The sequence below is a fragment of the Electrophorus electricus genome, chromosome 11 (assembly GCF_041902795.1).
Source record: "Electrophorus electricus isolate QZ-2024a chromosome 11, ASM4190279v1, whole genome shotgun sequence".
Classification (NCBI taxonomy): domain Eukaryota; kingdom Metazoa; phylum Chordata; class Actinopteri; order Gymnotiformes; family Gymnotidae; genus Electrophorus; species Electrophorus electricus.
In genome coordinates this window covers 24,881,103-25,022,226 of record NC_137507.1, presented here as the reverse complement: position 1 = coordinate 25,022,226, position 141,124 = coordinate 24,881,103, and the positions used below count along the sequence as shown (strand labels likewise).

The 141,124-nt window shown below is 41.9% G+C and overlaps 12 protein-coding genes, 1 long non-coding RNA gene and 1 other non-coding gene across 35 annotated transcripts; 8 read left to right on the top strand and 6 right to left on the bottom strand.

Moving 5' to 3' along the window:
* Positions 1-1,432: 1,432 nt before the first annotated feature.
* Positions 1,433-13,813, bottom strand: lrrc24 (leucine rich repeat containing 24). The gene is made up of 5 exons (XM_027021171.3): positions 13,094-13,813; positions 6,027-6,199; positions 4,625-4,903; positions 3,911-4,079; positions 1,433-3,292 (listed from the first exon to the last, which is right to left on the bottom strand). Exons 2-5 carry the CDS (start codon positions 6,189-6,191, stop codon positions 2,097-2,099), a joined length of 1,809 nt encoding a protein of 602 aa, XP_026876972.3. The 5' UTR covers positions 6,192-6,199; positions 13,094-13,813; the 3' UTR covers positions 1,433-2,096.
* A 6,660-nt stretch (positions 13,814-20,473) lies between these two features.
* them6 (thioesterase superfamily member 6) lies at positions 20,474-23,503 on the top strand. 2 transcript variants are annotated; one of them, XM_081723407.1, is made up of 4 exons: positions 20,474-20,735; positions 21,211-21,322; positions 22,364-22,868; positions 23,101-23,503. In XM_081723407.1, the coding sequence occupies exons 3-4, from the start codon at positions 22,443-22,445 to the stop codon at positions 23,203-23,205; spliced, it is 531 nt and encodes a 176-aa protein (XP_081579533.1). In that variant the 5' UTR covers positions 20,474-20,735; positions 21,211-21,322; positions 22,364-22,442; the 3' UTR covers positions 23,206-23,503. The 2 variants fall into 2 exon arrangements, with proteins under 2 accessions (XP_081579533.1, XP_035383954.1); XM_035528061.2 differs by lacking the exon at positions 21,211-21,322 and having other exon boundaries at positions 20,475-20,735.
* A 166-nt stretch (positions 23,504-23,669) lies between these two features.
* si:ch73-52e5.2 (protein THEM6) lies at positions 23,670-25,537 on the top strand. 2 transcript variants are annotated; one of them, XM_027021184.3, is made up of 3 exons: positions 23,670-23,727; positions 24,132-24,636; positions 24,723-25,537. In XM_027021184.3, the coding sequence occupies exons 2-3, from the start codon at positions 24,136-24,138 to the stop codon at positions 24,828-24,830; spliced, it is 609 nt and encodes a 202-aa protein (XP_026876985.2). In that variant the 5' UTR covers positions 23,670-23,727; positions 24,132-24,135; the 3' UTR covers positions 24,831-25,537. The 2 variants fall into 2 exon arrangements, with proteins under 2 accessions (XP_026876985.2, XP_026876984.2); XM_027021183.3 differs by lacking the exon at positions 23,670-23,727 and having other exon boundaries at positions 24,091-24,636.
* On the bottom strand, positions 24,411-26,245 carry LOC113584352 (uncharacterized). Its single transcript, XR_003411403.2, has 3 exons — positions 26,129-26,245; positions 24,742-24,809; positions 24,411-24,621 (listed from the first exon to the last, which is right to left on the bottom strand). It is a non-coding gene; the product is annotated as an uncharacterized LOC113584352 (long non-coding RNA).
* A 49-nt stretch (positions 26,246-26,294) lies between these two features.
* On the top strand, positions 26,295-30,290 carry ftr67 (finTRIM family, member 67). The gene is made up of 7 exons (XM_027021176.3): positions 26,295-26,981; positions 27,194-27,289; positions 27,785-28,018; positions 28,659-28,812; positions 29,061-29,120; positions 29,304-29,402; positions 29,652-30,290. Exons 1-7 carry the CDS (start codon positions 26,367-26,369, stop codon positions 29,705-29,707), a joined length of 1,314 nt encoding a protein of 437 aa, XP_026876977.3. The 5' UTR covers positions 26,295-26,366; the 3' UTR covers positions 29,708-30,290.
* A 963-nt stretch (positions 30,291-31,253) lies between these two features.
* ghrhra (growth hormone releasing hormone receptor a) lies at positions 31,254-67,062 on the top strand. The gene is made up of 14 exons (XM_035528058.2): positions 31,254-31,805; positions 32,924-33,010; positions 51,362-51,470; positions 53,828-53,935; positions 57,717-57,814; positions 58,071-58,168; positions 58,338-58,470; positions 60,865-61,018; positions 61,245-61,305; positions 61,401-61,470; positions 61,602-61,693; positions 65,046-65,175; positions 65,431-65,472; positions 65,585-67,062. Exons 1-14 carry the CDS (start codon positions 31,254-31,256, stop codon positions 65,738-65,740), a joined length of 1,890 nt encoding a protein of 629 aa, XP_035383951.2. The 3' UTR covers positions 65,741-67,062.
* Positions 34,190-35,728, top strand: LOC113584346 (tripartite motif-containing protein 16-like). The gene is made up of 4 exons (XM_035528060.2): positions 34,190-34,557; positions 34,751-34,810; positions 34,907-34,963; positions 35,178-35,728. The coding sequence occupies exons 1-4, from the start codon at positions 34,380-34,382 to the stop codon at positions 35,726-35,728; spliced, it is 846 nt and encodes a 281-aa protein (XP_035383953.1). The 5' UTR covers positions 34,190-34,379.
* Positions 35,889-45,005, bottom strand: eef1da (eukaryotic translation elongation factor 1 delta a (guanine nucleotide exchange protein)). 11 transcript variants are annotated; one of them, XM_027021177.3, is made up of 11 exons: positions 44,848-45,005; positions 43,751-43,798; positions 42,178-42,698; positions 40,310-40,421; positions 39,785-39,856; positions 38,046-38,111; positions 37,351-37,438; positions 37,125-37,225; positions 36,616-36,816; positions 36,134-36,328; positions 35,889-36,019 (listed from the first exon to the last, which is right to left on the bottom strand). In XM_027021177.3, exons 3-11 carry the CDS (start codon positions 42,696-42,698, stop codon positions 35,981-35,983), a joined length of 1,395 nt encoding a protein of 464 aa, XP_026876978.2. In that variant the 5' UTR covers positions 43,751-43,798; positions 44,848-45,005; the 3' UTR covers positions 35,889-35,980. The 11 variants fall into 11 exon arrangements, with proteins under 11 accessions (XP_026876978.2, XP_026876980.2, XP_026876981.2 ...); XM_027021179.3 differs by lacking the exon at positions 38,046-38,111; XM_027021180.3 differs by lacking the exon at positions 39,785-39,856.
* trnal-uaa (transfer RNA leucine (anticodon UAA)) lies at positions 48,697-48,779 on the bottom strand. Its single transcript has one exon. It is a non-coding gene; the product is annotated as a tRNA-Leu (tRNA).
* Positions 67,063-67,203: 141 nt separating the features above from the next.
* Positions 67,204-90,140, bottom strand: adcyap1r1a (adenylate cyclase activating polypeptide 1a (pituitary) receptor type I). Of its 6 annotated transcripts, none has more exons than XM_027021197.3 (15): positions 89,682-90,140; positions 82,890-83,057; positions 80,617-80,725; positions 77,230-77,337; positions 77,002-77,102; positions 76,775-76,872; positions 76,271-76,403; positions 75,197-75,350; positions 74,635-74,695; positions 74,364-74,433; positions 74,023-74,114; positions 73,183-73,263; positions 72,590-72,719; positions 72,045-72,086; positions 67,204-70,883 (listed from the first exon to the last, which is right to left on the bottom strand). In XM_027021197.3, the coding sequence occupies exons 2-15, from the start codon at positions 82,929-82,931 to the stop codon at positions 70,659-70,661; spliced, it is 1,446 nt and encodes a 481-aa protein (XP_026876998.2). In that variant the 5' UTR covers positions 82,932-83,057; positions 89,682-90,140; the 3' UTR covers positions 67,204-70,658. The 6 variants fall into 6 exon arrangements, with proteins under 6 accessions (XP_026876998.2, XP_026876997.2, XP_026877000.1 ...); XM_027021196.3 differs by having other exon boundaries at positions 73,183-73,266; positions 89,682-90,138; XM_027021199.3 differs by having other exon boundaries at positions 67,204-70,870; positions 89,682-90,138.
* Positions 90,141-105,595: 15,455 nt separating this feature from the next.
* Positions 105,596-120,499, bottom strand: fyco1b (FYVE and coiled-coil domain autophagy adaptor 1b). 5 transcript variants are annotated; one of them, XM_027021189.3, is made up of 18 exons: positions 120,321-120,493; positions 119,564-119,669; positions 119,156-119,262; positions 118,857-118,982; positions 116,572-116,678; positions 115,139-115,282; positions 114,640-114,724; positions 112,088-114,004; positions 111,907-111,999; positions 111,442-111,560; positions 111,175-111,342; positions 109,136-109,279; positions 108,376-108,587; positions 107,790-107,928; positions 107,418-107,525; positions 106,762-106,972; positions 106,349-106,458; positions 105,596-106,243 (listed from the first exon to the last, which is right to left on the bottom strand). In XM_027021189.3, the coding sequence occupies exons 2-18, from the start codon at positions 119,619-119,621 to the stop codon at positions 106,189-106,191; spliced, it is 3,903 nt and encodes a 1,300-aa protein (XP_026876990.2). In that variant the 5' UTR covers positions 119,622-119,669; positions 120,321-120,493; the 3' UTR covers positions 105,596-106,188. The 5 variants fall into 5 exon arrangements, 4 of the variants coding, with proteins under 4 accessions (XP_026876990.2, XP_026876991.2, XP_081579568.1 ...); XM_027021190.3 differs by having other exon boundaries at positions 114,658-114,724; XM_081723442.1 differs by lacking the exon at positions 119,564-119,669 and having other exon boundaries at positions 120,321-120,494.
* A 1,252-nt stretch (positions 120,500-121,751) lies between these two features.
* xcr1b.1 (chemokine (C motif) receptor 1b, duplicate 1) lies at positions 121,752-125,680 on the top strand. The gene is made up of 2 exons (XM_027021191.3): positions 121,752-121,837; positions 123,195-125,680. Exon 2 carries the CDS (start codon positions 123,196-123,198, stop codon positions 124,225-124,227), a length of 1,032 nt encoding a protein of 343 aa, XP_026876992.2. The 5' UTR covers positions 121,752-121,837; position 123,195; the 3' UTR covers positions 124,228-125,680.
* Positions 125,681-130,747: 5,067 nt separating this feature from the next.
* Positions 130,748-133,105, top strand: xcr1b.2 (chemokine (C motif) receptor 1b, duplicate 2). The gene is made up of 2 exons (XM_027021168.3): positions 130,748-132,366; positions 132,966-133,105. Exon 1 carries the CDS (start codon positions 131,261-131,263, stop codon positions 132,326-132,328), a length of 1,068 nt encoding a protein of 355 aa, XP_026876969.3. The 5' UTR covers positions 130,748-131,260; the 3' UTR covers positions 132,329-132,366; positions 132,966-133,105.
* Positions 132,990-136,806, top strand: xcr1b.3 (chemokine (C motif) receptor 1b, duplicate 3). The gene has a single exon (XM_081723902.1). It carries the CDS (start codon positions 132,990-132,992, stop codon positions 134,052-134,054), a length of 1,065 nt encoding a protein of 354 aa, XP_081580028.1. The 3' UTR covers positions 134,055-136,806.
* Positions 136,807-141,124: the final 4,318 nt, after the last annotated feature.

Sequence of the window (141,124 nt, the reverse complement as noted above, 5' to 3'; positions counted from 1 at the left end):
TGCTCGATTTTTGCTAAAAAACTTTTAACATTTTTTAAAATCATGGGAGTTCAGGTCTTGCTTACCTGGAGGTCACAGCTGTCACAAATGTTGTTAGACAGATCAGCGCCCCAGTGAACAGAGGGCAGGGCTAACACCGTCTTTGAGCAGAACTCACATTGCAAGCCATCTGCCCCGAACCACCCATTATGATGCCATAGCAGCGCAAAGAACCGCTCCTTCAACAAACGACATGAGTGAGATGAGTCGTGGTACATATTTTTGTTTTTGTAACAGTTAATATGTCAGGCTTCACACTCTCCCAAACAAATGCTACTCATTCTTTAATTACAAATATTCTATCAGTTATCTTTTCCAGTCATATCTTCTGATGAACTACCATTTTTTGCACTCATTTGACTCTGTGATGCACACACAGAGTCACATTGAACTTTCCTGGTTTAAAAAAAAACCTTAAAAATCCAGTATTCCATAAGGGAACAGCTACACCAAATGATATTCCTCATTTGCAGATGACTGCAGGCTACTCGTGTACTGCACCAGCTGTAGTCTCCGGTATCGTTGTGCTGTGCGTCCGAGTTATGCTTCCATTAAAAAGCGGTCCAGCAGCGCCTCTGGGAAATCACAGCCGCTAACGCACAGTATTCGTTTTTTATTTGCGACCATATTTGGCAGGACACGCTCAGAGGATTCCTCTGGATGCTCCCATGGCTACGCATCTCAGTGGTTGGCAGTACATAAAGATACACGTGATCTTTATGACGGCTTTATCTGACAGATACATGATGAGCCGTGTGTTACTGAGGTGCAGCGGAGACATGAGCTGCATACCATTGAGACCTTATTTCCACAAACAGCACGATCATTTTATTATACTTTACGTGTTAATTTTTCAATTAATAATGTGTCTCACAGTTTAGATCTGTGATTTTGATGCAAACAAAAAAGATTTGTTTTTTAAAATTGTAATTCAAATGGATAAAGACCAGTCTACATAATTAGTAACTGTTTTCATGTTTTCTTGATTGTTGTACCTTGTAAGAAAGTGCCTGAATCTGAATTTAAAAGCATGTTTTATTTGCGTAAAACAAGAACTTCACATTTATGAGACATTTGACAAGAACATAAATACAAATCCCACCCAAAACGGTTGTACTGAGCAGAAGCTGTCACCAGCTGTGATGAGTGTTTCTATACCCTGCAGTAATAACTAGGCATTTTGTGTATAGACCTGATATGACAGGGGAGAGAAATAAGAAAATTATCCTCAGCTTCAGAAAAGTTTCATAATGTCAAACAAACTGCCATTTGATACAAACTACAGCTGATTTGTGGGGATGTTGGTAACTGATCTAAAAACGTAGTATTAAGCACTCTATTTTCACAGTGTTATTCAGACAGAGGTCAAGAGTATGTGAGAACACTGTTCTCACTCAAGACATTAACACACTTTATTATGTTGCTGTCAAAAACACTGACATTACACTTCACCGTCCCCCACTTTCTCATACGCATGCGAATGGGCACAGAACTCATCTCTATATACAAAAGGGAAAAATAGAGAATATAAAGATATTAATTGAGTAGGCGATGAGTGCAGACTTCAAAGCTATTCACACCGGCTGGCAGAAGCAGGAATACAGACACACATGATCCAGAGTTAGACATTCTCAAAAAATATCCTTCACAGTTCTGTGCGCATGATGGAAAAATACAACACCAAGCACTTCTCTTTTTGGTACGTTCCTCTGACATGTTCAGTTGAAGGTATTTAGGTGTCTGCTATTTTTTTCCGTGCTTGAATGCAAAAGAATTACGTCGGTCAGATATCTTGTAGCAAGATATCATCTTCACATCTTCTGGCAAGATAAGCTGTCAATGTCCTTCCAAAACAACATTCACCATTTGCTGTAATGATAACCAAAGCATTTTTGCTCTCAGAACAAAAAAAAATTTGGCAGAGAAACCTCAGATCCCATAGAGAGATGCCACTGTTGAGCAGTGCTAACTTGTGCCATGTGCAGCCAAATAGCTTTTTTTTTTTAACTCGCCTTCTGGTCTGCTTCCTTCTCTCGACCTCCCTGAGCTGTTCATCCTCAGCAGTGGATCTCGTAGGCGATCTGTGTGTCGAACAGCAGGCTCTGGTTGATGAACAATCCCTCCGGGTCAAGTGGTGGGCCCTCACCACCTTCTGCTGGAGCCCGCCTGGGCACCATGCCAGCCACTCTTCCCGGTGTCAGAGAGCCCTGGCCCTGCAGTCCGTCGCTGGGATGCGACACTCCCTGCTGGCCAGAGGTGGGAGGTGGCAGAGGCAGCACAGGCTTGGCCCGGTTCAACACGTACATCTCGTGGCCGCGTTCGTCGCGGTACTCCTCGAGCTGTGCGAAGGTGGTGGGCCCGTCGGAGTAGTCGTTGACGTAGAGGATGCTCTCCTCCTTGCCGGCATCGTAGCCGGTGCCCTCTTTCTGCCGCTGCCGGTGGCGGCTGTAGATCATGCAGAGCAGCAGCAGGGCAGTGAGCGCCAGGAGAGAGATGCCCACAGCGATGGCGGTCTGCGTGGCTGTGCCCAGGGCGTTGAAGTCCATGCTCTCCAGCTCATACAGGGGCTCCTGGCTGACGTCACCCAGGGGCGGCCGGTGGTGCGAGGAAGACGAAGAGGAGGACGAGGAGGAATGCAGGCGGGGCCAGACGGCCGACGTGGAGGACGGCGAGGACACGTTGACGGACAGGTGGAAGGTGACGCGGGCCACGCCGCCTGGATTCCATGCTTCACACTCGTAGCGCCCAGCGTGCGCTACCGTCACGTTGCTTAGGAACAGCATCCCACTGCCCGTGTCCGGGTCAAAGCTCTCCCGGTCCCCACCATCCTCTTTCACTGGACCGTGGCTCCCCACCATGGTGGTGCTCCCCCCAGGCCTGACAGTCACCGGCCTCCCCCCGGCCTTCCCATCACCGTCGGAGCCCGACTCCTGCACCAGGCCACGGGGCGAGAGCTGGGCCCGTCCATGGGCCACCTTTCTCCAAGTGACCTGAGGCTGGGGGTAACCGGAGGCCTGGCAGGACACACGCAGGCTCTCTCCCAGGCGCACGGTCAGGTGGCCTGGCTCCAGCTGCACCACTGGCGGGATGCACACCAGGCTGTTGGCTGGCACCTCCACCAGGCTCAGGTGCGAGAGGCGAGGCGGCTCGGCGCACAGTAGTCGCCGCTCGGCTGAGCTCAGCAGCCTCTGGCCCTCCTCATTGATCCAGGCGCGCAGCCAGTGGAGGGCGCAATCACAGCGCCATGGGTTGTCTGCCCAGCACAGAGAGCGGGTGGAGCAAGAGATGGAGAAAGGAACAGAAAGAGAGAAGGAGAGAAGAGATGGACACAGAGGGATTGTGGGATAGCGAAACACGAACAAGAAAAGAAAGAGACAAAAAGGAGGTGAGAAAGCGAGGGACAGAAAGAGAAAAGAAGAAAAAGGGTTATCTGCAAGCCTAAAAGACTTTAAGAGCTTGAGAAGCAGAATGGGGAGAGGCCGGCTGGAGAGGCCGGCTGCTCGAGATCCTTCCACGGCGAGTTGCTTTAACTTCAAAGGCATTGTCCTGCTTTCTCTCTTCATGCCCTTTTCTTCCGTTTGGGTTTGGTTCCTTTTGATGTTCTGCTAATCCCTGTTTGAGCTATCCAGCCCTCCTCACACAGCTACCGGAACTCTTCCCTCATTCCGTGCTCCTACTCCCTCTCCTCCCTTACATCCCGCATCACTCCGGTTTGCATCCGAAATCCTTCCTGCCTTCCTGTTTCATCTCCCGCATCACCCTGTCCTTTTTTCCATCTGTTGTATCCCTTGTGCATGTGTGTGTATGTGGATGTGCATGTCTGTGTTGCATGTGTGTGTATGTGCATGCACAGCGTATGTGTGCGGAGCACCTGTGACTCGGAGCACTTGGAGGCTGACCAGGGGTCGGAGTGTGGCAGGACTGAGGGTGCGCAGGTTGTTCCTGCTCAGGTCCAGCAGAGCCAGGGAGGACAGACCCACCAGAGCCTGCTCATCCAGCACCTCCATCGTGTTCTCCTGTAGGTGCAACTCCTGCAAACGCTGGGAGGAGGCATAAGAGAGAATGGCTCATCATCATCATCATCATCCTCATCATCATCAGCAGCAGCAGCATTTTTGCCAGAGGTAATATCATCCTCATCACCATAATAGCCACCTTCATCTTCTTCCATGTTATTAGAGGTGTTATTCGTCCATGCATAATGGTGCGGTCTGGCCCCCTCACCTTCATTATCAACTTGCTGAAGAAGCTTTTCCCTCACAGCAATCTTTCATCTAAGCTCCACAGTTTTCTCACCTTAATTACCTTTCTCTTGGTCAGCCATTGTCATCACTGTAACATTTACAAATGCATGCGAGCACACGGTTTCCTGCTGCTGCATTCAGGCTCGGTTCAGGTAACCGCGGCGTGACGAGGCAGTGATTACTGCTGTTAGTCAGGCAATCTTCTGCAGCCCTGAGCCTTCACATTTTCTCCACTGAATTTGAAAGTGAAGTTAATTCTGTACAGTACACACGATCCAGACGGATCTCGCCATGGCTGGAACTGAGACCACGCGCATGCAGACGTATGCACGCAAACACACCTGCAGGCCGCGGAAGGTGTAGTCCTCCAGCCGGGTGATGTGGTTCCCAGCCAGGTATAGGATTCGCAGGTGCTCCAGGCCGTGAAACACGTCGGCGGAGACTAGGTGAAGGCGGTTGCCGTTTAGGGCCAGCTCCAACAGCTGGCCCAGGCTCACGAAGGCACCAGGCTCCAGAGATGAGATGCTGTTGTTCTGCAGGTACAGGTACTGCAGGCGACCCAGGCCGGACAGATCCTCCACCCGGATCTGGCCGATGGTGTTATCCTGCAGGAAGATGGTCTGAGAAACAGCACAAAAGGGAACACTCACAATCGTGGAAGGAACTATGGACACTGCACATCAGCCACAACATTTTCTGTGGATCGTTAACTTTGCCATAATGAGGATATGTTTGCATTTGTTGCAACAATAACATTTGTTCTTCAGATCTTGTCAGTTTATTACTAAGTAGAGACCCGGTGGTAAAATGAACATATGCAGTAAGAGCTTTTATAAAATTCAACTCCAGCGGGTTGTTTACCAACCAGACTGAGACAGCCATCTCAGTTACGCCCGCTCTGAGATGGTAGAATTTGCTAGAGGGTAACTTAACATGAAAGCACTTCCCTCGACCGGGTGAGAACTGGATCAGTGGGGGGCTTGAGGCTTGCCGATGTGCTCTGTGTAGTCTCTTTCAGAAATGCCCTTCTCATAGTCCATGCAGTCGGTGTGGATACTTAGAAGCAAATGAATTTTCAGTGGTAGAATCTGCATTAGTGGGCTTTTATGTGACCAGTGTTGGGCGTGGGCAGGGATTCCGGCATGCCTTTGGTGATCTAGCACCACCATATCAGCTGTTTAATGCTGATGACACCATGCAATTGCTGATGCTCTCTCTGAAACCGCATGTGCAGCAATTAAATGCAGGAGGAGCCGCAGCAGCCCATTTGAATGGCTCTGGGTTGCGCGGGTTAATTGAGAAATCTATGCGAGGCAGCTCATGAATATGCAAGGGATGGCGCTGGAGACGTGAGCCAGGTTAACCTACTGAGACAGGAAACTAAGCAGGAAGTCTGAGACTGCAGGAGATGTAGAGCATCCTGGGGCTAGGAGGTGGGGCCATAGGCACGGCTCGGAGCTGATGTTTCTGTTTTCCATTAAAATGAGATCATCCCAGTGCTTTAATTAGGCTGTACATATTAAACTGAGTGACTACACTCATGCATCACAGAGATGACATCAGTCATTCTTTTTCTTATTACCAAATAACCATCTGCTGCATGATGCACATGGAGCATACTGATGCTTTTCCAGACTCGGGCTCTTTCTACTGCTTTGGTAGCAGCGCCTGCCAAATCAATCCCCTGCCCTTGGCCACTTGAGGCAGCTGCAAGACGGTGGGGCGTGATGGGTGGCAGCCCACCTGCGTACTGTGTGCGACGCCGCGGGGCATCTCTCTAAGGCCGACGGAGCCACACTCCACCGTCAGGCTGTAGCAGCGGCAAGAGGAGGGGCAGGCCGACGACGGGGTGGGCAGCCCGGCCAGCGCGGCCAGCAGCAGCGGCGCAAGACAGAGGGCTGGAGCCATCGCTGCCTCTGGGGACGAGAGAAGACATGGGTACAGTGAGAAAGAAAGCAATCCGGGGTTGGAGGGACGGAACTGGTATGAAAATGATTAGAAGAAAGGCAAGAAAGAAAAAGAAGCGAGGGGAGGAGAGAAAGAATGAGTGTGGGATTGGAATAAACAAGAAAAAAAAACATGAAAAGAAAAAGGGGTAGAGAGAGAGAAAGGCAGGGAGAGGTTGAGAAGAAGAGGGAGGCAGGGAGGGAGAAAAAAGAGAGAAAGAGTGATTGAGAGAATGAGACAGAGCTCAACCAGGAGGGAAATGAAAGGAGAGCGAATGAAAGGAAAAGGACATTGCGTGGAAAAGGAAAGAGTGAAAGGGTGTGTGTGCACACACCCATCCTAATAGAATATCTAATGCATGAGCAACACGCTTAAGTGAGTTGGAAAATGGAATATCATGGTGGAGAAAGTAGAAAGTACTAGGAGACTGGCAGGGAGGGAATGAGACGAAGACATCCACTCTTGCCCTACTCCGTCCTACACAGCAGTCTCTGGAGAGCTGTCCTCTTGGTTGCTGCAGGGCTACAGTTAATTAAAGCCATCAGAAGAGGGGCACATGTGTAGTCTTGAGGAGCTCCCCCCCCCCTCTCTCTCTCTCTCTCTCCCTCTCTCTCTCTCAGTCTGTTCCCCCCCTCTTTTGCTTTCTCTCTTTTCACACCCCCCCCCCCCCACTTCTCTTTCGCTCCCTCGGCTGAATAGATGCAGTGGCTCTTCTACCAGAGTCTAACACTGGTCCCCGCAGGGAGCTTTCTCACTGCAATCACCCGAAGATCGAAATCCACTGCTGGGAGGCTCTTCGCTGTCTGCCCCCCGCCCTTCCATTCTGATGTAGACGTGGGCTATGAAAACAGACCTGCGGGTTATAACATGCCGGCCCACTTTAAAGGCAAGACAGGACTTAAATCCAAGAACACTCAGTAGAAACAAGGATCAGGTTCTAAGGTAAGCCCGGATGGAGGGGAGAGGGTAACGGAATGTCGGACCTTGACAGGAATCCAAACGGATTGCGTTACGGACAAGTGAGAATGGGAGTTTTAAACTCGGGTTACGCCGAAACTTAAAATGTGTATTTTACAGAACATATTAAGGAGAGAACAAATTAATTGCAATAATGCAGGTCTTGTACTCAAAAGAGTCAGCGAATCAATTGTTACTCCAGAACCATCTGCATTTGGAGCAGAAAAAGTTTCAACTTCATTATACTACAGCCAGGTGGACCTTTACATAAATAAAGTAGCATGCTGTGGACTAGACGTGAATATTTCATACCCGCTGCCTAATTCAGGGGGTATTTGAAAGGACAGGCAACCAGATTAATGTAATGTGCCCTACATAAACCATTTTATCTGCTCTGAGCAGAAAAAAAACGGGGGCCGATAAACATCGGCGGCGAAATGGCAGTCTATTCCCCACAGCGGCTCTCCCGCTCAACGTCCCGCCTGCTCCTGCTTCTCTCCTGCCAGGGAGGGAAAGAAGAGAGTGCAAAAAGAAAAGGGAGAATTCCGAATGAGCTTTGCTTGCAGGGGTTTCATTCTCTACGTGAACAGCCTCCCAAACAGCGGAGGAGGATAAGAGGAATCCGGCGAGTCTCTGAATAAGGCAGAGTGCTGCTCTGGAACGCAGAGGGGATGCGCTCGAGGGAAAATGCACTCTAGGCCTATGCTGCAAGACAAGGTTCTTAAAAGATCATTTAAATATTTAGGCCACGTTACCAGGTTTTTACAGCAAAATTTATTGAATGTGTGTGTGTGTGTGTGTGTGTGTGTGTGTGTGTGTGCATGTGTGCGTGTGTGTGCGTGTGTGCGTGTGTGTGTGTGTGTGTGTGTGTGTGTGCGCGTGTGAGACAGAGAGAGTTTGCGGGAGCTAGAGAAATCGTGACTAAGAGAGGGAGAAAGTGACTAAGGTTAATGAAACAGATGGTAGACCCACTCATACATACTCAATTAATGATTTTCCCAAATTCAAAATACACTTTTAGTTTTCAGCTCCTGAGCTCATATTTCCCCCTCCACTACGCTACGGCAATAGCGGTAAACAACGAAGCTCTTCATCGCTATACAAGCAAAAGAATTTGTAGAACATCTCTTGAATGCCGGCTCAGAAGTTAGTGCGTGCGTTTTATTGACAGCGCTGACACCAGAATGCAGCATGTTTCTTAACCACCTGCATTTCTTGGGCATGTCTGTTTTGTAGAAGATTGTCTTAAGACGGCAGCTGGATGCTTTGTATACATTTAAAATGCAGACAGAAAAAAAAAAAAACGCAGATAGAAGGAACCTGTTGCAGAACAATTCAACAATGTTATATTGTTCTTCAGAGGAAAACTGACAATTTTTTTTTCTTTTACCAGTGTCACTGGTGGCATTGGTTACCATTCTGTGTTTAGCAATGTCCTCAGTCTAGAATTTCATCATGTAGTCATTTGGCTTATAACAGGAGGCACAGGCTGTGATTTGGCATTGACCTCTAGGTCAGCCAGGTGTGATCATACAGTGGCATAATCAGTCCAAACCTGCATTAGGTGTGTATTACGAGCCAGGGTTGAGTGCCATGGCCCAAACACAAACACACACACACACACACACAGACAGACCAAAAATATGTCCTGTCTAGGAGTCTCTGACAACTGTGTCAGAAATTTATGAATTATTCAATAATCAGTCTCAGGGTAGGTACATACTTAGCATTATTGACAGTATATAAATTGAGGTGTCAAATTATAAAAAATATTTTTTGCAATATAATAATAAAAATATTGTTGCCTTTTTTGTCGTATTGTTGTCCTGATTTTAACTAAACGTGAATTTTATAAACTTCATGGAACTGCTAAAATAAATGGCCTCAAATAAACAACCCACTAATGTGCTGTCTGTCTGTTCTTTTCATAAGAAAATACATTTATGCTGTAAATGTCCTTTTTCATGATACATTAATAGACAGACATCCAGAGTCAGTTTGTTTTATATAACTAGTCTCCCTGTTTGCTTACTTTAACTGCGAGCAAGCAAAATCCATTAGTAATGCTGTCTCCGACAAAAACGTAATCCATCAACCAGATGTTTTCATTTGATCAGGACTGAATGGGATGACTAGATGTCAACTTTTGATCGTCTGTCTGGACTTAATATTCATTTTGCATGCCTGTTTTGTCTGTGGCTATGGCAGGTTCCTCCATTTACAGCTGTATATGGTGTGTTACAGCCAGGCTCAGACTAAATCTGAAGCCTGAGGGTAAAATCGCATCCTAAAATCACAGTTTTGTGCTGTGAATGCTCACCTCAGTGAACCCAAGTAAAAACAACTACTCAATCACTGGAGGTATATTTAATGACCCAGAGTTTAATCTCCTACTAGCCACTTGCGACACGTCATGATGATATATGGATGGAGCTCCGCATACATGGGCCTGTCACTGTGTTTAAACTCATATTCATATGATATGTATCTTCAACCTTGTGTGAGCACTTCGTGATAATGGACAGGGGTGGTTGAAAAGACAAATAGCCCCTGGTAAAAGCTCTAACTGATTATTCCATCATTCTCCACCATCAATAGGACGCGCCCCCCACGCATATTTTCATGGGCCTTTCAACAAGATCCGCTTGCTTGTACAGTCACTCGCAAAACGTAAATAATAAGCAAAGAGCGACTGAGTCATGCTCAGAATATAACAGGACACTTGAAGACCCGTTGAATGTTGAATGTACAATCGCAGGTAAAGGAGGAGCAAAACCCATTCAGAGAGAGAGAGAGAGAGAGAGCATATGCCCTCTGGCTGTTCCTGTCCATGCATACCATGTTGTCATGGAAACAATACAGCAGGGTCTAGAGTCTGGAGGCAAAGCTTTAGGGTAATGATTAGGCCTGGGAACAAGGTTCAGTCCAGAAGAGACCAGATCTGAATAAGTATCAAGGATGTGCACAGAGGAAATAAGATTTCCGTTCTAACAATCAACTTTTCCCTCACTTTCTTCTCTGTCCTCCTACAACTATGATTCTCCTTTAAGTGCTGCCTTTCTCTGGCTCATGAGCCAAGTAGACCGTTACGCCTGGTCTAGTCTTAAGTAGAGAGGTCTTCACATCCATATGCAATGGAAACCAATGGCAGTGCTTATTGTATAGCACACTGAGTGTGTGCGCGCGTGTGTGTATATGTGTGTGTGTGTGTGTGTATGTGTGCTCGTGTTCAGCTGGCATCTGTATGTATGCATGTTCCTGTGTGTGTGCATATATCATTGAGAGAGAGTGATGAAAAAGCAACATTCATTCTTCCTTCCTCCTGCACTGCCGCCGTTCCATCTTGTTCCACCTTTTAATGGGCTGCACCCCGCTAAGTGTTTTGTGTACTCCAGACTGAGAGCATTGCCCTCTTCCTGCAATCATCCAACACTGGCTGAGCAATCAGAGACAGCTGACCAACACATGCACGCGCGCACATCACACACCCTTGCGACAATGTCGACAGCAGCTCCTCGTGTATGCTTACAATGAACCATCCAGCCATATAGGTCGCCGTGGGCCAAGAGCAGCCATTGGCCCTGGGCAATGCTGACTCTCATCCAGCCTGGCCCAAGTGTGCACCCTGCCACACACACTCTGTTGCTCAGCAATCAAAGCACTCAAGAGGTTGCAGTGTCATTTCAACAGTACATCAACAGTAAAGTTTGAACCCATAACCAATCAATACACCCTATCCCCACACCCCCCCAAGCTATTGCAAAGTGCCTGGTGCATTCAGATAGATAAAGCACTGAGTAGAAATAGGGAAGGCAAAGGTCTGTGTTTGTGTGTGTATGTGTGTGTGTGTGTGTGTGTGTGTGTGTGTATCATGGTCAGTTGGAGCACTGCACCTCGCCATGCCAAAACTGAACACAAGGACAAAATGCTGACCAATGATTTCCCCTGAAAAGCTAACAAAGGCATCCTCTAACCAGGTGTACTCTTTTCTAGCATATTTGTACAGACTAAATGTTTTGACATACTTGTTTTAATTAAAAGCCCTAAAATGTAATTACATTTTATAATAATTCATAATTACATTTTAAAATGACTTGTGAGGTGTATTTTTTATCCTGATGAAAATGCATTAATTTTTAATGAAACCTCTATTCTTAGTTTAGAGTTTAGGTTTAGGGTTATTTTAGCAATGTAAGACTGTGTGCATTGGGGGAGTTGTCTTTGTCTGTGTGAGATTTTGTGTTTTGATACCTGTATTTACTGTAGAAATATATATATATATATAGATAGATAGAGAGAGAGAGAGAGAGAGAGAGAGAGAGAGAGTGTGTGTGTTAGAGCTAGAGTCAAACCAAAACCAAAGAGCTAGCTGAGATGAGTTTTGGGCTATTACATCATCACCAGTAGACCAATAGGATGTGGACCTCCACGTGGCCAGTGTGCTTGCTGAAAAGCTCGATCACCCTCTGTTTTATTCACAGCACATCCAAACTGCCTGTGACACCACAGCACTGTGATCCCAGTGAAACCACCAGTCACTAACACTGCACTGAACAAGTGAGGCACAGAACATCTCTCCACAGCAACCTGTGGATCCCCTCCCACGGTAGCTGATTCTGTTCACATGGATAATCCATTCTGTCTGCTACATAATGCTAGGGTTTTTGCACATATCTTAAATCTGCAACCAACAGGCCATCCAAACCAGCCTTCAATACCAGCCAAGGGCTCTATGAAAAACAAGTTTGATTGGTGTATCTGTTATCTGTCTCATGTTTAGCAACCACTTTTGAAATAAAACATGACCGATCTGATTCAAAGATGCATATCACATCATTTCAGCTCTTGAGGTCACCCATATGTCATAATTCTAAACCACAAGGAGGCTTTTAGCCACATTAATCTCACTTGTGTCCATCATAGGCAGTCTAGTGCCATTATATTGACCCTGTCAATTAAGCTCTATGATTGTTTAGCATCACAGACTCATGCTGCGCTGTCTGTATTTTTATGGTGACATTTATGAGGCTGTTTTGGATTGCTCTCACCCGTTGTTCCCTGCTTAACTTGTACTTGCACTCATCAGTGGGAGTTCTACCCTCCCCTACTCCTCCAGTCTGAAGAGACGGATTGAGGCGCCCGGGTGCCAAATCCTAGCTGAGAAAATCGGTCTCTTGTTGAAAGACTACCGCTGAGAGACGTGCCTACTCACTCTGTCTCCACTCATTCATCTGGAAGATAGGCTGCTATGTACAGAACAAATGGACATTGTGATCCCTTTGCCCCCTGCTTCTGTTGCCCCATGACCCCCATATCTCTCTCTCTCTCTCTCTCTCTCTCTCTCTCATATAACCCCATCCTACTTTCTTTCTATTCCCTTCTTTTTCTTCTTCCCTCTTTTCCCCTTCACTCTCCTGTTTCGGCCATCATTTTCTTTTCTCCATCACTATCTTTCCTTCTTTGTCATTCTCTCTCTCTCTATCTTTGTATCTATCTCTGTCAGTGATCCATGTGGACCATAAATCTCAGTACTGGCATTGTTCCATATTGCTGTGCTCTGCACAGAGCTGGATGGTCAGTTTGAAAGGTCTACTGTTTTTTAGCGCTTTACTTGCCCCATGCCTGCACATGTCCTTTGATGATGTACAGGAGGTGTATGATGGTTACATGCTAGAAAAACAGCATTAAGGGACATCCAAATACCAAACATCCACGTATGAATGAATCATACTGTGAATATACTTTATGGTACATTCGCGCTTCATAAACTAAAATCATTTAAAGCTAGAGAACTTCACACTTATTGCGTTGCCTTACAAATATACTAAAATTAATGCAATATGATGTTTAAAAAGTCTCCCCTGTGGAGTCAGGGCATAGCATGAGTAGCAAAAAAAACTACTTACCTGTCAACCGAGTCCAGCCAAGTAGTGTTTCTTTCGACAATGTTTCTGAGCTGCGCGCTTGCTTTATCTGGTCTTGGTGGCTGAACAGCGAATTTAATTAGCTCTTTGGCACAAACTAGACCTTCTGGCATTAAATATCAGTCCCCCGTCGAGACACCAAACAAAGCGTCGATTCATGCGTGTCGTGGTCCCTAAAGACCACGGTTCTGCCCCCCCATTCTTAAAAGCTGCGACGCCAAATATCCCTCGCGGCAATCAATGTCCACGTTCGTTTCATACACATCAAATGGATGTCAGTTGTTGTCGGACTCAGCCGAGGTATATGGAAGTACCTCTAGCCTTTCTGCTTTCGAGGCATCTGACGTCCCTGTAAAAGAGGATTACGGGTTTTACATCCAGTTTCCCTTATTTGCGCTTGCTTTTCCGTTTCTCTTTCGCCGACCAACCCCTCCTCTCGCCCGAGCCATTGTTCACACTGATTGGTAACGTAAGCTTCGCCTCAACGCGCAAGCCCCAGTCGCAAAGCCTCGGAGCACGCTGGCGTCCGTCCAGCGCATGTTGTTTCTATCAATTCAATTTAGTTTTTGTCGCTTCCGCAAATCTGCTGCTATTTCTCGAACCGGTAGCAGTCATTTGTTGCTCGTTTTAAACACTAGCCTCCGCATGTATGTATCGTTGGAACGGCGGTGATCCCGACAATGGTTTTTTTTTTTTTCGTGAATAATGATCATAAATACTCACTGAGAGTGATAAAAGTGAGAAGTCAGTACTTGGCGCACGCACTTTCAGGACCACGGACAGTGACACGACCCTGCGTGACGGCGTTTGAGGCATTTCCGTTAAAAAATACATTTCGGCTGGGAAAACAAATTTCGGCCGGGAAAACTAATTTCCTAGGAAAGGTGAGAATTGTTAAATTAGTGGTCAACACTATGCAGTTTCAAACTATATGTACCCAACCATTTTAATTGCAGGCGAAATTTGAAACTGCAGAGCAATACCATACGACTGATAACAAAGCATTCCCTTATAGACTGACGTTATATATTTCAGATGGAAACATTTTGCAATAACAAATTGTCCACCCATAATGCAATGGCCACAGCAGTGTGGAATCTTACTTTTTTTTCTTTTTTTTTTGTGTCTTTGTTCAATTATTTGTTTTTGGGTCAATAATAAGCAGTTAATTTCAGCATGGCAGCACTGCATGCAGGGCAAAAAAATAGTATGACTACTTGTTCTTCCAGTTGATGATAAGGCTGGCCCAGTTACAATGCACAATGAGTTCTATTGACTGTCATGTCAGATAGTACCATTGTGTTGTCATGGATACATGTTTAGCTTTATCTAAACTACTGTGTGACATCCTACTTGAATAAAGGCCTGGTTTTAAAATCAGATTACCTATTTGACAAGCCTGTATCCACTTCCCTCTTTGTGTGCACATGTGTATGCATGTGCATGTTGCATATGTAATTATTATGTTGAGTGTAAATGTTTCTACACATTCTCATGCTCAGAGCATAATAATTCATTTCACTGCTGCTTTTTGGCAAGTTCCTTTTCACCCAAGAGGTCGGGGGAATGCTCTTCAGCCATAAAGACCATACCTCTGCTTATACTGGAAATGTCTGCACTGCTAATTTAGGTTGATGCTTAAAAAGGCACACTGTAAATGATGCCTACCCAGGTGACCCCCCCCCCCCCCCCCCAATCAGCAAAGGGCAAGAGAGCAAATGAACTTCAGGCCTCTGTCAACTCCCATTCTGCTATCAGGAAATAACACAGGAGCTGTGCAGAGCTCTTAATCAATGGTGGTAGGTGAAGGGCTAAGAACAGAGAAGGTAATACACAGTAAAAACACCCACAGAGATGAATTAACACCTTTTGTGTTGAGATGAGTTTATATAAGTTGGACACAAATGAACATTGCAACGTTCATCCAGTCCTAAAGGCATGTTTGCAAGTATCCATGTTGAGAAAAGAATCTCTTTTTTTTTTTCCATCCTCAACATTTGTGTATAAGAGGATAGCAGGATGTGGATGTAGTAAGCTTGTTTTGGGGCTCTGGTCTCTCTCAGCTCTGAAGGATATGGGCTTCCTTTGCTGGCTATGGTATTGTTTATATCTGGGTCACATTAAGCTCTGAAAGAGAGCAGGGGGTAGTGACTGAAGCCTGCCACAGCAAGACAAGCTGACCCACATGCGAAGCCCTTGAATGTGGTTTCTAGATAGGCATTTAGGTGCTGTGTGTGTGTGTGTTTTATAAGCTTATTCTTTTATAAATCTACATGTGTACACTACATGTACATTTTGTGTGTGGTGTGTGCATGCATTTATGATGAAGTCTCAGGGCTGTATTGATCCATGTCGACCCAGATCACTGTAATTAACATCAGAGGGGGTGGGGGGCCGTGGGCTCTGGGATTCAGTTGATCTCTCAGTATGACATGCAGTGCACAAAACATATGGGCATACACACACGCATTAACAAACTCCCTTCTGTTCCTCTTTTGCCTACACCACAGAGCTATCAATGTCTGAGGAGCCCGGAGAGAGAATATGTCTGTGTAGGCACTTGGACAATAAAATGTGTGTGTGTGTGTGAGAGTGTGTGTGTGTGTGTGTGTGTGAGAGAGAGAGAGAGGGAGAATGTTTTCATTGGGTTTTAGTGGTTTAATGCACATGTCCCTGTTTTATTTAGGCAGAATGGTTTCAGTCATTGTGATCATGAAGATATAATGATTGTAGTCTAGACTGGGAAAGGTTGGGTGTGACAAAAGGAAAACTGAAAGGTTACTGCAGTGGAAATATATGCTGTGTTTGGAGGACGCCATAAGCAATAGCTTGTATCAAGGATGCCTCACTTTTCCTTTTAGTGGTTTGGCGGTTTAGGCTGAAAAGGGAATTAGAGTGCACACATAGACACAAGCAGATAAAAGGATGTATGTCTATCAGTGCCAGATGCTCAATAACTTCAAGCTGACAGCAATTCCAATAGCTGCCATCATGAGAAAGTCAAGAGTATACTGCAGTTTTTATTGGTGTGTGCATGACTGCTTGTTCTTATACTTAAATATGGAGTCAATTTATCATCAGTTGAATGGGATACAGTTGTGCCAAATAAGTATTTTATCTCAGAAAAATGTGGAATTTGTGATATTGTATAAATTTAATATAAATATATTCCCATTTATATTTTATGTTTATGTCACCAGCGCATGAAAATAAGGCAGCATGCAGAAATATAAAGTAACACCCCCCCCCACCCACCCCCCAAAAAATAAAAATAAAATAAAATAAATGTAATTCAAACAAAAAGGTTTTGGACTGAATGTGAATCTGGACATTAACCAAGCTTACTACTTAGGCAACACCAATACAACAACAAAAAATACAACTATTGGAAATGTGATGAAATGGGCTTAAAAACTGCATTTGTGGTTTTGTCCCACAGAAGAATAAAAGCCAAAATTGATTGAAAAATCACAGACAGAGAATTTTAGATGTAGTGCATCAAGGGGTCTTCATAACTGTGGCCAGAAAACAGCCACTACTCTGGTCTGTCCCAGTTTATTCCATGAGCCTCCCATAGCTAGAGCATTTCAGTGTTTACCTTGCTCTAACACACCTGACCAAGTTCCTGAGCTTGGTATAAGGTGCATTAAGTTAGGTAAAGCTACAAATGTATTCATCTGGACAAGGTTCACCATTACTGTAACTTTTCTTATTGTCTGGGTAAGGTCAAAATAGAGACTTTTGTGCAAAGATGAGTGTGTGGTATAAAAAAGTCATTTAGAAACAAACATTTCAGCCCATGAAGTATGGTAATAGATTTGCGATTTACTCTACTGTTTGGCTGGCTGAGACTGTAGGAACCTTGTTAGCACCATACTACGTAGTAAACACTAGGAACAAAAAGCTGAAATTATCTGCTGTATCTTCCAGGAGGAACACAAACAAAGCATTCTAGAGCCACACAAAATAGCTCAGAGAACACAGGATCAAGCCTTCACAATAGCCATCCCAGCCCACTGATTCAAACCTTATATAAAAACTATGGGCTGAAACCACTTTGGTTTCAACCCACTTGGGGCACTTAAATATTTTCACACTTTGCTGTTCTTATACTTTATCAAATGTCAGAAACTACTGAGCAGAGAAAAAAAAAATCCTCCTCCACCAACCCAGCCTCATGACCCTTTGAATATCTTTATAGTTTTCAATCTGCGATTTCTCAATTGCTTCATTACTATTTCAGAGGCTCATTGCTACACAATCGATATGCTTCCATTATCTTGATAAACGGCTGCTTTTCATACACTCTCCTACCTGAGTTAAGAGGAAGAAATCAGAGCTAGCAGTGATGAACTGTAAAACTCACACATACCACATACTTTATATGGACAAAGTATGTGGACACCTGACCATCGCACCAAGTTTGGTGGACATCCCATTCCAAAACCAATGTCTTGGCCACCTTTTTGCAGCTAAAACAGTGGAAACAGAAGTCTGTCTGTAGGAATTTGTGTCCATTCAAGACGCTGATGTTGGATGAGAGGCCTGGGTTCCTCCACACCAAACTCTTCAATCCACATCTTTATGGACCTAACTTTGTGCACAAAGGCACAGTCATGCTGGAACAGGAAAGAGGTTTGCCCAAACTGTTACCACAAAGTTGGAGTCATATTTGTCTAAAATGCCTTTGGATGCTGTACCATTAACATTACCTTTTACTGGAACTAAGGGACCTAGTCCAAACCCTGACCAGACCATTAATCCTCCTGACCAGACCATTAATCCTCCTCCAGCAAACCTACTGTTGGCACTATGCATTTTGATAGGTAGCGTTCTCCTTACATCCACCAAACCCAGACTCGTTCATCAGACTGCCAGTGACACTTGGTTCAATCACTTTAAAGAACATGTTTCCACGGCTCCAGAGACTAGTGGCGGCCTGCTTTACACCACTTCAACCACTGCTCGACATTGTGCATAGTAATCTTAGGCTTGTGTGCAGCTGCTCCCCCATGGAAACTCTGTAGTGAGCAATGCATAAGAAGATTGGCAACTTTTACAAGTTAAACATTGCACGTGCTTCAGCCCTCCTCTGTGAGTTTGTGTGGTCTTTTTCTGTTGTTGCTGTTACATTGTGTGCACAATTATTAGGCAAATGGCATTTCTCACCTTAATGTTATTGGTGAACAAATACAGCAGTCTTAGTGGTTCCAAAATGTTTTTCACATCAAAATATGATGTTCCAAAATGAGGTTTGGGAAATTATTGCACAGTTATTAGGCAATTAGATTTAAAATATTTTTTCCACTTGTTTATTATGCAGTCTTAATTATAATATTTGGTCAATAATACTTCAACCAAAAACAATCTTCACTCATTACAACTATTCCACTCTAAGCCACTCTTCTTTTCATGAACTGCCATGAGCCTTCCAGCCATTTAATCTGTCAGGTTCTTGATCTGTTCACGGTGGATTTTAGCTGAGGCAGCAACCACTGCCTCCAAAATGATGTTCAAAAAGGTGAATTGTCTTCCCTTGCTGTAAATCTCATACTTGATAAGGGCTCAGCCGTTCTTACTAGGATTTAAGACAGGTGAGTCATTTGTGATGCCTTTGTTGGCTTGCAGAGCAGTGGTGAACTCTAAAGTATGGGATGAAGCATTGTCCTGCATAAAGAGAGTGGCCTTTTTGAATGTTACTGACTTCTTGCTGTACCACTGTTTGTCTTCCAGAAACAGGCAGGTTTGGCAGGCCATTTTCAGTCCATCTTCAACCCAATAAGGTCCAATTTACTAATCATTAATGATACTACTACCGCTGCCCACACCTGCTGGTGCGTGGCTCAACCTTGTACTCTATGCCTGCGAGCCACCCACAGGCCACTCACAGGAACACCTAGAGTCACTCTCATTTTGCTTATCCATAATTCCTTTGGGAAATTGGTCTTCAGCCATTTCTTAGCCAAGCTCTGAAACTTCAGCTTATTCACTAGTGGTTGTGTTTCAGCCTTCCTTACCTTAGCCATGTGTGTGAGCACTTGACACCTTGTGCTTCTGGACATGCATGCAAGGTTGATTTTCTGAAATACAGTTGCATTGGAGGCTAATGGATCCTGGGTAACATCACATTTCCTTGTTCTTAGGTCTTATGCAGCCTATGTGCACTGTTTCACAACCACTTATTTTTTGTGACCCTGTTGAGTATTCATAACAAAGCATTTGACTGTCCGGTCAATCAATAGTTTTGCAATCTGCATTGTATTGAGTCCCTTTAACTACAGTTTTTGACTTTTCAGTTTCAGTTAAAGTTCTTTTTGAAATTTTTCCTGAGGTAGAGAAGCTGTCTAAAAGTTATGTACACTTTATATAGGGTATTAATCATTTTTAGCCATTAAACAATAAAATGGTACCTGAAAAATAGTTCTAATTATATGCAGATAAGATTCAGGTTCGTATGATTAACAGTTGGATAATATACATAGAAATAATGATCAGGTCATAATACTGACTTTCCTAACAATGGTGCATAGAGTGTAGACAACATTTCACAAAAATAGCACCTACAGTTGACTGGGACAGATCGAGCAAGGCATAAATTTAATGAACTGACTTGTTGTGAAGGGGGCATCCAATGACAGTGGCACAATTATACTCAATGAGCTTGTTAGTATAATCATTCTCTTGCCATTGTTTCTCTATGGAGATTGCTTGGCTATATGCTTAATTTTATTAAGCTGTTAGCAATGGGTGTAACTGAAACTCAGTACCTAGGGGAGGTGTCCATATACTTCTGGCCACATAGTGTATGAGAGATGGCTATGGTTTGTGCCCATTCCTGAAATACCCCTACCCACAGCTGTGATTAATTAGTTAGTAGTGCATTTGAGAGACACATGAACTAACATCTGATTCTCACTCACTGTAATCGTTTTTCACATGTGCACGTAGCACCATGCCAGTGCCTTTATGAGAGCCCAAGCCGTGCAATCCCTCACTATAATGAGAGAATCGAATTCAGTCGCCTCTATAATACATCATTCACAATGACATTCACTGCATCTTGGAGGACAAGGCTTGGCTTCTGAAAACATTTTGCCAGCACTTAAAGGCACCATTCTGACAGACTCAAGGTCATAATGTTTCATGAGAAATGACAATTTATAGGGATTCTGTACTGATGCTTATTGTGTGTATTCGTGGAATATAGCTTAGAGTATATATCTGCCCTTCCTCCTAGGGTTTAAAGAAATACACTGGAAAATACCGTATTCACAGTTAGAATATAGAAAATATTAATACAGAATATACCTTGCACATAAGGAAGTATTACAGGAACACGTGTTTCGTAGCTCTGAGCATATAGGAAGGGCTTTCTGCTTTATAGCTTATACATATCTTAGTTGCTATTTATCAGTTTGCGAATAGCATAGGAAATTCACATGCAAGTGTTTTGGAAGCAGCGCTCGATTGTGCGATCATCGAAACCAATGACCAGGCGTTGCGACCTTTTCGTTTGAAGCCACGTCATGGGAGTGAGGGAGCGACATAAGTTCAGTGCAGCCGAGTGCTGTGGTGGTTAGCTTAACCTAAGAGATCGAGAGGTTCGACTGCAGACTTCAGCAATGTAAGTTGTTTTTAAAGAAGGACAACTGTTGGGACTTTAACTTTTTTGTTGTTGTTTTTACATGTCCTAACCAAATAGGTAGGTTACCTAGGTACAAAAGTCGCTAAGGAAGTTAGAACTTATTTTACCATACATACACTCATGGCTGCCGAGTCTGGCTGTCGAATTTAGCTCATGCGTGTATTGCTGAGATTAGGCTACTTGCTACAGACTGTGTTGCAGGTTTAAGATTTTACGGCCATAGTGAGCACACACCGAGTGACTTACATTTGCTTACGTTTTCGTGAAAACTTCACATCTTTGTTTTACGTTCTTCTTTTCTGAGGTCCCTGCTAAACAAGTAAAACATGTTTTATGTTTGTGTGACAGCAGTGACCCATGTGAAAGGCCATTAAAATAATAAATTACAAGTATGGTGAAAATAATGGAATATTTTAGGATTAATAGCATTACTTTTTTTTCTTTTTTTTTCCAGTTGTGGAGAGGTTGGAAGTACATACCACAGTTCAATTCTGTAACGTTCGTTTGCAAAGAAATCCTTTAAATCTGTAAAACTGATACTCCGTGAAACTTCCTCCTGCTTAAGGGTAGGCTACCTCTATTCCAGAAATTAGTTCCTGCAGAATATCCTTATAAAGGGACCCGTCTACTGAAAACCATTAAAATAAATGCTAAAAGCAGCTTTTCACTCTGTAGCAGCTGGCTTATGGTTTTCTTCTGCAATGCTAACAGTTTCCTACTAATCTCTGCCATTTGAAATAAGACGTAATTAGGACCGTTTTCAGTTTATGCATTAAAACGGCTCTGAACAGATTAGTTACATTTATTTAGACACAGGGAAAGATTGTAGCCCAATTTTTTATTTTATTTTATTTTTTTTACATTTCGACACCGATTAAGGTCTGTTGTCCAAGAGTACCAACCCACAAATGGAAGCCCAGCTCACTAATGGTTTGTCCATGTCCATATATTCATTAGAAATGCCATACGTACTGCAAACACGTTTGCCCCAGCTGTGCTGGGGTATTATGATCCTTCCTCTCCCTCTCCATAACAGCAGTGGAAAATGTTCAGTGTTCCTGTCATTAGGTTGGCTGAAAAGGTGCATGAAGCCCTTTTCAAATGGCAGTATTAAAAAAGGAATCATTTTGAGCAACTTCACTCCCTCATTTTTCACAGTGTTAAAATGGATTCCCATAACAGTTGAACTAGTCCTTTCTGAGTTTCTCTACTAGCCTACCTCTGTCTGCGAACTGGTTTTTTTTTTTAAGAATACTGATTATAAATATTAGCATGAGTGTTACCTGTTTACTATATGTCACACCATACAAATGAGGTGTTGTTATAATCTTCAACATTGGAATTTGTCATACTACAGATTCTGTAAATGAAATGTGATCCCCCTGTTTGGATTTAGTCTTCAACCTTGCTGAATTGTGTTTATTATTGCCTACTGGCTGTTCAGTAGTAGACGAATCATTTAATTAGAAAGTACTTAGGTACTTCTGTAGGTCGCATCTGCTTTCAGTGAAATTGTATCAGTTATTTGGTCTAACATTCTGGCACATTGGTTAAGCTTTAAGACTTCTGGCATCTTCAGTATTTTATCATGTCTGTTTGTGTTGTAGGGAGGACCCGGTGCTGTGGGGCTTTGCCATTTTTCTGGCACTTTTTTGCAGCATAGACGTGTGGTACTACCTGCGCACCATGGCCATCATCCTCCAAGCCTGGTTCCTCCCCCCTGTGTTTGATGTGATGGGTCAGCAGGCAATAGGTGGCAGGGTGCTCCTCCAGGACATCGACTTGTGTCACATGAACAACGCCCGCTACCTGCGTGAGTGCGACTTTGCCCGCCTATCCCTGTATGCCCGCAATGGGGTGCTGAAGACCATTAGGGCCCTTGGGGCCAACATCATCGTTGGGGCCACCACAGTCCGATACAGGCGGGCCTTGTGCGTGGGCGAGGCATTCGAGTTGCGCAGCCGGATTGTCACGTGGGATGAGAAGTCATTCTACCTCGAGCAGCGCTTCGTGTCCTGCAAGGACGGCATGGTGGCTGCAGTTGTATACTGCAAACAGAATGTTCTGCGCTGCAGCCCAGACAAAATCTTGCAGCACCTTTGCAAGAGAAAGGTGTGTACGTGTGTGAGAGAGAGAAAACAAATTGAACAATGGCAATGGATTATATTTATAAACTACTACATTTGTCCATTTTGAGTGTATTGTATCTAATTTTGTACTATATTAACTATCTATATGAGTGTACTATATTATCTATTATTTTAAATTCCTTTTCTAAGGCATCTGCAAGGCAGTAATGAGCACTGTCTTACATACATGCTGACACACTTTTCACGTTTTTCAGGTTGAAGTTCCTGAGTTTCCTGAAGACCTGAAACACTGGATTAGTTTTATAGCTGCAAGCAGTCAGGCTCTTAAAGCTGAGAGTGGACGGGAGAAGAGCGAGTGAGGATTAACCTACACCCACTGTGTGGGCCATTAATGTAGCTACATGTTTACCTGCTGAACACTATTGGACACACCCAAACTGCACTGCCACACCTGAAGCTGTCTGGGATATACATTGGGATTGAGATATTTGAATGTGATTTAAATATGTGTAATATGTGTGTGTAGTTATTTCAAATAGCTACAAGAGTAACAAGGAGATTCTGTGTTGTAGTGATGTTCCACGTAAACTTTGCAACATTGCATGTCCTGCACTCTTGCGTACATGATTATTTTTAATAACCATTTTATATGCTCAAGATATTGTCAGATTTTTTTTTGTGTGTAAAATATATATATATATACACACATATACACACATACGTGTGTGTGTGTGTGAGATATGGGCGGAGCTTTCGACAAACTCGACATGGGGAAGATGATTGGTAGGAAAGACTGTGACCATATTAACCACATGGCTGCTCTTAATACCAATCTAAACAAACACGGAAGTGCGTCCTTACCGCGACCGGCTTTTCATAGTGTGAGTATATGACGATACTTTTCATCGACGTATATTTTAGCAATTATGAATCTAACAAGACATCGCAACTAAATAGTCGTAGAAAATGTTTTGGTTTCTGACTCTAGTTTACAGCTATATCTTATTGCATCCGTCCGCTTAGCATCGCTAATATGAAGGGAGACGCTACCTGGTGTCCTTTTACTGCCGCAAATGGCTATGTGGTTATTCAGAATAAGAAAGGAACATCGTAAAGACATTGACTGCTTCGTCTAGCTACGTAGATACCCAACTTAAAATATATACATTTATATCCACTGTGCCAAATCAATTCGTACATGATAGTAGTGTATGGGCCGCACGACGTGAATAGCTCTATGTTTAATGTACTGGCCTAACCCACGTAATACGGTCTCTGATTTCAGAAGGATGATGCTGTGGGTTGTGTCAGGCTTGTTGGTGGTGGTTGGTAGCTTCGACGTATGGTACTTCCTGAGGGGAACGTGGATAGTGATAAGATCTCTGCTTCGGGAACCCATGCGGGATGTAGTAGGTGAACAGGTTATCTACGGCCGAGTGCTTCCACACGACCTGGATCACATGGGCCACATGAACAACTCGCGCTACCTGAGGGAATGCGACTTTGCTAGGTTCGCCTATTACACCCACAACAGAATGTACAAGGCCTTTCGTGCACTTAGGGCAACGGTGGTTGTCGGAGCGTCAACCATCCGCTACCGGCGGTCACTCGCGTTATGGGAAGCGTTTGAGGTGCGCAGTCGCATCGTTGCCTGGGATGAAAAGTCGTTCTACGTGGAGCAGCGGTTTGTGTCTAAGTCGGACGGCTTCGTCTCCGCGGTGATGCTTTGCAGGCAAAACGTGATTCGTAGCACTCCTGAGAAGATCCTGGAGTTCCTGTGCAAGAAAAAGGTGAGTGCATGGCTGCTGTCGGGTCACCTGCGCACATGTTCATTTACATGTACCTGACCCGGTACGTTACCCTCTGTCTGTTTTAGGTGGAATGCCCTGACATACCAGAGGACCTTCAGCACTGGATCAAGTACATCTCGGCTAGCAGTCAGGCTTTGAGAGCGGAGAGTGGACTAGAGGAAAAGACCAAGTAATTACACACAGGAGTCGTGTGTTTATAGCAGTACATTTATCCTTATCACGTGTAATGTTAATTACATCAAAGGGTAAGAAAAAAATGTCATCTTAAGTAAAAAATGGAATTGTGGGTCCTGTGTTTAACTTTAACTTAAATTAATATTTAAATCGTGGAGTCGTCCTTTCATTCAAGCATTTAAAACCGGTATGTGTTGTTTGTAGAGTATGTATTATTAGCTTACATAGAAATGTAATATGTTAAAGCATTTTGTGAACTTTGCACTCAGCATGTCTCGGTTCCTTAGAGCCTTCTGTATATCTGACCAAATAAGAGCAAATTATCTTACCGAGTACCCCTGAGCATTTTATCCTAAACTTGAAAATAGCTTTAAAATAGTTGTGCACTGATTACTGCCCATAATAAGTTTATGGTTGAAATGTTCTTATAATGTGTAGATTCTAGAAACTATTAGTAAAGATTAGTCTATTTACAGTGTTGACTATATTAATGATTATTATGATGTTTTGTTTGTGGATTTGAATTTACCCAAATTGTTTGTTATTTATGTTGTACTGAGGAAGTATTTGGGTTATTTATTTATTTTTTAATTATCACCATGCACTGAAATGCTGAATTCGTAAGAGTGCATGTTTCACATAATGTGCATTCCTTAAAACAAAAGACTTGAACTAGGCATGTATTTTGGAAATAAACTCATTTTTTTAATATGTGGAGATTCTTGATTTAATAACCGATCTTGTACTTTAAATATAAATTGCATGTCAGTTATGCAATTTAAGCGCATGTATTGTGTATGCCATTTTAGATTCGCAGCATGTCTTCTTGTTTTAATACTGCCATCTAGTGCCTGGGAGACTTAAAGCCGGTTTTAACATATGGAGTTGTCATAACATTTTATTTTTATTTTAAGAATACGTATGACAGTATGTCCTTAAACTTATGAAGCATTCGAAAAGTGAATATAAACGCGTACTGCGAACACGTTTTAATGCTATTAGAGGACGTGTTGAAAAGCTCCGTATGTTTATCCTCCATAAAATACAAAGCGAGGACACCGAAAAAAATGAAAAATTGTGTGTCTATATATTAAATGATATATAAATGAATCCGAAAAAGATTCCAAAAGAGGAACTGCAGCATAGTGTCTTACGAGCTCTCTAGTCAGTATAGGTTACAGTATATTCAAAATAGAAGAGAAGTTACACAAGGTTTCCAGAGAAAGATGATGTTTCGGACTCAAGTACATCAACTGCCTTATATATTATCATATTATGTGTAGTCAAGTGTACTCACCCGCTTCACCTAAGCCCACAGAACCTAAAAACTAATACTTTTTAACATGGTGCATACCACATACAGGGCAACTCTTCACTGCGCTCCGATTCTCCTCCTACTCGCTGACAGACTTGCTGCCCCCTACAGGACGAGGTGTCACCCTTCGGTGACCACGCCCACTATCACACGACACACTTCCTGCAAAACAAAGCTCGGATCAACCTGCCTCTGGGTCGCTCTGAAATTTGTTTACAAAATGGCGCAAGCTGGAGTCTTTTTGGAGCAAGATCAGTTTAACTGTTCTATATGTCTGGATGTGATGAAGGATCCTGTAACGGTACCGTGCGGACACAGTTACTGTAAAGGCTGCATCAAAGGTTACTGGGACCAGGATGACTACTTAGGAATTTATGGCTGTCCTCAGTGCAGACAGAACTTCGCTCCTAGGCCCGTACTAGGCAGGAACACCATGCTGGCCGATGTCGTGGACAAACTGAAAAAAACCGGTCTCAATTCTACCGCGGGGGCGCTCGCCGTCGTTACGGCCTCCGATCCGACGTACGCCGAGTCGGGAGACGTGGAATGTGATGTCTGCACGGACAGGAAAAGCAAAGCCGCGAGGTCGTGCCTTGTTTGCCTGGCGTCCTACTGCGAAGAGCACCTCAAGCCCCACTACGAGTCCCCGGCGTTTCAAAAGCACAGGCTGGTTTCCCCGTCGGGCAAGCTGCAAGACAGCCTCTGCCCACGCCACGACAAACTTCTGGAGGTTTTCTGCAGGACGGATCAGCACTGTATCTGCTATCTATGTTTGACCGACGAGCACAAAGGCCACGACACTGTTCTGGCTGCAACAGAAATGACAGAGAAAAAGGTAATGTGCGTTTCTGTGTCTGTTGTGTTTGTATGATCACGACCGAAAACCGTAAAGACTTCGATTACACATCAGAAAAATAACAGCATCGTTGCTGTAAACCTGTGTGACTGCTCCTTTATGTATATCATATAAGAATTTAGATTTCGGTCTGTGGGTTAATTAATAGAGCCTCCTTCGCTTTTAAATGTGTAAACTGCATGTGTTTACAGAATGCCCTGGCAGAGATGCAAAGGAACTCCCAGCAGAGAATTCAGGAGAGAGAAAAGAAGGTGCAAGAGCTGAGACAGGCCACTCAGTCTCTGACCGTGAGTAGGACTACTAAATGCTTTCTTCACACGTTCACAAAAGGGATAGAGTGTGCTAAATGGGGTTCTTCTTCCAGGTTTCTGCAATCGTTATTCATCCATTTATACACACAATTAATTTTCATTGAAGGCAGTGTGTTTCTGGGTTGCCCATCCTGTCTTTTGGCATGCATGTGGATTGGGAAGTGGCCCCTTCGCTTAAGCTGATTCACATAAGGTCCTGCAGCACTCTGCAACATCTCTTTCAGACAGAGGGCCTTCAAAGTGCTTCTGAGTTTCTAGGTGGAGGAACCACACAGCAATTACTCACCTGGATTCTTCTTCAGATTTATATATATAATATGAGAGAGGGAGAGTAGGAGTCAAAATTGCAGTCAAGTGTGTGTGTGTGTGTGTGTGTGATCAGTTCTGGACAAGCAAAGGCGGTGAAACAACAAGCTTTAATCTGTAGGCTGTCTGCATTCCTGACCCGCCTGTCCCCTGCCTCACCCGTAGCTCTCAGCACAGACTGCTCTGGAGGAGAGCGAGAGGATCTTCACCGAGCTGGTGTGCGCCATTGAGCGCCGGCGTGCCGAGGTGAAAGAACTGATCCGCGCCCAGGAGAGGGCGGCCACAGGCCAGGCCGAAGAGCGCCTCCAACAGCTGGAGCATGACATTGCTGAGCTGAAGGCTCGGGACTGCGAGCTGGACCACCTGGCCCAAATGGAGGACCACATCTCCTTCCTCCAGGTACCATCGCACACTCCTAGGCAGTGATGTCTAATGGCAATGTATCAGATATTAGTATTAGGCACATTGTAGACAAAATACTGTATGGAAACTATACTGCTACCCATTGTGGCTGAGATATTGTAACACAGCTGAAGTTCCTTTAATAGAGGTGCGTCTGACGTCATTAGATCATGGTCTGAATTATTCTGGCAAAAATGTCTTATGTTTGTTGGGTTGTGTTAATGCAGTGATTCAGAAACACCCTCAGAGCACTCATTTGGTCCAGAATTGGTCAGCATGCTCATGGCACACAATGAAAAATTTAATTAGATGCTCATTTGCATATTATCCCATCTATGATATCAGTATGGCAAAGGTCAAATGTAATATGAGCGAGACTGAATATACAAAACCATATGCTATATTAGTTTTAAGAACAGTGGGAAGTGCAGTCAAGTTATCTTTCATCTTTGACAGGCGTTGATGATGATTTGCATCCATTTATCTCCATCTCTCCACACAAGCCTCAGAACATTTGGCTACTATATAGAATGTTGCACACATTGAATATTTTTTCCCCACTCAGCTCCATATTTGTCATTTGTTGCAGTACCACTAACAGCAAGTATCTTGCTCTGTTGGTTGATGTTGTTGTCAGAACTACAGGTCGGTATGCATTCAGCCTGTAACTCTGGATGTGCCCAGTGTTGAGACAGAACCAGGCTTCAGGGCTGTGATGAATGCTGTGTCAGAATTCCAGGCCTTGCTCGAGGACGTCTGCCAAGGTGGATTTGTGAATATCTCAGAGAAAGGTGAGAAGAAATATTGGTGGCTCAAAGTCCAGGTCTTGCAATTTGGATATATGGTTCACAAGTAAAATAAATTGGATGTCCCCCATATATAACGCATATAGTGCAGGCTAGACAGTGACTGTAGTATGGCTTTAAACTGCAAAGCTCACTACAAACAAACAAACCAATCCCAAAACTGATTTCTTTTGTATAATTGATTTCTTGATTATGTAAGTGTGTATGCTAATGACCGTTTCCCTTGTTTACAGTAAATGATGTTACAATTATTCAGAACACAAAACCAAAAATGGAGGCAGAGCCAAATGCAGGTGAGGGTTCAATGCAAGAGTTCAGCTTTCATCACTCAGTATTAACATGGTTTTCCATTTCTCTTTTCTTTAAATCCTGTTTGATTCAAATAACCACTTCATGACTGCCAGACAATTTATGTAGTCTCAACTGATTTGGTTATTCTATTTTTACATTTTTCGAACTTTGTTCTTCTTTCATAGCTCTTTTGGCGACTCCAGTCTTTCAAAGCCATTTTGGCCAGAACCCCATTTTTGGAGGTCCGCCCCCTGCCATTGCAGGTTTCACCATTTCCTCGTTTGGTGAGTCTAACTGCTGTGCTCCACCAAACTACTGTTGAAATGAGTAAACTTTCAAAATTCAATCCAGTCATTGGTTGCATTAATCCAAATTTTAAAAAATCCAATTGAATGCTTCAATGATGAGTCTGAATGTTGGAACCAATTGAAAAACCACCAGCCATCATGAGCTGCAAAATGGGGCTAATCCATTTGTGATGTTTCACTGACCACATGTGTGGATGACTTTTCACACATGTGGTTCCCTTTTAGTTCCAAGACCTTCTGGTTCTCGACAGAGAATCCACCTGCGTAGGAGACGGAGGTAGCTGTCCTGGGCTTAGCCGAAGACCGATCAGTGTTCAGCGTATGTTTTATTCACGATCTGTATAATATTAAATAATATGTACATGCTATTACCAGAACCTTTTTTTCTTTATTAAAACAAAGAAGAATATTTAAAAACTAATTTAACCATGCAAGACAGATGTGTTACAGAGGGCATATGTATCAGTGTTTGGGGGGGGGGGGGGTTGGAAAAATATTGATTAAAAATAATAGCAAGATTTATTTTCGTGGGCTAGTCATGAGAATGTCTGCTTGTACGTTAAACAGCAACGCGGGCTCATTTACCACAACAAAGGCACATTGTTTTATTTCTAATTTAAAAAGAATTATGTACAGTATTAAAGAGACTTTATGAGCTGTTTAATCATTTGACTTAAGTGCACAAATAATGCAGTCAGAACAAGCTTTTAAGAGTTATCAATTGATTTTTAATTGTTAATAGATTTTTGTTCATGGAGTATGCGTGAAATGTCAGTATATTTGCAAAATTCTGTCTCTTATTGCAATTAGAATGCCAAATGCATATTTTTCATAATATGAAAAATAAAGTTGTTTTCCAAGTGACTTCATGGTGCATTTTATAAACAAAATCTGCTCACTAATTAAAACTGAATAAATGTATTTTTAATGCCTGATTTCAATTAAAACAAGTGTTTCAGCCCTAAGGCTGTCAATAATTTATAGACACACTGCTGCACTGAAATAAGTTAATGAGTATTCATTAACCTATATCAACATACATACAGAGTGGGAGCATAACCACCACGCAGTTGTTAGGATATTTCATAACTGTTAATCAGGCTCAAATGTGTTTTACTTATCCCCAACTCTAAAATGGGACACTTGCTTTCAGTTTCCCCTCTCACTTCAAATAGGAGCATGATACAATGGGTGTTCGGGTAGGGGGGTAGGAGATGAGACAAACCTAAAAAGTGATGAAACTGCTTTCACATTCCAAGTCTGAAAGAGGACGCAGAGGTCTGCCAAGGTTGTTGCAGACATTACGTGTAAGCCTCAGTACCGAGGGTGACACCTCTCTAATTTAACTTTTCAAACAGTGAACAAGTCAAATCAGGAATGTAGAAGCAGAGGAAAGTTTGATCTGTGAATCAGATGGAGCTATAGATAAAATCAGCATATTTGCATTTGTGTACTGTTAATGTTTTCCTGCCAATGCAAAGCAAGCAGGTCCACCTGCAATACTTCTGTGCCTTTGGCAGATAAACGTCCTTCCACTGATCTTGCTTGTGATTGGCTGCTGCAGTCTGGTTTTTTTTTGCAACTTGGATCACTTTTCACCTGTGCAGTTGTTCCCACGCCCAGTGTGTACATAAACCCGCTATTGTCTCAATCACTCTCTCTCTCTCTCTCTCTCTCTCTCTCTCTCTCTCTCTCTCTCTCTCTCTCTCTCTCTCTCTCTCTCTCTCTCTCTCTCTCTCTCTCTCTCTCTCTCTCTCTCTCTCTGCCTCTGCCATTTCCCTTATCACTCCTGCGCTCATCGCACGCCAGACCCGGGCATGTGGAAAGATGGCAGCTGCCGCTACCATCTCTGTGGAAGAAGACCAGTTGTGCTGTCCCGTGTGCTTGGAGGTGCTGAGGGATCCAGTGACCATTCCCTGTGGTCACAGCTACTGCATGGACTGCATCAAAGGATACTGGCGGAAGACAGAGCAGAAAGTGGGCTACACCTGCCCCCAGTGCCGGCGGAGCTTCAGTCCCCGGCCCATGCTCGCCCGTAACACCCTGCTCGCTGGCCTGGTGGAGAAACTGAGGGACGTAGGCCCCCGTAATTCCTCGCCCGCAGAGTGCGAGGCGTGCGGTGGGCGGAAACGAAGAGGCGCAAAATCATGTGCGAAGTGTTTATCCTCCCACTGCGAGGCGCACCCAAAGCCGCACGGCGAGCGAGAGCGCGGCCGACCGCACAAGCTGCAGGCGCTGAGGAGGGCGTGCGTGCAGCACCGCAGGCCAGCGGAGCTCTACTGTCACACGGACCAGCAGCTCATCTGCTCCCTGTGCACGGCGGACGGACACAGTGGGCACCGCGCCGTAACCGCCGCAGAAGAGAGGGCTGAGAAGCAGGTGACCGTGGGTCTTTCGGCCATAGCAAGCTGGCGGGGTGGGGGACAACTCATAACGTCCTTGTTCTCAGAACACTGCACAGTAAATGGTCTGTCTGAACTGAAAACAACATTTGACTGCGGTGCTTAATCAGAGTGGAAAAATTCAGGTCAGTTATTTGACTGGTTTAAGTATGTTAGTTAAAGTCTTTCTGGAGTTAAAGATTAAGCTTGATCCTGGTATAAGTAGAGTAAAAAGTTTGCATTGCTTTATATTACAGAGTCAGGGAGTGCAGCAGTGAATGGATTGTGCATGTGGTTGCTTTAAGGTCTGGAATGACATGCATGTTTGTATAGGGGAATGTTTGGCAAACAGGTAGGGCTGAGGGAGGAGATTAACAGGTGCACAGTATACACTGCTTTGCCTCAAAGAAGCCAGAAACGTACAACAACATCCAAAAACGTCATCAACTGTCTGGGGAGAAAATGGCAGCACACTTTAAATGTCACTCATAAGATCTGACAAGTAATTAATTCACCATTATATATCGGTTTATGAATTTTGAAAGAATAGATGTCATATTATTTGTCTTTGCTGGCACTGACTGCTTTACACAGCAGTGATTAACCACACCAAACATGCTGCATGATGCAGAAATCAAAGCATTTGGCATCAGATGACCAGAGTGGGTGGGCCTGCAGGCATGACTGCATTGTCGTCAGCAATGTGTCCTGCTCAGGCAAAATCCTAGGAGAGCAGTGTTACAGGCACTGAAATAACAGCCCGAGGGACTAGTTCACACCTTGTGCAGAATGGACATAAACACCACAGAAGACGCAAACTTGCGTGTGACTCGCTATCAGACTCACTTTCCATCCAAGTTGTCAGCAAGGAATTTCCTTTTTGAAAGAAATCGCTTTCCTTCTACGTGTAGTGCAGCTAGTAGCAAAAGGTAGTAATCTCTGTTAGTTTTCAATTATGGAAGCTGATTTTTACAAGTGAGATAGTAAGGGGTTGAACAGTTCTGAAACACATTAAGGTTAGTCAAGGGCCATGCTGAGTGTGTGTCTAGAAAGCAGCCTGAAAAGGTTGTAATATTGTGGCAACACAAAGTACATTATTTGTTACTCCCAAAACAGAGGCAACTGGAGGAGGCCCTGAGGAGATCAAAACAGAGGAACAAGGAGAAGGAAAAAGAGCTGAGAAATACTATGAAATATGTCAAGGTAGGTGCTTCATACTGGTGACCTGTGACTGAACTGAACTGAAGTAGTCTAAGTAGGCCTACTGTACATCACTAACCAAAGTGAAGTACTCCCTTTCAAACTACTTTGTATTAATAAACACATCAGATCCTGTGAAAGTATGTCACTGCAACAGGGGTATTTCTGTAAGCTGAATATAAGTTACATAGCCAACTTAAAAAACAAAAAAACCCAACAACAACAACAAAAAACCTCCAGGGTAGTTCTAACATAACAGTATTATAATGCTCCTTGGTGACGTATTATGACTATAGCAATGTGTTTCTTTGGCCCAACCTCCAAAAAACTCGATACAGTATTAACACACACACACTTCAAACTACTTCTCCTTACATAGCTTTATTACATCCTTACTTTCTGTCCCACAAGCCTTTCCAATCTCAAGCATGCAGTTCCAAATATTCGACTCTCAATGGGACAGGGGTCTACCAAAGCAAAAATCCTGTTGTCTTGTCTGTAGGACTACACGTTAGACAGGTTTTACAGTCTCATGACAGTTGAACTCTGGAACTCCCTCTCACGTTACTGTCATGACCTCCCCATCCGGTTTTCTTCACAGTGCAATTCCTCTCCCGGTGTTGCTGCCAGACCCTGCCGTCACGCGTTTTATTTTCCGTAGCGTGTAGCTGCACGCAGTGGCTGGGTATCAGGATACCTTTTATGATTTTTGCTGTCTGATTGATCGATAAAGGACCTTTATAGGAAAGGTGCTAAATACGAACAAATAACGGCAATACTGAAAACTATCGTCGCCGTCGTTACTAACAACCACAAATTCTTGCTTCATTACAAACCCCAATGAGTATTGGCTCCGGCCTAACGTCCCACGTGGCTCTGGGCAGCGTTCCGCGCAGGCCGTGGAGGAGGACAGCGAGCGGATCTGCGGCAAGTTGCTGCGCTCCATCGAGAGGAGGCACTGCGAGCTGCGGGAGCTGCTCCATGCCGAGGAGCGCACGGCGCTCGCCCAGGCCGAGGGCCTTCTGGAGCGCCTGGAGGAGCAGGTGGAGGAGCACAGGCGGAAGGAGAGCGAGCTGGAGCAGCTGGCGCACACCGACGACCACGTCCAGTTTCTGCAGGTAAACGTAAGGGTGTTTGGGAGGGTCCACGACAGCTCCGTGTACAAGAGACCGTAGCAGTGCGGACGTTATGAGGTCGGAAGACCGGGGTGACGGTTCTTTATTAGAAGAGCAAAGGTAAACTGGCATTGTTTTACACTGGTCAAAGGGGGACATTGCACCAGTTTTCAGAAGGAGGGAGACCTCGTCACCACCAGCTGTACTCACTGAAGTCTCTCCCGTTAACCGAATCTCAAGTGTTTTGTCCCGCCCCCATGTTTTGCTCTCGGAAGAAATGCATGGCTCTCTGTGGTCCTGCTGAACTCGAGGAAGTCCCCAGTGTTGACGTCCATCCGTACTTCTCCTTAATCATCCTGAGAAGAGCCCTCGTGGAACTGCGTGAGCGCGTCAATGACGTGTGTGACAGGGAGCTGTCCAGGATCTCTAAACTGAGTGAGTTTGGCATCATTCTAAAAGGTGAAAACTATCGTCCAAAAAGCAATCCAGTTTAGATTAATATTTTTTTGGAACATGGTACCCTTTTGGAACTTGTACGAGGATGGAAAAAGGGTCATGTCATCCATCTTCAAAGACCTGTACCAGCAGTATGTACTGTAAACACTTTTGATGTCCTTCCTGCTTGTAGTTAAAGATGAGCAGAGTCTGTCAGCTGAGCCCGTCTCTGTTCCCAGACATGCTGAAATAGGTAACACCTGCCATACGAAATCTGACCTGGATTGTTTTTATGCAAGGTACAGACAGTGTGCAACATGGGCTAATAACTGTCTTTAATGGCTTTCAGTTTCTCCTGCAGATCTGCCACAAAGCGAACCAAAGACCAGGGCCGACTTTTTACAGCGTAAGCATGTACAGATCACCTTTCAAAGCTGCCAGTGAGAAAAACGACGCGAGCTCTGGTCACCCTCTTAAGTAGTACCCACTTCAGTGTAATGTTAGAGCTCAATAAATCGATAAAACACCATGGCTCACCCTCACCCAGCCGGGTCGGGAGCCGCGCTTGCGTAGCCGCCCACCGTAAACGCTGGTGTCAATTTTCTCGTCTCAATCCGCAGACTGCTTCGACGTGACATTGGACCCGAACACGGTCAACTCCTACCTCTGCCTGTCCGACGGGAGCCGGAGGGTCAGCGCCACCTACGAGTCGCAGCACTACCCGGACCATCCTGAGAGGTTTGCCACCTGGGCACAGGTGCTGGGTAGGGAGGGCCTCTCCGGACACTGCTACTGGGAGGTGGAGTGGGGTGGCAGTGGTGGGATCGCTGTCGGGGCAGCCTACAAGGGGATCACCCGGCACGGAGGGAGTGCGGATGGCAGACTGGGCTGCAATCCAAAATCCTGGAGTCTGGACCTATCTGATGGGCTTTGCACATTTCAGCACAATAAAACCAGGATAGACACACCTACTCCAATTTCACCCAGGATAGGAGTGTATCTGGACCACAAGGCCGGGACGTTGGCCTTCTACTGTGTCTCTCCAAGAGGGGACACTATGACCTTGTTACACAAAGTGCAGACTACCTTCTCCCAGCCACTCTACCCTGCATTCTGGGTAGGACAGGGCTCCACTTTGAAGCTGTGTCCCATTTTTAACTTCTCAGCTTAGGTACGGAGATGCACACTGCATCTACTTTGCACATTTCTATTTATAAAAGAGTAGCCTGTGTCTGTGTGACTTAGAAAATATGGGGCATAATGGGGATAATAAATGAATTAAAAAAAAACTTTACGAATGTATAAACTGGAAAAAAACAGCATAAAACCTCTGTCCATAAAGATTAATTTGTTTATTCATAACTGTGCGATACAAAAGCAGCAGTAACTAAATGAGGTGGTGTAGTGATTGTAGAGGATGAGCTCAAATCTTATTGAAGGCAGCAACGTCAACACTCTGGACCTATAATAGGAAATCACACCATAAAGAGGAGTAAACATGCAGACGGACTAAACATGCAAATTCTGCTTTAGTCTTTGGTTGAACTCATGAATGGGCTCCACACGTAGTACTCACATAGTCCTCGAACTTGGTGATCTCTTCCTCGAGTATGTCCGTTCCAACCTTGTCATCTTCTACCACACAGCTGATCTGTAGCTTCTTGATGCCGTAGCCAACGGGGACGAGCTTGGAGGCTCCCCACAACAGCCCATCCATTTGCACCGAGCGCACACACTCCTCCAGCTTGGCCATGTCTGTCTCATCGTCCCACTGAGAGGAACAGGCGTGGAAGAGGAAGATGCAGGCCAGAGAGGAAGGGAAGGTGGGAGAATACAGGATTTTATATTTTAAATTTTTTTAAAAAGTGAACAAGACAGAATCAGTAACCATCGTTAAGTTTACCAGAACAGGCTGGAATATCAAAACAATGCAGAATCATCTCCCTAATAGACTGATGATGAGAATTAAATGTACTTGCTTGATAATGCATTGTTTATCTGGACCGAGAGGCTAGAGTAAAAGCAGTAAAGCAGAATCTACTCTGGACGAATGCGTACAGGCTTGACGTCGAGCAGAATGGAGGACTTGGCGATGAGCGCGGGCTTCGTGGCCTTCCGTGCCGTGTACTCCTGCACTCTCTGGGCCTTGATGCGCTCTGCCTCTTCGTCTTCCTCGTCACTGGCGAACAGGTCAACGTCATCGTCCTCCTCCTCTTCCTCTTCTTTCACCGCCACTTTGGGGTTTGAAGCGGGAGCGGTCTGTATTGAGGAGGAGTGCAAAAAGAAAGCGAACCCAAAAAAAAAAAAGAGTACACTTTGACTCAACCCGACTGTGACGGATAGCCCTGATACCAGCTCCATCTATCCCCACAGAGCTGTGGACCTGCTGCGCTTTCACTGTGGAGTTGATCGTACTGGGATCTAGTGAGCTCCGAGGGCGCAGCTGGGCTGTACCCGGCCTTCTGTTGAGGATCGCCGCACGCCCGCTCCACGGCCCGCGTGCGAGTGCCGTCAAACGGCGGAGGTGCTGCGGATGGGCGGACGGCGACGCGCCTGCTTTCTCTCACCTGGGGTGCCGGAGCTGGTTTGGGAGGCCGACTCTGAGTCTTCTCCAGTAGAGTCATTCTGGACTCCAGTTTGGACAGCATGGCCCTCAAGTCATCCACCACTGACAGGACGGGTCCCAAAAAAAGCGTAATGAGGGACGGTGCTCATGTGAAGCGCGCTCCAAGCAATATTTTGTAAAACAGTGCAACGCCATTTATATACTTCTTTTCAGTGCGACCACCGCACCTTTGTGCAGGTTCTTGTTGTCCTGTTCCAGGTTCTTCAAGCGTGAGATGAGTTCACTCTGGTCTTCTGATTTGTTGGCATTTTGACTCTACAGTCAAAAAAACAAACAAAAAGCACAGTGGGGGTCAGAAACAGTAATTGCAGGGCAGAGAGACAGACGGTTGAGGCGGGTGCAGGTCTAGCGAGCGCGACGCTAAGCTGTTGCGGAAGACGCACCACGCCTGTCTGCAGACAAGCTGAGGCAAGGGCTGGTGCTCTGTGCGCAGCTTCAAACGCGAGTCCTGAGTGTAACGTCTCCGTCCCGTAGACAGCCAGAACGAAGCTGTGCGGTAAAGGAAAATGCAGCATGGACGCAAAATGTCAAAGGCTACGTGAACAGGGACTACGATCCGAACTTCAGAGTGGGCCACACAGAACCATGCAGTTTGAGCCTGCCAAAAGCCAATAAGACCAAATACTTCCTAAATATGTTTGTAGTCTTATTCGGTTAATAAATGTTTCTAAAATGCCTTGATTCAAAAATCAAACACCATCACATGCATACTTGTGCGCGCATGCATGCGCACACACACACACACAGCGGACAGGCAGTGAGGAGGCTGTGGCAGCACGATCAGGCGTGTGGGGGCGTGTGCGTGTACGCACACGCCCGCCCGTCTCCCTCATGCGCTTCACTCTGCGGCTGTGCCACTTACGGTCCTGCGCTCACGGGGCTTCTGGGCACGGGGGTGCCCTTTACCCGGCTGCAGGGCGGCCTTCACCTGCACGCCAGCCCCCCAGGAGAGGACAGAAAATGGAGGAAAACAGAAATGTCACCTGGGTCATTTAAATATACCACAGTTTGAGTTCAAAACAAAACAATAGAAAGACACTGCATTTCAAATGTAGGAGGCAAAATCTGTAATGAGAACTACCAAACGACCTGCTCTTCAGAGAACAAGGTGTGTTTTTGCAGTCCCCTATTCCTTTTATCCATGTACAAGTGGAAATACTCCAGCAGCCTATGCAAAACTTTAATAATGCAGTTACAGTGACAGTTGAACCGTTTTTAAGGCTGGAAACGCACACCACCACACAGCAGGACAACTGCTCATCTAACCCTAGTACATGCTGCGCATTAAATGAGAACGAAACCAAGCAAGTCACAGACACAAAACACGCCTTCAGGCAGGTGCCAAGGCAACACTCTCCTTACGGCACCTCAGACACTGGCAGCCTGTTGCAGCATACTGGGAAACGTAGGCACCAGCACAAACTGTCTGCATATGCAGACGGATAAACCACAGAGAAATGAACCGAAGACATGAGGCAAGCCACAAGACGTGCTTTCGCACATGCAGCACAAAAGCCAACCACTTGGGACAAGTGTCATTGCTCTCAGTAAACAATGCCATTATTCATAGTAAAACCAAGTTGCAGACAGGATCGATACGTGCAGCCAACACTCATGCAACAGGACAACTGAATGGCGACCCCGTCGGCGAACCATAGAAAGGCAGGAGGACCGGGCGAGACAGGCCAGCGTGACCGCCTGTGGTGCCAATGCTCGCCTGTGAATGGGCAGCAGAAGAGCCCCCCCACCACAGGACGGACAGTGCTGCTACAGGCAAGCTACGATTTAAAAGTCTCCTGCCGTGATGGCGACTCCCACCGGGGGATTGTTAAAATGTACCAAAAATACAATCAATCATTTTACATAAGGTATTGTATTAGATCAACAAACCTCATACTTCAAGAAACCCACTATAAATGCAATAGAAGTGAAGCTCAAGCACCATTTACTGCCATGTGCTGTTCACCGTTTACTGAAATGCAGCAACACGATAGCAGTAGCAGCAGAAGACTTCAGACTTGGTAACTGGTAAGCGCCCCATGCATCCTCTGCGACCCTTTGGCTGGCAGGCAGGAATGCTTAGTAGGAGAGAGGCGCTGAATCTCTGCTGAAGGAAAGTCACACAGGGCGCTGCTGGACTCAGCTAACACGTGACTGTGTGTGTGTGTGTGTGTGTGTGTGTGTGTGTGTGTGTGTGTGTTTGTGGGGGGGGGGGGGTCCCCCTGCCCCTATTGTAATTGCCCATTTCTATTTGAGGAGTTTTTAAATGCAATTTCCATCCCAATCAGGGACACAAAGTCAGGTACTTCAGGGGCGCCTTGAGTGACAGCCAAGAGTGCACACACAGTCACAGTGACAGACATCAGGGCCCCGTCTCGTGTTAAAATAATCTTAAATTAAAGACATGGCATTCAGTGTGATGCTTGCTAGATCATTTAACTATGATCTTTGTTATATGATGCTTTAGGGAAACTTGTCCCAGCCCTGTTATAAATATACCAAAGTAAGACTAGATGAACACAGAACGCATTCCTAATGAATAAATATTTGCATCTTAAATTCTGATTAGGGATTGGGGGTTGGGGCGGGGACTATACTCACTCCGGCTAGGGACTGCTGGACAGTCTGGCGGGCTTTAGCAATGTCCTGCAGGATGGCACTAGCATCTGTCTCCTGAAAGGGCACAGCAGGGTAGAGAAGGCCAAGTCAAGGGGACAAGCAAGAGGCAGACAGGGAGAAGCCACGCAGGAAAACACACACACACACACACACACACACACACACACACACACACACACACACACACACACACACACGTTCTGTCAGCTGCGTCTAGGCAGAGTGGCCATGCCATTTGCCAGGGATAGGAGAGGACTGAAACGAGACACCGTGTTTCCCCTGCCTGTCCACAAATGTACAAACAGCAGCTGAGCAAAACAGGCAAAAGGTTGCCATCAGGTTCCCCACGCCTGAAATATTAATATAGCACAGTATGGGCAGTCACAGCTATAACCGGGACTGGCACACATGTTAAAATAGGAGTTTATTCTGACTGACTTCACCGAGTGAGAGGTCACTGGCTGGAGTAACACGACTACGCTCCTGTGGAGAGGGGTGGCAGGGTACCTGCGGGACGCCGCTCTGGACCTCAAAGAAGCGTCGCTCTGCCTCATCATATTTGGATTTGTCGAACCACACCTTGTCGTGGGCCAGAGCCTGGAGTCCACTCATGCTGATGCTGTGGGAAGGGACAGAACAAAACACAGGTGGACATGGCAATGAGAGCTGAGAGACAGAGGGGGTGAAGGACAAAGCCCAAGTTGGTTGAGCTATAATGGGTCACTGAATTCTTTAGCATAAAAGGCAGCTTGAAGAGAAGAAAACAAACAAACAAAAACACATTAATAAATCTAAGAAAGCAAAAGACTGATATATACACAATTTGGCAGAAGGTGTTCTGACAAAATAATTTAGAAATTAATCAAAATGAAGCCAAATGGAAAAAAAGCAAACCAAACTAGACACTTAAGGAACTGCAGCTATGAAATTGCTGTTCAGGCTCTACAATACAAAAATCACTGCCAATTTTAAGTGGTGGGAACAAAGAACCATTCCACCAATTCTTTAGTAGTGTTTAAAGGGGAATTCCACCGATATACTAATATAAAACCAATTAATTGCAAGTTATTAAAAAGTGCATTAGAAACTGCTGGATTCTAAATAGACTAAATACCCAAAATGCACTGGGCTTTCAAGTAAGATATTTGCTCTGCTTGCATAGCATATATATACATGGTTAAAGAAAAACTAGATAGCATGATTGCTAGTTTAGCTCCCAATTCCCACTTCTAATTCTTGCCTTGCACGAGTAGATCAGTTTAAGGGCAGAAGAAATTTCTGCCACTCAGTGTTACTTAGATCCCGGGGGATTCATAGTTTACAAAACGCCAAGACAGAAGGAAAGATTTTTTTATCCCTACATGCAGTCAGTGGATCATCCACCACGAAGAATGGAGCCCATGACAAAAACACAGCACTGGCACGCAAATTAAAAACAAAACACCATCCATGGCAGCAGTTGTGGATGTACGATTACAAGAGACAGCAAGAGGCTTTATATTACTGCACAATGGGATCTGCAGAAGGACCATCATATCTTGCATAATGACATTCATCAAACCAAGCAACTCCAAATCTCTACTCGTTTTTGATAAAATAAACAACCATGCTGCATTTCCAGGAGACACAACACTAGTACTGCTGTATGTTATGCAGATCCCCAACTGAAGCACCACAGACAGCAAGAAGCACACCAGAAACACTTGTGTACAGCTTCATATTAGGAGATGCAACCAACAGCATTATTTGGTGGAATTCCCCTCCAATACAAGAAGCTGAGATTTAATTCAATGCTGCCACTGTTTTATCAACTCCAATGACTAATTTTTACAGTTACATTTTACAATTACAAATATCTGAGCTGTAGATAAAAGTGTGTACATGCTTCCAATTCATTCAAAAGCATCTGAGGCTATAAAAGGCTTAGCAAACACTCAGCAAGTGTCCTATACAGTTACAATTAGATGGATCCAGCCTCAACAATGCACTAGGAGACCTGGTGAGGATTAGGGAAGACAATGCCATAGCCAGCAGAGGTCTTTCTCCCAGTAAATCCTATGTGCTACTTTTCTGATGACTCTTACAGAGTGCTGGTCCAGCACGCCCCAACTCTCTGGTCTGTTGGCTGGCTTTTTGCTCATTTGCTTCCATGCAAATCCAGGTAGACTGCTAGAACTAGGACTGTGTCTGCAAAGATTCTGGGGCAGCATAGCGCTATTATTATCATCATCCAGTGCATTAACGCAACCAAACAAAAGAATTCACATATGTATTGCGAATACATTCATTTCTTGAAACCAAGCAGAAAACCAAAGAGAGACGAAAGAGCAAAAAGAATGAAAACTAATCGTCCCATGCGCTGGAGCATGCCGTACTTGTCCCTGGCTCTCTGAGGGGCGCGTTCGGTCTCTGAGAACACCCTCTTCCTGCCTCCCCTGGGTCCCTGCCGGCCCCTCTGTGGCTCGGAGGACGAGCGCTGGTGAGCGCGGAGCTCATGGCCCCCCTGCGCGTGGTTCTGCTGGGTGGCCTTCCGCTTAGCTCTGAACACCAGCGAACGGTGGACCCTCTCGCCCGTCGAGGAGGATGGCGGCGGCGGCGCGCCTGACGAATCCAGCGTGCTTTGGAAGTATCCCTCGGCTTGCTCGTACATGCTGCTGTTGAACCACACGATCTCCCCCCGGGCGCCATGCAAAGGACCGAAGGCCTCCGGATAGAGGCCTCCCTCGTCAGGCCCCTGGCCCTCCGAGCGGGAGGAGCGGTGAGGTCTCCTTCTCCGGCCACCATGGAGATCGTCCCCATTGAGGGTGGCAGCGTGCTGGCTGGGACCATTGCCCGGGCCCTGTCTGTGCCCACCCGCATCCCTGGCTCGCGAATGAAAGCCTCGCTGATTCTCCATCTTATGATGCATTACAAAGACAAAGGGAAGGGCCAAGTGAAATGTAAGGAGCCAAATGGTTAGCCTGGATACATGTTAACACTCAGCAAGTGACTAGAGCAGGACAGAAAGGCCAAAAGCATGTTTAAACACTCTGAAGAGACTGGCGGCAGCAGCAGCAGCAGCCACACATCATGCCTGAGAGCAGACATTCTGGGATAGCTTTAGCTGTTTATGGGCATAAAGGCAATACTCTTCACTATTCATGAGCTCATATAGTATCTTTATGGTCACTGAAATTATTTTGATAGTGGTGATTTTTTTTTTCCCCTCCTCTTCCTGGAAAGCCATCTTGGATTGAGTGGACAAAATTAAAAGATTTTTTCAATTTCTATATCCACACAAACAATTTATGCTGCTGCTCATTTTTCAGTGTTCCTTTCCACTTCCACTATAATAACAGTCTGTTGTATATAATTAAAAAAAATAAAAATAAAAATCTTCACTTTGAACATGAAAATGATTACAACAGTTTGTACGATCCTTCACTGTGAACTCTATTGCACAAAAGATGGTATGCTCATGATATATAGCCCAGCCAAATTAAAACTGCAATTACAGAGATTAAAAGGGCACAACAGTATGCTCAGCCAAGAGCCAAAAATAATTTTCAAGTTGTTCCCATGGAAACAAGAGCCATGCTCATGCACGGATTAGCCTATACACAACATGCTGATGTGTTCTAAAACAAAACCAAACAAAAAGTCTACAAATGATGTTTTACATTAGTGCTCAAACCTAACTAAGGATCTACATTACACACACAAATGTATGAAATATAGCCTTAGTTCTAAAGTTCTATAACATAACGAGAAGCATTCTGATAAAAGGCCGTGTTTGTCCAATGCAGATGTGTAGTTTCTGACAGCCTGGATATTCTGCATGTACTGGGTGACCAGAATCAACACAGGGTCAGTTACTCTCCTGCACCACAACTGTCCATCGCTACCACACTGCCACAAACACAACATGCCACGAAAAACACGTTTTACATTCTCCGCTGAAAAACTCACCTTCTGATGTAGTCAGAGAGAAAAAGTGATGACTGGGCTTTGCAGGTTCTTGAACAACGAGCATTGCAACCATCAGAAGTAATGGAGGAAATGTGTACAGTAGGATGCAACAGTTGATGTACTCTAATTCAGTGTCTGTGGCCCTGTGTGGAACAAACTTAAGCATCTTCCTGTTCAATGTACATTTGCCATTTGTTTAGGTTTTGATAAAAAAGCGAAATGTTGCCAATAGTTGGGTAATGATTCAAAGGAAAATCACACCGTTCAAACTTCGGCAGCTTATTAAAAAGATGCTTAAGTTTTTACCATACTTAGGTTGTCCACATCCTTTCATTTAAAAATCCACTGCCTATTTTTTCCACCACAGCCTCTAACCAGTTACACATCAGTTTGCTTGTATTGGTTTTGGTGATACATGAAAGATGATGAGGGATAAAAGGGGAAAAAAAAGGTCTTACATGATCATCCTGGGCGGCATTGGAAAATAGGAGACAATGTTAATATGCCATGATTGGCAACATCATTACAGGTTACACTAGGGCTCCGTCCTAAGAGGTTAGTGCTCTTGCCTTACCAAATTAACTCAGAATGTCCGACAAACGATCAAACGATTCCTTAAACGGGCGCGTGAAGCGCAGAACCACGTGCCAGTTCATCAGCGCGCTTCCACGCGCGTGCCTTGTCAACGCGATACGCGACCACATGCGCCCGCGTGGGCTTCTGTAACCCAGCAATGAAACTCTCGAATTACGAACCCAGGCAACTGCAAGCTGTTTTTGTAATTAGCTAGTTAAAAGTTAGCATTCATGTTTGTTTGGCTTTTAATCCGCATATTACGATGTCGTGAAAGCGCGTTACACACAGCAAGCTAAAAAGTAAAAGCTTAGTCACGGAAAGCTTTTCCGTTACAAGACTATCCGCGGCTTAAGATAACTAATCCAAAGATGGCTATAGATAGACTTCCTGACAGGCTGCTTGCGTTGCGGACTCGACCACGTGGCCTAACTTGAACACCAATACTGTGGTCATGCAGTGATTCAGACTAAGTAAACCTGAAAACGCACTGTAATCCAGCCCAAAAAGTACATTTTACTTACTTTCGGATTTGTTGTACTTGACGCCCGAGAGTCCGAGTGAACGTCTACGATTGACAGTGCTGCTGCGAAAAGGACTCCTTGAGCCGGCTCGCTTTAACTTATTTTTGAAGAGGGGAAACTACCAATTTCCTCACGTTTGTCGTTGCCCAATGCATATAATATTCTCAATTCTAACTACATTTTAAGTATTTTATATGTCAATTTTCAGATTGGTTTTATGGCTTAATCGTCTTAAAAATGGAACAATACTTTTTTCAGCATACCGGCACTAGAAATACTGCCTTCACTGAAAACTTGGTATGTTCCAGTAAATAAGTGAGACGCGTTGGGTCTGTCAAAGTAGCGCCCACCTGCATCAGTTGCAAGGTGTTGTTTGTTTTCCATTTCTTTTCTTTTTTACAAATTTTGATTTTAAAAAAGGAGTCCTGGGAATTTGAGCGTGCTGTGCAGTATTTTCATTGCTCCTCGGTGTGCTTTTTCTGGAACGACAATGATGATGTCATTCCTAGGACCTGTTGGACCACTCCTCTAAATTAGGTATCGCGTCCTAAAGTGCTCCACCACTCTGTGGTTCTTCCTATGAACTTGGGAGTGTCCAGCTCATATGATTTGCATATATTTCTGTATCTGATCCTTGCCACTTGGTTGTGTATCTTGTTGTGCTTTCCATACCAGCATCTTGAATTCTACTACTAGAGTTGGGATTGTCATAGAGGCTCCTTTGCACAGTCTGTAATTCGGACAACTGTGGCAGTTATTTTGCGTCTTTTTTTCTGAACACATTTCTTGTGACCCTGTTGACTGTTTGCAACAAAAGATGTGATGGTTCTGTGATCACACCCCAATATCTTAGCAATTTTAAGAGTGCTGCATCCCTCTGAAATACTTTTTACAAATTTTGGCTTTTCAGAGTTTTTTTGTACCATGTTGCCTGAGGAAAAGAAGCTGCCTAATAATTATGCACATCTTGAGATAGGGTGTTGATATTCTTAGGCCACACCCTGCCTAGTTACACAAATACATATAAACTGGATATGCTTAAATCCAATAAGCATTCAAGTTTATACAGCTTGGATTTGGAAAATATGCATAAAATTATGATGTGGTCAAAATACTCTAATAATTGTGCACACAGTGTAAGTATCTGGTAAGCAATTCCAAAGCATGACAGATAACGTTGTCGCACCATTCTGGTAAGAAGGTGCATGGGTTAATATTTATAAATACACAGCCTGACTCACTAGAAAATCTAGCAGTTACCAGGATTGGAGTTCAAACCCATGTGGGCTTTTGCCCATTGGATCATAAGTCCAACACCTTAACCTCTCAGCCATCCTGGCACTGCTAATAACTGTTGTTCTACTGTGCACCAAGTACTAATATAGTGCTCACCTATTATAAAATTACTTCTTATTCTTTACATGTCTATGCAGAGCAATCCTACACAATGGCTGCCCATTCCATTATAAATTCACAACTTGGAGACAAACATTAATTTTGGAATGTTCACACTACAGCATTGGCAATATATGTGGCAATCCCAAGTGATGGAAACATCCAAAGGAAGAATAGCCCTGGTTCTTTAAACCAGCAATGTACAGTGACTACATCATGTAATATGTAAACACCACCAACCACATTGTGCACATATTATAAAATGAGATAATATTTTTTTATGCTACACACCTTTGCTCTTATTCTGGGGCTCCCATACTGTTTCTGACCAGTGATGACCAAGTGTGGGATACAGCTTAAGAGGATGTTTCTCCATTGGCTCTGGGATCTTCAGGTCCCTAACTTCTCAGCCATCTTGGGTCACATTACTACTGAGGATACCTGAAGTTCTTTGAAGGATGAGGTGGTGGAATTGGCACTCTGTGTTACAGAGCTTTCCAGAAAGCTGAGGAGGATGTCACTGAAGGAGTTTAACATTGGAGTTTGCACTTGTCCCCTTGTGCTCTTTGCACTTGGATTGAAGTAAAGGAAAAATCTCACTTTTGATGTAATGAGTTACTAAAGAATATATGATGGCGATTGGAAATACTCATATAGCTATTACAACAGCTATATGAAATCTATCTCTCAGACGTGATCACAGCTTAAAAACCAAAAAGCTAAAAGTTAAAAAGTATTTAATATGACTTAATTTTAATAGAATACGTTGACGCCATTGTGTGGAAATGACTTCTTCTGTTCCCAAACTTGTAAAGTACAAGATATGTTGTTTGCATTCTTCAAACAGACTTACTGTTAACTAGCAGGAATAATGATTATTTAAGCTCTGTAACTGAGGAAGTAGACCTAACTCCCCTACCATGTTGCTTTTTCTGTGACTTACACTTTGGTTCATGCAACCAGTATGAAAGTGACAGACAAACATCTGAAACAGATGTGGATCATATGGATATCTGAGTGGTAGGTTTGTATGCAGTGTTTTCTTCTCTGCTGTCTCATGGAATTAATTTTTCTATCATGAGTAAGCTCCATGATGGCTTCTCAAAAGAACCAAAATAAACTATTGGTAAACAGATTAATTAATCAAAATAGAGTTATTATATTTAAATTAACCTCAGTGGCATTTGAGCTGGCTAAACTCTAATGCAGTTTTTGTGGAATTATTGTTCCATTCCATGTGTTGCTACAGGATTGTAGGGTGGACATATGTTTAATTAAATACTTTCATTTGCTAAATTTAGGGCATTTGGATATTTTACAATGATAAATGTTGCTTTCTGAAATACAAATTAACGTGCAATCCTCGTTTTTTTCTCTTTGCATTGTCATTGTGATAACACAATGTCCATTATTTGCAGCTATTGAAAATGCAGCGTAAAACCATAATTAACTCCTAGTTTGTGTAGAATTGGGCAGGCAAAGCAAGAGATGGAGGCTCAGTGTTTTGTAGAGCTTGTCGAGGCTTGCAGCTTGCTATATTCATGGCTATCGTGTCACTGTATGGCCTTAACATCCTGCCAATTTTCTGTCACATTGCACTTACCGTGACATGCACATATTTTTATTTGAAGAAAGCACACATAAAATTAATCTCTCCTCCAGTTCCTTTTTCTCAGATAGCAATGTGCACATCTAGAACCATCAAACTGGAATCTCGCCTTGCTCATGTCACCCAGAATTACTGCAATCAGAGGGTTCCGACTGCTCTAATGAGCCCTTATCACCCACTGGAAAGTGAGGCCAAGGTTGAACCACAAGCAGGATGGCCACGTGTTTAGTCCAGCAAAGTGACACCCATTGGGGCTCAAGCCTGACTAGCAGACGCTAACATATGCCAAAAGGCTAAAGCTCTGGGTTTCTGCACGGAGCTTACATTATGGTGTGACACTCAGTAAATTAGACAGAAGAACAGATCAATTTAAAAGGAAATGAGTATATAAGCATGTTTTAGATTTTACTCCATTGCAATTAACAGCATTTAGCAGTATTATATAACTCCAAATATAGACTTTTAAATATGATGTGGGTGACTTCATGAAGCCAGTGAAAACTTTAGTTTTCTAGTAGTATGTACAGGGAAGCCTGCCAAGAGTGAGTTGAGTAGTCCAGTCTTGAGGTGAGAAAGGACTGGATAAGCAATTGCAAAACATTATAGACTGTTTATTTTTAAATTGTTAATGGTCAAAATTGAACATAGAAACAGAACATAAGTGATGTGATAAACATGACATTGCCATAGAGACCGCAACACTTTGGGTCAGTTGGTGTTGCATGGAATTCCTGTGAGCTATCACTGTGAGAATACAACCGGTAATTAACGGCTGCCAACAAATGTGGCTATTGCTTTTTGCCCGTTAAGTGCTTTTGTTCAAGTTGTGAGCTAAATCTAAGCATTGCCAGGGGTGGGGGTCGAACCCACGCAGACATTCATCTATTGGATCTTAAGTCCAACGCCTTAACCACTCGGCCACCCTGGCACATGGAATAAAGCATACAGCTGATGCTTTTATATATATATATATATATATAAAAAAACCCTTACAATTATGTATGAGAACAAACTGCACAATTGAGGGTTAAGCACCTTGCTCAGGGGCCCAAAAGGACAACTTGGAACTGGTGGGGCTTGAACCAATAACCTTTTAATTAAAAGTGAAGTGCCTTAACCACAGAGCTACCACTGCCTGTAGCACATCCAGCGGGACTTACAAAAGTGCTTTGTCATTTACTCATAGAATACATTCTAGCCAGTAGAGTAAGTTAGAGTCTAATATACCAATGATCTAGAATACTGTAGAAATACAGGGATCAATGCTGATGCCTAGAAGTGCAAAATTCATAAGATCTATCTCAGACAATAAGTGCAATAAACAATAAGTACTAGAGTTTGTGGACTGTATGGGACTCTGCTGTCCGGACAGCAAGCATAAGTTCATTGCACCATCTAGGAGCCAGGACAGAGAATAGTCTTGATGCTTGTCTTCTATGAGACTTGAAGCATGGTGTTTCAAGCTGATCTTAGATTTGGTAGGTTGAGCTGACTAGTGTAAAACTTCAACTTGCTAAATGTTTACAACCCAAGGCCACAAGCCTGTACAGCAGTGTTTGTTACTTAAAATAAGGAAAATAATTTGTCCATTAGCTACCAAAAACCTCAAGAACAATATTATTGTCACTGCTTTTGTGTTATTTTTAAATGTGTTATTACTATTGTTGTTGTTGTTAAAGCAAAAAAATGTATACAGTTTTTAATACTACAGTAATTATAGCAGTTGAATCAACAACAATGTCACATGCTGCTATTTTTGCATTTATCTAGTGATTAAGTTTGAGGGTGAATTACTTAATGTGTTGATATTTTAGGTATTTGATATATTGAGCTAAATTGTAAAAATATATATATTTTTGTTATCATGACTTTCCCTCTTTTGTCAGATTAGTTTAGATTCACCAGTGCTGCAAAGATGGCCTTATGTAACTGTACTTACATTGTGTTAACACACAATTTGAGCTTCAGTAGACTCAAAAAATGAAGGTAATCAGGTTACTTATTTTTTTCCAGTTTAAAACCTTAATTATTATTATTATTATACTCCACACATGCAACTACCTAATATCCAGTGGTTGAAAAACGGGCTTCACATTGATTTTGTGATTTTACTGTAAATAAGCACAGTATACTTACTACTAAACTTACTCAATTCCTAAATAACTCTCACATTGCAAACTGTAGCGTTATTCTGCTTTTAACAAACGTCAACACATTACACTCGGGCACAAATACCATATATATGTAATTCATAATGTAACCGGAGCAACTACATGGTAAAAGGAGAACAGAAATAGGCTGTTGCCTGCTACAGTCGCATCCGATGAAGTCGCTGCAGCGCTCTGTCGGTGCGATTCCGTTCAAACGTCAACGCGCGACTGTGTTCGCTTGCGAATGGGGCGTCTCGCGTCTACACGGATAACTGAAGGATTCTCCGGAATTCCGGCTGTGGGAAGATATCCGACTGTGTGTCTGTTCGACATTTGTGCATGGGATTGTATTTACTATCCTGGATAATCAAAATGGTTTGAAAGCAGACTTGTTTTAAGCAGAGTTAAGAATATTCTAATTATCTGGGACGTTTGAACATGGCCGCATTGTATTTATGGATTCTAGCTACTTTTTGGAGAACTGTGAGTTTCTGCATGGTTTCACAGTATGACTTTTACTGAAAACGCGTTTTCTAATTAGTCTTTTCTTTATATCTAATATTAGCCTACAAAGTAGGCTATAACCCTTATGTTTTTGATAATGTCTTGCAGTGATATGGCTTGTGAAAAACGAGAAGCTCATGTAGTGGTAAAACCCTTAAATTCAACGCTGTTTAGCCAAATAAAGTTATTTAAAATTAAATTTAAAATTTGACCGTTCGCAGTGCCTATACTACGTTTATTTGTAAAGTCTGTTTTGTTACCATTTAATGTATGTATATTGAGTGATGTTTTGAAGACAACACCATTGTGGTGCCTTATTTACGAAGATAACTATATTCCCTTATGACGAGTCATAATTAGTGGTTTTGATTGCAATGTCTACAACCAATAATACATAAAAAGAAGTTTAAATATCTTGCTCTGCATGTCACTGACGTCTTGCATACAGAATTTGGCCTATGCATTCCTATCCTCCTTCAGTACTTCAGAAAATTACTATTGCTTTATCACTTCAATATTCTGATGTCCCATGACTATATTTATTTTTAAAAATCAGTTAGTAATCAATTGTGATCTAACTGCCAGTTAAGACCTGCATTTCTAGCTTCTACAAAGGACACACTACAACAAATGCTGACATTTTGATCAATGGACAGCATCTTCTGAGTGAAAACTCCACCTTGGATCCATTTTTTAAGCAATGCCCTAGTAAATAATTCATACATTCCGTTCACCTTGCTCTATTGAATAGGCTCTCTGACTTTTCTATGCTACCATTCAGTCAAATTTCCATTCACAGACTGCCTCAATACAGGTCTCTGTGTGCCTCATTTTGGTCTTTCTACTGCACTGGCAGGTACAGGCCATCCATCCAGACTGTGCCATCATTTCCCAGCACTTAAGGGCCCAGGAACTCTGCAATCAGACCAGGAGGAGAGAGCGCAAGATCCAGACTGGACCATGGGGTACGCAAACAGTCGTCTGCTACTGCTGAAGTCTTATTTAGTGCTCTATTCTGTAGTCCACTGTGCTGTGTTTCCATGGTATATGCAATTATTGTAATTAATTCTGTAGAAAGAAACTGTGTTAAATCAAAGTCTCTATTCACAAAAGTAATGTGTTCATGTCATCGTTATAAGGTTTTCATATGATATAGCTAATAGATAATTTTAATCCTTGTGGGTCAGTTTTTAGAACCCAGATTATGCCATGTCTCTGGAATATATTTCCAACAGGAGTTCTCCACAAATACTGCATTCTTAGTCCAGTACTTGATCAGCATCCAGAAAATCAGCTCTCTGCTCACTATAAAGTCTCAGTAAGATGTGACAAAAAAGCAGAGGACAGATAGTCTGGGGCTAACAGCTGTTGTATATGAGCCATTGTAATATATATGGCATGAAGCTAGAGCTTTAGTTAAATTCACTCCACCTAGTTATATATATTTAGGTGTGATCGGAGTGTCTTAACAATATTACTTTAATTGAACGTGTCATGATGGTGCTTCTTAGGATGAAGCAGAAATAAACTGTAACTAGGCTGTGTGTTCCCAGCAGCTACTCCTAGCTTTCAGGTCATGTTCAAGCATCTGGGTGTAAACCAGAATGTACATGCTTGGAGCAGAAATTCAGAATGCAGAACTATAAAATTTCATTCTGAGTGCGGGAGGTGGGTTGGTGGGTTGTGATGTAGGCATCTGCACACTTCACCTTTACAATCCTTCATTTGATTTCACATTCTTGGACACATTAGAATTTGCATTGCATTAGGACAGATTAGAATTTGCATTGCATAATGGCCCAAGTGTCTGTGAGGCTCTCCTGTTTAAAACTCATGTCTTTCATAGGAGCAAAGCAGCATGAATACTCTGGTTAGATGAGAGGACAGGTGGCGTCAGAGCAGCTATGGGAATTTCTCTGTGTAAAAGAGTCTAAACTGTCAGAATTCATCTGCAGAATACTTCACAGAGGCATTGTTAATCTGAAATGAGTTGTGGCTCTTGCTGATTTCATCTCTCCCGGTGGAGATGAATAAAAGCTATATGAATAGAAGTGAGTTTGTGAGAGTGCATGTCCAGCGCAGGAGACAGGAGGAGCACCCGTGACTTGCCTAATTGATCCAGATGGTATGTGTTAATTGTGTTTAGGAGTGGGCATGTTTTCCTAGCATCAGAGGGTGGAAGTAGAACGCAGGAAGAAGCATATCAGCGTAAAGACTGGAAATTGCTATTTGTTGTATACATGAATTTGATCCAGAACGGCACAGACTTTACATGACCCATGTAGCAAACATGAAGTTGCTTCAGTGGGAGACCCTCAGTCTTCACACCCTGGTTGACTCTCAAAATAATTTGTTTATAATATAACTTCAGCAATATGTAGAAACAGTAACAATGATAAGAAATTGAAAGAACATTAATCTCTCACTGTATAAGTAATATTCTCCTAAATGTGTACTAACCATCCTAAACCTCAGAAGCTGGGGACTTTTTTCTTTTGGTCTTTATAGGGGTGTCACATCAATGCCTACATGTTTTTCCTTTATTTTGCTCTATGTATTTGCTTTTTTAGTAGACATCATCATCTCAACCATCTTTGCAGCTTGTCAAAACACATGGATTAGTCTACGTTCACTACCTACCTCAAATGTTGACATTCATTTATTTTAACTACAGGCTTTAGAAACGAGAGTTGCTTCTGGTTCACATCCACTTTAGTGTAATGCACAGGGTTATCTGAGCATGTTCCATTTATTTTGAGGTTATGGTCATAACTCAGTGTAACCTTCAAGCCTAGTTAGCTGTGATTAGCCCAGGACCATCAGGAACTGAAAATACTTACTACTCAAATTTATTTTTGTAGTCAACTGCATCTTGGAAATGATGCATTTCATACCATTGAGGACCTAAGCAAACATGACACCAGGAGTAGGTTTTGAATCCATGCAGCAACTCAACAATTGGTGTGTAAATGTTCAAAACACTCAGCCCTCCTGGCTGAGAGATTTGGTCTTTTCGATAAGTAACAGTGCAAATAGCTTAGGCTTTAGCAAACAGTAAATAGGTTGTTGCTCCATTTCCATTGACCATATAAGTGCTGTGCTTCTAAATCTCTAATCTAGGTCATTCTGCAAAACATGAGTCTTAATGTCCTCAAGGAAGATGCAGTTTGCATGCAATTTTTGTGTTAGTACCTTTAAGGCCAACCCTTATCTATCTAGATATCTATCTCTCTCCCTCAGTTTTTGCCAGCTGCCCATATTGCTTAAGAAACAAACTGGCTGAGTGATGCTGTTTGAACATGTTCCACGATGTTCATCTTAGGTTGCAGAACGGAGTGGGATGAGATCCGATGCTGGTTTCGAGCGGATGTCGGCCAGGTGGTCAATGTGTCCTGCTCTGAAGTCTTCCAGCACTTCTCCAGCAAGCAAGGTCAGCTTTCATTACTAATAATTTAGTCACTGAAAATGACTCGGTGCTAGGGGAGGTCATGATTATGTGAGGAATCAACGTGAGGAACCATAGAGGAGCATCTTTTTGCTTTCTATGGATTTGAATGGTCTCATAAAGGAAACAGAAATGAGAAGGAAGAAAATTCCCCCATCTTGAATATTTTGAGCTTTTGTTATTTTGAGCAAAAGAAAGCTATTTTGAGCATTCTTTCTCATCATGGTCTTTTGAATCAGACACTAAAACCTACTTTTTTTTTGGCAAGTATTCATAATGGCCCCTTGGCACTTCGGCAGTATGTTAAAGTGGGTCACAGACCTCTGTAAAATTGAATTTAAAAGCAGATAATAACCTTCCCTTTGATACTCAAAGACTCTTGTCACCATACGCCACTGCATTTCAACAGCGGTCCAGACGCTTCTGGTTTTGCCGCTTTGCTGACGTACAGAGAGGTAGCAGGCCATGAAGCGTTCATTACACAGACGTCTTGTGACCTAAATCAGAAAGCTGTATAGTGGAATGCCTCGAATCTGTAGCTCGAGGGAAATGCGCGTCAGGGTTGCGCGACTCCAGGTGTCCCTGGAGATGCATGTCCAGTATAGACGTCATGCCGGTTTTACAGGTCAGTGGTCTACAGGATGCTATGAATCGGGCAGAAGTACTGTTCTGTTACACAGAAGCCCAAAAGAACAACGGCGGAGGTAGCAGTAGAAGTTAACTTTCTTGCCCTCCTTTTCGCTGGCAGCATTTGGAAGAATGCTGAAAACTGTACTCAAGCACAATACCTGTTACTTCTGAGCATATATTGGCTGAAGTTGGAGCAAAGAAGCCTTCAAAGAAAGTGCTTAAAACAAGTGTAAAGGAAGAAGGTCATTTTGATATACTTTTGTTTTACTTTTTTTTTTTCTTTCTGGCCACCTGTGACTTGCTGGATTGAATGCAGTTAATGCCATTTCTTACTACAGGATCAAATAGAGGTACATTCTAACTAAAAAACAGAACCATATTCTGTCTGTTTGGAAATTGCACATTGATTCTGAATATGAAGCTAATAAGATATGGATGCTTTGCATCAAAAGAAGTCAGTGAACTCAGATTAATTAAACTCAGTTTAATTAAAATTTTACTCAAGAGCTCTGATTTTAAGTATTCAAAAGATGCAAATCCTGAAAAACAACAATGATAATGTTTTTCCCAGTCAGTATAGCACATTGTCATTCCTATCACTGTCATCAAGAGTGTTTTGATACAAGAGGGTTGTTTTGGTAATACTCCCCTGAACCTTGCATTAGCATATAGTTTAATCACTATTATCACTCAGGCATGCTAATCACCAATGATTTTGTGGTTTATGTATTATTAACACCACTTAAATGGATGTGTCAAGAGGCACTGGATCAACCTTTCATAACTAATCCTTCAGATCATTTTGGAGTATTTGTAGTCTTTTCTCTATTACAGTAATATCGATTACATTTTATCAAATTGTTCTCAGTTGACCAATGAAAGTTCTTTTATTCCATTAATATGCATGATCTATATTCAGAAAGTGGGCCACCTGCTCCCTACAAGCTTATAGTGAGGTGAGAGAGAGGAGCGGGATGCAGAAAATCTGAGGTAGCAGAGTCTTTGCTGTTTCTACAGGCTGTAGTGCTGAGTGAAATGGATTTTAGAGGTGAAAGCCGATTTATTTGAAGGCCAGGTCCCGAGGACCTGTTCAGATTGCTAAGGTTGTATCTGAGGGGGAAAAACATACTTTATTCTTTTCTTAGTCAGATAACAAAATGTTAAAACTACTTTATGATTTGCCAAATAATTTACAAATTTAAAAAAAAAAGAAGTCATATTTCAATATTTCTGAGATGGTGGTATCCACAAACATCTACATTTAGTCCAAAAGAGGAGGCTGCTGACATTGCAGTACACCCCTTTTTGCATAATGATCTGAACATTGCAAGTCTTTCATTACTTTTTCCTAAATCCACATGAGACATGGGATTACATGTTCTTTCTAAAAATGTGCCTGGGTTTGTGTCGATATTCTTAATTCCACCACAAGTGCTCAGCGGTTACAATGAGCAGAGCTGTTTGTTTGGAGAAGGGTTATTGACCATAGGCTTGTGTCCTGCTTAACCCTAACACCATAATCACAGACATCCAGCATTTGTGCGTGTGAGAAAACTCTCACAGATCCCCACACAGGTGTGTTCTGCTGCCTGTGTCTTGTGATGGACAGCTGGGGTTTTTGTATTAATGCCCTGATTAAGTTTGTTGCAAATATCATTCTCCTGCCAAACTAAACAAGAATCATGGCACTGATTGCATTTGCTTAATTATGGCTGTGACACTATAATGTTGCTGCTGGCCCGAGTGCCGCAGGGTGTGGGGCACCTGCACGCGGTGGGCCTTACCACGTGACTTATGAGGGAGGAGCTGTCCATGACAGAACCCCCTCCCAAGGGGCGCGGCTCCCGAAGTGTCTACCTTTGGGACTGCGAATCCCAGGCTGCCATGCATACACACACACACTGCACGGCTCTGCTGGGTGCCCACCTACTACCAGACAGGCCAGGAACTGCCAACCGGGGAGACTTCCGTAGAAGGAAAGAGGCAGCGTCACTGCCTCTCTCTGGGTCTACCGATACTCTCCATGTGAAGTGTGGGGGGGAGCATTCCCCAAAGATGACCCCTCCCTAGAGGCACGGTTCCTGACGCTTTCCCTTCCAGGATAGCAAACTCCAGGATGCCGTGCGAACACACAGACAAGACACGGCACTGCCTGGTGCCCACCCAACACAAAGCAGGCCAGGGACCTCCCACCTGGGAGACTTCCCCAAACGAGGGAGAAAGGCAGATTTCCTGCCTTTCTCGGGTCCGTCCGGTACGCTTCCTACGACGTGATGCGCCTAAAAACACGCACCAAGCACAAATACACATAAACAATAGGGCCAGTCCACAAACATATAAGGTGCAGTGCTGCAGCGCCTGCTAATCCCGCAGGTGCTGTAGACGTGTCCTTGGGCCAATCGGACCCGTGGGGGTGCACGTAAAGCCCGGTTCCAGGTGTGCAGCCTCCCCTAACAGTCCTCCTCTCACCAGCTGCTATAGGAGAATGGGCAGGCTTTGGGCAGTTTTGCCAGCGAGCCCACGGAAGGGGAGGAACTTGGGCTTTGCCCTCACTAGCCAGAGACCTAGCCAGCTCCACCAAACCGCCATCATCGCCGTCCTCGGGGAGCTCTTCGGCTATCCTCAGTCCTGGCTCGGTAGCCTCAGCACCCCCAAGAAATTCCTGGGGGTGTTCCTCGCCGCCGCCGCCTCCAGACTGCATGCAGATGATGGTCGCGGTCCTCGCCCCAATGCCCAGGGATCCAGGCAGCAGTGCGGGGGATGCCTACGCACTTTGTCTATAGCAGGCAATTTTTGCAAGATTTATTTCACACATAGTACATTTTTAGTACATTTTTAAGTAACAAAGATTAATGGAATTCTGAAAGGAAACCCTGTCAATTTTTTTTACTTTTGTGAGAATGTCCTCTTCTAAGCCTCAAATACTGAGACTACTGCAGACACCGCATGTCTCACTTGCTAACAGCTTAGAATTTCTAAGGTGCAAGCATACTTGGCAGCTAGTGTACCAGAAGTGATTACTATGGAATGCTTTGGCACTATATAAAAAACTGCGAATTATGGAACTATGCAAAGTGATAGCAGTGTAGAAGAAGCTGAGCACTTTGAATTATTACTGATCTGCTGAAGCTTACAGGTTACATATACAGGAACTGCACAGCAGAGGGCTGGGGTGACCCATACCCACCTTATGGAGAAGCCTGTGACTTTGGAGATGATGCAGAGCCTGAAGAGGTAAATGGACTTCTGTGTGGCTTGACAGTAGTGCCTTTCTGACCCGCATTCCAGATGGTCATCTCAGAAATGACCTTCTCTTCTTGATGATGCTCTTGATGATGATCGTCACAGTTCCATTCAGCATGAGAACAGATATTAATCTATAGCAACACGTGAACTGAGTCACATGTTGCTTAGTGGGAATAAAGTGATGGCTACATCCATGTGGCCTCTATCTCAGAATGGGGCTTGACCTGTGCTTTTGGTTTTCCAGACAAGCTACTTCTCAATGTTCAAGAAGGTATACACAGTTGGATACGCCACCTCACTTATATCACTCATAACAGCAATCATAGTCTTCACTTCCTTCAGGTAAATTGGTGTTTTTTGTCCTTTGAGCTTTGTGAACCTTTAATTAATGTAAAATGATTAATGTGCAGCCATTTAAAACAATGCCTTCCTGCTTATAAGGTTTACTTGTGTCATTAATCTCAATTGTCCTCAGTACCCTTCAAGATCTAAAGCGTGACTTCTATTGCAGGAAGTTCCACTGTACCAGGAATTACATACACATCAACCTGTTTGCTTCCTTCATTCTCCGGGCCAGTGCAGTCTTCATTAAGGATGCCGTTCTTTTCTCTGATGAGTCTTTGGACCATTGCTTCATGTCCACAGTAAGAGAGAGAGTGCGAGAGAGAGAGAGCGCGAGAGAGAGAGAAACAGTGGCATTTGTCTTGATTCATCTTTCAGTATTTCAGTACACAAAAAACACTACTAAAACCTATTCAAAGACTTCCATAACAAATTAGTGAAGCTCATACCAAAGGATGGGTTGATCAATAATCTTCAGGGAAACATTACTAGGGATCTAAAGCTATACTGTATATACACAACAATGAATGGCCACTTTATTAGAGACACCCATCTAGTATTGCATTGGACCTCATTTGGCCCTTAGAACCGCAGTAATTCATCATGGCAAAGATTCCACATGTTGAAATTGTCCTGCAGGAATCTTGGCCCACACAGATATAGGATAGCTTCTTGCTGCAAATTAGATGGAGGCACTGACATTTAGTCTAGCACAGAGGACCGTGCCTTGTTCGAAGTCACTCAGATTGCTTGATTTTCCCATTCTAATGTGCATTCACACTGAAGCTGATCCATGGAAAGCTTGCTTGCCTGATCTTATGATGCAATCAAGAGTCACTTGTCCATGTCACGTCTACAGATCGGAGCGTTCCCCGTTTCCCAGGCAACCTAGTAACCTCTGGGTGTTCATCGTTCTCTATGATTCCCTGTCTCCTCCCCTTTGTCTCCAGCTGTTTCTAATTTATCCCTGATTGTAGTCTTACAAAACCCCCATCCCTATGTATCTTCTTTGTCGGTCATTGTTTCTGGTTAGCCTTCGTTTGTCCTCGCGCCTTCGCTGATATATGTTTGGTAATATGTCTCCCATGGTTGCTGGTTAGTTCTCGTCGGTCTTAGTCTCGCTTTGTTTTGGTAAGAGTGTGTTTCTGCCTCTCATTGTGTTTGTGGTACGATCACGTGTCACACCTAGCTCCTTGCGCCTATGTGTTTGTTTAGATCTCATTTGTACTCTGCCTCTGTGTTTGCGGACAGCACTGCCTTTCCCGTTAATGTGTACCCATTATTGCTGTCTGTCTTTGATTCTGTTCAGTGTTTGTTTGTTTATTTGTTATTAAAACTTAGTTTTTATTTATTCTATTTGTCACACTCGTTATGGCTTCCCTCGTCAGTTCCGTTTAACGTAACATCCAAGACGTCGGCACTTTGCACGTGTGTTTGTCCTCGCTGTCCTCCCCTTCCGTGTCCAATTTCCATACAGGGAAGCGCTAATCATGAAAGGGAAGGTGTCTCTAACAAAGTGACCATTCATTCAGTGTTTATAATACATGTAGATTACAGGTGAGAAACTGCAGTGTACTGCAGTCACGGATATAGATACAGGAAAAGTACATAAGTTTTCCAGAGAAACTGGATGTTTCGGACAGAGGCCCTTCACCAGCTGATACGTAAGCTCTCTGTAAGCAATCTGTTTACACTATAGCCTGGAATGACTACACAATACATCATTATTCCATTTTTATTGTTCATATGGAGGAAAGTAGCACAATAACAATTAAATAGGAATTAAAATGGGATTACCTTCAAATGTTTTTATTACATTTAGCTCCTTTTACTATTACAGCTATTATTTTATGCTTCAGAGCTTAAATTTATGGCCTATGGGTTATGTAGGAGCACTGGCCATGTATTGTGACACTGAGTGCCCTATGTAGATGCAGCTCTACCAAAACACTCCTTGTTCTTTTTGTCTTTGACATACTAATATAAGCGGATAGGTGTGGTAATGAAAAATGGGAGAGTTCTCTGGAGGGGAACTGGGGCAGGTTATTTACATGTGATGTAAGTAGAAATGTGGCATTACAGAAAATTTACACATAAGTAAATGTGTGTGTGTGTGCGCGTGCATATGCATGTGCGTGTGCATGTGGGAAATTCCAAGCACGGGAAGTAGCAATAGAATGTCAAAAGAAGTCTTGAAACATGAAGAAAACCCTTCAAGTAGGCAATTATGGCACAAACTCTGTGTGACATTACAAGTCAGACACTGCTGTGAAACACCCTCCAAAGCATATTTCATTTCCTGCCTGTGGTTGTGTGGGTAGATATGGACTGTAAATGAGAATCCATTTTTTTATGAGACATTGACCTTATTACATATCTCTCTTCCATGCCTCAAGAACGCATTATGTGATTATAAAGATACAACGACACAGAAGTGCTTGTTTTTAAGATTTCTGTTTTGACAGTTTCGAAGATGACAATATTACCAGCAATATTTAACTAATATACAGACATACTATTATATAATTTTTAAAAGAAAATAATGGGGTCAGAACCTTTGAAATTCTTTAAACTTCCGTCCCCTGATAATTATCTCCTGTTTGACATGTTTACTAGCTGACTTGTACACTAAGAACTGCATTAATGCGTTTGGATTGTTTTGACTTCAGAGTTTACCTACTTGCTGTCTTTTCCAGATGGCATGCAAATCTGCTGTGGCCTTCTTCCAGTTCAGCATCCTGGCTAATTACTTCTGGCTGCTGGTGGAGGGCATGTACCTGCAGACCCTGCTCGCACTCACCTTCGTCTCCCAGAGGAAGTACTTCTGGTGGTACATCCTGATTGGTTGGGGTCAGTGCATCATCGAAACCAGTCTTATGTTCAGATAAAAGCTTGTGTTTAATTGTGCTTCAGAGAGACTTCACCATCCTGACAGTTTAGTTTTTTTAGAAAGGTTGTTTGGAGGTTTTTATTTTTTATTTTTTAAGAATGTTTTTCACATTTTCATGCTGTTCATGTTCTATGGATATTATTAATGGAGTTAGATTGGTAGTATGCTCCATCTTCTGTGTTGTAGGTTTACCATCGCTGGTCCTTATTGTTTGGGTTTTGACTAGAAAATTATATGACAACCGAGGGTATGTTGACCTTTAACATTCCACAAATATGTTCATACAAGATGTTTGTTTAGTGTGACCATTGATGGGTCTTATTTTTTCCCATCCGTTTGCAGGTGCTGGGATGACACTGATTTTACTGCTGTCTGGTGGATAATCAAGGGTCCAATAACAGCGTCCTTATTTGTGAGTAAAGATACAAGATGCCTTTGGCATAAGCTTCAATGCAACAGTTCATGTGGTGTACTTCCGATGGTGGGGGTGGGGTGGTACTGGGGAGCAGGGGCGTATTTAAATCTGTATTCATTCTCTCTCAGGCAAACATCATCATCTTCCTGAGTGTGATCCGGATCCTGGTTCAGAAGCTCAAGTCTCCAGGCATGGGTGGCAATGACTCAAGCCACTTCATGTGAGTTGTGACTATGGGAAGTGTGTCTGTGCTAGCAGTGTGACATGGAATGCACTAAACACCAGCTACTGCAGAAAGACATATAGACACAATACCCCAGAACAAATGCTGATTGTGGAGTGTTTGTTTGTTTGGGGAAATTTCGGAGGTATTTAGGCATTAGGAACTTTGTGGTAAGGCAGTGTCTACAGGAAATGGAAAGGCAAATGAATACAACAAGAGAGTGACCACCCTGGGGGTTTGCTGCTTTTGATATTTTTCTTTTGAATCACATGTAACAGTTTTTAGATTGCCTTCAAAATGACCAAAAACTTGAGGTTATGAAAAATTACATTTAAAGGAGCAATAAGCCATAATTCTAATTCTAAAACAAAACAAAACAAAACAGCAATTATACTGACACTTAGTGATCTGGATGTGTCAGAGTGTCTGTAGTAAATCTATTTTAAATATTTCTGTTTCTGTGGAGCAAATACTTTGTTTGAGGACTACAAAATCTGATCCTTTACCTCATCTGAGCAGCACTTTATATAAAAAATTATGAAAAAAATAAATAATTGCTTTCGGAATTTAAGAATATCGAACACAGTCAGCACAGACACTGCGTGCGTGCGTGTGTGTGTGTGAGAAAGATGAAGACCAATGCTCCTCTGCTCTCCTCAGGGGACAGACATTGTTTCTGCCAATTAGAGCATGGCTTTGCAAGGCTCAGGCTCCAGCTGCTAGAGCATTCTTCACGCATGAGTGAAACCCTCACGAGTAAAACGATCACCACACATGGCACTGTGGCAGAGGTGTCTGCTTTAATCCTCGTCCTTTGTTTCCCTTTGTTCTATTAGCAAACAGTAAACTTCTGGAGTGTGATTTTATATACTAGAAGCAAATAAAAGACCCATTTTTGCATTTTTATGCATAATTTTACATCTGATCTTCAAAATGCTGCAATTGTACAGTTGTACAGGATCTTTTCCTTTTAAACTGATAGAACCGTCCCTCCAGGTAGGACTGAAACCATCTCCAAGCAGAGCCAGTCACACCAAGCCTGGAAAGTATAGAGAGAAGAATGTTGTGGTTCAATGTGTCAAAGGCTGCTGAAAGGTCTAGAAGATTCAAAACAGATGACTGTTTGGAACTTTTTGCAGCATGAAGTTTCTCAGTCACTGCTATGAGTGCCGTTTCTGTAGAATGTGCTGGTTTGTAGCCAGACTGATTGGGATCATGCAGCTGGTTCTGGATGAGAAAGAGAGACAATTGATTATAAACTACTCGTTCAAGGGCTTTTGAGAGGAAAGAGAGAAGTGATACTGGTCTGTAGTTGGTAACGCTGGAGATGTCAAGTGTGGCTTTCTTGAGGATTGGTACCACCCTGGCAGTTTTAAATGCAGTAGGCACGTATCCAGAGTTGTTGATAATGACAGGGATGAAAGCAAGCAGCTCTCTTGTTATTGTCTGGAACAGAGCAGAAGGAATTGGATCCAGCGGACATGTAGTCCGATTGCTGGAAGTCAGGAGTTGAAGAATTTCATCTGTGGAGAGAAGAGAAAAAGAAGTCAGAGAGTTGGATGTTGGGGAATGCACATTGGTTGGAGGAGTGGGAACAGAGGAAAAGGACTGGTGGATTGCTGCAAACTTCTCCTCAAAGAAGGTGATAAAATTCTCCGGAGTAAGAGATGAGGAAGGAGGGGGAGGAGAGGATTAAGGAGAGAAGAAAAAATAGTGAAGAGCTTGCATGGATCAAATGATGATGATTCGAATTTCTCTCTGTAGTAGGATGACTTTGTTACTTCCAGTGGGAACTTGGAAAGGAGAGACTTGTATGAGCTTAGGTCTGAATCTACATGAGATTTCCTCCACCACCTCTCTGCAGTCCTTAGTTCTCTCCTGTGGCAGTGAAATGTTTCTGTTATGGAGTGCAGATTGTGACGGAGGGAGGAGGAACATGTAGGAGAAGACTGGATAGAAAGAGAAGGAAGGGAGAGAGAGAAGGATAGAAAGTGATGGTCCGAGAGGTGGAGGGGGGTGACTGCGATGTCCGATGTTGTGGTGGTACGGGTGAAGATCAGGTCCAGAACATTGCCCGCTTTTGTGAGTCAAATGCTGTCAACAGCAGAAGGATGCAGGAGGAATGCAGCTTGTCTGATGGAAGGTTGAAGTCACCAAGGAGAATGAGTGGATTTCCTTCAATGGGGAATTGACTCAGAAGGATGTCGAGCTCATCAATGAAGTGATCTAGGGAACCTGGAGGGCAATAGATGACATTGATAAGAAGTTTGGTGGGGAAACATATTAATAAGTATGGAGTATGGAGATTCTATGTCTTTTCAGAATGATTTGTATACAGGGAGAGGCCTCAGCAGGCTTCTGCAAAAGATCCTGGGTAGGCTTCAGCAGACATCAGTGTAAGATGTATGATCTCTCCACCAGGCTCAGGACCATATAGAAAAACAATCATCTTTAGGATAAGGTCAAGAGAAGTCTTCTCTTAGAGTATAGTGGTAATGGGTTCCAACTGGTGTGGGTGTGAATATCAGTTTGCATATATCAACTAATGTATGGTTTGGATGTAATGGTGGCAAATGCAAACACTAATATGTAAAAGAAGCTGGAGTGAATACATAATCACTTTTGGCAAATGTATAAAAATGTGGATTCTTTGTTTGATTCTTAGACATTCTCCAGAGGTTGCCTCAATAATGCTTGTTAACATTGACCTGAAATAAAGGACGGGACGAGCTATTCTCTGCATCTTTATTTTCTATTTGAATGATTAACTTTAAAACTAGTTGACTGCGAACTTAGGAAAGACACCACCACTTGCAGCAGCTTGGTTTAGATGCTCTGAAAGTGTTATCAGCCATATCTCTCCTTATCCTACCAAAATAAAATCATTTTTTACAACGTTAAGTTCAGTCACTGGGGAAGACTATCAAAGCTGATTGAACTCAGCTGGTTTACATTATGTGGACACAAAAACTGCTTTTGATACAATGCAATCAACCATTCTTGCCACTGGGTTGGAGATACTTAGAGTTACAGGGAAGCTAAAACACATAAAACTTGCCTGTGCAATTGTGTATTGACACTTAGCATGGATGTCAGGCAGTGGAAACACTTCTCCATAGACAGACGCCCCGAGCACAGATTTGAATAGTGATTTAGTCTTAGGCTTAAGGTTTGACTAGTGGTTTAGTCTTAGGCTTAAGGTTTGAATAGTGATTTAGGCTTAAGGTTTGTCGGAAACAAACAAAGAAAAAGTGGCGTCCCTGTGCTATGCAGATAGGACCACACCCACGCCATCCTCCCTCGCTGTATCAGTTGGCTCTAACCCTGGCTTGTGTGGATGTTTTGACAGGAGGCTGGCCAAGTCAACTTTGTTCCTCATTCCCCTGTTTGGGATGCACTACACTGTGTTCGCCTTCCTGCCCGAGAGCACAGGAGAGACTGCGCGACTCTACATTGAGCTTGGCCTAGGCTCCTTTCAGGTGTGTGTGTGTGTGTGTGTGTGTGTGTGTGTGTTTGGGCAAGACCCTACCTGTGCAGTCAGAGGAATCATGAATGCAGCGTGTCGCATGGGACATATCTCCAAGCTTGCAGGACCACCCAAGGTCACATGTTTCACTTCCTAGTTAAGTGATATTTCAACATGGAAATGTTTAAGTGTAGGATGTTTAAATTAGCTTGTTTAAAAGCATGTGAGGTTATGCTTGAAGACATAGACAACGCTCTTTCATCTCCAGGGTTTTGTTGTGGCTTTGCTCTACTGCTTCCTGAATGGAGAGGTAAGCATTCTTGCACAAGCCACCTCCCTTCTGCCACTACACCACCCTCACTGTAGCAAGTACTGTGTGCTAGCCATGTGCCCCTCGCCCACCCCCTGCCAACCCGTACCAGGTGCAGATGGAGCTGAGACGGGGTGTGCGAAAGTGGCGGACGCAGAGTCACCTGAGTCCCGGCAAGAGGCGCCACATTACTGTTACGCAGATCACTACGCTGGAGAGGGCGGAGCCTCTGGAGGCCATTTGCTCTGCTGGCAACACAGTGGTATGAGGAGGCATGGCCAGGGCCCAGCGAGTGGGAGTGGCTTAGACACAATCTAGTGAGTGAGGAGCTGCCGAAGGTGCTGCTGCACATGGGGCGGGGGGGTGGATCCGCATGGAGTAACACCAAAGCGGGTGGGTCTAACAAAGCCCAAGCCATCACAGGGAGCAGGTGTTTCCAGTTTTGGGAGGGTTAAGTGCAGGATGCAATGGAAGTTATATGGCTCTACGGCTAGCCCTTTTTATCACAGCAACTAGAAGACAACAACCAAACTATAGCCAAAGGACTACTGAATAGCAAAAAAGTTTTAAAAAGCATCAAGAGGCACATTAGGTGAGAGACCTGCTTCAAATATTCTCAACCAAAGAATCCTACAGTGTTTAAACAAATCTAAAGCAATTTATAATGCTCTTTTAGACACCAGATTCTGTTAGATATTTGATTTTCATAAAGCCACACACTAATTATTATCCCAAATACACAAATGGATTGTGCGTTTCAAACATGTATGGGTAGGTCTAAGCCCAGTTAATTCATGTCCCCATTAATGTCCCACAATACACCACTATTAGAGGCTAAATGCATCTCAAGCTCTACTGTCCACTTCAGTCTCATGCATTGATTAATGTTGCAAATGTTCTTTTGAAGTCTGTATCATAGTTGATATTCAAAGGTTTGAAAGCATCCCATTCCTGCAAAACACCATTGCAGGTTGTGCTCCCAGTTGTAGACAAGTGTAGCCATCATTGATGTGACAAGCACACCACACTGTGTACAAGGAACACAGGGAAGAGGGTATTTGGGCACTAAAATATGTCATATACACGTAGGCTACATGTGGTGTATGTGGTGTACTGTCAGGGTAATATTATTGCCAGAATTGTAGCATAGATCAGTCTGCTTAGAACTTGGCAGTTGTTCGTGTAAGGTACACAATAGGCCAACATGTGTAAAAGGCTGACATGTCTAAAGTGTCCAGTTTTCAGTTTACCGAAGACATTTGGAGATATTCACTTGTCTTTTGTTTCTGCATCTTTCATGGCCCTCTAAGGATATAAGAGCATTTTTCACTTTGTTATAGGATATTATGGTGTTTTATTAGAATTGTTAGGGTTAAGATATTATTATTAGAGAAAATTGCTGTCTGAGAAAAAAATATTCTGCAAACCCAATTTATAAGTTCAAAATATAAATTGTGATCATTCAGTGTGTAGCAATTATGGACTGTTAACAAGTTTGTCTTTATAGATTATCATACCTAAACAAAATGTTTTATAACATCGAGTTCAATGTCAAACTAATGTATGCTAAAATTAGAATGCACTAATTCATTGAATAAGAACTTCTTAGAATATAAATTCTGTCCTTGTAAAACGGTTGCAAATCCTCCCTTTGAATTCAGAAGTGCAGGGCTGTAATATGTATGTGTGTGTATGAGTCGTAATGTAAAAATAGGTCTGTGACATAAGATCCATCATTAATTCACCTATTTATTGAATATTTTGGCACTTTTACAAAGAAATAAATATATATTCTCAAAGAATGATAGACTGTCAGTGTCCCTGCTCTGAATGTACGTTGAATTGACGTTTAATGTGTTACTTTTGCCCAAATTCATGAACAGCAGACCTTTTTCAGGAGCCCATCTTTTCCTCCTTATAGAATTCATCTCTCTCTCTCTCTCTCTCTCTTTCATTCACTCACTCAGTACTCCAACATTTCAATACTCCATAACAGACGGTAGAAATTCACATATAAATACAAAAAGTTGGCACAAACACTAGAAATACCAGAGTTGTTTTATCAACCATGGAACGTAGAAAAAAAAAAGTTCAACAAGGACTTTGTCTGGACATTAGGCTAAAACAGTAATGAAAAAAGGACAGGCAATGATCCACAAAGCTTAGTATGATACTTTTTCATGTAATACATTCAGGGTTCAAAGAGTCCACAGTACAACTAGTCCACTAGTCAGTTCTACAATGAATCAATTTAAGCCTGTGTAGAGACAGAGTCCGCTTAGAGTTCATTCTTGCCAGCCAAATGCTCCCACAATACTTCTGCCTCTACATGGCCAGCACAATGATAGAGAAAAACACAACACCACCTAGTGGCAGGCATATGCATCACACACACTATTCAACAGCTGGCACTGGTTTATAACAGCTTTGAGACATGGTCGATACCTTCTGAGAGTGCTCACTCAGAAAGACAGCTGGTGTCAAGAACATAGAAAGCAGAAGTTTTTTTTTTCTTCATGCAGGCGAATAATGTCTTTAGTCAATCTCAGGAGGCAGTCTCCTCTCTCGCGAATACATTTCTCACTACACAAAAAGTTCTGAAGGTCATTTTGGTAAACAGGAATTCAGTGACTTACATCTGACCTGCTCTGCTCCCTGTATATACTCCTTATGTGTTGCAAGTAACATACTTTAAGTTCTGCTCCAATGGAACCTCCAATGGAAGGCAATACTGAACACTACAGTTGTACAATTGCTCAACAACAACAACTAGTTGTACAGTTCTCCAACACAGATATGCTGATTTGTAACATGGTGTCCTAAATCCCATACACCATATTGTTGGAGAGTTATGCTGAACTACGAATTTAAAATCACATCATTGTCAATTATGGTTTTGAAGAATTTCTCTCCATTATGAGACCAAACAAAGCAGTAATTTGCTGTGGGTGGAGAAATATTATACACATCTGCCACTGTATGCACCTGGTCAACTGACATGGATATTTGCACAGATTAGAACAAATGAGAAGTTACATGAAGCACATACAGAACAATCACTGAAACGCATCAAACACTTTGCCACAAAAGATCAGCAGCCACCTCAGCCTAAACCTGAATGATCCACTAGCACCTGTGGTAAAAGCACATACATACTGCACATGACATTAAACAAAGTTCAAATTCACATACCAATGAGCAGTACTGCTATGCTAATGTTCTACATCTACATCTTTTTGTTTTGACATCAGAGGTTGCAACCTCATTACTGAAAGAACAAAAGAAAGACTTAAATACACACAAAATACATTAAAGATGAATCATCGTTCCTTTAGCAAACATTGTATGTTTACATCTCCCATGAAAAATACATGTCTAAATCAATTAATTTAAATAAATACACAAAAAAGAAAGAAAAGACAAATATGATTGTCAGTAGAGTTTTGGTTAAGTGAATGGGTTGACATCAAATCTTATTTTGTAAAGGGTTTGAGAATTAATTCTCTCACTCGTATCTTTCTTTCAGATGAGACATTTGACATTTTAGCCCTAAAATTCATTTGCAATTGAAAGTGGTCACAGTACATCGTGCCTTAGAGGCATCTAAAGTAATTATTAATACAACAGAATATTAATATCTGAAGATATTTTAACCTAAAGACATCAGTAGTACATCTGTTACATACAATTTTTTGTCAAAGTTAAAAATTAGTCTGATGCAATTTTATGTACTATGATATACATTATTTATTTATTTTACCAACAGGCACTTTAATGAGTTGGTAAAAACATGAAAGATAATGTTTTAGGGCCTCCTTCATAATATGTTATTCAGTGTTTACCTAAAAGAACTCATAGAACTTCGTATGAAGCACAAGACAAGATGCATTTTGTAATGTAACAGAATTTTTCTTTGATATAATTGTTGTTTGAAAACCATTAGTGACAATATGCCTCTCAACTTTGTTTTGAAATTTTTCAGCTTCACCCTTAGCTAAGTTTAAATGTATATATTAAATGGATAAGTTTAAATGGAATTTTTCTAGCATTTCCATTACTACAGAATCACACTCCCATTACTGACCTTAAAAAAAACATACCAACAAAATATATGATTACATTTAAACAAAAATTAAATGTATGTGTATTTAGTTACTAATTCACGAGTCTTGACATACTCTGTACTTGCGGCTGATTGTAAAAAAATACATCTTACAACCTCTATATAGAGATGGATATTTAATTACTTAGGCATTTATACAAGCGATGCTAAATATATATGATTTCCTTTATATGTCACTTTAATAAGCACTGAAGATTGGACAAATTTAAAATAATCATATTTTGGCACTTACAGTTGAACAATGGCAGAAACACTAAATATTATATAGATATTCTGTCTCTGTGTAAACCTTCCTCTTTGTAGAACCTTGTCATTTATATATTTTCACATGTTCACATGTAGATGTTGATATTTCAAGCTGACCGAGGAAAAAAAAGACATTTTTAGAGGGATTTGTATTGAAAAATGTATACTTTCTTATATCTAAACTCACTGTAGTGTTCCACAAATAAAAGCTATCGTATCATGAGACTGCTAATGTAGCCTCCAGTGTAGCCCCCAGGTGCAGAAGTGGTTCTCAGTGGTTCTCCAAAAATGCACCTTAGTTTCAAGTCACATTAAACTAGATTAAGGGTAGTCTGATGTGCTCTGCCCATCCACTCTGATTGGCTATTACTGCGAATGAAAAGGCTGAAAATATTACTCACTAAATACAACAGAGTTCACTGCCTTCAAATAACATTTTCTAAGTGCAGTAGGGTGGAGGTTTTCTAAAACTGAATGGCACTGGTGTTGTTTTAAAGCTTGTGCACATAAACTGTTTTGACTCCACATATCTCTCCTTGATAAAAATAATACCTCAAAAAGTCGAGACTTTTTAATTACACATAGCATTTGACCAATAATAATAATAATAATAATAATCATCATCATCATCATCATCTATAAAACATTCTTATTTTAAGCATCATAATTAGTGATTTCTTTCTTAACTTGATAGAGCTAGATAATGAAGGAGCCACTTTAGAGGCCAACTCTTTCCCAACTGGCGCTGGTTCAACGGGCGGTGTGGTCTTCAGGGGTCGGTGCGTGAAGGGGGAGGAGCTGCATCGGCCAGGACCAATCAGGCGTTCAGGTGGGTAGGCTGAGGTTGGCACTCTCGGCCTGGGGGCTGGTCATTCGGATCTGCGAGCTGCTCTTGCTCAGGATGGAGAGTTGCGTGCCTCCGTTCGCACCACTGCTCGCTAGCGAAGGGTGGCGCTGCTGCTTCAGGTCCACAGCAAAGTACCTGTTCACCGTCCAGCTGCGCCATTTCCTCTTGATCTCCGACTGCACCTTCAGGCAGAAACTTGAAGAGGTCATTTTTTTAATGGACTCAGCTGTAAGGGTGCACGCTCTCTCCCACCTGCCCTGATTGTACTTGCTCATTCTTCCTTTGCTTTCTATCCTTCCTAAAAATTCTCAGCTCTGTTTGGGGGGGGGGGGGGGGGGGTAATAGCAATTCTACACTCGCTGAAAGAATGATTTTTAGGATCCATTTGCATTCAGTAAAAATATTAAGATTTGGGCCTTAATGACATTGAAACCAAAGCTTTGTGTACAAGAAAGGTTTAGTATAAGATCTAACCACATTTAAAGGAAATGTTACAAACACACACACAAAGAAATTTACATAATCTGTAATTAACCCCCAAATGTAGCCAATCAGACCAGACATGTCTGCCCCTTCAGTCTTGCAGTGATACTATGGCATTAATGTAGTTATTTAATGGAAGTTTCTCATTAGGAACTTTGCACATAAATGCCCAAATCTTACAAAAACATTTCTAAACACACAGGTAAGTAATCTAATTTGTAAATAAACAAATACAATACCAGGTATATTAGGCTAATTTACTAAATTACATTCAAAATGGAACTATAGTATTACCTGCATAACTTTCAGATTTCAGTGTAATTATAGACTTTCTGACCAAATAGTCAGTTTGTTCACAGAGTACTAGTTCAGGCTTGCTGGCTGTGAAACAGGCAGCTGTAAATGACATCTGATGTTGCATCGTAAATCAATAAACCTCCCACACTGAAGTGCAGCATTCTGGTATGTAATAACAGAACAAGAAACTCCTGCAGTGGTCTTGGAGATCACATTTTTGCAGACACTCCGCTGTTGCTGGTCTGTGCTGACTCTGTCCTTTGGCCATGAAAAATCTATTTGCAAGGGAAATATTCAGCAGAGATATCCAGCACGCAGTGATCACTTTTTAGTCAGTTTGAGACAACTGTGTGACAATCTTTGGGTATGGATTTACAAAAAGTATTCCTTGTAAATCCATGACGTTTGCTTCTTTGCTCCAATGCACAATAAAACAAAATCATATGTCAGACCAAACACATCTTGGCTGATTAACTCCATTTGGGAAAAATTGTGTAAATCTGATTATCTGTCAAACCATTCCTTCGACTTTACAGACAACAGACACAGACGGAATATCAGAGCAAAGAGGCTTACCTCTCCGTTCAAGAAACAATACAGTACAGCCACCACAAATCCCTAGAGAGAATTAGAGGGAGAATGTGGTTAACCAGTGACCATTGTGGTCAGTGATAACACTTCTGCTGATCTCAGAGCAGTAAGAAGGGCTGCAGTGTTAAAATGTGGCCCAATTCCCACCACTGCATAGCACGACCGTGAGATACACTTTGTAGTAAATAACGGGAATCAGAAATAGCACTTTTTATAGGACCAGTGCAGACATGTGTTGTCTTCCAAAAACCCAAATAAGGCTTATAATGAACAGAAGCCAAGATAAACCAATTAGCACCAATTAACACAATCTCATTTGCATAGAACTAACTACCTTTTATGCATAATTAATTACAGTATTCAGATATATTTGTCATTATTTCTTTATGAGAGAACTATGAAATAAAGTGAAAAATAAAAAAGAAACATAAAAATGGAGATGAGGCTAAACCAAAAAAAAAAAATACAGAACAAAAGTTGTGTCTTATTTATTTATTTTTGGTTTTTGAGTTAGAATGTGCGTGGTTCACCTGGAACGAGCCAAGGCCAAGCTCGAACACCAGCCTCTCCCTCTTGCTGACGTCTTCGGGCGAGAAGGCGAACACAGTGTAGTGGATCCCAAATAGGGGAATAAGCAGCAGAGTAGAGCGGGCCAACCTCCTGCCAACACACAGCACAGGGCTGAGCCCATCAGTCCCCTCGCGGGCTCAGGCCAACCGGGCCACAACCTGGCGACGGTGCCATGACGGAGCGCTGCAGAACACGCGGCTGACGGGGGTTTTCCACCGTGCCGCCGTGATAACGGGAAACATACCGCAATGTCACACTAGCCTGTCACCTGAGGCACTGGTATAGTGTGGGTTGCTAGATATGCAGCAGGTCCCATTAATCAGCACACATGGCATCGAGTTGTTCTACCCAAATTGAAGTTGGATTGAGATGACCCTTAAATGACCACAAGAGTTTCGTTATTTGGCCTATTTAGGTAGACAACAATGACACGACAATGTGATGATGAACACCACATTCACACCACCACACAAATGTTCAGACTTATAGTAGTGAAAACCAACACACACACACACACACGCGCGCTCTGCTGCGCACATCCACACACACTTACAGGGTGATGGTTGAAAGTTCTGACATCCTGCACGAATGCTGGGCAGCTTGTGTGGGCTCACTGAAGCATTTCTGTGCACAGCTGCTAAACACGACAAAGACAACACAACAAACACCTCTTTAGGACAGCACACACTCACACACACACACACACACACACATTCCCATACATGCATTCAAACAGTTCTGAGTGTATGCACACATGCATGCAGAAACACACACACACTCAAATTTTAGCTGCGATGAATCTGGCTAAAGACACAAACACACACGTTCATATGCACATAAAAATGTGCACACTTTTTTGTAGGTAGTGTTAGGCAATGTAATAGACCAAAAAATCTGAGTTGAATTGCAATGCTAAATAAATAATTATTGTAAATGCATCTGTGTCCCGGTTAAGTCCTAAATTGAAGCTGAGTTCAAAATTACAAAACTAATAATACTCCCAGACAGTGACATTCCCTTGCTAAAGCATAAAACACATCTCCTTCTAACCATGTGTATAAAATCAGAGCCACCCAACATCTACAACTACATGCCAAACTAAAACTTACAACCACTCTCAATCAGTGAAGCTGAACAGTTCTTAATTGTCAAGGAAGACACCTGCAGACATCACGTCCCTTTCACAAGGCTACAAAGCATTCTGTGGCTACTATAGCTGCAGTATAGACTGTCCATTCATCTGTAATACACCAATCAAACCTTCAGAGCCTAATGAACCACAGGTGTGCTGTCGATCGACCAATCAGGTATGTCAGAGCTCTGTGTGTATGTGTCTGTGTGTGTGTATGTATGTAAGATGGGTTTCCATGGTGATCAAAACAGGCTAACTCACAGGTAAATGCTGGACTCGTTCCCTCCGACATCTGGAGACTGCAACTTCTGGACAAGGATGATGATGATCCCGATGAAGAGTACAAAGTTAATCTGACGAGGTGAGGTACAAAACAGGAGGGATTTATCACACTATTTATGGTTACATGTTGTTGTGGCTATAGTCTAGGACAGCAAAATCAATCTCAGAGGCAAACTCAGCTCTATACACTCTTAATTTTGAATCCATCTTATGATGCAGTGAATCTAGCAAACTAGAATATTCTCAAGGTATTGTATCTTCAATTTTCCTTTTCTTTAATATTATGCAATACTGTTTAACACTATAAATAATTGTCTTACCATAATAGAAGCAACGACAGGTCCTTTGATGACCCACCAGAGGGCAGTGTTGTCATTCATATCCCAGCAGCTGCGGCAGTAGAAGAAAATCAATGCAAATTGAAGAAGTGCTAAGCCGTATATTTGTCATTTACATATAGGCCCGTCTTTTCCCCAGGGGATAGGGCCGGCCACACTGATCTGAATTCACCTTAAAGGGCTGAACTAATAGGCAGAACGGATATTTCTTTCTGATTAAATTTGGCACTTTCTTAGTGTCACTGAAACATACCCGGAGTCATCAAAATTCAGCCGCAGAACAGCCCATATAGTCACACAAATGGTTGGGGTTCCTAAAAGACAGACGAAAAGTCTTTTTTGGGGGTGGGGTGGGTGTTAATTTAATTTACTAATGAATTGCATTAATATAGGTATAATACTATTATAATTGCAGTAGTATAATAATGTGTGCTATGAGCATCCAGCTATGAGCATCCATTCTTAGACCATCTAGACAGGTGTTCACAGCAAATTGGTGATGAAAGTATTCAGATGATCCAACAAATGAAGAATTTTGGTCAAAGCCATGCAAGCAAATCTTGTATTAAGGATTCACAAGCGTAGGTGGCTATACTGCAAGGCAATATGCATCTGTATATTTGCAATATTATATTTTTATCAAATATATATATATTTTGTCCTAATTGCAAAGACAATAAAAATGGTTGACCAGACAGCTGTGCAAATCTATTTAACATTACTTAGGACCCTCCCTAAGCCATGTCTATTACAACAACTATATATATATATAGATATATATCTAACTCCATCTTAAATCACCTATTAAGACCTACCCCAGCCGATGATGGTGTACCAGTAGAAGTATCTCCTCTCTGGGAAGAAGGTTTCCACTAGCAGAGTGAAGAGGTACAGGCCCTCAATGAAGAGCCAGAAGTAGTTTGACATGACGCAGTAGTGAAAGAACACCATCACAGCTTTACAAGCCACCTGGCAAAAATAACACATCACGTCAATCAAAAACTATTTTGAATCTTACGGTAAGATTCACATTCATGTCAACTAACGCATGACCCTTTTGTACCTACAATCTGTAGGATTTCAGTAGGTTCATTCTTAGTAAAGATTGCAAATAGCTAGTGTTTCAGGGCGTGCTTTTGTGTGTATGTTTAACACAATATATCCTGTTCACTTGCAAAGGAACGCACCCACTACCAGGGCAGCGATGTCCTTTACCACGGTCATTAATTACTCCCTGATCCAATTAGATGTGATGTCATCAGAATGGCCTCTGATTGGCTGGCAGACATCCCACAGCCAGGTGTATAACGAGCATGGGCACAGTTGAGCAGGTATTGATATGTTAATGGACTACTAATGGAATATTTCTGTGGCTTGCTGAACCCCACTGCCACACTGATAATTACGGCTATTTGTCAAACATAGGAAGGGGCAAACAGGATATGTTGCTGCTGGCTATGGGGTGAAAGCCTGAACTCGGATGATTTTAGCAAGTATTAGCCTATGTCTTTCTGATACAAATGGAACTAAAGCACACACATTCACATTCAGATTCAGCATTTAATTTACATAGGATTAATTGTGTTTGGGCTCTAAAGGAATATTCAGCATATTAAATTCAGTATTATGAGGAGGTGAAGAGGGTTTTAACACAGCAAAATGGTAACTAGTGCTATATACTCTTGGGTCCACTGGGGACTCCCACAACCTCTCTTTCTGATCAAATTCTGTGTGATGGCTAATTATTTAAATAACATTGCCTGCTATGGATTTTGCTAAAAGTTGCTCTTGATAGCTTTGGTTCAATTCCTAAAATCTATACAATAAAGATGCAAAAAAACAAAAAAAAAAAAAACCAAAACAACAACAACAACAACAACAGGTCTTACGGTGTGGACAAAGCAGTGGTCGCTGTCCTCCTCAGCATACAGCACGCCGTCCTTAATGAAGACGGAGATGGCTCGCAGGATGAACGACACAAACAGGTTCATGTGGATGAAGTTCCGGGTACAGTGCAGCTTCCTGTCAGAGCCACAAAGGAATGAGCGTGCTGCTACCGTACACACTCACGAGAGGCAGGAGTGGAGAAGGCTAACAGCAGTTACGCAACTCCACACCCCACCCCACCCCACCCTCAGCTCCACCCTCAGCTCCACCCCACCCTCAGCTCCAACCATCCCCAGGAGTCAGAGCCCATTTCATTACAGCTGCAGCTACAGTGAAGAGAATCAAATCAGAATCACTTTGGGGGAGGGGGGGGTTTTAGGACCCTGATGAAATCCGATTTAGGAATCTGGAGGAGGGTAGGTGCTGCAGCGAGCCTGACCCCTGGTTGGGTTTCCTCACTCACTCTCGGTGTGCAATCACTGGGCCCTGTCTGTATCTGGACTGACCTGAACCTGCAAAGAATGACCATGGCTGTGGTGAGGGACACCAGAGAGGTGCTGTAGCCCACTGTGTACAGGGCCTTCACCGACGCATAGTACATATCCTGTAGGAACATGAAGTAGCACATTAACAGCAAAGCAATTGCATTTGGTGCAACAGTGGCACAAATGTCACACTTTGTGCAGCTTTTAACAAGTGAGCAGTAGTAAGTGCTTCATGCGATGGCACGCACTGGAGTGGTGGCGTTCTCATCAGACAGACATGCGTCCACGTAATGCGGGTACGGTTCAGACCAGCCATTCTCTGTGCAGTTCCTGCTGATCCTGCCAAGGCCTGAAAACCAATCAACCAATCAGAAAGCAATCACTGTCAAGATACTTACTATCCACTCGACTAGCTTGTTAAGCACAGAAGCTTCTGTATGCATTCTGAACATGCGCTACATATAAAAATCACTCACTCTCCTCAGGAGCCATGAACTCGAAGAGCTTGGGGCAGCTGACCACCACTATCGTTCCCACGCTGGCAGCCTGCCAACACGTCAGGTTATCCCATTCCCAAGCGCAGCCTGTGGAATGCAACAGTAAGCACTGGTGCACCTTACAGGAAGCTATCAGCAATTTCACATAAAAAGAGATATTATTTCCTTTAAGAAGGGGCCGCAAAAGGGTGCATGTGGCCTAAATGGAGATTTTTAGCTCTTGCTCAGCAGCGAAACAAAAGGACAAAGAAAGCCGCAAAGAACTGCTGCAGGGCTCAACAAAAACCTTGACAGTGATGCCTCTGTTTCCATCCATCTCAGCTCAGCACTTTCATAATCAATGACCACCACCTCCCCAGCCACCCAGACCAACAGGGGGCACTACGAGTCAACACTCCATTCACGCTTCCCCCTCCTGAGTCATCCCTGGAGCAGGGACAGAGATGACCAACAGCGAAACATTGCGTTATGTTCACGGCACTGTCGCCTTGATGTGGGACCGGAATTGACTCCCCCACCTTCCCTTGACAAATTACAATGGTCATCCTCGCTCTGGAAGCACGGCGGGGTGCAGACAATCCCAGGATTACATGGGGACAGATGCACTGCATCCTGTAGCTCACTGCCGGGACGAAATGAGGAACAGAGAGCAAGCAACAAAACCACTAGAGTGCAAAGCCTCTGATTTAAGAGATTTAGGAGATCATCATATTTTAGAATAAGAAGGCAGAGGATGTACAGGCAAGTCTGTGTATAGTGGGGGAGGCTGCAATATGGTCTGGTATTTGACATGTAAAAACATCTTGATCCCCTCCCTCAACCGCCATTAACAAACAAATAAAAACAAAAGATCATGACAAGATCTTTTTTTTTTCAAAGTCATCCCACAGATCCCCGCTGGTGTTGTTTCGGTGATTAAGGCGATTGGCTCCAGATGGACAACCTTTCCAACATCAAGAAGCAGAATAACATCAGCTTGTGTAACACAAAGCATGGAGGCCAGCCAGTAAAGTCCTGCTAGAGTCAGCGGGCGGAGGAGGCAATTCATAGTTCCCCTGGCTGCCTGCCTGATGAACTCCAGTCATGAAATCAGTCCTACGCTTCGGCTGGCCAGCACACATGCAAGCCTCCCTCCCCCTCTCCCTCTCTCCCTTTCTCTCTTTCTCTCTCTCTTTCTGCCTGCCTGCCTGTGCACTGAGAGGATGGTGTAATTGGGTGGAGGACACAGAGAGCACTAGATTGGTTTTTGTCTGCCTGGTGGCACACACTGCCCCCCCCCCCCCCAAAAAAAAACCTACCCTCTCCTCCCCCACCTACCCTCCTGCCCTCTAATCTGTTTTTGCTCTGTCTGGCAGGCTGGACACAAAGCCAATTACCTCTTAAAGGGCAAATAAGAGAAGCCTAAACTGGCAGGGGGAGATGGAGCAGGCGGAGTCGACGGTGTGCCACAGCCTCCCTGCCTGGGCACTGCCGATTCAACTGAGATAGATGCATCGTCTACGTGCATGAGCCAGAACCATGTTAGGTGGGCTCTAAATGAATTGTGGGTTTGAAACCGCAGTGGTGGGGGCATGACTTACAAAGACAGCAGCGCTTCTATAGATCCCATTGATCCACTGGGTTCTGGGATCGATCACCCGTCAAGATGTAGAGAAATTGATTTCTTGGATTTGAATGCATGACGGTACAATGTCTGGGGTAAAACAGAGGCTTAAAATGCTTAATTCATTTGTGCTTGGCACCGTTTATTCTGGGTGCTGAAAACATTCCCGGAGGGCCTAAACAAATGCCCAGTAATTTTCTACATAGATACTCCTCAACCCCAATGCAAATACATGTTTCTCCACTCATCTGAAATCGAAATGGGTCTATGGGAACGTGCTCCAGAAGGAAGCTTCCGGTCATGAGTCACAGGAATGCAGCCTCCCACCTCCGAGTATGGCTGTTCATCTCAGGAGCACACAGGCAGCCTCACTGGTCCTCTTCAAATAATGACCCCTTGCGCGTCCTGTACTGTGAGCTTTAATATCCCGGCTAGGTGCCGCCGCCAGCATGCTGTCCCCTCTCCGGTCAGCGCGAGACGGTCGCGCGACAGCAAAAGACAGTAATAAGGCCTGGTTCAGGGTTCTGCTGGTCTATACTGATTTTCATAATGGACTGTAGTGGGAGTCCATTCTGTTTCTCCTTTAATGAAAGGGTGAATCAACAGGCAGAGTTCTCGCTCTCCCTCTCTCTCTAGCAAGCATTGCTGCTTTATTTCTAGCTGAAAGATTCCTTCATCTGAATTCCAGAAGTTCTAGTTTAAAGAAATGGGAAACTATTTTAAGGAAACAAAGTTGATACATTGTATGTTCTGCATAGACACTGTACATCAGGGATTTCTATTGGAAAACATCTGGTCTCAGTTACACAGATCAGGAAAAAGACTTTGGGACTTTTGTTATTTTACTGCATTTGAAAAACTGATTTTAACATGCCTATTTTGTTAGATAGCAGCAAAGCAGAAGAAAATCCTTCAGGAACTGTAAAGATGACTCAGGTAAGTCGGCATGCAAAAAAGTGACATTTACGACTCTAACCCCTCAAATGACAAGGAAAAGAAACTCAGCATAAATAACCATGCACCAGATGTAATAAGGAATACGGCTTTGATTATTCTAATCCACCATCTTGTACTGTTGACTAACATTACATACATAACAAACAGCTTCTTAAAACACCTGCTAAAACTTCAATGTGCCTTTCCAGCAACGTGAATACACAGTTTAGAAAACATACACACACACAATGACTAATTGGTTGAAGCTCACGCTGTTTTATCCCTTTAAAATCTATTATTTTGTGCTCTAAACAGTCAGAATTATCTAGAGCGGCCTTGTGGGCGCCAAAGCTATGAGTCATAGTTTTGCTCTCTCTCGCTGTCTCTCTCCCTTGCTCTCTCTCTGCCTCTTTTGCGCTCTCTCTGCCTCACTTTCTCCGTTTGTCTCTCTCTTTGCCTCTCCCTGTCTATCCCTCTCTCTCTCTCTCTCCTCCCCTCCGTCTTTCTCTCTCTCTAAGTGTGAGTGCTCAGGCGGCCTCAGACGTAACCACTTTCCCATCTCTGCCACTGTAATTGCTGCCAGGTGTCATAGGCCTCACTTCCTGTTTACTGCTGATAAATACAAGACTCGAATAAGAACATGCATGCACATGTGCGTGTGTGGGGGGACGCAGATGATTTGGATGACACGTATTGCCAGGGATGTACTCGATGCACTTGGGAGGCAGTAGGAGGGGCGATGCCTCTCACAGAGATGGCGATGCACCGACGTGGAGCCAAGACGGAGGGTGGCGAGACAGCCGTGGACGCCTCTCCCCGTGACTCACCGAACTCGTAGTCCTGTGTGGGGTCGTGCAGCGCGATTCTCTCCATGCATCTCTCCTGCTCGCGCTTGATCACGCAGTTGTTGGAGATTTCGGACCATGCGGGCTGCGTCTGCAACGGAGCGACAGAGAGCGTCACGGCTCCCTCCTGAATCCGGCCCTTCTAAGACAGGCTTCTAATTTTACATTCATAAGTGGAGTTGCTGTTAGCAGTGACAGCATTGTTGTTATAATATCGTAGGACCTCCACAACGTCTGCACCCCGTGAAGTTCAGCTACCACATGTGTTTCAAAGGCTTTGGTGGAACTTCACAACTCCCTTGGAGCCTTTCAACTGGTCTGGCCGAATGAAGCAGATGCTAATGCACGTAAAATCATGCTTCGCACAAAGCTCATATAGCCCTGCAAAAAACAGGTTCAGCTGGTAAATATTATTTATAATATCAGATTTCGTTATTATTGCTGTGTGGCCTTTTTGTGCTGAACACACACAGCAAGGCACAGTACAGTAGACTGCAGGCTGAGCAATGCTCAGTCACAGATGTAAAAACATCTGCAAAAGTCTGTATCGATTTGCATTCATTTCGATTGTAATAGGTTAGAAAGTTAATTATTGACTATGGAGTAAAATAATAAAAGGTTATTGCCTACTGTGCTTTACTGTGAATGCAATTCACAGATTTAAAATGTGGAAAACTTGGAAACCTGATGATACAGTGAAATGGCGACATGTAGTAATGTAAAGTAATGAAAACATGATTGGATTTGGTTCGCCATTATCACAGCAGTGCACAGTAAAGGAATTTAAAAGTACCAACCTGTTCAAAACTCAAAAGCATAAAACTATAAAAAAGGTAAAAACAGTGAAAACAGTGGCAGACCAAGGACTGGAACGATCTGCAAATACTCTCTTACCTCGTGTTTCAGATCACAGCACTCTGAGAAAAATATTAACAGTAAATGATCATTCTTATGCTACAATCAATAACAGGATCTGGACACTGTCTATGATACTGACGAGACTGTATACTAGTGATGGTTAATATTAAAGCAGCCTGCAAGCTCAGGAGGGAAGAGGGAACCTTCCTGGCAATAATTAGATGCAGAAGATTGATGCCTACCCAGCATTTGCGTGGACATGCCTGCAAGGCATTAGCTTAATCCACAGGCTGCAAACCTATTCATAGACCAAAACATTAGACCAGTTCTGCACTGAATATATCACATGAGATAAATAATGATATACCGGGCTGCTTAGTTGCAATTACGGATAGTAGGATAGTAGGATACTAGGACAGTAGACCTAGTAGAGTTAAAAAGCATGGCTCTTTGTATGTGTGTGTGTGCGTGCGTGTGTGTGTGTGTGTGTGTGTGTGTGTGTGTGTGTGTGTGTGTGTGTGTGTGTGTGTGTGCGCGCGCGCGCGAGTGCATGCATATGAAAAAGTGGGTTTTTTTTAAAAACTGAAAGAGCAAAACCTTATATTTGTCATTATTGAGGTTAAAAATAGTCTTAAGATTAGTCTGATGAAAGTATTAAAACATAAAGGTAGTTGTATATGTAAGAAATAATATATTACCCCATGTCTTAAAAATTCTTATAAACCAAGATGTTAAAAAACAAAATCCACCAAAAACACACTACAAACGACTACATACGACTACATACACTACACACGTTTTACACACAAACCTAATCTGTACAACAAAATACAGCAAATACAGGCTGACGTTCTGGATAAAGATCAAGCCAAACCAAAAGCAATTTTCAATGACAAATCTTATTTAATATTATCAATTAGAATAGACTTAAATGTAAACAGATGTTTTCTAAAGAAATTTAAATTTGGAGTTTATAAAAATCTATTATGAACCATAAATGAGTAAGACCAAATTGAATTTAGAACACACACGAAACCATAGCTTGTTATATATTTCTGACAAATGTGTCAAAACATTGTAATTGTTTTCGTTCTATTCGCTGCCAAATTCCAAAAGCTTGCACTAGACATTTCTCTAGTGCTATTAACAGCAACTGCAGCCCAAAATCTTGGCAAATCAGAAACACAAGTGCTCGTTTCATATCCCTTCTGAGGACCGATACTGCACGGTGAGGCTCGCGTAGACCTGGGCAGCCCCACTGCCCTCCTCTCCACCCCTACCTGCAAGCACCACCCGGTCACCTGTGCTCTCAGCATCCACACGCCCTCCACCCTGACGCCCCCCCCCCCCCCCCCCCACACACACACCATATGACCAGCGTCCTCTGCAGCGCTCACCAGAGAGGTTAAGAAGAGGAGGAGGACCAGTGAGACGGCCATTCTGCCAGCTGGTGTTTGGAGAGCGATCCTGGCCCTGGGGTCGCCGGGAGATGGAAAGCCTGGGAGGAAGCCGACGCACGGTGAGGCCTCCACAGAACCTCAGCCAACTGCTCAGCCTAAAAGAACCTTGAAAACACACAAAACGCAGCGTCAGGAGCACATCGCTCTCTGCCATCAGCTGTGCTTCAAGCCATCCGAGCATGCATTGCTTCGCTGTTGTTACACCTAGAATGCCTGGATCAGAATATGAAACTGCTGGTCTTCGTAACGTCAAAAGAATAACACATAACATTTGTATTGCTTATGACAATTACAGATCAAAATCAGTACAAATCTGGCCTTCTGTTAGCAGTGTTGTAATGTTTTCTTATTAATGCTGCAAGGGAGAAGTGATTATTTTGGAGCAGCTGGTCTGACAAAGCCACTGGAATATATAGGAACCATCAGGGGTTTACAGGAACCTGCATGGAAGAGAAGACTTAATGATGTGGAGACGCTGCAAAGAAAGGAAAATCTCCTGCTGTAGTGAGTATAAAAATCAACTAACGAAACAACTCTGATTGTTTTCTGAGGCTGTGTGTTGTTACCCGTTCACACCGCTTACTGCCAGACCTCAGAATCACATTCCCAAAAACACACTAAACTTGAGTGCAGAGGCACATGTGAGTGTATACACACACACACACACACACACACACACACACACACACTCACCCGCCCCTGGGCTCTGAATCCAATTACTTCTAACTCATCTCTCGGATGCTTTATCAAATAATACGATGGACCCTCCGAGTGAGCTGTAAAGTCAGCAGGGATCTACACTTCTACAACAGAGATGACACCACATTTGTCAGGAAATGGAGGTAGACAACAGGAAATTACAGCCGTGTATTTCCTCTATGTCCCTGTTTGGTATTGACTGAGGAGAAGTAACACACTGTCCCTAGTAGAGTAACTTATCGTTCCTTTGTAAATGTAACTCTAAGCACATCCACTTTATTCGGACTTAGTGCTACTACTTGCTAATCATAACATGAGAGATTTAGCAAATGTTGAGTTCTTTTTCTTCTCCTCTCGTTTCCAACAGGAGTGGGAACCTTTCGGGCATACAGGTGCAATAAAAAAGCAAAAAAAACACACACACACACACACACACAGAAAGAGAAAGACAGAGGGTAAACCAGAGTAAGCAGTTTCTGTTCTGGGGTTCTGTTCTGAGTTGTTTATTGTCAGCAGTTTCCCTGCTAACAGCTGTCATTCAAATGGCAGAAGAGCTTTTTATGGCAGCTAGCAGAACACTGGGGTTCCGATAGCAATCTACATGAGGAGCAACAGGATGGATATTGTGTGAACTGAGTTCTAAATTCGAGCTCCAGTTCTCGTTTGGTACTCAGTTGTTGTTTGGAGGGGGAATCAGAAGGCTTAAATTCCTTAAGGCAGTTCCTTGAGATCTGGAAAAATTAAGGATGATCACGGCACATCTTATTTTCCTACTTCATTAAGACATCAAGCTGCACACCAATACATATTCAACTACTTTGAAGTCCAGTACTAAGAGATCTAGAAACATGTTTCATCATGCTTGAAAAGTTTTCCTTTGGTTTCATAAAGGTAAGCTGTAATGGCTCTCTGGTGACATCCCAGTGGTAGCCATTTGCTAACGTGTGGGAACAAGGGCAAGAAGTCATGGCAATAAGGTCATAAAGTGTAGGAACTAAATTACTGAGTGGGGTATCAAGTTGATAACAAGTGAGATCACCTTATGAAGTCATGCCAACGACTTAATAAATGACTTGACAGTGTTAGTGAGTCATGGCTGCACATTATTATCCAACAAGAGATTTACCAGAGGGCCTGAGCTTGAAACTTCACGTGTTTTACTAATAATGCCTATCTGAAGGTACACTCACGTATATATATTTATTTTATTTCGGAAATACCCACTCCTCTTGCACAAATGTTTGCATTGAGTAACCCAATCTGAACTTGCTTTCAACGATAGTATTTTTAATACAGCAAAGTTTTCTAAGTTTTTTGTTCCTTGGTTTTGCTTTTTTCCAAAGCAAATCTCCAGCAATGTCCCCAGACCTTCACAGAGGTTCGTGGGCAAATGATTAAGGGAATCCGTTTAACACTGCCTTACTAAATGTACAAACTTTATTAGTGTTTACACTTTAAATGTTAAAAAAAAGTTTATCTGAAAATAACTTGCAAGCTAAAAACTCCATCAGCTGATTCATTGCCAAGAGTCTTATGCCTAAGGAATGAGCATGCATGTGTTTTTCACACACTGCGCTACACTTTCAGTTTAGATGAATTCACAACCTTTTAGCATTTTAGGCAACTCTACAGATGGATATCATTGCTTTTCATCCTATGTTCAAAGTTTCTTTTTTTCATGTCAAAGATCAGCTTAGGTAGATATCAGGCACTTATTCCTTCAGTTTGTCATTTCTAATTTTAAAATAAATGACTTGACTGTTGTTTCTCAGGCCTCCTGTCATCTTTGTCAAATTTGTTAAACTCCCGAGTACACTGGACAACACAAGCTAGCTAACGTTACATCCTGATTTAATTTGTTTGCTTTAGCACATAATGACGAGAAATGGGAGTAAGTGGTGATTAACCTAATGTGTTATTTTACACGTAAACAACATTTAATTAAAGCAGTAAAGCATGATTATAATTAGGATCAGAAAATATGAACATATGTTGCCGAAAAATACACAAGTGATCAAGCTTTTAATAACAGGCCTAGTCAATAGATGACTGCGATGCATACTGTACAACACTGTCAAAACAAAGTTATACCCGCTGTGCTACTTAACAGTTTATGTAGTAAAATTCCAAAGTATTGATCATTCAAATTACTCAGAAAACTAATAATGTCATTAGAGCTACAAAACGAAAAGCATGTGATGAGCGGCAAAATGTACGGGCTACAGCGTCCCCATGGTAACGGCTGAGGCGGGATCATCTTATGTTCAGTTTTACATCACCAGAGACATAGTCTAATAACTGAAGTAAGACATTTAAAAATTACTGTCTGGTTCAAATTTCTAGTAGGAAAATCTGTTTGCTATGTCATTGTGCATTGCTAACACTGTGGCATAGCAGAGCGATGTCGACAATGCATCCTTGGTTCAGTTGGTTGACTTATCCGTCGTTACTAGTTAACTCTATCTATTATGTTCATTCAGGTGACAAAAAAGAAAATTGTTAAGCTAATAAAGACAGACATCCTGTCAGGCATTCTGTCGTAGTATCTTGCTAGCTAAATGACAGAAAGTGACAAGAAACAAACATTAGCACACTAGTTAGCTAGCTATGACAATATGTTTACTGAAAGATAAAATGGCTTTTCGTATGTGTGTGTGTGTGTGTGTGTGTGTGTGTGTGTGTGTGTGTGTATGTATGTATGTGTGGGTGTGGATGTGGGTGGGTGGGTGTGTGGGTGGGTGTTTGTGATCTTGTCCTGGTGGTCTCTTACTCTGACTGACAAAAACACCTTCATTGTCCATAGCAGAGTATTAAAAATTACTTTTAGCACATACACTATAATGCTATAACGTGTCCTAACTTGAGTCTCACCTTGAAATATTCAAATCCTGTGGTGTGTCGACTTTTCTGTTTGCTATATTTATAAAATCTCAAAGAGAACACATTAATCAGCACATTGTTACAATAGATTTCTAGTGACAAAGTCTACACATAAGCTGAAAACACGTTTTTTTTCTGTTTAAAACATGTGATGTTCTTATTGATACTAAAATAAGTGAACAACTAAACTTTGATCTCTGCAGCATTAGCAAGCTAGCTAACAAACCAGCTAACGTGTCTGTCCAGATCACCAGGGGAGGCTGATGTATGACCTGCTTCATCTTTTCCTTCTCTGATTGAAAAAAAACACATCTGTGTCATTGTCTACAGTACTGACAAACAAATCCTCACTTTCAGCATTACATGCAAATAGCTAACTGCTAACTTGCGTCTGTGAAGAACATCAAATACTATCTTAATATAGTAACAGCAATAAGCAATGTAACAGTCATTTAATAAATATAACATAGTGTAATAATACAAATGGTGACTAAGAATATAATTAGTGTTACAGAGCAAAAATATTTGGGCTACCAGACAAGTTAGCTGTGGCAGTGTGCTCACAGTCCATCCACTCCACTTTTACACATTGGGGGATTGCTCCACCCCAATCCGAAATACAGATTTTGATTGGTTCTGCTACTGAGTGAATAACAGTACTCCAAGCGGTTAAAAAGAGTGGAGATTTTTTCGTTTCCTTAAAAACAAAAGGTTTCGGCTTATTCTAAATGTACATATATAGGAGACATTCTGCATGTATGCAAACAAAGGAAGCATGATTTCACATCAATACCTACATGTGCAGAAAATGTTGGGACAACAGTAATATTTGTTTCATTTGTAATAAATAATAAAAAATGAAATTTTGTTTGTCTTAATGTTTAAATTAATCTATTTGTTAACTAAGTATACTTCCATAGGTTTATGTCTCATCGGTGTGTGTGTGTGTGTATGTATGTATGTGTGTGTGTGTGTGTGTGTGTGTGTGTGTGTGTGTGTGTGTCTGTGTGTGTGTGTGTGTGTGTGTGTGTGTGTGTGTGTGTGTGTGTGTGTGTGTGTCTGTAAAGCATGTATGAGAAAGGTGCTATATAAATGTAAATAATAATAATAATAGTAATAATAAGAGGTTGTTGGGGGAGGATCGGGTGTGTATTATTTTTTTAATCTGGCATGGACCAGGGGAGTATAGATTCCCCTTCTTTGCCTTGATTCCTTGCAAGGTTTTCTTCTTCTAGCTTTTAGGGAGTTTTTGTGCTACTGTCAGGCTTGGCTTGCTCATTAGGGCCTTGGCCCAGATTCTCTGTAAAGCAGATTTCTGTAAAGCTGCTTTGTAACAACACCTGTTGTAAAAAGGCGATATGCAAATAAATTTGAATGTGAAATAGGAATTACTCAAAGATTCTAAAATGGTGAAGTACTGAAAAATATAACTAATTAGGATTGGTTGTCATTTTTTGAATGATAATACATCCATTGTTTTTTGTTTGTTTTTCAATAATTAAATGGGGTACAATCCATATGTGAACAGGTATATGGGATATTCAATTGTGATAGAGTAAAACTATCTTGAACAGAAATGTGTTAAAATGAACAAATGATATTAGATTATATTTGAAATATTTATTTTTTCAAAGATTGGTTAAAATTGAATTTAAAAAAAATACCTGGATGATTTTAAAGAATCCTCCGATAATAATTACAATCACAATCTTTAGCTTCTGCACACCCACCAGACAAACGATAATGACGACATTCTGCAAATGGTTGCAGTTAGATTATGCAACTGGAAGCTGCAGGTTGGTGGGAGTTGAACTGGTGCCATTACACGCTGAATGCTTTTGGTGTCTGTTCATTCATTCATTTCTAACTCAGTCAGCACACGGAAGTCTTTGTTTCCTACTCTGAGGGATACTTAGCAAAACAGAAAATTTACAATAAGTCTTCTAATAAAGAAACTTTGCCCCTCAGTTAGCCTCACACACTCTTGCCCCAGCACAGTATAAATGTGAAATGTTAAGCAAAAATGTAATAGTTGTATAATCCTTTTTTTGCTGCCTCTTGTTTAACTAGTTAGCAATGAAAATACTGGTTTCTCTTTTTGATGTCTAAATAAATATCTATATAAATGACTATACACTCATGGGAGAATTTACAGTGATGAGGAATCTACTCTGAGTTTGCAAGCGATATCTTGAGCCTCCTGTGGTGACTCACTGTTGCATCAATGTACCATTGCAGTGTCTGGACAGGAAATATAGATCATGCAATGGTGAACAAAAAATTCCTTGATCGCTAATTCGATCGTTACGTTTTGGCGCGTAGCTAAAACTTCAAACGCGTACAGGAATTCTTATACGGACCGGATAAGAACCAGTATATTACTGCATTTAATTACTTTGGCTAAAAATATGATTACCGGCTGTCCACTAATCCCAAAGTTACTTTACATTACATATTTACTTAAAAGAAGGCTTCTCCCAGTGATTACTACAGGAACTCAAAGATAAGCACATACGTGTGAGGACTTCTACTTCTTCATTTTTTATTTCACGTTGACGGAGGGTTGTAGTTCTGAGCGGTGGGGGCGACAGTATACCCTACCTTGCTGTGCCACATTCTGTTCAGACATCTTTAATGCTCTATGTTGCTTGAGGTACATAGCTATAGGATGTGAATCCATACGTCAGGGTGTGAGAAAACAGTATGCTAACCATGCAGCTCAACGTTCGCCTGCAACGACACATGCGTTATATACATGCGTGCTTCTATACACCGAGCATTAATATTACCCTTCGCTGTATGAACGCATACTGTGAATTCATGATAAAAAAAAAAGACCTACACCATTTGCCCTTTCAAAGGTCTAACCTGAGATGGGGTACTCCATAACCTGTGCTAAATCCCAAGTGTTCCGTGCGTGCGCTTGTAATGATCATTCCTCGCGCTTATCAATTATTAAACCCAACCATATTGACCCCTACTAAACAAACCGTCTCCAACTGGACTCAACATCGCTCTTCTGAATGAGATATTTTGTACGCAAACGTCTACTCGTTTCGTGTCCTTTTATCCACGAAACGCCGTGAGCATCATATTATGCTTGTGCACATACATGAAATCTACAAAACCCTAAGAAAATGCTGTACTCACCATTTTGACTTCGACACTGCGGGCACAGCTACAATCCCTCCTTTGCTTCAGGTTGCTGTGGTTCCCGGGCGAACATGCAAGTCATTTATATCGTTTCAAAATATCCAAGGCGCTTAAGGTGGCGTCTGCACAATGCGAGCACGACTGTGACTGAGAGCACCTGCGATTTCAACTTTTTCACCCAAAGCACAACGCGCCACTCACTGCGGAACTGAGACAGACAGTGGAGCAGCTGTAACTACACTGACTCACTGAGTCGTGAAAGCCGCGCGTATTGTGACTGCCTCTCAATAGATTTTCTTAACGGGTGCTTCCCATATAGACTTATTGCAGCCCGAGGGTCCGGAGTGTGTGACCCCGGATAAATGACAAGGCAGGAACACGCACAGTGTGGCTGTTTAGAGAAAAAAAACAGTGTGACGTGCCCGACACTCTGCTTGCGCGATTTCTCCAGATCTTTATTCTCCGGTTCCAAAGGTAACCAGTAAGATCTGACTGCAGCGTAGGCTAAACGCAACATGCGTGAGAGTGAAGCTTCATCAGAGCTTCGCATTTCTGTCGAGCACACGGCGCTGAAGAATACACTGTTCTCCGAGAATACGTTTGGTGATTCTTAACAATAAACCAAATGGAGTGACTGTGAACGTGCGTGGCCACGTGCGTTTACGATAATTTTCGGTGTCTTAAATGAAAACTCGTGTAAATTGGTAAAAGTGCTTCTTTTAGATGCTTGACCAGCAGCACCAATCCAAGTAGCAACATAAAACCATAAGCCGTCGAGACGCTGCTTTAATACAATAAATCTCGAGAATGTGGCCTTTTAACGTCAGTTGTGTTTTTGAAAATGCTTCTTAAAATAGAAAACTAGCACACACAAGCTAATTAAACTGTAGGGCTGATGCAATAGCAATGTACTCATATAGCTGCAAAGCTTCAGAATTAAATTCATTTTATGGTATTCCACAGAAACATTTAAATGGAAAAATCCTGTTGGTTGTAATAACCCATTCGCCGTCCACCACTAAAAAGATCATTGTAGTACACCAGTGAGCTTGCCTTGACAACCCTTTTGTACCCGGAGGAGTTGTCTCCTAACAAAACTGTAAAAATATATATATCTTAAGAGAGGACGATTATTCAGAGAGACACTGCAGAGCTGTAAATTATACCTGCAACTTTTGGAATTTGATTTACCACAGCTAATTCAGCACCACGGACAGAGAAAAAATAAACCCGTTTCTTTAAAAAAAGGCTTTTGAGATGTTCCAGTGCACACACCTCCTTATTGTAAAATGCTGTAAATGCGTAAATAGGTACAGATACCACTGATGTAACTGATAGATGATGATAATAGATAAAAAACTGGATCAAACATTCAGAATGTTTAGCTTATTACTCTGGTTAACAAGGAAAAATACCTTTTTCTGGTGTATTTTTGTACATTAAACCCAAATATTTTTCAGAATTTCTCCATTACCCATAGATTTTGTGTTCCAGTATACTCACATATCATTATGAAAAGTATAGAAAAGCAGTACCAAGGAAAGTGAAGCCCCTCTATATTGTCAGACTATTGTTAGACATTGAAGAGGGTTATTATTGGGCCCAAAAATAGGTGAAAATCACACACCTTTCCATTTTAGATGTAAATTTGTATATTTTAAGTGTAACAGCATTGTGTATGAATAAGTGAAATGTACATTGTAATATTTAATTGCTCTGTCATTTGCTTTATAGAAAAAAAGTCTAAAAACATATATGAATTAAGTGCAAGAAGTACTTTAAGGTCCATCTATTTTAATTTGTGGGATCAAAAATGTGTTGCGTAGTGTTATAAGCAGTAAAGCTAGACCCTGGCACAATAGACAGATTATTTAATTAGTTCTGTAGCACTAATATATAGTCTGTCATGTGGCATGCACTAGATCTATCTTGTTGCAGTGCAAATTAACTCACATTCTGCAGTGCATTATCATCCATAATCTAATTACATTTACAGCTACGCTTACTGGTGATGGCATAGTTTGATTACATTAAATATATATTTTAACTATGTTCTTTAACAATAATATTCTATGATATGATCTACATAATTATTAGATTACAAGCTCAGCATTGTGTGATTTCCAACATGTAATTTGCCACTATTAGAATCCATGTGGGCAGACACCATGAAAGCTATGGTTTAAAAAAAAAATTGTATCATTCTCTTGTATTATTTTACTGTAATCTATTCTAATCTGTTTCATTCTATATTTTTCTGTTCTGATCTGTTTGTTTCTATTGAACCTGATTTGAAATGTCAGGTATAGAAAGTGTCTCTCTGTGTGTGTGTGTGTGTGTGTGTGTGTGTGTGTGTGTGTGTGTCAGAGGGAGAGAGAGACAGAGAGAGAGAGAGAGAGAGAGAGTGCTGATGATGATGATGATGATGATGATGATGATGATGATGATTAGACATAGTGAGAGATTAGATACATTTATAACCATGTTGAATCACCCCACTTGGATAAGACATGCTTCAACTCCACTGTCCACAGTGATCTGAGTGTACTGTAAATACCCCCAGGGTTGCTGGGGTCACATAGAGAGTGTCAAGTGCCCCAAAGTACCCATACTGTCTTCAGGAGAACAAGCTAAAGAGGGCATGCTGGGGGATACTGCATAGAAATGAGTCTCTGGGCATCTTATTTGTACATCAGTTAGTCGTGAAATCCCAGTCCATGTCTGTTTTTGTACCTCATATGATGTAAACCACGTTAATAACTTAGTATCTGCATTCAGATTTATTTACACACTAGCAGAGTGCAGCTGAGCAGTGGGATATGCCTCGCATTTATAAACAAAAAAAACCTTTCAAATCAACAGCCGTTTCCATGGCAAAAAAGCCCTATTTCGAGCCTTTCGGCGTAGCCCTCAGGAGCCTCTCTCCACTCTCAGAGAGCTGGGCAGAGGCTCTTAGGGTGGAAGAGCACACCACTACAGACTAATAGCAACCCCTGGATCACCGAGCACAGCCTACTTAGGCTGAATCAAAAGGCTGACGCATATCAGAGCACATTAAAGAAGCAGCCCAGTGCGAGTAGCATGGGGAGGGGGCTTTGGATGGCCGCTGTCTTCATTTTCCCATACAACTCTACCCCTTGGGTTTGCAAATGACAGATGCTCCCTACAGTGATTGGCCATGGCCTTGCCTTGGTAATTTGGGTATGATGCAGGTGGGGTGTGTGTTTGTGTGTGTGTGTGTGGGGGCGGTTGGTGTATGCTTGAGAAAGGCAGCAAGCAGCCACTGCATTGAGACAGTTGTTCAATTGTTTGGTGCCCACTGATCCCCCTGCCCACACACCCTTACTTTCAGTGAAACCAAGCATTGACTGTCATCCTTTGCCATCCTTCCTTCAACCAAAAAAATAAATAAATAAATCAGCCAGTTCCGCTTTTACAAAGCCATCTGAACTGACTTGATGTCGAGTGCCTTCTAACCAACATACGGTGTACTAGCAAATGTGAAATCCCACATTTAATTATGGTGAGGGGTGTGGTGTTTAAAGCTATGAGTGAAGCATTTTCCTGTGCTCATTATGAAAAAGCACCATTAGGTGTGGACAGGCTCTGGCACTGAACTGGATTCAAATGTCTTTAGAGAGCTGTGATAATACAGAAAATGAAACCTATATAAAGAATATCCAATCACTTTTAACTGACTGGCAAAATAAGGACATTAGAAGCTGTTGGTGTAATTATCATCCTTACAGCCAGAAAGTTAGAAGGCGGAGAGACCTGAGAGTCTGCCCTTCCAGACTACAGTCTTTTGCGCTCACTGTAATTTGTCTGCTTCGTTTGTCCCATTTGTTTTTGATGAGCCTATTCAATAGCTGTCTGGCAGTGGGATGAACTCTCCCGCATTTCGGAGGACGGTTTTATAAAAAAAAGAGAGAAAGAAACAAAGAAAGAGAGAATGAAAAGTGATTTTCTTCTGTAATTACAGGCTGTCTAAGAGGAGGGGCAGGAACATAGTGAAATGGAAGTCATGGGAGTGATGTGTCAATCTGGTTCCTCTCCCTTGTGTTAGTGAAGAATAAAACAAACTCCACTGCAGTAGCATCAGCAGAATTTGATGTAAGAATACAGGAATATGTGGGGATGGAAGAAAAGATGAGAGTAAGTGTGGGAAAAAGTAAAATTTAAGAGAAAGTGCTTCTGTAGGTTTGAATTTTATACCAGAGCTATTACTTGTAAAATTACATTTAGAGAATATTATCAGAAATTGTGATCTTTAACATTATGCTTTTTACTGCAATTTGAACTAATAGCATCTTATTACACTGCTGTAATTCTTAGTTATTAGACAGAAAGGTCGATGTCACATGACCAAATTCTATCTACTTTTATCCAATTTGCAAACACGAACTAAAGAACATTTGATTTCTGCACAGTAGCCCATGTTGACACACCATCTCTGGGAGTTGTTAACTCCCCCGGAGTCAACAGGTAACAGGCACAATGTACGCTAGCTGAGCATGCTCTCAATCTTGGACAGTGACAGAGAGCACTTTAGAACTGGTTGTCAGTGCAATGACAAGCGCTGCCCAAGAGAGCTCTGTTCGAGCACCCAGCTGAGATGATGGAGAGGGAGCACTCTGCCACTCTGTGATGCCTGTGCAGCCACATGCTCGCTTGTCTGCTTTCAGACCTCTGATCACAGGCAACCTTGCTAACAAAAATGCACAGCCACTTATGCACACTGAATTTGTATTTATGTACTGTTTAAGCACTCCTATTAGAAGGACAGCCGCTCTCAAATACTCCATTGGTTCAGCTGGGAAGCTGCCAGTGCCAATTCATTCGCCATCTTGTCTAGCATGTCACCCTCAGCGGATCACTGGAGGAGCATATCCATTGGAGTGAACCGAGACTCGCAACCTGGTCCTCTGCTGCCAGCCAAAAGCTTCCCGCCCCAAACCTGGAGCTGGACCAGGGCTGGCATCCGGCCCCCACGACCGTGCCGTCTGGCAGCATTCCCTTGCGTAAGGCAGCCGGGGGCTAATGCGGGTGCTCTCCCAGCCCTGGCCTCTGGCAGGGTGCAGCGGCTTTCAGCAACGAGGAGGCCCGAGTCTCATGTTGATTCCCAACTTGTTTTCGGGCCAAGATACATAAACTGGAGCACGAGGGAGTAATCGGTTTACATTTCTCCCCGCAGCATGCTGTTATCACAGTAAACACGCTGGTTCTACATCAAAGAGATGCAAGATTACTTGCAGGAATTCTGAGATCTTTCTGAGGATTTTGGCAGAGGAGGTTAATGGCTAATTGTGGATCAGTATGTTGTGTTTACTGATTGGAGTGCATGTGGCGTAATGCAGTGGAGGATCTGCAACATGTGTGATTACGTGGACACACACACAGACACACACACACACACACACACACAGACACACACACATATGTATGCACATATGCTGACCTTGAGTGGTGACTAGGATGCAGATGAGTTAGATTTTGTATGGAAAAAGTGGTGGATCAGTCCAGTTGAAATCCAGATTTGTTAGTACAAGACAGTTTATAAACAATAAACGCTGAAGATATCCAAAGGGTAAAAGATTCCTTCACTGATATTGTTGAAGTGGTGTGAATTTCATTTTGTTCTCTTTGTGAGGACCAAATGTCCCTGTAAGAAACTGTGACAAGTGTGTGTCACAACCCACAGAACCGAACACAGATGGATTTTGACAATGCCATGGTCACTATTCCTTATTAAAACATCTACGAAGTGGCATTACTTATTTTAGTTTTTAACCTCCAACCAGCTCTACCATATAAAAATGAGCCAAGAAACAGTTCCATATGTTGGGCTTGGTTGTAAGTCACCTAAGCTGTGTGCTGCTTAAAAACAATGACACACCGATCATCTGTCTGACTGATCTGATTCTATTCAGCTACTTTGGCTTATATGAGTCACATTCAAAACAGCAGCGCTGGCACTAACATTTTAGCTTTGATTTTCAGTTTAGTATATGCAACATGGGCTGATTAAGAGGGAAACAAGACAGGGAAACTTTTATAATATATGCAAAACACAAAAGACAGGGAACATAAAACATAGGAAAGGAAAGTTATTGTAAAAAAAAACAAACAGCATCAGGTATATAGAATTCTATAGTAGCTTCTAAAGAGATCACATGAGAAACTTTTGATCATCAGATACAAACAAGTCTGATGCAAACAAAAGACTTCATAAAACATACACATTCAAGAACAACTGAAAAAACCTTCAATATGCAGGCAACTTGTATATCCTTATTTCAAATATATTAATGCATTCATGGTTTAGAAATAAATATCATGTGTATTAGCTGGTAAGCTATTCCAATGGGACCATATAAGCTACAGGAAATTACTTTTAAAATAGCCAACTACTTAAAAAGAAACATTAAGTATAAAATGAAAGTCAGCATAATGACTATGACGACAGTTCCAAGGGACTAGCACAGCGTAGCTCAGCAATATCGAGGTGCCAAGTCACTATCCAGCATGCTTGGACTGCAATGAACTTACAATGCAGTCTGACATATTGGAGGCAGACGTGCAAGTGCGCTTTCAGCGGAAACGCGTCGGGGAGCCGGTGGACTAGGATGGAAAGCAAGTCCCACAGCACGGCATGCAGGATGGGAGTCTCTTTTGCATAGCCACCTGCTGCTGGCGGAAGTGGCTGTGGTGGCGTGAAGGCATGAATCCGCGCCAGACTTGACCACCCAGCCACGGGTGCAGTGAGCAAGCACGTCTGGAGTCTACTGCAGCATGAATACCTCCTGCAAACGCTGTGATGATTTGTGTGATAATTACACAGTTCTGGGCAAATTGTATGATTATATGAGATGCTATAGGTCGTCATGGTTACATGGTGGTGGGCGTGAGTCATATGACAAACAAGCAGCGTCACAGATACACTCTCCATCTGAGGCATTTGAAGTGTAACACACACACACACACTCTTGCCTACTCATTTGTAACTCTTCACATGTATGTGATGACAGCCCATTATGAGCCACTGCGTTGCCTGGTAGATTTATGAGTCACATGGGCTCCCAGTCTGCAGCCCATCTCCCCTGTTAAAGCCTCATAAGATACCTTAAGCTTCTAATTGTTTCTCAGTTCAAAAACTCTATTATTCTTTCTCAGTATGTTTGCAAGAAACTTTCCATCATAGCAGAAACCATCTTATGAGCACCAGCACAAATCACATCTCAAGGAACATTCCTACTGGTTTGTCTCAGTCTCCATGGATGGTGTCTTGGAGCTATATTTACCTACAGTTCCACTATGTGCGCACGCACGCACACACACACACACACACACACACACACACACACACACACACACACACACACACACACACACACCTCTAAGTAAAAGACCTGACCTTAAGGACAGTCCTCAGGTGCCATCTGCCTCTCTTACACTGGCTGGTTTTCTCACATAAAGGGTATAAAACATTTCAGATATTTTGGTTAGCTTGGCTAGAGGCCAATTGGTTCTGGAGCTCCATTTGGCCACCATTCTGCATAGCTCATGCTGGAAAGCGCACTCCACAGCCCCAAATCACTCATAGTTACAATTTCCATGGCAACTTTGACCAAGTCATTATTGTAGCATTCAAAGCCCTGAAAGGCTCAGAAATAGCTTGTAGCTATGGGTCAGGGGTAGATCATTATATATCAGTGACTATTATCAAACACCTGTAGGATGCCCTATCATGCTTCATGCATGCACAAGAATGTCAGAACTGTCAGAGAAAAGAAAAGAACAAGAAAAGACACAATGAAACACCCAGTAGAAACATGAACCTGCTGAAAACTCTTACCTGGACTAATGACAATCAAGTGTAAATAGAAAAAAAATGAATTTGACATTCACCCCTTGAAGAGAGCTATTTATTAGGCATGTTTCCTACACAGGGGAGTGTCTATCCAGTGAAAACTTTGAAAGAAATCACAGTAATAGACATTTAGGCCATGTCCATGCCATGGGGTAAAACACTCTGCATTTTCCAATGATTTGCATTGCACACGTGAACTCTTTATACTTTTACTTCTTAAACTTATATTTCACACAGGCCAAAAAGTGTTTGTGTGGTGTGTTGTGCAATATGATTAAAAATCCTGATTTAAGATTCAACCTGATTCCAAAAGGAACCAAAAAGACATGATAGTTGGCTTAAAGCTATCAACAGACAGGAGAGCTGATGTTACCTAGCCACAGGGACTTCATATATTTTTTCAGTTCGAAAGGTTAGCTAATTAATTCTATATTTCAGAATGTGTCATTTAAATATGGTATCCAATTCACCAGATACATTAGTTTAACTAGGTTAGTTAGCTTTTTTATGACTAAATGACTTATCCTCACCCTTTCCATCAATCACTTTTAATAAGGCCTTCTGGAAAAAGCATGTGGAGAATAACATTGTATTCAGGGTTTAACTTTAACAGTTAACTATCTGCCAGCCACTATGGCTAACATTGATTAACAAGCACATATGCATTTGATTCAGATTTATACAGAACAGAGGATATTGATAATAGTAAGCTATAGACCTGAGCATTTTGTTCACAATTTAACTAACGTTAGTTATCTAGATGACAGTATTTACTAGCTTAACCTACCTGCTGATTCAGTCAAGTCATGGTTCAAGGAAAAATGAGTTTTCTGCAATCTTGTCATTGGTCAACAAAAATTCTTTGATATTGCCATTTTGAAGGTGTGGTCAACGTTCCTCTTTTACATTATCACCAAACCACAAGTCGCAACACTTCCTCACACCTACAGACTTAAATGGTTAAGTGAACTTCAAAATGTGTTTGTAGCTACATGCTCTGAGCAATTAAGTTAAAAATGTTTCTTGATCTTTCTTTTCTCTGGTTCTTATAAATTCTATTAGTAGAATTGTATAGTTTCACAGAGTCAAGGTTGCAAACACATTGAAACCTGCACATTTCTTTTAAGTTACTAACTCACATGGTGGCCCTGGTTTAGTGATTGGCTAGATTCTTTTGTTAGTGTAAATAGTTTGCCAACCGCAAACTGGCCCTGTAAATAATTTCTGTATGTATGGAAACTGGCATCCTTGCTTTCCATCAAAATGAATGCATTGAGCTGTATTTTATTTTTTCTAACCATTCTAGCTCCCTCATTCTCATCATGTTATATGTGTTGAGTCAATCATTTGGCATCATCTTAGAGATAAACACAGCATTCAGAAAGTACTCTGTGAATTTGTACTCAGTAGGCAGACAAAATACTGTCACCATTGTATCTTACCTTTGTATCTTCTTTTACCTTTATTCAAAATATGTCCTGGTATACATACCCTATTTAGCTACATTTTTGCTGTTGCCAAGCCAAATAATATAAAATCTCACCCAAAATTGACATACTAGTAACACCTCTGGTATTACATGATCCAAATGTACCTCCTGAGGCCATGAGGCTCATCTCAGAAACAAACAGTAAAAAGCTGTAGTTTATGACATTAGAAAAAATAAAAGTGAATCTGGTATAGCATAATATTTAATTGACCTGAACCTCCCAAGAATGACTAGGTATCCAAGGACAGTGCCAGCTGTCCTCAGCTTTCTGTTTCCCAGTTCAGTTGCAATGTGACTACAGTCCAGATGTTTCTGGAACTTTCCTCCACTTGGTTGTCTGTTAAGCAGCTGAAGCTGTTAGCTGGCGGAGTGCAGTAGGGAGCTCTTCTCAGGCTGTCGGTGTAAGCAGGATGGAGTGTGTAAGGACTTCACACTGAAGGAGTGTGAACAGCTTAACAGAGAGCCATCACCTGCCCTCTTATCCGCACAACACTAAACATACCTGTCATCACGCGCACAGAGTGCACACCCCCACACCATACTGCACCTCATCACTCAATTCCCAGTGCCAACAAACTAGCCTAATTTCCTGTCTGTTTGCAGTTTCTTTACTCAATGAGTGACACATCCAAAGTATATTCATTCATAACAATGATCATAATACCCACATCACACTTGTTACTGCTGGTTCTGGGGCTTGTGGAAGACTGGTTCTCTATGGTTCTGTGTTTGCTTTATATGCAAGTGAGACCCAAAATAGTGATGGGAAATGGGAAATATAATAATTCAGGTTCAGTGGCACTTGGCATTTGCCATTTGGAGAATTAGAGGTGCTTTTAATTGCCATGCCAATTGAGACTTAATTAAATTAAAGTGGTGAAGAGTGATTATGTTGTCCTCCTCCCTCCCCCAACCCCCGCTCTCTGCTTCTGACACTTCAGCTGGTTAAGATATGATGGATGTCATATACAGAGCTCTATGGAGCCAATTTAGCAGAGAGGAAAGAAAAGATGAAAGAACAGGGGAAAAGAGAGATGGAAGGAAGAATGTGGGGGAGAGAGAGGAAGACGACGAATGAATAAAAGAACACAGCCTTCATATGTCTGCTTTTCCTCTAATGAGATCTTTACCACAGGCAGACAAAAAGTGCAAAGGAACACCAGTGTAAAGACCATTAGCACTCTCTTGAAATCCACCAGTAGGTTTCTCACAGAAAGAATGTCTGCATATGCAACCCCCCCCCCCCCCCGAAAAAAAAACAAAAACAACAACAACACACCAAACCAAATCAAACAAACGAAAAAACATTATGAAATACCTGACAGATTTCTGAAAATTATTATCTATGTGCCTATCAAAGTCTTCAGTTCTGGTGCTATAAGTGTATTATCAGCACTCTGTTGCTATGAGATTCTTAAGGCTAGTAATTAGTGGGGTTAATCCCTGCTGTGATTTCTTAATTAGATATTTTAACTACATTTAGATAAGACATAGACGTGCACCTGTTCCTCCAATTGATGATAAAGCAAAGAGTAAAGCAAAAGGGAGAGGAGTTGTCAGTGGGAATACATTAATGAGAAACATCCCAGTATGCTCCAGGGATTATTTAGTGAAACGACACGTCATGGTAGTTTCACTAAATAATGTCACAAGCAGCAGTGGCCAGTGTTTTGGAAGTGCTCACCAAGTCAAAAATGCCCTACTGAAATAGTGGAGGGGTGGACAGAAAAGCGTCCTGGCCTCAGTGAACACCTCCGTGGTTACAAATGGGAAATTGCTAGTCACATATATACTTAAAACACTTCCCCTGATCCCAGGGTGCATTACATGCCACAACTTTGCAATCTCATATAACACATGACAGCGATTTGGTTAAAAAGTGGAAGTTGTGGACTAAAATGTCTCCGTACCAGGGTCCTGCAAGAAGTCTTGTTCTGAAGCTATGTTTAGGTCCCCCCTCTGTGTACCCTATGCATGTGCTTGTTGGACACCACTCTGCTGTCTAATGGAAGTCAATGACACACATTAGCATGGGTTTTAGACCAGATTGAGTATCCATGGAAACCATGGGCCAGAGAGCAGCATCCTTCGCATTTGCCCGCATCGCAGTGTTGCAATTACATGGCCTTTTATGCTGCTCTATCTAGAAAAAACACGCATCCGTGACACACCGATTTCAGATGGCAGAAGCAATGGGACGTCTTCATCTATGATAGGGGGATGGATAGGCCCATCGCTGCATTTTATAAATAAATTCTGTTTGCTAGTCAAAACATTTAGAGCACTGTTTTATTTGATCCCACCCTGAACAAGAGTACCATATGAAAAGGGGTGAAAGCCCTAGATACATTTAGAGCTAATTCCCAGCGTCATTAAGTCGTCAAAGAAAGCAGCCAAGTGTAAGTACTCTCTCTCTTTCTCTCCTTCTCTCTCACACACACACAGCTGGCTGTGCTGTACCCTCTAAAATGCTCTCAGTGTGAGAGAACGTTGCCACTACAAAACAACAAAAATCAAGCAAACAAAAAAGGAGGTTTTATGGAAGAATGTTGCCTGATCTGCCCAGTACTAAGCCTAATTGGCCACTGACTGAAAACATTACACATTTGACAAAATGATCAGCCACAACTTTAAAACCACTGACAGGTTAGGTGAAAAACATTGATTATCTTGACTGGTGAGATATATTAGGCAGTAAGTGAACAGTCAGTTCTTAACATTGATGTGTTAGAAGCCGGACAAATGGGTGAGCATCAAATGACTTTGACCAATCATTTAGGACGTCTCTGGGATGTACTAGACAAACATGTGCTATCCATAGGGGCCCCACCTTGCAACTTTCAGGATTAGGATCTGCTACTAATGTCCTGGTGCCAAATACCACAGGACACCTTTAGACACCTTGAAGGGTCAGAGCTGTTTTGGTAGCACAAGGAGGACCTGCACAATATTAGACAGGTGGTTTTAAAGTTATTGCTGATCGGTGTAAGTGATGATCCATTCATCAATAGTATCTACAAAGAGTAGCTTTTTTTGCACTTTTGCACTGTTTGTTCTTGCTGGACGCTGGTCTGTTTCAAGAACCCCTCCGTGAAGCGCCGCTCTGCCATTCCTGATGTTTTTGAGGTTCTATAACAGGAGGTTGAGCTGCTGCAGGTCGTCATGGAAACAACAGATATAACACAGCTATCAATTGGAAAGCTAAACGAGTTGTGCAGTACTAGATGAAATTAAAAAAAAAAAAAAAAAAGACTCCATGAATGAACAAAACATTTTTACAAAAGCAGTAGGCAGCAAGGAACACCTAAAATATTTCATGAAACCTGCATGAGCACATCCTCCTTTGGATAAAAGTCACCATATAGTCTCTACATACAGAAATACAGACAGGAACTACATACAGGTCAAGGTTTGCTTTTCTCTCTGTCAAACAGCTCAATAAAATCAGGACAGAAACTGCCTGGTCTTATTCCCTGGTGATGTCTCTTTGTCTCGTGCATGCTCTCTCTCTCGCCCTCCTTCTCTCTCAGCACTATCATTTGGCTCCACGTTGTCTCTCTGAGCAAAAAGTGCGACACACTGAAACTGGCAGGGTCCGGAGAGAGGAGGTGACGGATGGCAGGAAGTCCAAGGTGACAAACAGGACTAAAATATCTCCCTCTTCCATCCTCAGGGTAGAGAGGAAACTTTGTGGGTTATGGCCATGCATTTCTTCCAATTGCTCATTACATACAACACATGAAACATTTATTTACTTTATTTACACACATGAACTGAAGTAGGCAACGGGAAAGAAATATATGGGTGCCATGAGTGTAAGGTCATATGGGTCAACTAATAAATATATGAGAGTAGGAGAGAATGAGGCAGAGGCTTTCTGAGCAATATAACCTCTTTGTTTGAGGGAGAAGGAGTTTGCGTTGAAAGGCCTTGGTGGACCGCAGGAGAAAAGGCAAGAATGAAATTGTGTTTGACATGAGCAAACACTCTGAGAAGGAACGGCAGTGAATCCATTACCTCAGCTGTGAGTTTTCACACACACATAGCTCAACACACATGTAGGCCTACACACAAGCATGCACACACATTCCATTCACAGAATGCAACTCCATAGGGGTTAGTATTTGGACTGAATAATAGCGACAGTTTTCACCTAAAATCATCACCTTGCTTTTCTTTCCGGGTTTTTTTTTTTTTTTTTTTTTGTGAGGTAAAAAAGCACCGATTTGGCCGATCTGACTCAATCATCGAAGTGCAGAAGAGAAGGAGCGAGAAGCATCCACTTGCATACAGGCTTTAATAGACCGTCTCGGTCCAATACATTCATGAACAGGAATGTGCAACAAATCAATCACATTTACGGGGATACTAAAATCGGTTGCCGTCGGCCGCAGTACCGTCATTGGAGCAAGGTTGTGATGGCTGACACTGCCATCTGGTGGTCGCAAAGTCTACAGCACATTACGAAACTGACCCCCACATGCAAAAACGTAACGGTGTCTCAGGGATCCGCTTGAAATCCAATATCAATAGGATAAGTTAGGATACTTGAAAAAAAATGTTTTAGCCTCCTCAGTCTGTGGTCTATGCAAATATCTAAAAAATCTACTTCCCCTCACCTATAACAAATTTTTTTTCCCAAACAATCTTCCCACAGGAACTTTGACAAGCGGCCAGCTCATGACTTCGTGCCTTTTAAACCACCCATTGGACATATGAGGTTGCTCATAGTTCTGGGCTGCCACCGCGTTATTGTCTGCGACGCCGCGCTCATTCTGTGGGAAGTGTTCTGGAGCAGGACGCGCGGCGAGCGGCAACGCTCTTCAGCGAGAGATTTATGGCTCCTTTCAGCTGAGCGTGATCCAAAATGGATGCCACCAGTCACAGCTCTCTCTCACCTAGCTAATGACAGCTCTGGAATCCAATCCAGAGGGCAGAGTGCCTTGAAGTGGCTGTTGCCGCGTAATGCCGCGGGTGACGAGTGATGAATGACCGGGTAGATTTGACTGGAAGCGCGGTTCCGGAATAAAACTAATCTCCTCGCGTTCTTTCAGCACCCGAGTCACATCCAGCACTTGAACGATCATTCAGTGAAAGCGCCGGATTTGTTCGTCAGACACGTCTGCACACTGGGTCATTACAGTACGTTTGATTGCTTTCAACCCTTTGCAAGACAATAAACACCGATGCTTGTTTTTCATAGCCACATAAACACCCCGCGTCTTTCAGTTTGTTCTTGGGTGCGCATCCCCGCGTCACTTTATGGGTATTTGTATACTTTAGGAATCTGCTACAGCTTATTGCACACGTGTCTGAACATCAGGTGGAGGTGTGCGTTCGTGTTTTGCAGTATAGGGCTGTGTGACTGGTTCACAGTGACGAGCATTGCCATCTCCAGACTCCATTTATATTCAGCCCACATTTCTTTTGAACACGTCCTTGCACATCTATCTCTTCCTCTATCAATGTGTATGTGTGTGTGTGTGTAAAACCTCAGATCGGTGGTAGGCAGGCGAGGCCTCTTGGAGGGTGTGCGATGGTTTACAATGAGCTCATTAACCTTGGGAGGCAGGCTGGACTCTGCAGATGGACACCCTCCTCCCGCACGACTCCGCTGCTCCCGTATCCACAGGCAACCACGATCCAGACGCAGTCGGTGAGGGAGAGCCGATCGCGAGGAAGGCGCTAACGCCTTGAGCGCACGCGGGGTGTCGCATCTCGCATTGCAGTGTAAAAACCTGTAGGGCTGGCTTATCAAAAATTAATTAAGACTAATTGCAAATTAGAGGCCAATCTGAAGAGATATCCAGCTGAAGGCGCTTTTCAAGTGCAAAGTGTCTTAATTACTGTTCAAAAGCATGGAGAAATCTGCTCACACATCGCCGAGACAATCACACAACGCTGTCACTTTAATCACATTCAGTTCTATTACAAACCACCACTGGCGTGCCACGCAGATATCACGGTCAGCATCATAATCCTTCTTTTACAGTGTCCTACTATAAGTTATGTAACAGTATTATTCTATTAACAATGTAATGCTTGTCACTACAAGTATGAGTGGAAATTTATACCTTTAACAAAATATTGCATTTGTCATTGGGAACCAGGCAGAGCTTGGTGTACCCTATGTTCCTGTCACTATATTCCTGAGTTACAGATCAAGAGTTGAACAGAGCAAAGAAACAGCAGTGGTTAAGATATTGCCAGTAAAATTTTGCTTCATGTCAGCAGAAGGAAAATGTGGGCTGGTAAAAATCACACTGCTGTGAAAATGGGTTTACCTCTTATTATGGGCTGCATGTGCCAGCACAATTACTGATTTCATCTCAGCATAAGGGAAACTGTCGTGCGATGCCCAAGGTAGTCTCCGTACATACAGAAGAAGATGTTTGCAAATTAAAGGTGCGAATTAAATTTGAAATTTGTGCTCTAAAAAATATAATTTCTTTTAGAGATCCAGTAAACATTACGTCATCATTTCAGTTTTGACATTAAGTGTAATAAATATTTCCACAAGGGATCAACTAAAATCACTGTAAAACCTGCAAATGCTTTACATAAATGTATAATTTATTAGTCTACACATGTTAAATAATTCTAATATGTAGTAAAGTAGATATATTTGAGCTCCTAGCCATACTAACATGGCTGCATATGTATGTCAGTTAATCAATACAGTATCTAAAATAGCCTCTATTTGTTATCATTATTATACTGTGTCAAGCCTTGTGATTCCCTTATTCTGAACATAGAGTGACCACATAGTTCGCCAAGTTTCATGGCATTTTATACTGGATGTCATAAAGCCTCAACCCACAAGCATGCTTCAGTTCTTCCTATTTCAAAGATAAAGAACCATGTTAACTTTTAAAGCTTCCACTTTTGATTTGTGGCATTGTGTCATGTCTCTGTTCTTATTGTACAGATACAGATGTAGTGTTCGATGTTCTGAGGATGAATGAATGAAAGACTAAGTCTTCACTAAGTCTTACCGGAAATGGCTAGAGGTTAATTATGACATTAGAGTACCTTCATAAACCAGGGGTTGCTTGACCTAGACAGAGGTGTGCACTGGTATATGTGTGTGTGTGTGTGTGTGTGTGTGGTGAATGCTCTCCCGTTTACAGTCAATCGCTGCCATCTTACACCACTGGCTGCTCCATGCTCAGTCTGTAAAAAACTTTCTTTGAGATGAACCTGGAGGAAGAAGGGTGGGGCCACAGACACATCACGGTCAGAAGGAGGCCAGATGCCGGACGTGTTCCAGCATCTAAGCAGTCCATGTGTGCTGCACATGCTCACCTGGAGTAAGAGTTGTCAAAGATAAGAGAGTATTCGCCAGGGTTGCAGGCTTTCAGCTTGCCCCGGATGGTTTCCTTGTGAGAGCTGCACCTTGTCAGGGGGATGAGAACCTGTAAGAGGAAGAGGCTTTTTTAGGGGATCGCTCACAAGGTTTAAGTAGGAGAGGGCAAAGCATGTGTGTGTGTGTGTGTGTGTGTGTGTGTGTGTGTGTGTGTGTGTGTATACACAAGAAGCACCTTGGCCTGCTAGTGAAGAATGTATGTGCAGTTTTACCTCAGTAAGTCATACTTTGTGAGTATGAGTGAGGGTGTGTGTGTGTGTGTATGTGTGTGAGAGAGACCTTGTCCTGCTCTAAAAGGGTGCCTATACACGTATAGCCCAAAATACTGCACTTTTTGCATGGTGCGTATTACCTTGGTCTGCTCTAGCGGTGTTTCGGCACTCTCTCGGTATACCACACAGAGGGAGATGCTTTTAGGTGTGGAGGAGAACTCCCAGCAAATGGTGGGCCCAGTGTCAGCCACAGTAATGGGGAGGCGACTGTAGCATCCAGACTTGATGAAGAGCTCTCTGGACTCCTCCCCAAACTCAGCAATCTCCTCCATAGTTAAAGGCACAGACAACCTATAGGAGACCAAACACAGCAATGATAATCCATTGACCACCCAGAGGAGACACACACACATTACTGATAACCCACTGTCCACCTACAGGAGACCACTTACAGTACAAAACTACCTGTTTTGTGAACTTTTGCTTCAATAAAAGTAGGCCTTTTGGTAGATGATTAGATCTATTACTAGTACGTGTGCCAAATTCTAGTGAAGATCACTGCACTGGCCACAACACTGCACTGCACAGATTTGTCTTCTCCTGATTTACCGCACCATATTCAACTTCGTCATCCATACATCAGTTAACGTCAGTTGACATCAGCTGCGTCAGGACAGGAAAATATACTAAGCCTTGCCCCACTGCTGACATACATAACCATCTGCTTCTTAGAACTATGACACAGCTCATTAAAAGTGCATTTGATAGGGCTGTGGTTTGTGCAGTGCACACGTACGTCATCTCTCCAGACGTTATCAGGCAGAGCTCGGTGTCCTGCACCAAAGCCGGCAGTTCCTCCACTTCCTCTGCAGTCAGGTTACTGGTACTGGCCTTGGCAATGCCACTGGGCACATCAAACACACCCACATTTACCAAACTTTGTGTGTATTATTTATCTATTTTTTTAGCGCTTTTTTTTTTTTTTTAAACAAAATAATTCATCTTCTGTTTGTACAATCAAGCAAAGAGCCAAAAGATTTGCATGTTGTTAATGAGGTTGAGGTCAGGGTTAAGTTTAGGTGTAAGCACAGCATTGTTTGTCCACAGTAATAAACAATTCAAAGTACCCTGTAAAGATAATACAATATTGTGTGTGTGTGTGACTCACAGCTCCTCTGGCCCTTGCGCCCCACTCTCCGGGCACAAAGCCGTGGTGAAGAGCAGTGAGTCATTGTCGAGGATGCCGTTCACCTCCTCGTCCGTGATGATGTCGAAAGCCATGTCATCTAGCCTGGGGGATTGCAGCGCTGCAGTGTGGCGGAGACAGCATGTTGCGCTTGTTAATGCATTTCCACCAATTAGCCCCAGATGCCAGAGATAACGTAGCAAAGCAGCTTTTTCAGCGATTGCCGTGTAATTTTTGGCATGGTCTCCATGACTGATGCAATATTGCCTAAGCTGTTGAGAACATGCAGTTGTGCACACTGTTGGAGAGGAAGTGATCTCTGTTTGTAGCATGTGACAGTTAGAAAGCTTGCCAAAACACAGCACTACAAGCCGCAAAGCTCCTTATGCAGTGTGCTGATGTCATTCACATCACTGTATAGTTAATCCAATAGCCAATTAAAGTCTCCTTCAAAATAGATATAAAAGGAAGCACAACCTAGGTCAGAGTTTTTCTAGAGGCTGGGACTGACCCAGAAAGCCTGAGTGAATCCTCTATGACCTTTGACCCCTGACTTTTGACCTCTCACCTGCGTCGCTAAGCATGCTGTGTTTGGTGGGAGTAGAGGCGGAGGGATAGAGACGTGGCTGGGAGGGACCACCTAGGTCCTCCTGAGGGGGCCCTTCTGCTATGGCACTGTGCTGATCATAGCAGTCCTTACAGCAGCGCTCTCTATTACCGCCCTGGTGGACGATCACTGTATTATTGCAGCAGGAGTGGCAGAAGGGGCGACCACATAGCCTGCCAGACATATAAGCAAAAGGTGTGACATCAAAACCACTACTTCTTACACAGATTTCTACATGCTCAGTGTACTTCAGATCTACTTCTATTTCCTATAGTACTACTTATATGTTTTTTATATATTACTTATTATATGTCAGAAACCAAAAACAACCGTCATAATTTCTCATTTTGGAGGCTTAGGCCAATGCTAGTACCAAAGAATCTAAAAAAAAATGATTATATATATATATATATATATATATATATATATATATATATATATATATATATATATATATATATATATATATATGTATGTATACACATACATACTTACATATACTTGATTTTTACCACAATAGACTTCAAAACAAACTGCATGTATGCATAAAGAAAAAGTGCATAAAGAAACTGCAACTGCATAAAGAAAAAGAAAAGCCTCATGGATGTACTTATAACCAATAACAAAAACCTGATGCTTGTGTCACTAAGGAGCTATTCCTTACTGTTAGCTCTATAAGAAGTTGTGGGTTCTTTCTGGGGAAACAGAAGGTGCTGCTCACTTGCAGTTGTGCCGACGCAGCCACCAGGTGAACTGCGTGTGGCAGCCGAGGCAGTAGGGCAGGTCTCGTTCCGTCTCCTCCTCTGCTCTTAGCTTCTGTTCAAATTCCAGAGCGTCCGACTTCTGCCAAAGTACATCTTTGTCCCTACAGGGGGAAGCAGAGAGCCATGAATAGCGGTTCTTCGCAATGAGTGAGCTATTGCTGCTGAAGGACAATACATCGTGCATGTTGTATAGATTTATCCTTTAAAATTATGCATCTTGGTTGGTATAAAATCTTGTCATAGGCAAATGTTCATTGAGGATATGTAGGCACATACACTCATTTGACTTTATTAGGAACACACACTGTTACAGGGTATGACCAGGGTATGCACTTGTGTAGCATGTTGTTTGTTGCACTGTTGTTTTTATGTTGCACCATGGTCCTGGAGGAACATTTCTCATTTTTGTTGTGTATTTGTATATAGCTGAAATGACAATAAAACCTCTTGAACTTGAACTTGAACTTGACCACCATTTTCTCACAGATCACATTCATTTCTTTGTGGCATGGTTAAGGAAGATGATGCAATTCTTTCAGAAAGTGCTGCAGATGCACATTCAAACTGTGAATCTCCTGTTATACCACACAAATGCTGACGTACAGCAAACGCATTGACAAGGTCATGGAACCAGTCGGAGATGACTTGTGCTTTTTCATCTCAGAGCACAAGTCATTTCAAATGTCTGCTTTGTACATTATCACACTGGAAGTAGCCATTATTAGATGGGTAATTGTGGCCATAAAGGGAGCAACACTATTCACACAGGCTGTCGCAATGAAGCAATGCACAAACGACATTAATGAGACAAATGTGCGCCAAGTATAGCAGACATTAGAATTTTATTTAGAAGCACCTTTCAAGACACTCAAGATCAGTGCAATGAAAAGAGAAACTAAGGATGCCAATTAGAGACTGAATATGCATTAACAGTTAAATAAATAAATAAACAATCCATGAAGTAAGTTAATAAATAACTTAATAAAATGAGGAGTCACAAAGCTGAAGTATTTATGGCCTTGAGAAGGCAAGCTGAAAGAGGAAGGTTTTCGACTATTTCATCTTAAAGAAGGGCGTGAATTTCAGCCATGTAGGTGAGCAGAAACACTGTCCCAGAGTTTAGGATCAGCTGCAGGACCAGAATATGGATGAAGGAGGGTAGAAAGGTAAGGAGGAACCACCATGAGATGGGATAGATGGATCAGACTTAAACCCACCAATAAAGGGAAACTGCTGCCTGTCAGGGGCATGTGACTCGAACCACATTAGTGCAGCATTAGTGCTGGCTACCAGATTTTTGAGGTTGTAGATAAAAATGTCATGCCATAATGTGTCAAAGGCGGTAGAGGGATGCAGGAAGACAAATATATTCAAAAATCATCTGCAACCAGTAGGTCATTTATTACCCTAACTGATACAGATTCAGTACAGATGTACATCTCTCAACATAGACTGAAACTGCTCAAAGAGATCATTGTAAGATAAGCATTCTTCCAATTCGCCTGCCATTGAAATAACCCCCACACCATCACACCTCTAACAGCCTAAAAACTGTTGACACAAGGCAGATTTACTGCTAATCACAGTTATAAAGATTGGTTATCAGAGTTAACATAGCCTTCTTGCAGACAGAACCAGATTGCCAATCTCCTCTAACCTTTCTCAACACTATATTTCTGCCAGCAGAAACACCACCCACTGGATGGTTTATTTTGTTTTTCACATGATTACGTGTAAACTCTAGAGTGTGCTGTGCGTGAAAATTCTAGACGATCAGCAGAAATACTCAAACTAATCTCATTATTGTCCTCCATTCCGATGTTTGATGTGAGCATAAGAGAAGCTCCTGACTTGTGTCTGCATGCCTTTATCCATTACGCTGCAGCCCCATAATGGGCTGATTAGACATGAATACATAAATTGGCAGGTGTATGGCATATAGGTTTCCCCAGTATAGTGGCCAGCGAGTGTATATTACATGTGGTATTGTAGGTACCTAATGAGCTCCACAAGCCTCTCCTCCAGGTTCCTCTTGGTACGGTAGAGATCATCTATCTCTGCAGATGCCTTCAAATCACAGGTCTGTTTCTCTGAGGTAATTTTCTGTAGGTTCTCACTGAGGTCCTGGCAGGCTTTCTGGGCCAGGGCAAATTTCTCCTGAGCCCTGACACAACACCACAAATGAGGGTGTACAAAGTACCCAAACACTAGGGACATGTCATTACTTAGGTTTGGCTTTGCATACAAGCATTATTACACTCACTTTGACAAGTCCTCTTTCATTTGGTTCAGTTGTTCCTCTTTCTGCAGAAGCAATCCATCACAGCTGGCAATGCTTGTATTTTTCTCCTCAATCATCTGACAGTAGGTCCTGTTAATGGCCTTCAATAACACAAAGTACACACAGCCTCTCCATAACATATAGGTATATTCATACACTTCAGATAAAAAAAAAAACCTTCAAATTTTAGATAAAAAAAGAAAATCAAGTTAACTGAGATGGTTATGACACTGTAATAGTGGTACTCTACATTATTCAGATGTAAAAAAAAAATCAATTTAAATGAATCCACTTGCAGAATAACTAACACATTTTTAATCAAATGCATATCATTGCACATACTTCAGTGTTCAGTGTTCATCGTGTGCTGATATACAGCTAATGTAAGTCTCGAATTAGACAGCAACAGATGTGGTGACTCCAGGCAATAACCGTGTGGAAGTATACCTCAAGCTCTGCCAGCCTTGTCTCCAGGGTGGCCACCTTCTCCTGCTCTGCTTCCATTTGTGACTGTGCTCCAAGCAGATCTTCATTCAAAACCTGCATGCAGGGAAAAGACTCATAATAGTCAGATATGTTTCTTTCTTTCCATGGACTTTTATTCTGAAGATAGAAATGACAAAATAACCTTTTCCTTGTCACCATGATGCGTTGCCTGTTCAGCAAGCTGAACACGAAGAGCATTAATCTCTCTCTGGTTGCACTTCCTCAGGGTTCTTGCCTCCTCCTGTGCCTCCTCTAGCCTCTGCTGTAGCTCCTTCATGGCTTTGTGCAGCTCCTCCACTTGATAAAGCTCCTCAAGGAGCCGGGTGTTGTCCTTGCTCAAGCTCTCTGCACAGTCGTTGAGGGCCTGCACCTCCTTCTGTGCCTTCTTCTCCAACTCTTGCAGCTTGGCAACAAGTTCCTCATTATGCCTGGTCAGCAGGCATACCTGGATGCCCAGCTCAGCCATCTCAATGTTGGCTGTGTGTAGCGCCTCACGAGCCTCTGCATTCTGCAGAGCCACGGAGCTGTGCTGACGTTTCAGCATGTCCAGCTCTTTTTGTATGGAAGCCACCTGAGCTTGGATGTCCGCTCGAGCATGGGCTTCGCTGTCCCGCTCCTTTGCTATTGCCTCCTCTCTCTCTCTGCACTGCAGGAGCTCCGCTACATGCTGCTGGTTCAGCTCCTCCACCTGAGCCTTGAGCTGCTCAGACTGACTGTGGAGGTCTTCCCTGGAGGCCTCGGTCACTTCCTGCATTGCCTGGATCTTGAGCCTTTCTTCAGCACTCACTTGGAGAAGGGCTTGTAGATCCATAACCTCTCCCTGAAGCCTGGAAACCTCCTTCATGTTCAGGTCTAGTTGGGATGCATAGAGGTCTTCATTTTTATTTGCCCGCTCTTTATCTAGGTCAGCCTTCAAGTGTCGGTCAGCCCCAGTCTCAGTGTCCATCGAACTTGGTCTAACATAAAGCTCTCCATGCTTCTCTTTCACGGCAACCTGAAGCTCACTCTTCTCTAATATCTTTACCTCTACTTCCCCAGCCTCACTCTTCATCTGGGCTTTTTGGATGCTCTCCTCCAAATGCTGGTTCTCTTCCAGGGGTTTCTTTTCTTGCTCCTCTGCTATAAGACCAGCTGAATCCAGCCTTGCATGGAATGTCTCAGAGGCTTTTAAAATGGTTAGTTCCCTCTCCAATGCTGCCTTGCTCTCGGCAAGTTCCTTGCTGCTCTCTTCTGCCCTCTTTATCGTATGAAGCAACTTAGCATTAATCTCCATTAAACTGGAACACTGGGTCTTGTACTCTTCCAGCTTCTTGCCCTGGTTTTCCATGCTTTGGTTGTGTTCAGAAAGTCTTTGGCTTTGGTTTTCTAACTGCTGGATCTTCAGATTGCCAAAAGAGAGCTCTGTCTCCTTCAATTTCAGCTGCTCTTGCAGAGACAAGATCTGACTATTCCTTTGGTGCAACTCCTCGTGTCCTTCTTGTTCTCTCTTCTTCATCTCTTCCACCTGGTTTTTCTCCTCCTCTATTGATTTCTGCATGTCCTGCAGTTGGATTTGCAGGCTCCTAGCTTCCTGCTCCTTAAGACGCAATGCCTCTTCGAGGTGGTTAACTGCCGCTTGTAGTTCATTGGTCTGTCGCAGTGTGGCAGTTCTCTCTTTCTCGAGGCCGGCTTGGAGCTCAGCAAGTCTCTCCTCATTCTCCTTCAGGGCCACAGGTTCCTTTGTCATAGGTTGCAGACTTCCAGTCAACTCTCCATTAGCCTGCTCTGCTTCCTGCTTCTGGGATGAGTCAAACAATTGGTCCCTTTCATTGTGTGGCTTTTGATTGACATTCTCTGCAACAAGCAGCTTCCCTTGGAGATCCCTGACCTCCCGCCTTAACTCTGCAGCTTCATCGGTGAGCCGATGAACCTCCTTTAGAAGATTTTGTTGCTGTAGCTCTGACCGGTCAAGTTCGGCACGCAATTCATCCACACCACTACAAGAGATTTCTCCCAGTTCTCCCAGATCACTAAGCAAATTGCTCCCAAAGTCTGGGCATGGGAGAAACTCCTCGGCTGGCTGCAAAAAGGACAAAAAGGCAACCCCCCCCCCCAGAAAAAACAATTAACTTACCTAAAGTAATACCACCTTATGAGGAACAGAACACACATTGGATCTAAACATCCAATATCCATATATGTGATTACTGACAAAAGGTGGTTGTTGTTGTTTATTATCCAGTCTTCACCTGATTTTGTTGTTGCCAGTTCCCACCCCACTAGATAGGTCTCCCACATCATATGATTTCCCAACCTGGGAAGGTAAGACTGGCTTCCTCTGAGACAATGAAGCCAACCACCACATCTTTTCAGGTTGCCAATGCCATAAGACAGCTTCTTGGAGGTGAGCACTAACAACCCTAAGCTATGTAGATGACCTTCTTTCTTGTATCATGGAGAAAGGAACTAGGTCATCCTACCCACCCAAAGAGCATGGCTAGTTGAGAGCTCAATAGCTTCCGTCCATGGAATTTGGATTTGAGCTGTCAATCTCCCAATGTACATTTTTATACTACTCAGAAGCATATAACAGATATATTTAAACATTAAGCGCTACAATAAAGCAAACACTAAATATCTCTTTGAAAAAACACCCAGACACCCCTGTTAAGCAGTGCATTTGTTGTACAGAATGTAGGTAGGGTGGAGGAGAACCTGTGAATAATTGCTGACCAGGCTGTTGACACTGGAGCAGCGGCTGGGTGGTCTCCACATGTGGGTAGCTGATCCCAGGGTTCTCCTACAAATGTGGAAGACACATAGTAGGCTTCAGTAAGTAAGGTAGTAAGTTAACTATATTTTCTTCTCAGATGAGTACTGACCTAAAATCAGTTTTCGCCATTTAACATCCCAATGAACACAACCACAAAGGCAGGGTGCTTTTTATGGTTCTTGGAGTGAACACCAGTAACTCAAATATTTGCTTAGGATTGCAATAGGAAGTGGTCGTAGGCAAAGAGGAAGTAAGCCTATTAGCAGCGGAATGCACAGAAAAAAAGGTGTTGAAACCACATCCTTAGAGTAAAGGTGCAGTAGCCTTACACAAACATGTACTTCAAGCACATGTTAGTATAGCAAGCTTTAAAGTGTGTGTGTGTGTGTGTGTGTGTGTGTGTGTACTGAGTAGTTGTTAGGGAGTTAATATCTGGATAACCTGGCAAAAGTGGGCCACTCTGAGTCGAGATCATATCCTCTGGATGCCACATCAAACTGAACCTCGTTCAGCTCATACAGGTGATTGATTATGTCTACGTTGAAGTAGGATTTCAGAAAGGGACTGCGGGCATAGTACCAGTCACTGCATGAACAGAAAAAAGTATCAACCAATCACTGCATGGGAAGAAAGCCTACCCACCAATCACTGCACAAAAACAATATTCACTGCATTGTAGGAAAATTGTAACCACACGACAGCATGGCATGTCTCAAACATGCAAATGTGCCAACTCTACAAACATTCAGACACAAACATGTATGTGTAGTTTACTCCCAGACATTTTTTTGAAGGATACACTGATCCTGTTTCCAAAATGCTGTTTACAAACAAGTCATTTATGCCAAGAGAGGAAGAGAGAGCTCCTCCAAACTGAAGTAAAACCAGAAACAGAAAGAAGAGGGATGAGCATATGGCAGTCGTGTTCTGTGGTTATGAGCAGCATTATAAGCTTACAAAACAGAGTTCAACACTGTACTGTGCCATTTCAACTCATTTTTAAAAAATCTATCTAGCCCAAGTTAGACCATATTAAAAGACCAAAAACTGAAATTCACTTCAGCTCTTTAGTGCCGAACCGTCTTCCATCAAAGTATGAGTTAGAACAGACATACTGTAATTACGTTAATTGATCCTGCAGGATCTTTTTTAATCAGTATTTCTACTGCTTCTTTTGCACAACTGCATCAGCATATTCTACCTTTTACTACACTAATAATTCTTGAATCAAAGTTCTTTTGTTTATTTGTTTGTTTTTATTTTGTTGTCACAGAAAAAAATCCAGGACTCAGGCTTATCATTTTTATAAAATTATAATATTGTTCAGGTCTTTTTTTCCCCCAAGTTAGGCTCTCCATGTTGTCAGCAGACTCAGCCAATGAAGAAATGAACCCTAAAAAATATACTGTGGAAGAACATTCACATAGTTACTTTTTAACCTTATGGGGTTTCTTGGACAGGTACCTTTATTTGAAAGGCAGTATGATTTTTTCATAACTTCCTTTCCAGAATCTGCTTTTTTCCAATTCTTAGTACGCTCACCTCTCAGCCCACTTCCTCATAACATTTTAATGTCGACTTTCAGTTCAGCATTTGATCCATTTGGGCAGCTGCAGAGGGTTTCATGCTGACTACTGTACCTGCTTGCATAACCAGTCACAAGACTGTAGGAAAATATGCATATAGCAGGTTTCATGTTTCGCATTTCAAAATCTGAAAGGGTTTCCCAGCATAGACTAAAGATTCATACATTGCTTAATTTGCCTACTCCTCCTGTCACAGGTTGTATACCTCAGACAATATAACTTCCTCTACCACACATTTAAAAACGCTTGGGGTATGACAGTGAACAACTGTAGCTTCCATTCTCCTACCAAGTGACTCTTTGGTTCATAAGGCATTGCTGAAGCGTGTCTGCAAGTCTCTGGTGTACCAGGCAGTAGCGGATGAAGGCTCGCCCTTTTCCCAGCGATGTCTTCAACTGCAAAAAACAGAACAAATGATCAAAATGAGTAATTTCATGTGAGCTGGTATGAACTGTATAATTAGATTCACTTCACAGCAGCCTTAAACTGCACAGAACATACTGACATATGTTTTTTTTACTCTGTTTTTAGTGTTTAACATAGTTTCACTATAATCTGTTATATCTGAATTTTGGTTTACTTTTTGCAAAAAATAACCACGTATTGAAATCTACTGAGTTTTTTTTTGTCACCTGAGGTTACATGTTAATAGAAGCTGGTGAGTGCCACATAACTGTTATTTAGGTGCTGACAAATTAAAACATTGGAGGGTATAATTAATTTTTTCCATGAGTGTATGTCATTAAAATAGATATCTTGTCAACACAGATAACACTGTAGAAACAAACAAATTAAAAAACATTTTCAGTTTTAAAGGTTAAAGGTTTTAACCTGACTTTCCAGATTACTGAGCCTCAATTCATTGAGTGAATGTGACTCACCCAGTAACACTGCAGATGGTTAGATTACAGTAAATTATGAAATTAAAACACACAGACAGCTGATGGGACTTCCACACAGCAGGTGAAGAATAACACCATCACAGCAAACTATGGAAAATGTTCTGACATTTTGATACTGAGGCATATCACTAAAACTTCAGTCATCATGTCAGGACCTATATCTTATGTGTCTTAAAAAGGGACTCCATGGTGAGGAAAGCCTAAAGCCTGTTCTTCTACACACCTCAGGAGAAGTCCCTAAGCAGGAGGTGTCAAACCAAAGAATTCAAAGTTTACTCATAAACAGCACAGTGAAGTATGCTAACCAGTATCATTCCACTAATAGTGTTCTTGGGGTTTTAAGGTTTAAGTCAGCAAGCATGCTCCCCTCCAGTGAAGAACATAAACACAGAGTATACTTGTTTGTTAACCTAAGGCACTGCATGCTTTTAAACTACAAAAGGAACACCTGAACTTCAACAATCATAAGTATTGGAAACCTCCTTATCTCCACTATTGTCTGTTTCTTGAAAAACATAAAACACCCAAAGGCATGATGGAACTAACAGATCAACATTCTTTGCTTTGTGATTTCAGACGGACTATGTAATGTTCTCTATATTCTTTGTTAGCTATACTAACAAAGCCATAGTTCCTACAGCACATAATCCGACTCGGGCAGTGTTTTGCTGTGACCTCCTCGTTTATTTGCCAAAATGAAGAGCAGAGAATCATGAGAAAATTAGACATCCATATAGAGGTAAACAAACAAACAAACAAACAAACAAACAGCAAGAAATGAAATCCAGTCAGCAAAGAAAAAATAATGAAACTACTACTTAAGACTACTTAAGAGCAGTCAAACATGAGTGCAGTGACGCCTGACCACAATCTTCTCTGTTTGAATGTCTGCAGAACCATGTCTAGCTATAAGGAAAGTGAAAATAACACCCCGTCCGCCCCCAGAACCTCAGTTATAAAATTTAATTTTGAATCAGCAACATTCTGATGCCTTTCCTGCATTAGCTAGCTGTCATGCGTTTGTTTTTTATAGGCTATTTAGCTGCTAAACTTGCCCAATGTCATATGGCATTTTTTTCCCTCAAAACAGACCAGCTATCATTAATACCATTGAACATACATTTGTGTTTATACTCCTATTATCAAATAAGCTTTATAGCCAAGTTCAGTAATAGGAGAATACATTTTCAAAGTTATTGTTTATTTAACATATTTTTTTTTTGTAATCTGAACTCTTTACAAAAGTGATGCATGCACAGCATTTAGTTGCCTCTCTGAAAAGGGTTTCAGAGAGGTAAGGTAATAACCTATGTGTATTGTAAAACTAAGGCGGTATAAACAAAAATCAGAATATTAACATCAAAACCAATGTAAGCCTATTTATCTAGTGTAGGTTTCAGTGTTTATTTCAAACTGAAAATTAGTTAAATATTTATTCACAAATTTAAGTTGAATAGTTCATTATTCATTAACTGAAGTGAAGGTTTATCACTTTGTCATTAATTGAAGTGTGGTTTGTGGTTTACTGCTTTATGTGAAGCAGATTTGTTGACTAATCTTGATTCTGCTTACAGCCCTGTGTATGTGTGTGTGTGTGTGTGTGTGTGTGTGTGTGTGTGTGTGTGTGTGTGTGTGTGTGTGTGTGTGTCTTGCCTAAATGCTGTAGATTACCTCAGAGATAGACTTGACAAAGCGAATCCCATCATTGGTCCCTTTCATCTTGGCCAAGCAGTCACAGAAGTAGTCCCAGTAGTCTTTCCTGCTCCCCAGAAATGTAGCTTTCTCTTTTTGGTCATACTACAAAGATTTTGATCAAATGATTCCAAAAGGTTGAGCAAAAGCTTTCCAAAACGCTACACCACATGCAAGTTACTAAGAGGCTGTACCTACCTCACTCAAAATCGAACTATATGACATAATTCACATTTGCTAATAAGTTGTAAAAGCTAGCATGTATATGTCTGTCATACTTGCAGCAAGTATTCTAGTTTGTAGCAGAATTTGTGAAGATTGGCGCTGTCGTCTGTGATGGGTTCTCCATTCTCCATGTGTTCCTTGCCCAACTCGGCCACCGCATCTGCACGAGGAAAATGCAGGTGTCTTAGTGCGAGCAGTCAAAGTTGCTGTGCTCACCTGACATGTCATGGCCTAAATTTTCCATAGAGCATTTTAGAGGGGGTGTTCAAAGTGACACTTGCTCTTCTATGTTACAGCGATGACTTTGTGTTACGGTGCCTTTGGCCAACTCACTCCTGTTTTACTAAAGTAAAAAGTAAGAATGCCCAGAGGTTCTGAGCTCTGAGCCAGATGCTTTCAAACCAAAATGGATTGAATGGAGTCCCATGAAAGACAGGGCTATGCGAGTAAAATTGTGATACCGTGCAAGTCTCTGATTATCCTCTGAAGCTGATTCTCGCCAACAGTTACTGATGCCATGGTGAAGCAGAAAGACAAAGGTTGTTTACAGTGTCATCACACTGTGTGCTGTATGAAGGAAATACAGAATGTGAATTTAAGGGAGAAGTGTGTCCATGCTTATACAAAGCACTAACAACAGATATCTGTAGTCTGTTAGAAACTTAGTTTGTCAAACAGACTCAATGTGTGCAAATAAAAATTATACACCAAACTGTCCAAAGCTTCAGTTTGAACAAGACCATGAATAGGTACTCTAAAAACACTATCAAAGAGACCAACATCAGAAAGAACAACGTTCAACAGTACAGAAAGAAAGCTGGAGTCCAAGGAGGTGACTGGGTCTGTCTGACATGCGGTAGTTTACGTCACTCCATGGCAAGTGATCATGCCTCTCATCACAGAACAAGTGGTCTCAGGATAGTGAAACTAACGTTTCCAGCTCACAAGTACACTGTCAGCTCACTTTAGTTACATTTGAATGAACTTCCTGTTTGTGACTATTACGTCAGGGAAAAACTCACCCAGAGCTAATGTAACTATACGAAAGAAACACGAAATTAGGAAAGAGCAGGATACACCTGCTTGTAACTTAACAGTTCAGGGAAAATGACTAGCAACGTCACGCTAACACTTATGCGAAACGTCAACATAGGACACAAACAATAAATCGATAAGGTACGCGGAGTTTCTTAAAAATAACAAGTTGTAAACACATACTGTGTTTCCGAGAGGACAGAAGATCCTTCAAATCGATAAGTTTACAGATGGAACAACCTTGCTAGAGCTAGTAGAGGCGGGAGTTCGTGTTGACTGGCAGTCGAAATAGCAAATCGGGTACAAAGTAATGTTACAAAGACTCTCAGGAGTGCGCCTGGTTTGGTTGAGACGTAGTAGCGAAGTAACGATCACCTGACTGGTGTCGCGAAACACTCGGGCTTAAACTATAGGCACCATTGATGTGCGTGTTATAGATGTTGAGGTTAGGGTAGCTACAGGATGTTATATTACATATACTATATGCTGTGTTTTTCATCAACTAGTCTACCGATATGCAAGTAATACTGCCACAACAATGCTGTTGTTTTTACCTTATTGAAATCATAATCATATGTCCACTCTAACTGGCGGGGATGAAATAAAGCATCTCGATTTTTAACGCCATCATATTAAGTATTAAGTATTTAAGCATTTCTATCTATACTGGTTGAGAACAATTGGCACCAATTCTTAGAAAGCTCCAAAGTTAAAAGGTATGTACAGAATTTGCACTGATTGGAACAAACCATAATGCAGACAAAAACCTTTCCAAAACAATTCCTAAGTTTTCCACCAAATATTTGTAGGCTTTGAGATTTTATAGTAACAGCTGTTCTGTAAAAGGAGTATCAACATGCTATCAGATAATGACCTCCAAATAAAATGTTCTCCTCATACAAAAACTGCCTGATTGATCATTTGTTTTTGGAATGTTTTGTTATTTTTGAATAGCATGTAAATTATAGAATAAAAACATGTAAACTATAAAATTTTAAAAGCCCTCCAAAGGCTTTATTTTACTATCTTTTATTTTTTATTTTTTTTGCACTAGCATAAAAAACTAGGGGCTTCTTGAGACCAGGCATAACAGTTCCAGAGGGCTATGATAGAAAACATGCTTACCATCTCTATCACTATAAGTGAAGAGAACTGTGAGTTCTGCTTCAAAGGTGATTGGTACAGCACAGCACAGCATCTCTAATACTTATATAGAGAGTATGAGGAAAAAGGGGCCTACAACACCCAGCTATCATATTGTAGACCTTCCATCTGAAGATGCTCTGGGCTATTAAAGCAAGAACCTCCTAGTTTCTTGGCAGCACTTACTGTAAAATGGTTCAAGAACTGAACAGGGTTTCAGTCATTTCATGTATTCTAAATTTGAGGAGTTATTGATAAACCTTCTCGTGTACACTCTGCTTATAGTATTATCTTGCTTGAGTGTATAGTTCATTGTATGTAGTCCAGTTTAAACTTTTAGTGGCCTGTGACATGAAGACAAAAATTCAGAGTCCATGAAAAGGGTTGATCTAGGTTTTTTCATATATATATATATATAAAAAATATATATGTAAGTGGGAACAATGCCTCCTGTATGGGTTTCAAAAGAGAAATGAGGCAGGTATCAGTAATCTTATTCACTTCAACCTTAAAACAACACACCAGTTTTGGAGAACATTTCGGACCTTTATCCTAAGGTAGGAAAAATTGAAGAATAAATTATAATACACTCCCATTGTAATATGTATAATATCAAATTCTTAAGAATTTCACTTGGTAAGATTAAAATGTTAATTAGCCAACAAGCCAAGAAATATATTGAATCATCTATAATAATTTTGGAGTAGAGAAATATATATTGTCTGCATTCAGGCTGTTTTACCTTGATATATCAAGAACATTTTTGCATTGAAATCAATAATAAGTAGAACAATAAGTGGAGGTAAATTTGAATTTAAAATCAGTTTAAAGTCACAGTTTTGGAAAAAATGTCTTGGCTACAAAGTATAAAAGTGTTTTTACATTACATTTATAGCATTTAGCAGACACTCTTATCCAGAGCGACTTAGCAAAGTGCTTTGTCATTTACTCATAGAATATCGTAGTACTGTACAGTATGGTAGAGTCTAACATAACAATGAACTAGAATACAGGGATCAATGTTGATACCTAGAAGTACAAAATACATAAGGTCCATCTTAAACAATGATAAGTGCAATAAACAATAAGTGCTAGAGTTTGTTAAACAAACAATACCCTACAATAAGTATGAAATTAGTCAATATGGGAGCAGTGTCAGTTGTCCTTTAAATAATCTGCAAATAGATGGGTCTTCAGTCTGCAAGGGACTTTGCTGTCCAGACAGCAAGTGAGAGTTCATTCCATCTTGGAGCCAGGACAGAATATATCTTGACAAGTCCTGAAGCAAGGTATTTCAAGCTGAGCCGTACTTGAGGTTCGAAGTACTCGAGGTTACGGATTGGGCTTTGACCATTGACCTCATGTATGGCAAGCATCAAGGTTTTGACTGGGAGCCAATGAAGGGAGCACAGCAGTGGAGTAACATGTAAACTTTGGAAGACTGAAGACCAGCCATGCTGCTGCATTCTGGACAAATTGTAGAGGTTTGATGGCTCTTAGAGGAAGACCAGCAAGTAGCAAGTTGCAGTAGTCTAGCTTTGATATCACAAGAGACTGCACAAGCACCTGGGTAGCTCCCTGCGAGAGAAAGGGCCGAATCCTTCATATGTTACAAAGGAGAAATCTGCAAACTACACCTGTAGTTAGTAATTACAGCTAACAAGCAACTAACAACTAGGTTCAGAAAATTAGCCCTGAATTTCACAGAATCTAAAGTAGAGGTAAATAAACTCAGAGACTACCTTAACCAACCAGAGAATAATCCAATGAGGGAAAAACCAAAGTACACTGAATCTGACTTTAGAGGTGTCCAAATTTAAGTCAGTTCAATAAGTGCTGAGCCCGACCCTCAATTCACACCTAAGGCCAAGAATTGTTCTGAATTTAATCTGAATTGTTTTTTTTTTCCCTTAGCATGGACGATAATGAAAATACTTCCATGGTCTATGACTATACGATGGACTACGATAATGACATATGCAAAAAGACTGAAGTCACAAAGTTTGGTGCAGTCGTCACTTCAGTCTTTTTCACAGTGGTCATCATGTTCAGTTGTGTGGGCAACGGGCTGGTCTTGTGGATCCTGATCAAATACGAGAACCTGAAGTCCATGACCAACACCTTCCTCTTGAACTTGGCCATCTCTGACCTGGTCTTTACTATCGGCCTACCCTTCTGGGCGTCCTACCTTGTCTCTAACCAGGGCTGGCTGTTTGATGAGCCTGCCTGCAAAGCAATCAACTTCATATTCTTCGTAGGCTTTTACAGCAGCACAATCTTCTTAACAGTGATGACGGTGCACCGCTACATGGCAGTGGTTCATCCACTTTCTGTTGTTTTAAAGAGAAAGTCGTTCCACAGCACTCTGACCTCAGTGATCATCTGGCTACTGAGCATCTTCACAGCAATGCCTCACGTCATCTTCAACACGGTAGGATCCCACTCCAACAGCATTGAGGAAATATTTTACTGCGACTATGACAACATCAACTGGAAGCTGGTTGGTACCTACCTGCAAAATTTCTTCTTCCTCACCGCCTTCATCACCATCAGTTTTTGCTACATCCAGATCCTCCAGCGTTTGCTCAGACCCACCTCCCACACACGTCGTAAGACTGTCCGACTCATCCTCTGCATCGTAGTGGTGTTCTTCCTGGGCTGGGTTCCGTACAATGTGGCCATCTTCCTTGACTCCTTGATTTCATGGGAAGTGGCCCCACTGAATGATTGCATCGTCAGCACCATTGTGGACTACGTTTATTATGTGTCCCGCTTAGTAGCTTTCTCTCACTGTTGCCTAAATCCTTTGTTTTATGTCTTTATGGGGATAAAGTTCAGAAACCACTTGAAGAAGATGCTCTGGAATGTCTCCAGGAATGGGAGTCAGCCTCAGAACCGCCACAGCAATCTCATCTACTCAAACGGGGAAGAAATCTCCATGTACTAGCTGGTACATCTTAAAGTTGTACAGATAAATGTAAGAGAACATCCAATGAACTTTTTATTAGCTTACATTAGCTTACATTTATTAGCTTACATGCATTCTTATACTTCATTGCTGTACATAATCAACTACTTGTGAATGACAATACTGCTTTACATCTTTTTTTAATGGTGAACTTGAATTGTTTTTTTATATGATTATTACAAAAACCTATTTCCTTAATTATTGTAGGTTTATAATTTGCATGCCATATCTTGTATGTTTGAAAGCATGATGCACATATTAATGTCTTTAAATAATCATATAATGTAATGTCCTGTAAATGTGTTCATAGATAAACAAAAATAGATAAACAACAGAACTTAAATATATTCCATTTTGTATGCTTTTGTGCATTAGCCTACATAACATTATCTACCCCTTCTCACTGGATGCTGCTGATTTCAGGTCTTTTGGCTCTTGGACAACTCTTCTGATAATTCTTTTCACTCTTCTGTCTGAAATCTTGTGGGAAGCGCTTGGTTGTGGCCGGTTTATGGTGAAATAATGTTCTTTCCACTTCCGGATTATGGCCCAACAGTGCTCACTGGAAACTTCAGTAGTTTAGAAATTCTGTAACCAGTGCCATCAGTATGTTTTACAACAATAAGGTTGCAAAGGTCATGAGAGAGCTCACTGGCTTTACCCATCATGTGATGTTTCTTGTGTGGCACCTTGGTAATGAGACACCTTTTTATAGACCATCAGTTGAACCAAGTTGCACTAAGTTGAAGGAATGCTTTCTAATTACGGATAGATTTCAGCTGGTGTCGTGACTTTCCATGGCTTTTTGCACCTCTCTTTCTTCATGCATTCGATATTTTTTCCCTGTGTCATTTCTCTTTATTACACAACTTAATTTATGGACATCTATGGTTTGATTTCTTTGCATGTGTGGATTGGATAGGTTGATACCAACATCTGGTGAGAATTTCATGCCAATAGCACCTTTAGAAATATATTTACTTAGAAAATTGGTGACGTGTTCAGTACTTTTCACCCACTGTAGACTATAGGCTGTGTTTTTATCAACTAGGCTACAGTTATGCAACTAATACTGCCACAACAATGCTGTTGTTTTTACCTTATTGAAATCATAATCATATATCCACACTAACTGGAGGGGTTGAAATAAAGCACCTTGATTTTTAACCTCATCATATTAAGCATTAAGTATTTAAGCATTTCTTCCTACAATGGTTGAGAACAATTGGCACCAATTCTTAGAAAGCTCCAAAGTTAAAAGGTATGTACAGAGTTTGCACTGATTGGACCAAACCATAATGCAGACAAAAAATATTCCAAATAAATTCCAAAGTTTTCCACCAAATATTTGTAGGCTTTGGGGTTTTATAGTAACAGCTGTTCTGTAAAAGGACGATCAACATGCTATCAGATAATTACCATCAAAAATAAATTTTTCTCCTCATACAAAAACTGCCTGATTGATCATTTGTTTTTGGAATGTTTTGGTATTTTTGAATAGCATGTAAATTATAGAATAAAAACATGTAAACTATACAATTTTAGAAGCCCTCCAAAGGCTTTTTTTTTTTTTTTTTGCACTAGCATAAAAAACTTGGGGCTTCTTGAGACCAGGCATAACAGTTCCAGAGGGCTATGATAGAAAACATGCTTACCATCTCTATCACTATAAGTGAAGAGAACTGTGAGTTCTGCTTCAAAGGTGATTGGTACAGCACAGCACAGCATCTCTAATACTTATATAGAGAGTATGAGGAAAAAGGGGCCTACAACACCCAGCTATCATATTGTAGACCTTCCATCTGAAGATGCTCTGGGCTATTAAAGCAAGAACCTCCTAGTTTCTTGGCAGCACTTACTGTAAAATGGTTCAAGAACTGAACAGGGTTTCAGTAATTTCATGTATTCCAAATTTGAGGATTTATTGATAAACCTTCTCGTGTGCACTCTGCTTATAGTATTATCTTGCTTGAGTGTATAGTTCATTGTATGTAATCCAGTTTAAACTCTTTTAGTGGCCTGTCACATGAAAATTCAGAGTCTATGAAAAGGGATGGTCAAGTTTCATGTGTAATTGGGAACAATGCTTTCTATATTGGTTTCATAAGACAATTGATGCAGGTATCAGAAATCTTATTCACTTCAACCTTAAAACAACACACCAGTTTTGGAGAACATTTTGGACATTTTTTATCCTAAGGTAAGAAAAAATGAAGAATACATTATAATACACTCCCATTGTAACATGTATAATATCAAATTCTTAAGAATTTCACTTGGTAAGATTAAAATGTTAATTAGCCAACAAGCCAAAAAATATATTGAATAATCTATAATAATTTTGGAGTAGAGAAATATATATTGTCTGCATTCAGGCTGTTTTACCTTGATTTATCAAGAACATTTTTGTATTGAAATCAATAATAAGTAGAACAATAAGTGGGGGTAAATTTGAAATTAAAATCAGTTTAAAGTCACAGTTTTGGAAAAAATGTCTTGGCTACAAAGTATAAAAGTGTTTTTACATTACATTTATAGCATTTAGCAGACACTCTTATCCAGAGCGACTTAGCAAAGTGCTTTGTCATTTACTCATAGAATATCGTAGTACTGTACAGTATGGTAGAGTCTAACATAACAATGAACTAGAATACAGGGATCAATGCTGATACCTAGAAGTACAAAATACATAAGGTCTTGTCATCCACAGAGCTCAAGCCAGTGTAACATTTGAGGGAGAACTGAGCTTCTGTGACTCAGTGGGGAAGTGGCCCCACTGAATGATTGCATCGTCAGCACCATTGTGGACTACGTTTGTTATGTCTCCCGCTTAGTAGCTTTCTCTCATCGTTGCCTAAATCCTTTGTTTTATGTCTTTATGGGGATAAAGTTCAGAAACCACTTGAAGAAGATGCTCTGGATTGTCTCCAGGAATGGGACTCAGCCTCAGAACCGCCACAGCAATCTCATCTACTCAAACGGGGAAGAAATCTCCATGTACTAGCTGGTACATCTTAAAGTTGTACAGATAAATGTAAGAGAACATCCAATGAACTTTTTATTAGCTTACATTAGTTTACATTTATTAGCTTACATGCATTCTTATACTTCATTGCTGTACATAATCAACTACTTGTGAATGACAATACTGCTTTACATCTTTTTTTAATGGTGAACTTGAATTGTTTTTTTATATGATTATTACAAAAACCTATTTCCTTAATTATTGTAGGTTTATAATTTGCATGCCATATCTTGTATGTTTGAAAGCATGATGCACATATTAATGTCTTTAAATAATCATATAATGTAATGTCCTGTAAATGTGTTCATAGATAAACAAAAATAGATAAACAACAGAACTTAAATTTATTCCATTTTGTATGCTTTTGTGCATTAGCCTACATAACATTATGTCCCCGTTCTCACAGTGCTGGCATTCCAAGCTCATATCTTCCATTCATATTCAGTAGAAAATAAATGAAAAAAAAATTTCTCATTTTACTTCATTTTATTTAAATATTTACATTGCAATATATCTTAAACAATGACTGCAAGTCCCTGTAAATATTTCAAGATACGCATTATTACTTGCTTCACAGAAACATAACATGAGTGTGCATGCACACACATGCATGCACACACGCACACACACACACACACACACACACACACACACACTGGTGCTCACTGGTGTTCACTGGTGCTCCTGCAGCTAAATTACCTTCTGTGGAAGGTGGTTGAGATTGACCCTCTCGAAAATCCTATGTCATAGTTCTCTAACTAGCTAGCTACAGGCAAACCTGCTCAGTGGGTGAAAGACAGAATGGAACAGTTAAACGCACACAAGACAATCCCCATGTCAGTGTTAGAGCAGACTTTAAATCTTTCCCCAGTAATAGAATTTTGTTCCGCTGATTTGGAGAGAGACTGAGGGAAAATGACGCATAGTTGAATTTGAGGTAGGCATTGTTCATACGTTTGAAGTACTGAAAACATTTTGTGGTTGGAGCCTGGAGCCCACAGCTTGTGATTGGATCCAGAGGTACCAAAATGTTCGGCTCAGACTCAGAAGGAAGTCAGGGACTATGGAAAAGAGGCCCACAGGGTGTACGCACCAAGCATAGACAATGATGATCCACTGCAAACAGATATGTAAAGGGGATCATTTGTACGTGTGTGGGTAAAAAAGATAGTAAGATAATTCCTTTTTGCTGGTATTTGGGGGAGGGGGGGTTACACAGTACAGTGGGTCTCGATAACAGTTCCATCTGAGTTGAAAATTGTAATGTTTTCTGTTTTTTCTTTCTGCTCAATTTCTCTGTTCTTTTTTCCCATCCACCTCTAAGTATGGGGAACAAGACCACATAGGTTATTCTAGCAAAGGTCTCAGGGACAGCCAGTGTGGAAAGTGAAGTGTAATTAAGCAAATTAAACTGTTGGATTAACTAACTGGGGAAATGCTTGGGAATGGCACATTGAGTGTGAATAGATTGATGGCATGTAGACAGCTAATCAAAGAAAAGACTTGGAAATAGAAACACTTCTAAATAGACGAAACAAAGCATATAACTTTAAAAAGTGGGAATCAAAGGCAAGAAGGGAACAAAATAAAATAATATAAGATTCTGTCCGATTAAAAAATAGTAATGATCAACAAGTTCAAGCTGCACACTCAGTGCCAAAAGACTGGATTTAATCTTAATGCTGGATTTTATTGAGTTAACCCTTTTACAAGTTCTGTCTGGTGATAATAGATATGTTTTCAAAGTGGCCCAAATGTCTTCCTTGTAAATATGCAGACACTAAGTCAGTGACTAAACATTTTATATGAGAGGTAACTGCAATATGGTGGGTCCTTTAATGCATTCACATGGGAAAGATCAAACAGAACAAAAAATCTGTCATCATGTGAAATGCTGACAAGTGGACCAATGCATATTTTAACAAGCATCCAGTATATTAACTATATTTTATCAAGCCTTATTGGAGGCTGCAGGAGAACCCAGTATGGGACATAGAGTTGGGAGAGTGGGTGGTAGTGAAGAACTCATTGTAGCGAAGGACAGCGAGCAGAAAGGAAAACTGAGCGGGTGAGGCAGAGGTGTCTGCACCAGAGGAAATACAAGGTTCACTATGGGTATAGCTGAACGGACTAAAGAAACTGGTATTATCGATTTTTTGGGAAAAGAGATCTTGCTTCTGTACTCTTCAAAACGACCAAGGTATCAGGACAGTAGACTCAGACGACTGGAGATATTGGAAGTGAGCGACATTGCGAGAGTGTCACAATCTCATATTGAAGTGAGAGTGAGGGATAATAAAATGATATCGCATATTTACAAATAGTTTTTGTCATAGAAAGAATCAGGGAGACTACTGGTGTTGGTCCATGTCTACACAGGTTGACGATTGGTGCAGCAGAGTTATCTGTCAGGTGATAGCTACATTATACGTGTAATGAAGAGCTCAAAAATTGAATGAAGACATAGCCGGAGCTGTTCGGAAATCCGACAGATGAACCCGAGAGCGTATATAAATCCGGTTGCGGGAAACAACCGGATTAGTGTTGGGATTAATGGTGGTAGCCACTGTTCTGTTAATAGTATTTGGGGAAAAAGTGAGATGATGGAAGCAAATGACAAATGTATGGATGAAAATGGACACGACAGGAACTCACAATTATGGCACCCAAGTACATGTAGAAAGGCTTGCTATCAAATGGAGGGAGTGGGAGACCCTGTAAGAATTTCCTACATTGCGACTCCCTTTTCTGTACAGTAAACAGTCTTTTCTCTCCAGCTGTATTAAAGATCTCTCCTCTGTCATTTTTGTCTATTTTTAGCAAAAGGCTACGTCAAATATAGTCTGAACTTGTGGCAGATGGCTGTATCATTTTAGATATTCTATGAAGTCTGAACATGTCGCACCTGCTATATCATTTAAATATTTTCACTTTCTCATTTGCTTTGCCATCTATATATATACTCATGTATATTTGAATAAAACCTGCGTGCTTCTCAGAATCTCTGACTCAGTGTCACTCATTCTGAGAAATGTGCCCCTGGGCCCTGAAGGACAACTAGAACAGCCGAGGCATACTGTGGGGCTAGAGGGACAGGCTAATGAAAATAAGGATTGTTTCCTTATGGACCAACTGGAAGAAAAGAAACCAGGAATAATTATCATGTATTAATGGCAATGACATGCTGAGATGTTGTTTGGTGTGCCGGATGTTTCCTCAAAGTTCTGCTTTCTTTTGCACTGTTGACTGACAGCCACACAAATGCCATTCACACTGTGCAATGTCTGTGAACTTGGAGTATTATTTATTAAAGAAACGTGGTGGTTGAAAACATGAAACATAAAAATCCCTGAAGACAACTCAGGTCAAACTGTCAATTAAAGTATATAATGTCAACAGATTAAACTATTATTTTTTACTCTCTTGTATTGTTTGTAATCTTGGCAACATAATGAATTTATCATATGTTTTTCCTGTGAAAGGATGTTTGGAAGAATGAGCAGATATTTTAGAAATTCTTGTTTGAGAAATAAAGGTAATTGGTTTCACTCTTGCCTCTGAATATTTCTCATTTTACAGAGAATTTCCATGCTCTGCTCTCTGCTATTTACAGTCAGGAATTTCACATACTTTGTGGTTAGTGAACACAAAAGAGAAAATGTATAAAGTGTGCACCAAACAGTTCTTTTCTTTCCGGCCTAAGATAACAAGTTGAGCAAGGCAAAACAGAAAGGGGAAGCACTCTGTCTGAAACATCACATTCTTCTCTCTCAGAAACCTTTTGTATTGCACTCTGGTCATTTCAGTCACTGAGGTAGGCAGGATTTGTGTAGGTCTGATTTGTGTAAATGTTTGGTAATATACATATACAAAAACCTTTGCTAATTGTTGCTAATGTGTTGAGAGTTTATTCTGATTCTAAATAGCTGTAGGAAATGATAGACTTATTTAATTCTTCTGTTACCATCATCTTAACCTTTTAAAGCAATGGACCGAGACATGGCAGTAGATAACAACAGTAACAGCATGAATGACTCATATTCAGATTATGGTGAATTAATCACTATGTGTAATCTGAAATTGTACCATCAAATCACAGCAGCCAGTTTCATTATTATTTTTTGCTTCAGTCTACTAATGAATAGTCTGCTCCTCTATATCCTGGCCCGTTTTGAGGATCTCAACAGAGTGACTATGTTTTTTCTATTAAATTTGGCTATCTTTGACTTGTTGTTCACAATAACTCTTCCTTTATGGGCCACTGATCACTTCTACCAATGGGTTTTTGGAAACATTGCATGCAAGATCCTAATCTGGACCTATTTCATGGGAATCTATGGAAGCCTCATCCTCCTCACAGCCATGACAGTTGACCGCTACTTTGCCATAGTAGTACGTAGTCCGTGGCTAACACACCAACGCAGGCTCAACCTTGCACGAGCAGCCTGCATATGTGCCTGGCTCATCAGTGGAGGAGCCTGTCTGAAAGAAGCCCTGTCTTCCAAAGTTATCTTGGTTGATCAGATCTTCACCTGCAATGCTGAATCATCAGAAGAGGACAAAACGGGGTATTACACACAGTTTGCCTTGCTTTTCCTCCTCCCACTGCTCATCATCATCTTCTGCTACAGCAGAATCCTGCACACGCTCATGTCGACCTCAGCCAGGCAAAAATACAGGACTGTGTTGGTCGTGCTGGGCATTGTCGTGGCTTTCTTCATATGCTGGGGGCCGTATCATATTGTCATGATAGTGACAGCTGTGCAACTTTCACCAGACTGTGTGAGGAGAAACAAACTACACCAGTCCTTTGTCATCTGCCAGATCTTCGCCTATTCCCACTGCTGTGTGAATCCAGTGTTGTACATGCTTAGGAAGAAGTCCAGGACGATCCTATCCAGCATTTTGTTCTGTTCTCCAGAGCTGAGGCAAGCTGGGCCCGAGGGGAGAGCCAATGACTTCAGCCACTCCAACATCCTCCAGCACTCAGTGGTTGATCGCGCAGATGTCTGCAAAACCAAAGAGCAAAATGTAACAGAGCTCAAGCCAGTGTAACATTTGAGGGAGAACTGAGCTTCTGTGACTCCAAACCGGTATGTTTTTTTCTCCCCCCCACCCTCATTTTAATGTGAACTCTTACAATTTTTAGTATAAGTAATGTCATAGAGAAGCTATATACAGTGTTCTTAAGAAAGAGTTGATTAACTTTAATATTTGCATATTCATGTGATAGGCATGTTGTAAAGGAAGTGAAAAAGTTTCATAGAAACGTTTTCCTTAAAAATTCAAATAAAAGAACAAAACCTAACAATCTAACTGGCAACAAAGAAAACAAACCAATTAACAAAATACTTGAGTGAAAAGTTCTATTTTTCAAAAAGTATTTTTAGAACTCTTTTCATTGATTGTGCTTTAACGAGAAAGGATTTCTATTTGTGAGTGTCCTGTAGACAAGCTGGATACAATCTAAGTCATTTGGCAATAAAATCAATTGAAGGTAAAATCTAGAAGATTTTGTCTTTGATAATTGTCATTTTTATCACCATGGTTCTTTATTACTAAGAAAGCAACATAGTGAAAAACATCCACTGGTGACTAAGTGTGATTTAGCTAGAGTAAACTGTAATTAAATAAGTAGTAGCTAGTGCTAACTTTCAGCTCAGTAAAAAAACACTTTCTTTTCTGTATATAGGTCATAAGTCTCAACACTGTTGTTATGGGTTCAGGCATCAAAATGGATCACAATCAGAGTTCGCCAGAAAACTCCACCTACTACCCTGACTATTACTACTTAATGAATGACTCTCTCATTTATGCAACCGAGGACCTGCAGATTGCTGGCACGGTCAGTGCTGTGCTCTACAGCCTTATCATCTGCATCAGTCTCACAGCGAACGGCTTCCTGCTCTGGGTGCTATGGACACGCAAGGGCCCCGTGAGCCCGGCAAACCTGCTGCTCCTGCATCTCACTGTCTCTGACTTGGCATTCACTGTCACGCTGGTGCCTTGGGCCATCTACCATGTCTGGGGCTGGCTCTTCGGGGATCTTGCCTGCAAGGTGCTCAGCGGAACCATCTTTCTGGGTCTCTACAGCTACATGATGTTCCTTACGTGCATGACGGTGCACCGCTACGTGGCGGTGGTGCACGCGGTGAGAAGGGCCGCGTTGAGTGCCTGCCGCGAGAGGCTCTACACCCATCTGACGTGCACCTTTGTGTGGGTCTTTTCCATCGGCTGCAGCTTACCTGAAGCTTTTCTCTCAGTGACCGAAATCACTCCAGATGGCATGACGTGTGGCCCTACCCAACAGTCACTGGACGTGGAGCTAGCTTACCACTACATGCAGCTCTCCATCTTCTTCCTCCTACCATTCCTCATCATCGCATTCTGCTACGCCCGAATCGCAATGACCATTCAGCGTTCTCAGATTGGCAACAGGCAGCACGCGGTGTGGCTGATCTTCTGCATTGTAATAGGGTTTTTCATCTGCTGGACTCCCTACAATGTCACCATCTTCATCCATTCACTGCAGCTCCTAGGACAGCAGGCCACATTTGCGTGGAAAGAAGGACTGGCGTATGCCTATTACATCACTCACATCCTGGCCTACTGCCATTGCTGTCTGAACCCACTCATCCAGATCTTTGGTGGGGTGAAGTTTAGGAGATACCTGTCACTGAGTAGAGGCTTCAGATGCTTGTCAGAGCGAGAGAGGAACCATACTTTCACTTCTCAGGGCACATCTTTCCAGACATCTGCAACAGCTCAGACGTGCATATGATGGTCTGGGGCTCAGAAATGGCTGGAAAGATCTTACAAGATAAATATATGTTGACTTTTTTTAATGCAAAGTTAGTCCTTTTATGATAACAAAAGCCTGTCTTGATTCCTTTCATATTTTAACTGCCTCGCTTTAAACGAAGTATTAGTGGGATATGGGAAATGTTAAAATATGTCACAATGAAACACAAAAAAAGGGATTTGATAGTAAAAAGCAGATCTAAAAACCAAGATGACATTATGCAAAGAATGCTTATTCTCTAGAAACTGTGTTGCAAATGCTTCAATGTGAAATGGATAAGTTCATTTTACTATACAGTAGATGGCAGCAGTGGTCTGAACTCTGAAACATTTAGAGGTTTTGTGGGTTTAAGGCAGAGAACTCAGACAAGGACTAGGCTTTTATCTCTGCATTGCATGTCATATCTGCATTATATATCAGTCAGTGGCCAGATCATGCATTTGTTGCATGCAAGCATAAGGGCTGAATGTGTCTTATGTGGTTTCCCTTCTGCTGTGTTTGCAAAAATAACACAAACAGACAAACAAGAAAAGCACACTGTCTTTATGCCCTAGGTTAGATACCATTATCTTTGGTGGGGAAGATAATTAATTACAATTAATCTTTCACATGAATATCAAAAATCATCTATGTTCTAGGAAGGACTCAGAAGAGTACAAATCCATCTTAGGATTTTATGAAAAATCATACTGCAAATTTCAATACAAAATAATGCTGGAAAAAATATAGCATTAAATAATGAACAGTGGTTTTATTTACTCTAGACCTAGGCCTATATAGCAAAAAGCCTACATCTCAGCTGATTCACAAAGTCATTAGTCTACTTGTTAGATGACTGTGACCTTTAATTATCCTAATCTCCTAGGCTCAGATCATTTAGATTTTGTCTCCATTTATGTAACAGGTAGTTAAGTAGATCTGATGACAAGCCACCTAATAAGTAAGCATAACTGTTTTTTGTGCACATGTAATTGTGATGACTGTGATCCATAATGCATGCCTGTGAAAGATAGAGTACGCTTTGGTGTGTTTAGGTTGGATATGAGTTCAGGTTATTGGAAAAATTAAACTTTTTTTTGTTAAGACCTTCTGCCTACAATAACATAAACCAAAGCTGAAAGTGTTTAACTGTACTTGTGTTCTAGTTTTAGTTAGAGTGAACAATGCATGATAAGAGACTTTTCAAGGCAGGGTTCTGTGGGAGCGTCTTCCAAAAGCACAATTTCATTTCTTAAAATGGTCCTCACTTTGTCCCGCTTCTACGCCACTACTTTAGCGATAGGTTGGGTGGTTGTCTGTAATCATCTTTAGAGCAAGCATAATTTATAAATAGTTTGGGAGCAGCATGGGAGGGTGGAGAGGCGATAAACCAGCACACCACATCTGGTTCCTACATTCTTGAAAGACATCCTCTTTCGCTGTCTCCGAACCTCACTGGCAAATGTGTTACTTAGGTTCGTAGCCAGGAGCTAAACAGCTGTTGTTTTCTACTCGACTGCGTCTCATCAGCCTTCTCTGCCCCCAGTGTTCACTCCCCTCCCTCCTGTTGGACTGCTTTCTTCTTTATTTACTTTTTTTTACTTCTTCTCTAAGCTGGTAATCACATGTTGAGTTAGTCCTCGTTTTTGTTTGTGCGAACTGCTCGCCTCAACCACATTTGCGGCTTCGTTTCAATTACTCTGAAGCACCGCGCGCCGCACTCTGATGATACACCGCAAAACAGTTTCTGTACACCGAAAACTTTATTCGCTGAGAGTTCCAAGTCCGGGAATAATTAAAACTGGTGTTAAACAACGAGTTCTTCAGAAGGGTTGCCCGAAGAGAGCACCCTGCTGAGATCAAGAAACAAAACCATCTACTTGAAATCCGTCGAACCTCATTGGAAGCATGACTGGAACCATATACAATCGAACAATAAAATAGCACCATATGAGATATTTGGTTATGTACAATAGCAATATAATAAGTACTTGATATGAAAAATAACAGATGCCAACTACCATGCATATTTGTAAAAACATCTCAGTCTATCATAGATGTTTTGGGGCGACTTGGCTGCTGTTAAGATCAATAACATAATGAAAACCACAAGTCAGCCAAAAACCACTGCAAGGAAGCCAGGATTTGGCTGTAGATGGTGTGAAGGGAAACCTTCACAGGCTCACCACCCTTTCTAAGTAGAGGGTGGAAGTGTAGGTGTGAATATTTGTGCATAATTGTGACATTGCCAGATATTGTGTGAAGTCGTGTACATTTTTGTTCCGCTGAAAACGTTAATTCATAATTTAACCTGGCTCACTTGAAGGAAATGTTAGTTTGCAAAGAAAATGTATTGATTGTACCTAATGTGTCTATTTATTGAACAAGTCTCATATTTTTGTTTGGTTTTTTAGAGCTGAAGAAAGAGTGAGAGGAGTGTTTCCAAAGGGAGCTCTATAATTAGATATATGGCCTTATTTTCAAATGTCTGCTAATTTAAAATAAAGAAGTCATATTTTATAGTACCTTGTTGCTTTAAGATGCCTAAAACAGGAAGACATGCTGTTGACAGGAGGGTATAATGACCCCCAATTGTAACACATGAACAGCTATGAAACCAAAATTAATGTTGTTTCCTGTACATCTCAGTATCTTGTCTGGTACTGGACTGAGCAGTTCATATGCACACAAAAAATATGCTATATTGCACCGCAATAAATCATTTTCATAAAGATTTTTTTCTTTGTAAATTCTTTATGTAAATATGTTGAACTATTAAAGATGTACAAGATTCCAAAATATATCACAGTATATTAATAAAGTGTTACCCTATTCCCTAGGTATTTAAAATTACATAACACATATTTCAACGATGTGTATTAAGCTTAGGCCTACTCAGAACTGGAGCAAAGGAAACAATGACCCTAGATTCACTTAAGAAGTTTAAACCATCTGATGTGTCTGAACCAGTCTTCTGGACTTTCTAATCAGTTCATAACAAACAGTGACAGGCCTAATAGTTTTCTAGTACTAAAAACATACATATTAGAACAACAGAAAGTGAAAGAAAAATGTCTTGCTTTGCTCATGTTCTGTAATTAATATGCATTAAGGGCAAACAATCTAGGTCTAATTCCTACAAAATGGAGGGTAAAGCACAGTCAAGGGTATGTACAAATAGTGATGTCTTGCTGATTTCTGATGTACTAAAACACTATATTCACTAATGTAAACTAAAAGGATACAAACACTTGATTTCTTTACCTTTACATTGCATTTAAGCAGGCTGTTTGTACTTTACTTACACTTACCTTGTATCTACTCTAACTTTACACCACTAACCTAAATAATCTCATTTTTATGACATTTTATGTAATTTATGACCCACAACATCACTTTTTTCAGAAGTTCTCCACTGGGAAATGCATTAAGGCACTCAAAACCAAAACCAACTGGCACCTGAACTGTGTAATAGTGCTGATATAACACACTTGACAGAAATCACTGCAGTCCAGGTGGAAAACACTGAACTATAAACTGAACTTCAACACTTAAGTGCCTCACATAGGCTGCACTCTTGAACAGTAATCTCTGCCAAAGTGCCTCACACAGCGTTCACTACTGAACTGTAATCTCTGCCGAGGTGCCTCACACATCTTGCACTTCTGAATTATAATCTCTGCTGAAATGCATCACACAGCCAACACTACAGAGCAGTAATCTCTGCTGAAGTGGTTCACACAGCCTGCACTACTGAAATATAATGTCTGCCAAATCGCCTCACACAGCCTATACACTCCTAAATTGTAATCTCTTCTTAAGCGCCTCACACAGCCTGTACTACTGAGCTCCTATGTTTATGCAATACACCTTATGTCACAAATTTGAATTCACTTTGGACAGAAATGTTTCTTGTGTAAACTGTGTCTTGTTTACCCTCAACCTTGTATATTTAGCCCTTGTTACCAACATACTGTAAATTGTGTTCTTGTGCCTTTGTATATTTATTCCACAGTTGTCAGAATTTTGCTCTATTGAGCAGTTTCCATCATATCAAAGCAAATTCCTACTGAAGTACTGATGGATAAAAGTAACTCTGACACTGATTTTCCAAACAAACCCTCATTACGGTTATTCAACTTATTAATAAAGGAAAGAAGGAGACCTTTCAGATGGGCTGTTTTATTAAATTTAATCCATGAAAGCGAAAAGAAATTAATTGTTTTCCTACTACTCATTTAGTCGTTTCCTCCTCGTCCACACGTGCGATGGCCCAATCATATTTAAATATTTAAAATGCAAAGGCAATCCTTACACAGTGCAGTGCCTTGTTTGTCCAAGAATCACCGGAGAAATCTCGGGCTTTCATGAGGTCCCACAACGAGAGTTTGTAGTTATTGTCAGTGCTGCGAATGCGCTTTACAATATACATACGTATACCAAAAATATGAATATCATTATGAAAGCAACAATCTGCTCTTTTTAAAAGCACCCAAAAGCTTTCACATATGTTATTACACAATGTTTAAAGAACATCTGAATGCAGGATTTAAATTCTGATTGACTAAGACTTCAGTAAAATGTTGCTTTGTATAACACCTTGTGGAAAACAAGGGCTAGTGACACATCCGGTTAAGTTAGGCAGACGCAGCCCATGTAACGCCAACGAACCTTTCGAAAGTTCATCAGTCTTATCACCATGTCATCATTCGATCTAATTTATATGCTAGTTCCAACCTCATGAAGGATTTAAATTGTTTGTACAATGCTGTTTTAATGATCGGTGTATAGCTAACACCTTCAATAGTAATAGGCCTGGTAGCAGAACGGAACTAATGCGCTGACTGATATGTTAACTTGTGATTACTAACTAGCAGTACTGTAGGCTAAAGGGGTTTTGTATACCTTTAGCGTTTACTTGCTGCCTTTAGATGATTATTTGTCGACGTAGTATTGCTTTTCTTTTTCATTTTTTGCCAGACTGCATTGAAGAGCTATTTTGGCTCTTTCACTGACTGACTGATTTGTTGAAATGAGCGTGTGCGAGGGCGAGACATCGCTAGAGAACCGTGTGTGGCCACGCTAGCGCTACAGTAGCAGGTTTTCTAGCTGCGTTATCAGTACTTAACCGCTGGCTCTTCCAAATAACTTGATATCGAAATAATCTAATAGCAGAAGCTTCAGGAATAACGGCACCAGAAATATGTGTGCTGACTTTGGCAACAGAAGTGCAGATTTATGCCACTGTGCTGCTCCCATTAACAGCTAAATCAAAAAATTTTAAACAAAAGATATATCAAGATATTATATGTATGTGCGTCAAAACATTCCACTTTTATCCTTACACAATGATGATTGTGTAAAATGTTCCTAGTGAACGGCGGTTTGGGTCTTTTCAGTTACTACTGAATGAAACTTCCTGGAAACTTCATGACCAACCTTCTAGTCTAAACATGTTTAAAATGTTTTAACTATTTAATATCAATTAGAATGCTGTATCAAATGTATACAGCATCAAACAGAATGCTCTATTTGCCTAAATATTTCAAAGACATAAATATTGGAACAGGAATGAGCAACCTCTTCACAAACACACTTGGCCCTGTGCACATGCTCTTGGTACTAGTGTTGGGGCGCTGCAACACATGGCAATAAGACTTTGTATCAATATGCACGCAATAGCTTTTTGTTGCTTCCTCCACGCTGTTTAAAATAATTTTTTGAATGCAACTTGCAGCTGTGTCACTTGCTGTTTTTTGACTTTGCAATCTGTGTTTACTTCCCTTTAGACACTGTCTACATGATTATGAAAGTCAAGTTCACTACTGCTCAGGCCTGTGTCACAGACTTGCTCTGCTGAGAACATCAGTCATCACCAAGTGTGTTTGCCTGGTGTGAATTCAAATGTCAGGTGATATTTCTGGAGCTGTAACAGCAGACCGTGGATGGGCGGCAGGGCGTACCTTAGAGTCTTTGGTGAAATCACAAATAGCAGTTTGTGATCAGTCTCTGAGTTCTCTGCTTTGTGACATATTTGTAAAGCTTCTACTAACCAAAAACCACACCCACTGTCTCTTTTTTGATTTGTGCATAGTTGGTGCGAGCTGGCCCCATCGTATGAGGTGCAGAAGGAACTGGAAACCCATCCATGTCATGCTGTTGGAGCAGTACCATTCATAATCCATCTTTTGATGTACTAATTGACGCCTTCATGGCTTAATCTGCATCGGTCAAATTACGCACCAGTTCACTAGTCAGGCAGGTCTATAGCAAATCCCATTCCCTGCATGTTTTCACTGCCACAAGGTGGAACCCTCCAGCAAACCACGCATTGCTTGTGTGGCTTGCTAGATTTGGCATAAACCTGCCCAACTAGCCCTGACATGCTTTGTAATTCTGCTTTTATTTAGCTGCTGACATTCCTGTTCTTGCGCTTGGTTTCTCAGAATCCACCTCTATACCATCTGTGGACAACTCGCCGAGGTAAGTGGGCTAATGCCCCAAACACTTCTGCCTCTGTAGTATCTGCCCTGATTTCCTATACTTGTGTTCTGCTTCTGTTTCCCCCATACCACTATATCACCATGCTAGGAAGATACTCACCCCTTACATACTGTCTTAATGCCCTTGTGCTGTTCTGTGAAATGCCTCTGAGCTGAGCATCATTTAAAAATCAGAAATCAATGCTTTCCAAATGGTGAACTTTTAGTGCCGCTCTTATTCACAGTGTAGTATAATGCTGAAAAAAACATCTATCTTGGAGAAGAGCTTTCCAGGGAGCCGGCATGCTGTAGTGTTCTTCTTTAAACCTCTTATATGAGTCACTTGGATCAGTGTAAGTTCTCATTATTTTTCTATAGAATGAACTCATTCTACATATCCACCAATCTCCAATCTTACAGTACATTTCTGAATTAGAGACTATAGCTCTGTTGTAAGCTTTGTTTTAAAAGCTAGTACTTTTTGTCTACTTAAGCTTTTATTGTAGAATTCCATAAGACATTTTTTGACAAAATGCAAGCAAAATACACCCTCTACTATAACATAATTACCTGCAGTGTTTAGATTAA

Coding starts and splice junctions, on each gene's coding strand:
- lrrc24 (XM_027021171.3), bottom strand. CDS start 6,191: ATGGCTCCAGCCCTCTGTCTTGCGCCGCTGCTGCTGGCCGCGCTGGCC. Junction 4,904..6,026: donor GCGTCGCACACAGTACGCAG/GTGGGCTGCCAC, acceptor GCTGTTTCTCAG/ACCATCTTCCTGCAGGATAA. Junction 3,293..3,910: donor CCAAGTGCTCCGAGTCACAG/GTGCTCCGCACA, acceptor TGTGCTGGGCAG/ACAACCCATGGCGCTGTGAT.
- them6 (XM_035528061.2), top strand. Junction 22,869..23,100: donor AGCACCTTTGCAAGAGAAAG/GTGTGTACGTGT, acceptor CACGTTTTTCAG/GTTGAAGTTCCTGAGTTTCC.
- si:ch73-52e5.2 (XM_027021183.3), top strand. CDS start 24,091: ATGTACTGGCCTAACCCACGTAATACGGTCTCTGATTTCAGAAGGATG. Junction 24,637..24,722: donor AGTTCCTGTGCAAGAAAAAG/GTGAGTGCATGG, acceptor TGTCTGTTTTAG/GTGGAATGCCCTGACATACC.
- ftr67 (XM_027021176.3), top strand. CDS start 26,367: ATGGCGCAAGCTGGAGTCTTTTTGGAGCAAGATCAGTTTAACTGTTCT. Junction 26,982..27,193: donor CAGAAATGACAGAGAAAAAG/GTAATGTGCGTT, acceptor ATGTGTTTACAG/AATGCCCTGGCAGAGATGCA. Junction 28,019..28,658: donor ACCACATCTCCTTCCTCCAG/GTACCATCGCAC, acceptor TGTTGTTGTCAG/AACTACAGGTCGGTATGCAT.
- ghrhra (XM_035528058.2), top strand. CDS start 31,254: ATGGCAGCTGCCGCTACCATCTCTGTGGAAGAAGACCAGTTGTGCTGT. Junction 31,806..32,923: donor AAGAGAGGGCTGAGAAGCAG/GTGACCGTGGGT, acceptor CTCCCAAAACAG/AGGCAACTGGAGGAGGCCCT. Junction 57,815..58,070: donor ATGATGCAGAGCCTGAAGAG/GTAAATGGACTT, acceptor TTGGTTTTCCAG/ACAAGCTACTTCTCAATGTT.
- LOC113584346 (XM_035528060.2), top strand. CDS start 34,380: ATGTTTTGCTCTCGGAAGAAATGCATGGCTCTCTGTGGTCCTGCTGAA. Junction 34,811..34,906: donor TCCCAGACATGCTGAAATAG/GTAACACCTGCC, acceptor AATGGCTTTCAG/TTTCTCCTGCAGATCTGCCA. Junction 34,964..35,177: donor CAGGGCCGACTTTTTACAGC/GTAAGCATGTAC, acceptor CTCAATCCGCAG/ACTGCTTCGACGTGACATTG.
- eef1da (XM_027021177.3), bottom strand. CDS start 42,698: ATGGAGAATCAGCGAGGCTTTCATTCGCGAGCCAGGGATGCGGGTGGG. Junction 40,422..42,177: donor CCTCAGAGAGCCAGGGACAA/GTACGGCATGCT, acceptor CCCTTCCCACAG/CATCAGCATGAGTGGACTCC. Junction 36,329..36,615: donor TTCTGCTCGACGTCAAGCCT/GTACGCATTCGT, acceptor TGTTCCTCTCAG/TGGGACGATGAGACAGACAT.
- adcyap1r1a (XM_027021196.3), bottom strand. CDS start 82,931: ATGGCCGTCTCACTGGTCCTCCTCCTCTTCTTAACCTCTCTG. Junction 76,873..77,001: donor ATGAGAACGCCACCACTCCA/GTGCGTGCCATC, acceptor ATGTTCCTACAG/GATATGTACTATGCGTCGGT. Junction 70,884..72,044: donor ATTGTTTCTTGAACGGAGAG/GTAAGCCTCTTT, acceptor GACCTCTTCAAG/TTTCTGCCTGAAGGTGCAGT.
- fyco1b (XM_027021189.3), bottom strand. CDS start 119,621: ATGGCATCAGTAACTGTTGGCGAGAATCAGCTTCAGAGGATAATCAGA. Junction 119,263..119,563: donor GATAATCAGAGACTTGCACG/GTATCACAATTT, acceptor TTCCTCGTGCAG/ATGCGGTGGCCGAGTTGGGC. Junction 111,343..111,441: donor ATGAAAGAGGACTTGTCAAA/GTGAGTGTAATA, acceptor GTGTTGTGTCAG/GGCTCAGGAGAAATTTGCCC.
- xcr1b.1 (XM_027021191.3), top strand. CDS start 123,196: ATGGACGATAATGAAAATACTTCCATGGTCTATGACTATACGATGGAC.
- xcr1b.2 (XM_027021168.3), top strand. CDS start 131,261: ATGGACCGAGACATGGCAGTAGATAACAACAGTAACAGCATGAATGAC.
- xcr1b.3 (XM_081723902.1), top strand. CDS start 132,990: ATGGGTTCAGGCATCAAAATGGATCACAATCAGAGTTCGCCAGAAAAC.